This window comes from Ptychodera flava, chromosome 13, assembly GCF_041260155.1.
Source record: "Ptychodera flava strain L36383 chromosome 13, AS_Pfla_20210202, whole genome shotgun sequence".
Classification (NCBI taxonomy): Eukaryota; Metazoa; Hemichordata; class Enteropneusta; family Ptychoderidae; genus Ptychodera; species Ptychodera flava.
Genome location: NC_091940.1, coordinates 9,910,925 through 10,044,965, shown reverse-complemented (window position 1 = coordinate 10,044,965; position 134,041 = coordinate 9,910,925). Strand labels below are relative to the sequence as shown.

General features: G+C 36.8%; 4 protein-coding genes across 7 annotated transcripts; 2 read left to right on the top strand and 2 right to left on the bottom strand.

Moving 5' to 3' along the window:
- Nucleotides 1-19,738: 19,738 nt before the first annotated feature.
- On the bottom strand, nt 19,739-23,941 carry LOC139148663 (uncharacterized). The gene is made up of 3 exons (XM_070720157.1): nt 23,608-23,941; nt 22,209-22,307; nt 19,739-20,098 (listed from the first exon to the last, which is right to left on the bottom strand). The coding sequence occupies exons 1-3, from the start codon at nt 23,917-23,919 to the stop codon at nt 19,937-19,939; spliced, it is 573 nt and encodes a 190-aa protein (XP_070576258.1). The 5' UTR covers nt 23,920-23,941; the 3' UTR covers nt 19,739-19,936.
- A 31,508-nt stretch (nt 23,942-55,449) lies between these two features.
- On the top strand, nt 55,450-58,263 carry LOC139148662 (uncharacterized). The gene is made up of 3 exons (XM_070720156.1): nt 55,450-55,615; nt 56,032-56,130; nt 58,100-58,263. Exons 1-3 carry the CDS (start codon nt 55,475-55,477, stop codon nt 58,259-58,261), a joined length of 402 nt encoding a protein of 133 aa, XP_070576257.1. The 5' UTR covers nt 55,450-55,474; the 3' UTR covers nt 58,262-58,263.
- A 5,245-nt stretch (nt 58,264-63,508) lies between these two features.
- LOC139147363 (protein virilizer homolog) lies at nt 63,509-102,787 on the top strand. Its single transcript, XM_070718427.1, has 35 exons — nt 63,509-63,616; nt 66,511-66,623; nt 67,212-67,347; nt 67,765-67,927; nt 69,167-69,601; nt 70,226-70,317; nt 70,927-71,007; nt 72,101-72,240; nt 72,508-72,730; nt 73,064-73,145; nt 73,626-73,836; nt 74,432-74,729; nt 75,250-75,350; nt 75,925-76,037; nt 76,835-77,173; nt 78,366-78,515; nt 78,984-79,178; nt 79,540-79,625; nt 81,051-81,197; nt 81,749-81,911; nt 82,381-82,517; nt 83,237-83,345; nt 83,897-83,987; nt 85,175-85,363; nt 85,832-85,937; nt 86,337-86,572; nt 87,075-87,351; nt 87,924-88,181; nt 88,651-88,763; nt 89,148-89,227; nt 89,920-90,098; nt 93,577-93,739; nt 97,185-97,302; nt 98,705-98,944; nt 99,288-102,787. The coding sequence occupies exons 1-35, from the start codon at nt 63,539-63,541 to the stop codon at nt 99,373-99,375; spliced, it is 5,730 nt and encodes a 1,909-aa protein (XP_070574528.1). The 5' UTR covers nt 63,509-63,538; the 3' UTR covers nt 99,376-102,787.
- Nucleotides 102,788-108,078: 5,291 nt separating this feature from the next.
- LOC139147364 (RING finger protein 151-like) lies at nt 108,079-129,662 on the bottom strand. Of its 4 annotated transcripts, XM_070718430.1 has the most exons (5): nt 129,491-129,662; nt 122,973-123,079; nt 121,784-122,426; nt 120,388-120,595; nt 109,227-109,407 (listed from the first exon to the last, which is right to left on the bottom strand). In XM_070718430.1, the coding sequence occupies exons 1-4, from the start codon at nt 129,645-129,647 to the stop codon at nt 120,393-120,395; spliced, it is 1,110 nt and encodes a 369-aa protein (XP_070574531.1). In that variant the 5' UTR covers nt 129,648-129,662; the 3' UTR covers nt 109,227-109,407; nt 120,388-120,392. The 4 variants fall into 4 exon arrangements, with proteins under 4 accessions (XP_070574533.1, XP_070574531.1, XP_070574529.1 ...); XM_070718432.1 differs by lacking the exon at nt 120,388-120,595 and having other exon boundaries at nt 108,079-109,407; XM_070718428.1 differs by lacking the exon at nt 109,227-109,407 and having other exon boundaries at nt 119,275-120,595.
- Between the last annotated feature and the right edge of the window lie 4,379 nt (nt 129,663-134,041).

Here is a 134,041-nt window from a genome sequence, read left to right as displayed (position 1 = left end):
ACCAAACAGATACAAACTTTTCTTCTTTTTATTCATCAACGTATTCTTCGTCGGATTAATGTTTGTGTTTTAAATTGTTTTGTTTATGTGTTTGTTTGTTTTTTCTCAGTTTTACGAGTGAACACTTCTTTTTTCATTAAATTATTATTCAAGTCGCCTAGCATGCCACGTGTTTTGCATAAATTACAATAATAAATTCAAGTGTCTAAATGACATCGTTGACATGCAAATATCCAACACACATGCAGACCTGTTGCGGCTATCAGTAAAGCTCTGCCCAAGACAGCTGTTGTGCACCAAACGTAGCTGGGATATATTTGTATTGTTAAACATTAAAGGCAACGTGCAAACGAACGCAGATGTATCTGATCCCGTTTTTAAACCCCGATTGCGTTTGAAGTAAATTGAAGGAAATAAAAACAAGAAAATATATCCAGTCGTAAAATTTACTTTTCAATTAGGTATATGATTACATCATTATATAGCCATTTGTTAATTTGTGTTTCTATCAATATGAAGCCATTTGAATGAGACATCATTCAGCTGAATTAGCAATTACAGACGAAGCAATCAGAATTCTCAGATGGCAGGAGTGATGTTTGTGTTTGAAATTGTTTTGTTTATGTGTTTGTTGCATGTGTGTTGGATATTTGCATGTCAACGACGTCAATTTACTTCATATCTTTGTCAATACGAAGGAAGTCAATACGATTGTAGCACAGCTGTGAAGATAGCTGATTGTAGATTGACATTAAACTTCTAAGGTGTGTTCGTGATTAATCGCAGGCCAGCTCTAACCGAGGATCTAATGGTGCGATCGGTCGAATTTAACCTTGGACGTTACGAACAAAATAGACATGACTTTAAGAAGCATGGAGATAATCCTGAGAAAGCAAGTGTATAAAGTCAATAAATTGGCATAGTTTTAAGTCATGCATACCTTTGTTCCATTCTTTTGATTGAGAGGTTTTCAGCACCGACGCTTCCGAAAACGGAACCTTTCAACTCTAAGACTCGAACATTTTGAGAATAATAAACGCAATATCGGCGCATTTAGCTACTCTTGATCTGTGACAGCTTGCTCAGAACTGATGATGAATTGTTCTTAGATTGGTACCTTCTAGTTGCAGCCTTACTTCTCTGCGGCCAGGAGAATCATAAGCGACGCAGACTTCCTCTTGTTTAAAATTGGGCTTTGAAATGAAGCATACGCTAGGGATTCATATCTTTTTATGTAGGATTGAACTCGTAAACCTCGACTCTTCACATCGCTTGGTTATTCTGAACGCCTTGTTTGTGGACATATCATTGTGTGCCTGACGATGTAGCCTACGGGGTTCTGGTGTTCAATAACTTTCTGTATTTGTAAAGTAGTACAACGAGTTCCAATACAGGCAACGGGCAACATTTATTCGACCTCTTATGTTCCGATTTGTCCCATGTACATAAAAGAAATTTAATAGTTAATTGTAAAAGTTGCAGTGATTTTTCTAAAGAGTTATTTGTCCCATATGTTAAATACATACAATCAACGGCAAATTGTGTGGAAATAAATTTAATTCAGAACCACTGCAAGGAAAAGACAAGTTGCAGATTTGGCGAGATCCGTGTATACTTCCAACTACGTCAATTACTGAGCCCTTGTACATACAGGGTCCATATTTTGTCAACAACTTTAGAAATATTCAATGGACACGAATGGAAATTCAGTACAATTGACCATGTTAAAACCTCCGGTACACCTGCTACAGTCATTTGACAAAGCTTTCACAAATACAGCTGTTTCCACGCGTCACACTAAACTTTACGGGGGCTTATCTTAATTAATAGTTACAAACACAGTTTTTTTACGGAGACTTATCTTTATTAATAGTTAAAAACACAGTTTTTTTGCCAAATAGGGCAGGTTCACTAACCTGCTGCGCATGTACAACCTTAAGGCAAGCTTTATCGAGAGGTATACTGTACAATAATATGCTTTCAGTGAGATCTAGAATATTTTAATCGTATTCGATTAGCTAGGTATTCAATAAAAAATGTTTTAAAAAATGACGATTCATTTCGCTATTTCTTGTTTTCTTCCACTGGTTAGGTATTCACTAAAACGCTTCTTCACCATGAATCAATATAACCTAAACATAATTCCTTTCATTTATTTACGTTTCAAGCAAGAGGTTTCTCGGCGCGAAAGATTTTTCTCACAACAACAATGTGGAACTATAGTTGTATCTGAGGAGGCACCACATGAGCACCAATTATTTCAAGTGTGCCTAAATTTGTGATGATGTCATTGTATAACACAGCCCTTCCCATCAAGGGTTTGCAATCATTAGTAACTTCCTGACGTAAAAATGCTAAACAACTTTCATCAATATTTATGTACATTTCTTCAATGTACAGAGTAGGTTTCATCGACTTTGATGAAGTCAATCAAGATAATTAAAAAGTTTTTTTAAATATGAAAAGATGATAATGATAAGATGTTTTAGAAAATCCAAATTTACTTTTGATAGTATTTTATAATGATTGTATCTACAATATCCATAGCAAATTTCGTCAACTTTTGTCAAGTCAATCCAGATATACATCTCTAATTGGGAAAGTTCGTTAGGCCTAAATACGAAAATTAATTATTAGCTAAAAATATTGTCGAAATGACATGAATATTGTTATATCGTAGTATCTTCAATGTACCTAGCACGTTTTGTCAACTTTGATGAAAGGGACAAAGTCTGCCATTTTACATGAATTTTGTTTAATGCGAGATACTACGTATTTTGTTTGACATGTCGAAAGATAATGAATGAATGGGTGACCATGAATATATTCGACCCCGGTTTAAGACACAATAAATGAAACCATCGCGAAAATGAATTAACTCTCCAAGTCCGAGGGCACATAAATATCAAAACAGAACTGTAGACTGTCACGTTAGAAGTAGGCTGTCGCATAAATTGTAGGTGAACGCGGTGACCAACACCAGCCAGTTATTGCTGCCGAAAAAAGCCATGCGACTTGGGTCAATCCAAACAAATAGTTAATTTATTACACTCTGTCAACCAAACGGAGCAAAGAAGACAAAATCAAAGCAGTTACCTGTGATATACCCAGGCGAGAACAGAATAACATGTAAACTAAGAGAAAGATCATAAATTGTTTGGTAACTGTTCAAAATACAGATAGTGACAGTGACATATCAGACTCAGAGCTTTTTGCGGACGAAGAGGGTGAAAGACTTGCCCCAGTATCACAAAAAAATTATGCAATCACCTAAAGGTGCTACACAATAAAACTCTAAAACTAGCTCTCCATGCATATCTATTGCTACACCTTACGTCCCAGTAATAGATGCGCAAATAAGAAAGATCCGACTCGCAAGGCTAGAGTCCAATTGCCACATGTGCAGAAAGCTGCAAATACACTTTGTCCTAGTTTCTTACTCTTTTGTTGATGCGGCTGATGGTGTTATCTGTGCCCTTAACGAAAAGATACAACCCACTGTAAGGGATCATAATGCCTTGCCAATATAAAGCAAAAGGTATCGCCAAATCGTCAGTACATCTCAGTGATACAAATGTATGCCAAAGCAATAGAAATACGATGGTTTCAACCGGGACTCGAACCCACAACGCACGGCACCCAATCACCTAGCGCAGAGGACAACAGACGAACCGCTCGACTAAATCCCCAATCTTAAAAAGATTGGTTCAATAATCGAGCTAAGGATGTTACAATTCTGACTGCGCCCTCTCCACTCGCCGTAGAGTTCGTGAAGCACTCACGCTAGCACACACGCTATCATACATCTCAAACGAACTATATCGAAGCGAAGCAATGAATACAACGCTTTACACCGGGCGGAAAGCAATAGAAATGTAGGACTGAAGTCTAAACACTGAAAGATCCTTAGTCGAACTTTTTATAGACTCCCTTCATATTTTGCTTTATTTTGACAATACATCAAAGAAACTGAATGTACTAATTTTACAGAGTGATCTGTTCAACAAAAACGAATACTTCTTACACATATAAGTTTTCAGTCGAAGTTTTTATTAATCTGCTCTACACTTTGCTACACTTGTTCTCATTTTCTCATCATACAACTTTGCTCCTCGCATCCTGAATTTTATATATATATATATATATATATATATATATATATATATATATATATATATATATATATATATATATATATAATAACACAATTAAAGTGAGTTATAGCTGCATGAAGAATATGGAAAGTATAATCAAATCGCACAATAAGAGGGTAATCTCCTGAGAACAACGTAAGGACCAACCAGCTGATTGCAATTGCAAGGTTAAGTCGGCATGCCCCATGATGGGTAACTGTCAAGTCAAAGGCGTGGTGTACAAGGCCAAAGTATCAACCGAGGACAACGGAGAGAGGGTTTATATCGGCCTCACTGATAACACCTTCAAGACGCGCTACACTAATCACATGAAATCGTTCCGTAACGAGAGATACAAAAACGACACCGAGTTGTCAAAATTTGTATGGAACTTAAGAAATAAGGGACAAGACTTTGACATTTCATGGTCAATCATTGATAAAGCATTGAGCTACTCTAACATGAACAAGTGATGTAATCTTTGTATATCAGAAAAGCTGCACATTATCAATGCTGACAAATCTACACTGTAAACAAACGCTCTGAGTTGGTTTCAAAATGTCGCCACCAAAACAAATATTATTTATCGAATTTTAACACTACCTACAAATAGAATGGTTCGACCCAATCATATATGTAAGAGTGTCGAGCTAGTAATCCTTTCACTCTATCTGAGGATTGCAAGATGCATGAAACTTAAGTAATAGATTTCATTACTTTGTACTTGAAGTAATCTGTTTATATATATATATATATATATATATATATATATATATATATATATATATATATATATATATATATATATATATATATATATTATATCGGCACTTATCAGTTTTCACCATCAGGGGGCTGAGAAAAGTTAACACAAGAACCCTTTTGTAAGTAATAATATCAGCTTATCTAGACGTTTGCTGTTTTGCTGTCAAAACAATCAACACGAAACAAATTAGTTTACGCCAAAGGCAAATCTGTTTTTTATTTTTCGGTTTCATTATTTCTTCTTCGTATCTTCATTTCCCTATTTCGTCATTTCGCTGTTTCGCAATTTCACCAAATGGCATGAGCCCTTGCAGAATCTCATTTTAAAGTTTGTGGAATGAATACATTACTGGGATTACTAAGATGGCGGCAATTTCAATTTCAAGTGTTTGTAAATATTGGGTAATTTTTTTCTCTTGTGCCAAATGTTGCATGTTAAACCTTCAATTCTTGCCCGATTTGTTTTTATCTGACAGTGTGTAATGACAATTGCCATTGGGTAAATTTTCACATTTAATCAACGCCCATCTCATATTTTGTTTTAAAGTCTCTCGGGAGTCAGCCATCTGCGAAAAGTGATCAGTAATAATATTTCTCTTAACATATAACGTTATTGTTAGGATGTCTCTTCCTAAAGGAAATTCCCGTCATCCGAATGAAGATTTGACAATACAATCGCCAAAATGTTCGTAAAATAGATTCTTATTTTATTGTCTATAGGTAGACGTCAAATAAAATGAAAATTTGAAAACAAGCAATTACTGTGGACTGCAAAATGTGATTTGATGTCAGACCATCGTATCGTGTACCTTGGTTACATTTAAAAGTCTAGATTTTGTCTTCGTTCTGTCACCGGAAAGTGTTACAACAACATAAACAGCTGAGTAGCTATGTTGTTTATTCTACCATATGGTTGTCAGGGTGATAGTCTTTACAGTAGTAATAGTCGGTAACTCCACGTTGCTGATAGGAGCAGTACACGACGGGACTTGAGAACGTAATTCTCGAGCCTTCCGGTTGACCCCAATACAGCCCCTCGGTTAGACGGTCAGGACAGACCTGCATCCAAAAAGCAGAGAGTACAACACATTTGTAAAGACTTTCAAACAAAGTGACTGACGATCATGAAACCATTTTTTCTTTAATCACTGAGTACTGTAAAAGACAAAACAATTTAACGTTTGAGTTCTTCAAGTAGGCGGCAGAAATCAGAACATTTTTAAACCGGCACAATTGTATTACTATTACATTTTTTTCTCCAATGGTCTTGTACTGAACCACAATATTCTCATCAGAGTGTTACGTTGCACAGGTTTCACTTGATACTGGGTATCATGGCATGTCAGGGCTCCATCACAGTACTTGTATAAAATATTTATAACATTTACGTCCTTTAACTTTGAGTCAAGAAAAACAAAGAAGTACCTGTGATATATCATATATATATATATATATATATATATATATATATATATATATATATATATATATATATATATATATATATATATATATATATATATATAACAAGCAGGTCAAGACGCACCAACTCAGGACACCAAGCTCTTCATTTATAAAATTTATTACACCGACGTTTCGTGGGAGTAATCCCATTTATCAAGGTTAAAACAATAAAAAGGCGAGCAGGAAACTGCCCCGCTTTCCTTCGAACCCAGAAGTCGAATGGTCAAAGTGTGGGTATATATATATATATATATATATATATATATATATATATATATATATATATATATATATATATATATATATATATATATATATATATATATATATATATATATATATATATATATATATATATATATATATATATATATAAGTGAACTTACATCAACCGGATTGCATATCGATTCCAACAGGTCACCTTTGTAGTAGTTCAAGGTGCATTTTATACACTCATCATTTCCTTCGTCAGGCAAAATTTCACCCTGCAATTGAGTGGGAAATAATGCTAATGAATTCCGCTATGTGATATAGTATTGTTCTGCTTGTAGGAGACTTGTCTTAGCTCTACCCTTCTCTACTTTCAAGTAAATGCTTTCAGCTGCACATCAAGACTTTCACAGGGACAAAAAATGTATATAGAAGAACAAGGGAGTTAGAAAAACAGGCCAAAAAGACTTGCATTACTATGCACATAGAAAGAAATATCATAATAGATAAACATAAAAACCCGTTCCAAGATATTGTCGACTTAGAAGCATATGTATCGAGATATTGACTCTGCCATAATTCCCAGGCATCGAAAAAACAAGTAGTGGAAACAGTTACAAATAGACACAGACGTAAACGATTTCATAAAGATTCGGCAAAACATACATAAAGATGTAAAAAATAGCAAAGAAATGGCAGGTTTTGTAAGTCAAGTATCTGTATTGATATTTTGTGAAAAGTGGGGTTACCAAATCGATAGTGTCTACTTGATCCACTACCACTGCCATCACACGGAAAGTACGAGTGTTTTCTACGAAAGGACCAATGTCTTCATATACATTGAATATCTTCGCCGGTGTTTCATTTTCAACAAGTTTAGGTATCTCTACTAAGTCTTCGAGACAGTCGACACCCTGTGTAACATACACGTTCCATATAGAGTCGTTGTACGCCCTTACGCTTGCAAATGTACAAATCCACGGAAAAGAATGAAACGCACCATCCTTGGCGCCAATCTCAGTCGCAAGGAATGCCCAAAATATGACGGTTATGGATTTCATCGTTGTGCCTTGAAATTAAAAGTGCTGTACAAATTATAAGTTTGCTTAGGCATTTCTTGAATGGACATACACGCAGGAGTTTATTCATGGTCATCCAAGGAACATTAAGAAATAACGATATATATTACGTGAAATGTGTATAATCCGCAAAAACATCGATATTTTCATGTTCATTGGCTGTAGGCGATCGCTCAATGGAAAAATCTAAGGACTAGAGATGCTTGCTAAATAACCATATAAAGTATTGAATGATTAATACACCAGACTTCAATAACGTTTTTCTAATATTAAGTAGCTTCGTGATATTTACAAAGTGGTACATTTTGGTTGATCTGTGAAACAATAGCTACTAATTCATCAAATATGGCACACAAGATAATTGCAACGTATTGATGGGTGACTGTATGATATTGAGACACCATCACCAATTTTGTTACTCGCGAATTCCTTTATGTTCATGTCTTGTTCATTTCAATAGAACATAGTCACACATTGTTGTAAGAAACATCTTTCACGGCGAGAAACCTCTTACCTCGAACGTAAAAGAAAGGAACTTTGTTAAGGTAAGGACAGACCATTTATGCAATATCGATTCACTGTTAAGGAGCATTTTATTGAATACCTTATATAGCATATCGAAAATGGTTGACATATCTTACATCTCGCTCAAAGAGTATATTTGAACAGTACATCTCCCTCTGAACCTTTATAGAGTGCTTGCATCGAGTTTGTTCACACGTAGCAAATTAGTGAAACTGTCATACTTGGAAAACAATCCCTTGATTTGATCAACATATGAATTGTAAGCGTGCGGATGTGCTGTCAGGTCGTGCCGTCTCTAAATTGCACCGTTTTAAGCATTTCCGTAGTTAATTTCTACAGAAAGAAGATATGCCAGTTTATAAACTTGTAAAGAACAAGCCTACTGACTCTGTAGTTAATACTCATTATGGAATGAGTTCTGTAAGTAACCCTACTTCTGACGATATTGACAATTATTATATCATAGCTGTCATTGGCAAGCTCAGTGGCAGCCTTGACCGTATTGACAGTAGTCAAAGAAAACTTCGTGCAGAGGTAAAGAGATCTGCCCGGGCTATTCATGAGGTATTCAATTCAATTCTATTTTATTAAATAATATATATAATTTTTATTCATCCAAAATATAGGCAATTACAAAGTGTGGCTCGAATACAATACATCAAAATATTAAATATCAAAAAGTTCATAGACACAGAACGATACCAGAAACAATCTCATAAAGCAGTTAACGGACCATTTACAATCCGCACAGCGGTGGGAATTCATGAAAACGTTCGCTGGTTGTATTTGATAACCTTTTGATGTTGATGTGACTGCCGAAACTCCCTCAAATACTGCGCCAGTGGGAGGGGGGCTCTCGCTGTTGTAATTTCTAAAATACATTGGTTTAAAGATTCCCAGCACAATACTGCTAGAATTCTTTTTCAGTTGAATATTGCTCCAATGTTGGATTATTGCTCTACCATTTTGGGCTTTAGATCAAAGTCGAAACGTGAGGCAATTCTAAGTTTGGCTATTAGATATATTTTGTTGTCAGCAATGCTTTTTGTATGAGAAAGGAATTTATGTACAACGATTTATGTATACGCTTATTTACTCATACCTTAAAGTTCTGTAAAACTTCTGTTTCTTGTAAGCCCTAGGGCCTCGGTGCTTTGCATGTGTTAATAAAGATCAACCCATGTAAAGTTATGTGTACATCAGCTGTATTTGTGAAAGCTTTGTCAGATGACCGTGGCGGATGTGCTAGAGGTTTGCATGTGGTCAGTTTTACTGAATTTCCATTCGTGTCTATTTAATATTTATAAAGTTATTCACAAAATACTGACCCATGTATGGACAATAGAGGGCTCAGTGAGTGACGTAGTTGGAACGGTACACGATTCTCGCCAAATCTGCAACTTGTTTATTCCTTTCAGTAGTTCTGAAATAGCAAATTTATTTCTAATAGATACAATTTGCTGTTGATTATATTTATTTAACATATGGCACGAATAAATCTTAGACAAATAATTGCAACTTTTAAATTCACCATAAAATTTCTTCCGTGTACATGGGACAAATCGGAACATAGGAGATCGAATATATCTTGCCCGTCACCTGTATTGGAACTCGTTGTACTACCTAGCAATTAGGGAGAGTTACGAACACCAGAACCTCGTAGGTTACCCTGGTATAGCAGTACACATAAATAATACACCGGTCATACGTTAACCTATCCGTAGCCAGTAATGTTTTGTAAAAAAGGACTTACCTGTCAATATATGTCAGTATATGTTGAGGATCCTGAATGACCAATGTATACGTTACTGTTGCTTATATGGTTCTGTCAGTACATGTCATATGTACATTATTCATATGCAGATTTACCCAATCGTGTTACTGACTGGCTAACCATTCTTTATTTATTCGAGTCCCCCAGGGGAAGGAGCATGCAAAGACATTTAAAGGTAAACTTTGTACCGCGTCATTATAATGTGTACGAAAACTATGAGACCCGTTTTTGGCGATCCTGCAGAAAGCCGGTCTTTTATTTGCCATTTTTCGTCCTACTGAAATTTGCATCATATAAATGAAAATTTATACATTCAAGCACAAAGTGGTGAAATTATAGTATAAACTTGTGTCATCGCCATGATCATCGTCATCGTGGTCACCTTCATCATTGAACACGATTGGAACTAATTTGGGATAATTTGATCTTGATATTTTTCAAATTTCTCAAAAATGTTAGGTTCCCTGTTGCTGAATGTCGCAATATTACACATTACTCATAAAAACAAGTGCATAACTGAAAACGAAAAGCAGATAAGCTTACATTTGCAGATTAAACAGACATTACCTCACCAGCCAATTATCCCAAATTAGTTCAAATTGTTATTGTTACAAGGATAAATTGGCTCAGACGACACAGTTCTTCAGATTACCTATATTCAGTTTTATTCATCGACATGGTTAACGAAAAAACTGTAGGACAACATTAACATAATCTATGTAAGAAACTGTCTACAACTATTAATTGAAAGAAAACTCAGAAAGTTCTAAAACTACAAACTCAACTATAAATCAACCAATGCTAAATCAATGACTGTTTCAATACACATCTCTATTTCATGTGATGAAATGTTGATTCACTATACATAGTAGTCTATGAGGAAACTATGAATAATTTTTCCACTACAAAACTAGCTAAATCTGTGTATTTATAGACATGTAATAATTCATTTTAAAGTACTTAGACTAGGGTGGTTAAAAGTTTATATGTGTGCAAGAAATTTGATTTTGGAATTTCACTGAAATGCTGATTCACTATACATGGTCGTCTATGAGTAAACTATAAATTTTTTTTCCAATACAAAGCTCGCTAAATCTGTGTATTTATAGACATTTGATAATTCATTTTAAAGTACTTAGTTAGACAAGGATGGTTAAAAGTTGGTATGCGTGCAAGAAATTGGATTTTGGAATTTCACCGACATGTTGATTCACTATGCATTGGAGTCTATGAGAAAAGTATGAATAATTTTTTTTCACAATGCTAGCCTAACTTAACCTGTGCTTTTATAGGTGTTTGACGGTTGATATAAATGTACTTGATTCAATTAGGGCATTTGAAAGTTTGGATGTGGACAACAATTATGATATTGTAATTTCACCTAAAAGTATAGTTTCATTTTCACGGTAATAGTAGTCTACAGGTAACTGTTAAATATTTGTCCTAACAAAACTTGCTATATCTCTAACATGTTAATCATAGGAATTGTTCATTGGCCTCAGTGAGCTCTATTTACAATAAGACAAGCCTCAGCGCGCCAAATGTTTCAAAAATATTTATCGGCATAGAGTAAAAATAAACTGTCAAATTTTCTTTCTAAAAAAAAGTCTTAAACGTGTATGAATAATATAGAAAAAAGTTCTTTCGTCCATATCATTGCATTTTATTAATGTACCTTTTCATAAAAATAGCATTCATTTGAAATACGTGTCATTAAATATTTGAATGTGTCTGTACAGATAAAGATGACGTGCAACCGTCTTTCTTGATTGAAATAAAAATTCGATGGAATAACGGAAGAAAATAAACGAGAAAAGTATTATTGCAAAAAAGGGCAGAATGTTATGTAATGCTTAATTATAAAATATTCTTTAAACCGTAATGAGAAGATAAACTTTTCAAAAGTTTTGGAAATACCACACTCCCATACTTATTGACGTACACATACACGTGTATTTGATATAAAGGTGCAATGAATGCTGATTATAAGGGAAAAAGAAAAAAAAATCAAGCACACACACAAAAAATATTGAAATGATTAAAAACAAAACCACAAATAGTACTTGCACTACGCCCAAAACAAAAACGAACCACCATCAGGTCTGACTAAAAAGAAAGAGAATCACAATTGAAAGTCGACCGAGATCGCGCCGGCCGCGTTGAGGCTGTAAAGAAACCAAAACGAGGTCAGCTTGGGCAAAAAACCAAAGCGAGGTTACAAAAAAAAAAAAAAAAGAGGTATACCAAAAAAAAAAAAAAAAAACCTCAGTAGAAAAAAATGAGGCCCGTTCGAGAAAAGAAAACAGAGTGGGATACCCGCAGAAAAAGCCCAACATGAAAATTGAATAAAGTCAACGTCATGATTGTTACAGTTTACACACTCGGATGTTGGACAAGATATTTGGAGTATTTCAGCGATAACTCTCAGCTTCTAGTCTTCAATATCATCTCATGGACGTCCAAGTTACCGACACGTCCCATTCTATATTAAACAGTAACCAGTTTTGGTTAAAAGTGGACAAAACACTCGTGATGGTTCGCCAGCGGTCCCCTGGCTCCAATGTACACTCGAGGTGGTAAGCCAGCGGCCGGCGGTCCGTCGCTAGTACAGTAGGCCTACACGCCGGCAACCAGCGATCCCCTCGCTGTAAAGTGTAGGGCCGCCTCTCCCAAACCATAGACAGTCTGTGCCCAAACCCCAACAAAACGATGGCTTGCCGCTAGCCCACGGTTACGTGTGGTTCGATACACAGCGGCCGCCGTGTGGGTATGCATAGTAAAATTGCATACCACTGCCCCAATGGATGTTTACATCCATGATACCACGCAGCGCCCTACATGTAGTTCTGCATGGCAGGGCTGTGTGTTACCGGCGTTACACGGCCTCCCGTATAACGCCGGTAACACACAGCCCTGCCATGCAGAGCTACCAGCGGCCGCTATGTATCGAACCACACGTATCCCGTGGGTTTAGCCTCTGAACGGAGTGCGGCAAAGGCAAAAATACTCGGGCTGAAACACTCCGTTTAAATTCGAGGCAACGTTTTCATTAGTACATGTAGAACGCGAACTCGCCCGACTTGACAAACACTGATCAAGCAGCCGCTATGTCTCTGTATACTGTAGCTCTGGGTGGCAGGGCCGGGCTTAGCTGCAGTACAGTAGCTCGAGGCTTTGCCTGGGTATTTGGGTCGGACGACCCAAATACCCAGGCAAAACCTCGAGCTACTGTACTGCAGCTAGGCCGGGCTGTGAGTTACCGGATACGGCCAGGCCACCCAGAGCTATGTAAAGGCTACTGTAGCCCTGCGTACCGGTGCTGTGTGTTTCGGGCGTTACGTGTAACGCCCGAAACACATAGCACCGTACGCAGGGATAAGGCTACTGCACAAATATCGTAGCTCCATATATTGGACTGTGTGGATATAAAGATTTCTGCAATGGGGATCGACATGTCGTGTATGTGCCGGTCTAGCCCTGCAAGTATAGTGAGAGTGTCTGGCATTGCGAAGGCCGGACACTCTCTCGCCATACTCGTAGTCGTAAGGCTTGTACAGTTGCGTCGGTCGTCTTGTCGAACACGGAAAATGATGGACGTTCTCTCAACACGCGCTAGATTTCTTCAAAACTATTCATCATGATTTGGGTGATCTTTGAGGATAGACGAGGAATTAGCAAACAACGAGGTGGTTTATTATCATGGTATTTGAACCCGATGTACCGGACCACACGTATAAAACTGTGTAGAAATCATGTAGGGCACAAGGCGATGACAGTGCGGCTCGGTGGAAGGCCTGCAGTGAGCTCCCTGCCATACCGCGCCTAAGGCATCGATATGTTCTCAGTGTTGCTATGAAGGGTCATGGGTTGTACGTCTCGCTGGTGATCTGACCTGTGGACAGCCTGAAATTGGCTCAGTTAACTTGACTCTCTGGAACTATTCACTGTTAACTTCGACGTTCTTTAGGTGATATTGCCCACTTCATTTCATCAAGTATGGTTTCAAGTAGAGCAGGGCCCAGCCAAACAGAGCTAGGTTTCAAGATGTCACGTTATCACTGAAATGCTCAATTAATATTTCGTCAAACATTGGAGTATGTGGTGATCGGATTCCCCGCTGTTGGGGATTCATTGATCGAAGGAAACGTGAACCATGAGTTTTTTGAATAAAATAATTGTAATTTCGGGCTTGTTGTTTTTTTTTCTGTGGCGAGTGCTCGTTTTTTTCTTTTTTTTTTTCTTTTTTTCTTTTTATTTTTTTTTGCTGTGGCGAGTCCTCATTTGTTTTTTCTTTCCACAGGCCCACGCGTTTTTTTGTATTTCTGTTCATGGCATTTTTTATTTTTTTCGTTTTTATTTTATTTTATTTTATTTTTTTGTAGATCCACTTTTGTTTAGAGCCATCACTGCCGAATTTTTTCACCGATTTTCTCTCTTTACTGTCAAAGCGGCCGGTGATTCATATTTTATTTTTGATTATCTATAATACGTTTATTATGAGACGTAGCGCTTTTTAATTTTCTTAAGTACATAAATAATTTTATGTACGCATGGCTTTTTGTCTGATTCTTTTATAATTATTTTCTGTATGTGGTTCACGTTTTTATTTTTTGTACTATTTTTTCCGAGTGGTAGTAGTGATTTTTAGTGATTTTCTTGAGAATTTTTTGGACGTACCTCAGTATAACATATTTTTCTTTTTTTTGTGTAAAATCAGCACTAATTGCACCTTTTACACGAACTATTATACGTGTATGTATGTCGATAAGTATGGATGTATGACTTTTTCAAATCGTTGAAAATTGTTTATTTCCTAATTACGCTTAAAAGATTTTTTCTAAAGTTAAAATGAAGTATTAAATGACATTTCTGTCTTTTGGTTTTTAATTATACTTTTCTTACTTATTTCCTTCCTAATGAGACCGAATTTTTATTTCAATTGAGAAAGACAGTTTATTTTTGCACTGAATCGATAAATATTTTTGAAACATTTGGCGCGCCGTAGACAAGCCTCAGAGTTGCCAAGGCAAGATGTTCATATGACAGATAATTATACTTTTGTTCGGATGTACAGTTCAATGACTTTAGAGAATGAAATCATGCAGCGAATCATATTTATCTGCCAGAATATTTCTTAACAGTGCAACTGCTTTTTGACGGGACGCGTACTTATGAAAATTAAGTGACCCCCCCCCCCCCCTCTGAGCTGTTGGAAAAATATATGACCCCCACCTTTGCAGTTTTCAAAGTTAAGGTGAACCCCCGAACTTTTGCCGGCCCACCCCGGCGGTAATAACTGAATGCTCCCTGACTCGCAAAGCTTAGACAGGCATTGTGGTGTGGAAACCTACAATAGTAGTTCTGAACACATTCAGGCATTACTGGGATTTTAAGAGGTGCAAACAGTTGCGCTCTCTCCAGGACAAGAATGTTGTTACGCTGAAATCCCATTGAAATGAAATTTCGAGGTAGTCACTCCTTTCCTTGTGCCTATTTTGTCTATTCTTGTTTATTTATTTATTTATTTCGAACTCCAACACAGATATGATGCAGTTAAAAACCATATACATCCGCACTTACAGGAGGATTTTAGTAAAAAATACAAATAACATGATGTTACAGGACAAGAAAGCAAGTTAAAACAAATGACATGCACAACAAGGAAAAAGTAAAAATTCAAAAACAAACGCTTTTAGCTTTTCTTTTAAAACTCGAAACAGAAATGTTAAAAATTGGTAGACATTGATAAAAAAAATTGTAAATTGCTGGTACCTCAGATGACGAATTCAAAAGGAAAACAGCATGTATTGCACATTAATTCTGATGGACATGAATAAGTGCGAACATAACCAGTAAAAGTTTAATTGCTGTCTGTGTAAATATAATCGTAGGATAAATAGTAAAAAAAGCATTGAAAACCGTCGTGACTTTTTCTGCGCCTCCAACGATTGTAAATCTGTTACTACCATTGAAATTTTTGCAAGTTAGTGTATCGAAATTGATATAGTTTCACTGTTTCGCTATTTTGCATGGACACCTAGATCTATGATATAATTAAACATTCACGCAAAACTAGGGCACACATATAGTTGTTGCCTTACTTTTCTCCACGAATGACTCTTTTATGGTGTCACATTTTAATGAGTTGTAGCAATCTTTATGATTTAATGTCTTTCACCAATACTGGCAATATTTAGGGTCTGCATTCTGGTTTCTTTTATCCTCGTAAAAATGCTAAAAAGACAACAAAAGGGGCAACAAAAGTACTTATTTATTACCATAGGCATACTGAAAGCAAATCCTCCTAGGTTTCCTTTTTTGCGCATAATTTTGTACATTCCGATAAATTTACATTGTTGCTGCCAGATATAGAATTCCCCAAAAAATCCATAAGCGTTTTGCACTGTTAAATTAAGAAAATACAAAAAGAAAAAGAAAGCAGCAGAAGAGAGCCTAGGTGACGTTTTAACATAATCCCAGTTTATATCCATTTGATATCACCTCACTGTAAATATAGTTCAAAACTTCTGCATGACAATGTATATTTCTGACAAATGAAAACTTCAGCACACCAGTTATTCATTCAATGTTTTCTTATTTATTAAATATTCCATCTAATTGTCCACCATATAGCACGAAACTGAATTGAGCAGTCATGGTAAATGTGATAACCCAAAAACAATGGCAATCATGGTAGTCTTAGGCTGTCGTAAATTATTTTCATAACGTTCATGCTGCAATTCTTTCATAATTATCATTTGACTTTATATTGAGAACAGCTTCTCTACTCTTTTGTGTTTTGCATCAATCGATTACCATACGGCTTTAATAAACAAGGGTACAGATATTGTTCAAAATTATTAAGGTATCATGTTCGATTTCAACCTAATTATTTTAGCTTACTTCAGCTCCGGCTCCATTATTATAGAATACATTGTATATTTAGCCATCAATTGCAGCCTAATAAAGTTAATAAAATCTAAACAATCCATTTTGATGATTGTATATCCCTTCGGTAGACTTACATTATTGGAGGTCTTCTACCGAACCTCTTTTCTACTAGCTATTTCTGTTTGCTTCTTTGGGAATGTGAAGATTCGACAGCGAAAAGACACATGCCAAAAAGCCAGTAAGAAACCCACGAACTATCCCTGAAACATATCAGTCAGAATTTAGACATCTCCATTGAAAGGGAGTCAAGCGGATGCACCATCTGAGAAATAGAGTGTGACTCAGTTCGGACTGATTCAAATAAGATGTGTACGAAATATAGATATGCATTTTGTCATATCAAAACAAATAGTATGTACACCTCAGAGGAGCATAGATCTCATTGAGATGTCAACTGTTTTGCTTGTTTTAACATCTGTTTCTAATAATGAAAATCTTAAAATATATGTGTAAAGTACCCACCCTTTGTCTTATTTTGTCACTATTGAGTTGCCGGACTCGAAATAATGCTGGTCTGCCTGTCCCGGGCAGATATTTTGAGGCCTTAGATAGGTAGTTTTGAAAATCACTTTTGCATTTGGACAGGTGGAATTTTCAGCCCTCAATCAAAATTGCAATCTTTTTCCTCTACCGTATATGTGAAATTTAAATCCATGTAAAGTTAGAAATGTTTGAAACCAAGAACTTGACATTCAAAGATTGAAAAAATAAATAAGATCAACGATCATTTCAACACTCTTGATAGGAGGCAGCCATATTGAAATACTCAAAATTACACTGTTGACGACGCGTTTTACTTATTAACAATTAACCATAATTAACAACAATGAACGTTGTCAATCAACATAATTAGCATTTTCCCAGTAATATCAGCTATCATAGAACACCGAGACTGAGTATGTTCAATATGGTTGCCAACCTATCAAAAGAGGTGTTACAGTGGTTTGCGTTGACCCATTGGTAAAAGACAAACTAAATATATTGTCTAAATTGAGGTGTTATCAACACTGTCCGGCATAACTATCAGCTAGGTGGTAAAATGAGTCGATCATTAAAGGAATCGACTCTGCAAAAGTCGAAACATTGTCTAGCAGGAGGTCAGACGTAGTCAAAACAACACCACCATATATGTCCAAGCACTGTCCAAGTCATATCACTTGCTTTCAGGTGTATTTGCTTTGACTACGTCTAACTTCCTATAAGACAATGTTTAAAGTTTGGCAGAGTTGATTTCACTGTAAGTGCCATTCCACAGGGGTTTTTACATGGTTTTTGTCAGGGGTTTTTACATGGTTATTACCGATCTCTTATGTTTGAAAGTGGTAAAAAATGTATTCCTTTCTAAAGGGACAAAACGGCGGTTCGTCAACACAGCAACAACGTTCAATAAGTGATTATTACCCTTATTTCTATATTCTATTCTGTTTTCTATTTTCTAAATCGGAATATTGTCGCAATGTACCATGAATTGTGATCACACCCATTGAAATGAAGACAGAGTATCCGCTAGGCGACTGATGCCGTATGTTGTGGGTTCGAACCCGATTGAAAACTAGCCGTATGAAACACTCCTCAATACTAATCCAGATTCCTGGAAACAATTCATCACTTCAAACATCCGAAATGAAGAAAACTATGATATTTTAGACTTTGAGAATTATTGTTTGACAAAAGGCGATGTCAAAACGAAGTCACTTTATCGGAAATTAGTTGATAAGAAATGGCATGCAGTCAAGAGTCAAATTGGTCAAAAATGGGCTGAGAATCTAACTCTCACTGACACTTACAAAGCTACTTTACCCAGTCGTCTTAATTCAACAGAAATTGTTAGAAATTCAGTTAATGATTTAAATTGGAAGATTTTCAATAGAGGCCTAGTCACAGGAAGCTTGACCAAACTTTCAATTTAAGTGATGGGAAAGGCCGTATTTGTGGCCAAGAAAATACACTGCAACACATCTTATTTGAGTGTAAGTGTGTAAAAGAAATCCGGCAGAAATGTATAAATTTTCTTTCTTTGTCAGAAAACGCAACTTTGATATCACTTGTAAGATGATGAACAAAGCTGAGGATTTTATCACAAGTTTCCAAGTCTAATAAGACATGAAGGAGAAGAATGCATCCTGAATACATTTATATGATGATCTTTTTAGTTCAATGGCTGATTTTTGGGGGTTTTGTCAGACAAGTTGCATTGTAACTTTAGCACATTCACAGTTATGTAAATGTGTTTGGTTTGCGACTTTCTTGAAATAAATTTATTTTTTAAAAAAATGGGTGAGCGTTTATCAAAATAATAGGGAGAGAGAATGGCATGATAAATTTACATCGAATCGACCGTTTGCTAATAGTTGGATAGTTGGATACAATTTGCTGTTTGTTGGATGTATTTCTCTGTTTTATTTTTTGGTTTGTTTACTTCTTCATATCTTCATTTCACTATTTTGTCACTTCGCTGTTTCACCATTTCGCATAATTTATTAGCCCTTGCATGCAGGAGTTCATTTTAAAGTTTGTGGAATAAATACATTACTGAGATCACTAGGATGGCGGCCATTTTCATTTTCAAGTGCTGGTAAATATTGAGTAATTTGTTTCATGTTTAACCCTCAATTTTGTTCTTGATTTGATTTTGTCCGTGTAATGACAATTGTCATTGGGTAAACTTCAACATCTAATCAACACCCATCTTATATTTTACTTTAAAGTCTCTTGGGAGTCATCGATCTGCAGAGAGTGATATCTACAATAAAATGCTCTTAACGTTTTCATCAGTAAAGAAAATGCCCGTAATTAGAATGAAAATATGACAATACAATCACCAATATGCTCGCAAATAGATTGATAATGTTTTATTGTCTATAGCAAGACGTGGTACAATGCAAGTTTCAAAATAAGCAATAGTGTAGGCTGAAAAATGTGATTTGATGTCAGACCATCGGATACCTTGGTCACATTCAAATGACTGGAGCTCTGTCTTCGTTATCTCACTGGAGAGCGATGCAACAACACAAACAGTAGAGAAGTTATGTTGCTTATTCTACCATAGGAATTTCAGGGTGATAGTCTTTACAATAGTAATAGTCGGTAACTCCACGTCGCTCGTAGGAGCAGTACACGACGGGACTTGAATACGTCACGTTCGCGCCTTCCGGTTGTCCGAAGTAAAGCCCCTTGGTTAGACGGTCAGGACAGTCCTGGATCCAAAAAGACAGAGAGTATAACATATTTGTAAAAGACTTTCAAACAGAGTGACTGACGATCATGAAACCAAATTTTCATTTAGTCGCTGGGTACTGTTCAGACAAAATCATGTGACATTTGAACTCTTAAAGAAGGCGGCAGAGAGCAGAAACTTTTGAAACCGTTACAATCGTATTACTGTTATCTTCTTCCTCCAATGATATCGTATGATACCGCAATATTCTCATTAGTGTGGCATTTTGGTATTTTGCACAAGTTTTACTTGATAATGGTATAATGGCATGTTAGGACTTCATCATAGTGCCCGTATCAAATATTTACAACACACACTTCATTTAACTTTCAGTAACACAAAGCAAAAAAGTACCTAAAGTTGTTATACCATCGACAATTTGACTAAATATTTTACTTTAAGCGAAAAACGCACAGTCCCGTGTAACAACTTTGATTGTCATATCATTTTCCATATAAAAAAAATCTTAGACCGTATCTTGCAGCTTTTTGTTGTTTGAGTAAGAAGTTGTTTGCAAATTACATCACAAGATCCTTGTTTAAACTTTGAAAGCAGCAATACATGACTCATTTCTGTTTAAATGGTTTTATATCAATATTTACGGTATTTATAATATGTTAGGGCCACATTTCTTTTAAAGTGGAACGCGCCTTTAAACTGAAAGATTTAGCTTTCCGGTCAAATATTCTCCCACGGAAACTCTAAACAATCTGTTTCTAAATAAGGAATAGAAAATGGGTCAGTGTGTAAATGTTCCTATTTATTTACAGAAACAAATAATCTAAATTTACCAATATTCAAAATACAGTTAACCACTGTCCTGATATTATCTCTATTTTGAGTTAAAATGTATTTTCGATTCTCGCTAAAACTAACCGATGAAAATTTCATATCCGACGTGATTCAAAATGGTTTCGTATTCAACAAGCTTCAAAACGGGTCCACACAAGCAGCGCAGCAACCGATTATCGTAAAACAACGGGATTCCGATGGCACACTGTGCCTAAAAGAGTTCTTGTCATATACCTACACAAGTACACCGGTGATCATCAACGTCCCATCAGAGCGCAGCGTTCTAAATTGAAGTATTCGTAATTACGCATGAATTGACAAAGCATTTTACAACTGTTTTTGTTTGTGGTAATCTTTGTCCGGAAATTTACATTGTTGGTACGAGAAATAATACAACTTTCGAGTAATTAATAATAAGCTATAGCAATGACGAAACCTGTCATGCCGGATTTGCATTAACACCAATGAATATGATATATGTCACACACTAAACGCTGTTAGAAATTTCACTACTTGTCCGCAGTACAGATACTCGACTAGTTTTCTAAATTGAAGTACTCAAAATTACGCATGTATGGAAAAGTGATTTACCAACTGTATTTGTTTATACAAATCACTGTCTGAAAATATAAGATTGGCGAGAGAATGTTACAACTTTCGACTTAATATTAAGCTATTGATACGACTAAACCTTTCGTTCCGGATCTGCATTAAAATCAACGAATATAATACACCCGTGGCAGTTTAGTGTTGATCAAGGCTACTTGACACAGACAGAAATTCTGCTTGTACAAAGGCAAAGCTAGTTCTGTCTGGGGTTGTAAATGAGAGTTTACGATTGGCACCCTGTGTTCAAGATTGAGATACAATGTAACATTACCATGCACTGGTCCATGTACAAGTCTTGTTTATTTCAATTTCCCCGGACACACTGTCTACATGGAATACACAATTTTACTTGATGCTATAGCAGTGAGCTCATAAAAGTGTGTTGCCTCAATAAACCAATTATCAAGTAGTTTCTTTCATGAATGGAAGTGGTATCCTATGTCTCAATTTTTTAACACCGGGTGCCAATCGTTAGCTCTCATTTACAACCCTTGGCAGGGTCTGTTTTGTCTTTATACAAGCAGAATTTCTGTCTGTATGAAATAGGCTTGATCAACACTAAACTGGCCACGGGTGAACACTGTTAGAAATTTTACTACTGTCCAAATTACAATTACTGGAAGAGTTTTAGTATCACGCACATATACTGATGAAAATTTATAAATAAAATGTTATAGGGGTGAACTTACATCAACCGGATTGCATATCGCTTCAAGCATGTCACCCTTGTAGTAGTTCAGGATGCATATTACGCAATCATCATTTCCTTCGTCAGGCAAAAGTTCACCCTGCAATTGAGCAGGAAATAACACCAATGAATTTATCTATGTGATATGGAATTGTTCTGGTTATACGAAACTATTTCCTTTACTCTACTCGTCTATGCTATCAAGTAAATATATTCAGCCACATACTAAGATTTTCACAGGGACTTTCACAGAAAATGTACACAGACAAACAAAAGAGTTAGAAAAAAAAACCAAAAAGACAAAAAGACTGCGCACATATACAAAGAAACACCATAATATATAAAATACAAAAACCCGTTCTGCGATATTGTCGAGTAAGAAGCACATGTATAGAGGGCTGGATATTGACTCTGCCATACATTCCCAGGCATCGAAAAAACAAGCAGTGGGAAAACAAGGTGCAATTAGATACACACGGAAACGATGGTAGAGTTGACTTTTCAGCTCCTCAGATTCAGATCCTCAGCTCCTCAGATCCCTTCAGATTCAGATCTCAGATCTCAGATCCTATAACTTCAGACGCAGATTCGAATTTACAAGCCTTTTACAATACCCGTATTAAAAGTATGATTACAATATTTAAAATAATAATTTGAATATGTGTACAAGGCAGGTATGAAAACCAAAAAAATGTCTACATAAACGTTTTCGCTCAGCAAGTTTCAACGAGCACGGGTTTACAATTACAGATTACCTAACTTGCTTCTTCCGACCCCTGAATTCCTGATCTAGCCTGGGGTCACTGGCCTCCAACATTGATTAGTTATATTCCCTCGCCATCAACATTAAGAACGATGCTAAAATATGGATAGTCGATAGCCGGCATTTACATGATCGTCGTAGTCTTGATCGTTCGATCGCTGGTGTGTTTATCTCTATGTATTGACTACAGAGGGCGTATGTCGGCACTGACCCCTGGCATTTGAACGTTGACTGATTGCCTACACACTAGATCACATAACAAGTGGAATCATTGCGCACCCTGTCTTCGACTGATGACGTTCCGATTCTGAGATCGAAGTTTTTAAGTTCAAGATTCAAGATAGAAATACAATAATTTCTAAAGCCTTTTAAAATCTAAATTATATTTTATCTATCAGTATATTACATCAAACTTTGAAAGTTGTGAAATTTTAATTCCGAATTTGCGTCTGAAGTTATAGGATCTGAGATCTGAATCTGAAGGGATCTGAGGATCTGAGGATCTGAAAAGTCAACTCTACACGAAAACGATTTCATAACGGTTCGGCAAAACATGCATAAAGATGTAAAATAGGAAACATATGGCAGGTCAATTATAACATTGTATCTCTATTGATATTTTGAATAGCGTGTTTACCAAATCGATCGTGTCTACTTGATCCACTAGCACTCCAATCAGACGGAAAGTATGAGTGTTTTCTATGAAAGGACCAATGTCATCGTATACATAGAATATCTTCACCGGTGTTTCATTTTCAATAAGTTTAGGTATCTCCATTACTTCTTCGAGACAGTCAACACCCTGTGTAATAAACACGTTCCATATGGCGTTGTCGTACGACCTTATGTTTGCAAAGGTGCACACCCATGGGGAAGAGTGAAACGCTCCATCCTTGGCGCCAATCTCGGCCGCAAGAAATGCGCAAAGTATGACGATGATGGATTTCATTGTTGTTCTTTGAAATTAAAAGTGCTGTACAAATATAAGAAAATGAATGCATATATTTGCTTAATATGTATTTCTTGAATGGACTTGCATGCATGAGTTTATTCGTGATTATCCAAGGAACATAAAGGAATAATGATTATATATTAGGTGAAATGTGTATGGTCCGGAAAAACATTCATTTTTTCCATGCTTTTTGGCAGTAGGCGATCGCTCAATGGAAAAATCCAAGGACTACAGATGCTTGCTTAATAACCATATAAAGGGTTCAAATGAATAATATACCAGACTTCAATAACGTTTTCCTATTTTAAGTAGATTTGTGATATTTACAAAGTGGTATATTTTAAATGATCAGTGAAACAACTATAAGTAATTCATCAAATAGGGCACACACGATGATAGCAGCCTATTAATAGGGAGGGCTATGTTATATTATGACATCATCACAAATTTAGGGACACTCGAATTTCTTGGTGCTCATCTTATGTTCCTTCCAATAGAACAATAGTTACACATTGTTATAAGAAACATCATTTACGGCGAGAAACCTCTTAACTGAAACGTAAATGAAATGAATTATATATATGTTCAAGTAAGGAAGGACGATTTATACAATATTGATTCATCGTTAAAGAGCGTTTTAATGACTACCTTACCAGTGAAAGAACATAAGATATAGCGAAATAAATTAAATATCATGCTTGAACATTGTCTTAATACATAGCTAATAGAATATGGATAATATATCTTACATCTCGCTGAAAGCATATATTGGAACGGTAAACCTCCCTATCTGCCGAGTGCTTGCTTCACGCTTGTACACGCGTAGCAGGTTAGTGAACCTGCCGTATTTGGCTAACACATCTGTGATTTGCTCATTAAGCGTGTTGATGTGCTGTCGGGGTCGTGTAGTTTCTAAATTGTACATTATGAGTGTTTCCGTAGTTAATTTCTACAGAAAGAAGATATGACTGGCGGTAAACCTCTAAAGAACAAACCTGCTGACTCTGTAGTCCGGAATGAGCTCTTTAAGTAACCTGACTCCTGACGATGTTGGCAATCATTATACCATGGATGTCACTGGCAAGCTCAGTGGCAGACTTGACCGTATTGACAATTGTCAAAGAAAATTTTTTGCAGAGATAAAGAATTGATGTTTGAAATTTTTGGTGTGTATGCTCGGATAGACCAGGTAGAACTAAGGCGTGCACGACAGGTAAACGATGTGGTGACATGCGATCCTGAGAGTTCAATAATTATAAGTTATATTGATGTAGTTGATCATGTTTTGTCGATGGTAGTCTATGATTTAATTGAATCTGGTCTTGGTGTTGAGGATGTAAAGACAGTTAACTGTGCTTAATCCGAATCGAGATGATCGCAAGGGTATCATTAACGTTCAACTTGTCAGCGTGAATACAAAGGTTAAAGTCTTATGGGCGATAACTGCACAGAGAACAAGGAAAGATATTCATCGGATAATGCAAATCGCACGCTAAGCGACTCATCATGATGAACTTCAAAACTATTTTGAAGGACATGCCAGGTGTTTCTGAGAGCACATTTACCAACAGTGGCAGTAGATGGCTGTAAAAGAGAACAGAAGGAGAGGATCTTCGCATCACTTATGACAAAACAAATGGATGAGCTCTCAACCAGCATCCGGGGTCAACTGTTTCGGTATCGCTGTGGAATATCAACGTTGACTGCAGACAATAGTGACTTGATTAAGCAAATAGTTTACCGTCAAAATTCCGATATTTCTGTTTGAATGAGACTAATTTGAGACCAAATGAGTCCATTCAAATCAGTGTTTACACCTGGTTTGGTTTTAATGGAGTTGAAGTTCATAAAAATATCATTTGTGCATCGGGTGGAGTTGGCATTCTTGTCAAGAATAATTAATTTACTTCAAAATTCACTTTAAAGCAGTGACAAATCTCATGACAGTATACTTGGTTAAAACTTCTTTAAAAGGGAAAGCTGTCAGTGATTATTTTATCATATCGATGAGAATATTAAATATTGTATGGAGTTTTGTGTACTACTACTTACTCATTTAAGTGAAACCTTGGCCATAGAGATGTACCTGTATCTACTAAGAGGCTGAACATTTCTAAGCCGTTTTTGAGAGAAGAGAACGTATCTCTGGAAAGATATGTAGGTCAATTCATATTTAGGAGCTCATCGAAATTTAGATAAAACAACTACAAAAAAAGAATGGGCATATTACAGGCGAATTATGACAAATATTGAAAGTCTGAATAATCCCACTGAATTTTGTGTCATATTAATCACCTGGGCCCCAAGTTAAATAAAGACATCATCGATTAAGGGTGGTTGGCCAACTCAAAGTCTTCATCTTCATCGCCTGTGGTCTGTGTTCTTAAAAAAGATGGAAGTCTTCAACTGTGCATAGACTTCGCGAACTGAACAACAAGACACATCCGGACCGACAACCAATTCCACGCATTCTGGATATCTTGGAGGGAATTCTTGGTTTTCTGTCCTTGAGGAAGGGAAAGAATACTACCAGGGCTTCATTGACGATGAAAGTCGACCACACAGCATTTGTGACACCTTTGGGACTCTATTCCCTTCGGTCTAACAAATGCACCAGCAGCTTTTCAAAGACATGCGGAAGAATGTTTGGTTGACTACGTTATGTCATCTATCATCGGCCACATTAAGCTAATTTCAAAAATTCCTCATCAGACCCTCGAGTACCATTGAATTATAGAGGAGTCAGTCTGTTGTCCAGTGTCAGTAAGTAATAAGTTATATTTAGGCATTTTAAACAACAGATTGACCTATCATCTTGAGTCGGAAAACATTATGAATCAATCAGAAGTATGTATAGCAGACCACTTTCTTATATTAATCTAATGGGAATTTTCAATATCTCATGGTGTTAGACGAGATAATGTGTTATCTACTACTTTTTTTGCAATCTTCGTTAATGGTTGGGCTACTGCGATAAACGATTTAGGCCTGAGCATCCCGGAAGGGGAGTCACTGGTTAATATTTGTTAAATGTTGATGATATTGTCGTTTTACTCAAAATGTTCTTTATCGTTTGCAAAATTACTGTAGGAGAGGGCGAATGATGGTAAATGAATCAAAAACGCAAATTGTTCATTTCAGAAAACATGGGAGAACTTTCACCAACTTTCCTTCAGAAGTTGGTAATGTAGACCTAAATGCTGTATCTAAGTATAGAAACTGCTGAGGTGACTGCCGAAACTGCTGTAATTTCTAAAATACATGGGCTTAAAGATTTCCAGTACAATACTGTTAATACTCTTTTTCATTCAATTTTTTTATCAGCAAACAGTTTATTTTTGGTCGAGGAGAAACTACACATTGGTGGGAAACAATGTGTGCTCATGTCTTTGTCAGGGAGACTGCGGGGTATTTTTCAATGCGTATCGGATTACGCACACGTCACTTTACTTCGCTCTCTGCAGAGTAATTATGCGTGAAATACGCAGAATTTTGCATTAACGGAAGCTCTGGCAATATAATAACAATCAAGTACAGAGAAAAAAAGTGACGTCATACACTAACACCAGAATCTTCTTCAAAGGTGGCAGTTTCCTGAGAATATGCTACAAAACGCCTATGCCATTTTCAAGTTTCTTATGCAACTTAAACTTCCGATACACTGCAGACGGTACATAGTAATTAACACTTGGAATTGAATGCTGAATTCAATTTGCTGAGTCCCGAGTAGATTTATAAATAATAAACGGGCATTTTTCGCATCCTCCTTGAATTTCTCAAACTGTGATCAGTAAAGGGGAAATATCTAATAGACATCGTGAATGTTCGTCTACGCAAATATGCAGGTATATTTTCACGTTCACCTAGGTATATATTGAGCAAGTATTCTGAAAATTGTGACTTTTATGAGCCATACGTAGCAAAGGACTTACCTGTCAATATCAGTATATGCAGAGGATGCTAAATGACCAATGTGTACGTAGCTGTCGCTTATATATGGGTTCTGCTAATAGATTACATATGTACATAATTCACATGCAGATTTATCCAATCCTGCCACTGGCAGTCGAACTATTCTTCATTCATTTGAAGTACCTGATGGGGAGGAGCATGCATATTAAAGTAAAGGGTAGACTTTGTACCGCGTTATCATATTGTGTAAGGAAACTCTCAAACCTGGTATAGATGATCCTGCAGAATGCTAATGTCTCCTTGTTTTCATTTTTCGAGCTAATAAATTTGTGTCAGGAGAAGCACAATGGGGGTTCCGGAATTAGCAACACTGGACCCAACTTTTGAATATTTTTTATACCGAGAAAGACATTATCAGTATGCTTGATTTCCTCATCGACAACATATTTGTAGAATTTGGAGGGCACATTTTCCAACAGTGTATAGGAATTCCTATGGGCACTAACTGTGCTCCCTTGCTTGCAGACTTATTTCTGTTCTCATATGAGGCAGAATTTATCCAGAACTTAATTAAACAGAAAAAGGTCTCTGTAGCTCGAACTTTCAATCTAACATATAGATACATAGACGATGTTATTTCTATGAATAACTCTGAATTCAGTAGATATCTCGCTATGATTTATCCTCCAGAATTGGAGATTAAAGAAACTACAGAAACGGCCTTTTCTGCTTCATATCTGGACATTTTACTTGAATTTGCCTCTAATGGTCAACTTTCTACTAGGCTATATGACAAGAGAGATGATTTTAACTTTAGTATCATCATTTTCCACACCTCATAAGTAATATTCCACTCTCACCAGCTTATGGGGTATACATTTCCCAGCTTATTCGATATGCTAGAGCATGCGGTTCATATGGTGATTTTGTAGAGAGACATGGCCATCTCTCTTACAAACTATTAAATCAAGGTTACACCAGAGCAAGACTTGTCTCTACATTCAAACGCTTTTTTGGCAGGTATCGCAAGCTGGTAGATAAATACAATATCTCTCTTCGACAATTGATCACTGATGGCATCGGTGACATTGGGCCTTAGTTAGTGACCACTACCTATCTGACTCTTAGATTGATATATGGCGGGTGCCACATGTGGGGCAGGATGCGCTTACTATTTTCGAAACACCTGACATCACTTCTTGGTCTTCTGGCCAGAGGTCCATATATCTTTCTTTCATTAATATGACTTTGTTTGTGTACCGTCTATTTACTGTCTGTTCTGTGCTGTTTTGTGTCTATGTTTACAACTATTGTCTTGCGAATTCCGACCTACTGTCATTGGATTATGGATTGGTATGATTGCGATTATTTTAAGGAGTGTTAAAAAGACGGAGTTTATTGTAGGATATACATGGACGGCGTAGGAGCCACCACCTTAAGTTTCGGAACGTTGCAAACAATATAAATCCTCTATTCTATCAATACATACCGGTGCACAAAGTCAAAAGGAAACCTTGGTGATTCAAGTCTGTGTTTATGTCGTCGTAAAATGGTACATGACAGTAAACTGAATCAAAAATTATGGTACGTCTGCAATTATATCGGTATCACCAACCTATTCCTTAGATGTACCTTTTGTATGGGTTTTTTCTGCTTTTTAGGGCTCTGAACCACCTCTGTACCTGAATAGTACTAATGCTATTGTTCAATGATGGCCTTTAGAACAGGAACCAGAAATGCAGCATGAAATAGGATATTCACATTTTGACACAGTTTTCAGCGAGCCGTAAAATCTCAAACCAGCCAAGCATATTCTACCGGGGCATTGTTCATTTTTCATTGGCACAAAGCAGTAAGACATTGTATTAGCCAGCTTATTTGGAAAATGATGCATTAACTCGCAAAGCGGAGACCGTAATTGTGATGTTGAAACCTACAATACCAGTTCTGAACAAAGTCAGGCATTACTGGGATGTAAAAATGGTGCAAACAGTTGCGCTCTCTCCAAGACAAGAATGGCAACAATACTTGGAAGGCCAAAATCATATTAAAATGAATTTCGAGGAAGTCAATCTCTTTCTTGTGCCTATTCCGTCTATTCTCTTTAGCTGTTTGCAGCTCAGGTGACGAATGACGAATGAAAACAGCAAGTGCTGCACATTAGCTAATTCTGATGGACAAGAATACCTGCGAATATTAGTTGTAAAAGTTTACTTGATGATTGTGTAAGGTTAACTGTATGATAAATAGTAAACAAGAATTGTAAAACTGTGACTTTTTTCTGCTCCTCTAACGATTGTAAATTTGTGACTACTAATTGGCTAAAATTGTTGATAGAGTTGAAACAAAAAATGTATACTTTTGTCAAACGTCATCATATACGTCTCATGTACCTATTAAAGGCCCGATGCAACACTGCAAGTTTGTGTATCGAAATGAATGAAGTTTCAGCTTTTGGCTATTTTGCATGGTCACCTAGATCTATGATATAATTAAACATTCGTGTAAAACTAGGATCAAATGTCGTCGTTGCTTTACTTTTGTCCGCGAATGACTCTTTTATGATGTCACATTTTCAGGAGTTGTAGCAACCTTCATGATTTAATGTCTGGCACCCATACTGGTAACATTTATGGTCTGCATTCGTGTTTCTGTTATCTTCGTAAAAATGCTAAAAAAACAACAAAATGGGGCAACAAAAGAATTATTTATTACGATAGGCACTCTAAAACAAATCCTCTTTTGTATCCTCTTTTTGAGCATAATTTTGTACAATTCCGATAAATTTCCATTGTTGCTGCAAGATATAGAATTCCCCAAAGCGTTTTGCGCTGTTAAATTAAGAAAAAACAAATAGAAAGCAGGAGAAGAGATACTTGGTGACGTTTCAACATTATCACAGTTGATATCCATTTCTTATCACCTCATCGTAAAAATAGTTTATATATATTTCTGACAAATACTCACTTCAGCACACCAGTTACTCATTGAATGTGTTTGTTTTTATTAAATAGTCCATCACATTGTCCACGATATTGCATACATCAGTTGCCTTTAACAACAGAGCAGTCGGGTAAATGTGATAACCCCAAAACACTTGTAATCATGGTTGTGATTATTGTAATTTGGGGGAAGACGCATTACTTACTAATCTTCTCTTTCTAAAAACTGTATATGCCGACTAAAAAAGCAACTTTTCAGTTCAGTCATCTAACCGCATTGTGCAGTCATATTTCGTTATCTCCGATAGCTTTCCATGAACTTATATGAAGAGGCATATTGTCCATCAGTAGGTGAATAGTTGAAATGTAATGCAATCTTGAATGAGGAATTACTTTGAAATAAAATCAAGATGAAAAATATAACAAGGGAGGATAAAGAACTCATTAATTGTCATCTCAGCGTTACCTTGTGTTCACTTTTATTTGGTGTGAGTTACGAAACAACCATTAGATATTCGATTATATTTAGGTTGCGTGGAAAACAAGATTTACGATTATTATATTGTCACAATGAAAGCATCGTTTTATGGTTACGATCATGCGAAAAAGACATTTTGAAATCAAGTTCTGTTACACAATGATTATGATGCCGAAGTTCTCGACAGTTGGTTACTTTAAATAGTCTTTGCTCGTTTGACAGGTGTTCAGCGAGCTCCTCCATGTCACCACCAGCCAAAGATAGTCTACCACTTCGCCGTTAACTGGAACTATGAAGTAAGACGTTGTCGCGTTTAGCGTTAAATCTATTGCTCTACGCCTCATGTACCTATTTAAGACCAAACGCAGTACTGAAAGGTTATTCATAGAAATTAATTCAATTAAGATGTTAAGCTGTTTTGCATGGTCACCTAGATCTATGATATAATTATACATTTACACGAAACTAGGGCACAGATATCGTCATTACCTTATTTTTCTCCACGAGCGGCTCTTTTATGATGTCACGTTATCACGACATGTAGCAATTCTTAGTGATTCATTTTCTGGTATCCAAACTAAAAACATTTGAGGTCCGCTTTCAGGTTTCTTTTACCTTAGTCAATAATGCCAAAACAAGCAACAAACAGAGCAAAAGGCATTCGGCCCAGAAAAAAATTGTGCTGTTCCGATGACCAACCTACCTTATTTTTTGCCCACCGAACCTAAACTTGTTAAAGCTACATAAACACAGAAGTAAAAAAAAGAAAGAAAAATCACGCATTCATACTTTACATTTGATTTTTTGTTTGAATGAAGATGTCTGTTATGTGCTTATTCCTTTTATAGGTATGATAGGTTTTCTGGACATGTTGTGGCCGGTGTTTGATCGCCCTGAACCCCTGAAAACTGCATACTTAAAAATAAAAATATTTTGGAAAAAAAATCCCTGTCGACCTACCTACCCTATTTTTGAAAACCATGTTATCGGAACAGCACAATTTATTATTGGGGGCCTTATTTAGCGAGCATATTAATTGTACACAATTTCACCATTTGTTTTCTCTTTTCCCGTATATTTTCGTACAAATTCGGTTCGGTGAATTGCCATTGTTTCTGCCAGATATAGAATTTCACAAAGAATCCAAAAGCGTTTCACAGAGTAAAATTAAAGTGTGGTATTACAACTGTTTGGGCCCTTTCAAATATTATGTTTCTCCTATAATGACTTAGTGGTTGATTATTTCTGGAATTCTAGAATGAAACATGTGTTCAATTAGATGTAACATTGCATCTTACACAGCCAAAGAAAGCAAAAGAAGAAAGATTAGGTAAAGGTCAAACACAATCCGAGTCGATGGCCATTCCATTTCATCGTAAAACTCGTTTCAAGACTTCTGTGTGATGATGTGCATTCCTTACAAACTATAACTTGGGTGCAATGTTATTCATACAGATGTTCGTATATATTAAACTTTCCATCTGATTTCGTCTACGTTGGTCTGTTGGTTCTAACATTTGAGACAAAGTTGTATCAATAAAATACATTATACCGAAAGTGGTGAGGTGTATTTTCATCATGGAAATGAAACAGGTCATGATATGGCTATATTCGACCTGATATCGAACAAAGAGGGAAGGATGAGAATAAAATCATTTTGCAACCATCGCTGAAATCAAGCGGTATGCGTTCCCAATACCATACATTAAAAGTACTGCTGTATTACATTGACCATGGAACATCAGCGTGGTCGGAATGTACAGTTTTACAAAAATGAAGATTACGCGATATCAGACCTGGCATCCCACACAAATATCATAACCGTGTTATAAAAATTTCTGTCATGCAAAACTAATTAGACGATATTAACATAAAAAACCAACACGACAAAATATGTTGAAATATTTTACACAAAGCTGATAGCTCTGCAGCACGACTAATAATGTAATGACAGCCCCATTCACAAGATACATTTTTTTCGTTAAGAGGATATCGGCTAAATGGAAAGTCTGGATATGCATAAAATAAATCGAAATGTACTAGCAAGAAAGGACGTCAAATTGGCAAATTTATTCCGGCATCGTACATTTACGCAAACATGATGATTGTGTCAACAATGTCGGAACTGAATTTTGCAATGAATAATTCGATTTGATGAAGCAATACAAATCTAAATTTTAACCATAAATTGATTACACATTTTCAAGGCGTATTGCGCAACAAGTCAGCCAAATGATAAACGAGAGGTAGAATTAAGTTCAATATTTGCTTCATAATTTATTTTCAAATGCACAACAAACATAAAAGAAAATCGATATGGCCAATGAATGACTAATTAGAAATGTGGGCACCTTAGCAAGGCAATAAAAGACTCGATAACTATCTAGATAGTATCAGGTGCGCACCAGATACGTTCTCGTGGCCACCAGATACTATCAGGTGCGCACCAGATACTATCTCGTGGCCACGAGAAAGTATCTGGTGCGCACGAGATACTATCTGGTGCGCACCTGATACTTTCACGTGCGCACAAGATATTTTTTTTCCTCACAAAAAATGTCCCTTTCATTTCATAAATAAGAAATGAACATAGGTTAAATATAATCCGGAAGTGAAAGGTCTATCCAAATTGTATCTTATTTTTCGCAAGAAAATTGTACATAATCAAGAATTTATAAATGCTGCCTTTTTCAAATTTATGCGAAGGACAATGACAAGAATGAATGAATGAATGAAATCCAAATTTAATCCTCCTGAAGAGATCTTTGGATTGTGTTTTTCCATTCAAAGGGGATGAAAACAACAAAGGTTCTGACCCTATTCGATAAAATTCTCTCCGAATGGATAGAAACTTTGCTTTTAATTGGCTGAGGGAGAGACTGTTTATGCACAGGGTTAACAAGGTCGCCTATTTCAGTAATGCCAGCACTGACAAACTGATTATCAAGAGAGCTATTAATAGAATTTAAAAAATCAACGCAGTCGTTGGAGAAAGGAGTTTTATGGAGAGTGTCTTTGATTGAAGTGGTCTACCTTTTCAAGTGGTCTACCTTTTCTTGGAAAAATGCATGACTTCCAGACTCTAAAAAGCTAAAGATAAAATGAAGGCAGAATTTCTAGAACAGATTGAAAATCAATTGCAAAACGATGAAAGTGTTATCGAGATTATCAACACTTATGAAATGAAACTCAGGGAACAAAACGAAGGATGATCAGACCTAAATACAAATATCTTCGGAGATACCTTACCCTGAAACCTTTCAAACGAGAAAAGAAATCGATAAGATCTTGCCCTTTTGACTTCAATGCAGCAAAAGCCAATTAACTTGGCAACAAATGTTTTTCTTTTCAGAAGAAATCGATAAATGTATGCTGAATTTCATCAAAAATAAAAGGGGGACATTGCAAATTAAACAGTAAAAGAGTTTATAATAACACGGCTTTGGAATGTTAATCTTATTAATACATAATCTTCAGTTTTTTTGAAAAATGCTTATTACTGATGATGATAATGATGATGATGATGATACAAGTTTATGCTATAAATACAACACACTGTACTTGAATGTGTAAATTTAATGTTATATGATGCAAACTTTATAAGGTCGAAAAATGGCAACTAAGAGACATTAACATTCTATACCAGGTTTGACTTTCCTTACACATTAAAGGTATAATGTCACCTGTTCCAATTTTGCCACTGTTAACATGGAAAGAGAAAATCTAACCAATCAGATTTTAAGCGGGTGTCTGCTTTTTAAAAACAGCGCCCTCACATGGGCATTTCGAATACCAAGGAACGCCCCTTTGGCCATATATGGGCATATTTAGATTACAGGTAACTTTATACCTTTAAGATAGCGCGGTACAAATTCTTCTCTTTAATTTCATGTGCATGCTCCTCCCCGTCAGGAACTTCAAGTGAATGAAAGAAGATTGGTTCGGCGGTCAGTAACAGTATCGGGTAAATCTGCATATGAATAATGTACATTCTGTAATCTATAAACAGAACCCATATAAGCGACAGTCAAGTGTACATTGGTCATGTAGCATCCTCTGCATATACTGATATTGACAGGTAAGCCCTTGTTACAAACTATTACTTGCTGCGAGTAGGTTTACATTTTTGCTCATAAAAGTCAGATATCAAAATACTTGTTCAATATATACCGTGGTGAATGTTAAAATATACCTATATATTTGCACAGAGGTGCGCTGCATGCCGTATGTTGTGAGTTAGGACCCGATTGAAAACACCGTATTTGCTACCCTGGATTCATAGCTCTGCTGGTGAACAGAATTGTACCCGAGGTTCTCTTTCGCCCAGTTTAAGCGATGTATTAATTTCTTCGATAAAGTTTGATGTGTGATGGTGAGTGTATGAGCGTGAGTGCGTACGATGCTGTGTGTTTCGTATAGGATAAAGCCCAAGTACGAGGGCTCTTCTGGTATATAAAGTCCAACCCAACGATAAAATGTCGAGGCCGCAGGCCGAGACATTTTATCTTAGGGTTGGACTTTATATACCAGAAGAGCCCGAGTACGAGGGTTTTATCCGACTTAAAAACTATCGCCCCTAACTGGTATATTTTCATTTTCAATGTGTTTACGTCAACCGTCCCCTTTGTCAATGTAACATGTTTAGGATATGAATTAAAACTTTTATTTGTGAAATAGCCTCCCAATGTAATGGAACATCCTATAAATGCCCTAGGGCACATTATATAAATGCCCTAGGGCACAGCAGAGTTTGTGTTGCAGCTGGTTTCCGCTGTGTTTCCAAATTTTAATATTAAAACGTACCAGATGTCTACAAATTATGACATGTTCATTTTTGATTGGACAGTACTTTACTACGGCGCTGTCATTCGTTTCTGGAATTTGGTGACCAAGGCTTTATGAGTAAATAAAACACCCTGAATTGAGCACTCTGATTGATCAATCAACAGTAGATAGTTTTTAACGTGTGGTGGGAGACCATATAACGCTGGAAACACACAGCATTGTACGCAGGACTAGAGTGCTTCATGAGCTTCTTCAACGTGTGAAGGGGTCACAGTCAGAAAAATGTAACACCTTAGCTCGGTTATTGAACCACTCTTTTTTGAGAGTGGGGATTTGGCTGAGCGTTTCTGTCTGTTTCTTCTCCGTTAGGTAACTGGGTGCCGTATGTTGTGAAGTCGAACCCGATTGAAAACACCGTATTTACTACGTGTATGAGGTATTTCCCCGTTACTGGTTACAATGCACGTATTTAATTTTGAGAAATTTCAAGGAGAATATGAAATGTGACCATACATTATTTTGTGTGCTACTCTACTGGGGTCTCTGCAAATTGTATGTGGCATTCAAAATTTAAAGTTAATTACTTTGTACCGTGCACAGTGTATCGGAGGTTCAAGCTGCATAAGAACCTTAGAAAAACTTCATAGGCGCTTTATAGCATATTCTCAGGAAACTGCGGCCCTTGATCCCATAGAAGAGTATTTTGTACAAAGCAACTTTTCTTTCTGTGCTTCTTTGTTGTTATAAGATGCTTCCTCTTTTCTCTAAGATGCTATTTCAGTCGCCTGGCATGCCACGTATTTGGATATATTATTTTGATATATAATACAATATTAAATTGAATTGCGTCGAATTGACGTCGTTTACATGCAAGTATCTATCACATGCGCAGACCTATTTCGGCCATCAATAAAGCTCTAACAAGTTCAGCTGTCGTGCACTAAACATAGCAGGGATACATTTGTATTAATAAATGTGAAATGCGACGTACAAGCGAACGAAGATGTGACTGATCCCGTTGTCCGTTGGCGTTTGAAGTAAATTGAAGGGGAATAAAAACGATAGGTTAAATTCAATATTTAATCAAGAAAATATGTCTAATCGTAAAATTTATTTTTTAATTTAATTTGATTTATGATTCATCATTATACAGCCATTTCTGAATTTGTATTTTGTAACATTATTCATCCATTTGAATTGAGACATTATACAGTTGAATTAGCAATTAAAGAAGAAACCATCAGAATTCTCAGATGACAGGAGTGATAAAGGAAGTCAACACGATTTTAATACCACGGGGGAAAGAAATCAGTCCCCTGGGGCGGGAAGGGAGGGTTTTTTGTGCAACGGTTTACCTTATTTGATTTTATTAATTTTGACTGTGATATTTCAAATAAAGACTTCAACTCCACACCGTCTGACTGCTTTATATATTACCGACAAGTCCTTGTCTCCTCTCCAACTTGTGTATACACCACTGTAATTGCCAACTTACTAATCCGTTGTCCGTATCAGCGGATTAATTGTTTTCGGAGCAATTATAGTGGTGTATACACAAGTTGGAGAGGAGATAAGGACTTGTCGGTAATATATAAAGCAGTCAAACGGTGTGGAGTCGAAATCTTTATTTGAAATATCACAGTCAAAACTAATAAAATTACTTGTAGTAATAAAGAAAGCAGTCAGACGGTTTGGAGTTGAACTCTTTATTTGAAATATCACAGTCAAAATTAATAAAATCAAATAAGGTAAACCGTTGCACGAAAAACTCCTCCGTCCCCACCCCAGGGGACTGATTTCTTTTCTCTGTGGTAATACAGCTGTGAAGTTGGCTGATTATAGGTTAACAATAAACTTCTGATGCCGGTAGGTGTGCTCGAGTACAATAGCGGGCGAGCTCTAATCGAGTTTTTTAATGGTGTGATTGGTCGAATTCAACCTTGTACATCACGAAGACAAGAGTTATAATCGCAGGCTTACAGAAGCATGGCCTCAATTCTGGGAAACAAGTGCATAACTTCAAGAACTAGTTGGCATTGTTTTAACTCATGAATACCTTTGTACCGGTCTCATGATAAATTTCAAAGATGTTTCAAGCGTCGACGCTTTGGAGAACAGAACCACTTACTCTGAAACTTGAACTTTTTTAAGAACATTAAACTTAATGTCGTTGCATTGTGATACTCTTGATCAGCGGAGGCTTGCTCACTTTTGTCCCATATTGATGTTTTGTTCTCAGATTTGGACTTGGTACATTCCAGTTGCTGTCTTAATTCTCTGCGGCTAGGAAAATCTTAAGCGACGCAGATTTCCTTTTATGTCCTCACATCGCTTAGTTATTCTGATCGCCCTGTTTTTGAACACATTATTGTGCACCTCTCGATGTAACCTACGAGGTTCTAGCGTCAAATAACTTTACGTATTTGCAAGGTAGAACAAGGAGTTCCAGGCGACGAGCAAAATATGTTTCACCTTTCATATGGCGATTTGTCCTATCTACACAAAGAAATTTTATGGTGAATTATAAAGGTTATAGAGACCCCTCTAAAGAGTTATTCGTGCAATATGCTAAATGAATACAATCTACGGCCAATTGTGTTGAAAAAAGTTGGTAATTACGGGAAGGTAAGAGAATCGTGTACAAAAGTTAGCACAGATCCAACTACGTCACTCGCTGAGTCCTCGATCTCCATACAGGGTTCGTATTTTGTGAATAACTTTTGATATTTATAAATATGTCTGTCGGTATATAAATATCAAAACAGAATAGTAGGCTGTCGCGCTAGAATTAGGCTGGCGCATGGATTGTGGGTGAACTCGATGGCCCACACCAGCCACTAATTGCTGTCGAGAAAAGCCAAGCGACTTGTGGCCGGTCTAAACAAATACCTAATTCATCACAATCGGTCAACCAAAGGGGTCAAAGGAGACAAAATAAAAAACAGTTACCTGTGATGTACTCAGGACTGAACAGAAACACATGGAAACTCAAAGAAAGATCACAAATTATTAGGAAAGTGTTCAAAATACAGATAGTGTCACTGCGAGTGACAGATCAGACTCTGAGCTTTTTGCCGAGAAGATGGGTGATGATGTTGTAATCCAGTATACAGTATGTACAAGTTCTGAAGGAAAAGCGGAATTTTGGGAAAAAAATCTTTTCCACTGATGTTGCATGGTATCTATCCACCGGCAATGGTCCCAGTGTTACATTCAAAATCGGATCAATTCTTACTCACACAATAGGGAGGTCATGAATTTTTTGTCATCTTAAAAGGGGTCATTAATTGGGAGCAAGGGGTAGGGGTTCACTTATTTTGATTGATGCACAGGAAGAATTTGCCGGCCCAGCACCCCGTCATAATAACTGAACGCTCCCTAATCACACAGCCCTCCATACCTATAAGGTACTATCTCTTTTGTGTCCAATTTTAATACTTCATTTGTAATTACTGTTTCACTGATCACTCTAAATTTACCGCTTTGTAAATATCACGAACCTATTTTAAACTAGGAATATGAAAGTTTTGGGAATCACATACATTCCATATATATATAATATATATATATATATATATATATATATATATATATATATATATATATATATATATATATAATATATATATATATATATATATATATATATATATATATATATATATCGTTATTTCTTTATGTTTCTTGGATGACCGTGAAAAAACTCCCATATGTAAGTCCATTCAAGAAATACCTAAACAAATATCTGTATTCCTTTCTCTACATTTGTACAGCATTTTTAATTTCAAAGCACAACAATGAAATTCATCATCGTCATACTTTGCACATTTCTTGCGGCCGAGATTGGTGCCAAGGATGGAGCGTTTCACTCTTACCCGTGGGTGTGTAGCTTTGTAAGCGGAAAGGGGTACGACGACGCTATATGGAATGCGTATGTTACACACGGTGTTGACTGTCTCGATGACGTAATGGAGATACCTAAACGTGTTGAAAACGAAACACCGGCGAAGACATTCAATGTATATCACGACATTGGTCCATTCATAGAAAACACACGTACTTTCCGTCTGATGTGTGTGGTAGCAGATCAAGTAGACAAGATGGATTTGGTAAACCCGCTATTCAAAATATTAATAGAGATACATGTAACACTAAATCTGCTATTTGTTTCCTTTTACTACATCTTTATACATGTTTTGCCAAACCCTTAATGAAATCGTTTCCGTCTGTGTCTGTTTTCCCACTCGACTTTTATATTCCACGCCTAGGAATGTATGGCAGTGTCTTTATCTGGCCCTCCATACATATAGAGTAATATGCATCTTTTTCGACAATATATTAGAAGAGAGTTTTATGTCTATACCGGAAATCTCTTTGTACATTCTTTGTCCGCGTGGAAGTCTCAGAATGAGGCTGAAATATTTTTAGCGACGAAGTTTCGTAACTGACCAAGCTAATAGAGTGGAGGAGGCAAAAGTGACGTCACTTCCGTCAACAGCTTCCGTAAAACTATTTTGTCACACCACGTGATCACACTGTGCTGCGTATATTTACTACAACCACGAAATTACTTCGAGAAAGAAACGCGAGATTGTTGTGTACATGAAATAATAATAAAAATGAAAGTTAGAGCGTACGTGTGTGTGTGTGTATTGGCCTACATGGAAATGCGAAAGACAATAATGCATGTACGTTAGAACGTCTATGCTCGATCAATTTTGAAGTTTTTTGTCGTCAGTGTAGTGGACCTGTGAAAACTATCGATCTTGCGTTTGTAGTGAGGAAGTCCTCTCGGGGATACAAATACCCTGCACCGTGCAGGTCGAACCCGGAGGTCGAAGCAAATGCGAAAGACAATGCTCGATCAATTGTGAAGCTTTTGTCCCGTCAGTGTAAATTACGAGATTGCTGGACATGTGAAAACTATTGATCTTGCGTTTTAAGGACCATGGTTTGTGGTTTAGAATACCGTCTCGGGGATATAGATACCGTGCACCGTGCAGGTCGAAGCCCAACCGGCCGGCCGACTGCTGCGTAGGTTTACGCTGCTACAATCGTAACCTCAAAAAGGCTGTTTATTTTGATCCATTTGTCATGAAAATTCATACAGAGATCATACAGTGTGTCACACCCAGACAGGAGTATTCATGTTGTTTGAGAAAAATTGTCCAACAAAGGCAAACAGATTTTGTGTTTGCAACATTATAGTCAATACGACGTATTAATCACAATATTTTAATTTTGTATCGGGATATCACAAAACAACGTTGTGATCATCGCGGTCCAGCTGTTATGAGTAAGCATGTGTACTTGGCTGGGCCGATCGAGTTCCGCATAAAAATCAATTCACTGTCATGGACAAGCTAAAGTGACGTCTTTCATCAATATATCCATTCAATATCCAAAGAAAATCAAGGCTATCAATGACAGGAAGAAAGTTTGTATCCCTGCCGCTAAATGCACTGAGGAACAACAGTGTCATCATTGACGTTATTTTTCTTGATAGCATAGCAGTGTATAATAACTGAAGTAGTTTTCTATAACCGGAACAATTTTATATCATACTGGTGAATTCATTGGCATTCTTTCCCACTCAAATGTAGGGTGAACTCTTGTCTGAAGAAGGAAGTGATGAGTGTTTGAACTGCACCTTGAACTTCTACAAAGGTGATATGTTGGAAGTGATATGCAATCCGGTTGATGTAAGTTCACACATATATCATTTTATTTATAAATCTTCATCAGTTTATATTGAGGTGACAAAAACACTCTTTCATTATCTTTGCTGCGGACAAGTAGACAGTAATTTGTAAGTTTTCAGTGTGTGATATATATTATATTCGTTGGTTTGAATGCAGATCTGTAACGACCGGTTAACATTTCTCTCTCCAAAACCTTATATTTGCAGACAAAGATTCCTATCTAAAAACAAAAAAATGCTAAATTGCTTTGTCAATTCATGCGTTATTTCAAGTACTTCAATTGTCATCACCGCGCTTTTGATGGTACGTTCATGATCACCGCTATATTTCTGGGACGTAGGAACTCTTATAGAACTCTTATACGAAATCATTTTGAAGCTTTTCGACTATAAAATTTTCACCATCTAGTTTAACGAGAATCAAAAATATAATATTAACTGAAAGCATATAATATAGGAACAGCGGTAATTTCGTATATCAGATATCGGTATGTTTTAGATAATTTGTTTCTGTAGATAAATAAGAACATTACACAATTACCCATTTTCATTTATTCCTCATTTAGAAACAGAATTGTTAAAAGTTTTCATGAGGCACATTTGAAAGGAAAGTTAAATTTTTCAGTTTAGAGGAGTGTACCATCTTAAAAGACATGTGTCCCTTAAGGATCCTAACAAATTATGAATACCGTAAATATTTGTATGAAACATTTAAATCGAAATGAGTCAGATATTGCTTGTTTTGAAGTCTCTACAAGGATCCTGTGACATAATTTGCAAACAACTCCTAACGACAAACTTTAACAAGCTGCAAGATACGCGTATGTAAGATTTGCTTTATCGAAGATGGTATTAAGCTTGAAGTTGTTAGATGGAGCCTTTTTCGCTCAAAGTAAATGACGTCAATTTCTTGTTATGGTATATCAAATGATTTTTTTGGGGGGTGCGTGACTCAAAGTTAAAGGAAGTATGTGTTGTAAATATTGCACACAAGTACTGTGGTGAAGTCCTAACATGTCATGATACCCACCGTAAAGTGTTACCTGTGCAAAATACCACAGTGATAAGAATAGCGTGGTAACCTACAATATCATTGAAGGAAGAATATAACAGTAATACGATTGTACCGGTTTCAAAATGTTCTGATTTCTGCCGCCTTCTTTAAGATCTTAAATGTTACATGGTTTTGTCTTTTACCGTACTCAGCGACTAGTGAAAAATGGTTTAATTATCGTCAGTCACTCTGTTTGAAAGTATTTTACAAATGTGTTATACTCTCTGCTTTTTTGGATTCAGGACTGTCCTGACCGCCTAACCAAGGGTCTTTATTGGGGTCAACCGGAAGGCACGAACATTACGTTCTCAAGTCGCGTCGAGTACTGCTCCTACCAGCGACGTGGAGTTACCGACTATTACTATTGTAAAAGCTATCACCCTGAAATCCATACGGTAGAATAAGCAATAAAGCTACTCAACTATTTACGTTGTTGCATCGTTGTTGAACTTAGACAAACTCTAGACAATCAAATATGACCCATGTGTACGATGGTCTGACATCAAATTGAATTTTTTTCAGTTCACATTAATTGCTTTTTTGAAATTTTCATTCTATTTGGCGTCTAGCTATAGACAATAAAATAGTGTTACTCTATTAGGCTAATATATTGGTGATTGCTTTGTCAAATCTCCATTCCGTGTGAAGGGGTCACAGTCAGAAAAATGTAACACCTTAGCTCGGTTATTGAACCACTCTTTTTTGAGAGTGGGGATTTGGCTGAGCGTTTCTGTCTGTTTCTTCTCCGTTTGTGACTGGATGCCGTATGTTGTGAGTTCGAACCCGATTGAAAACACCGTATTTACTACGTGTATGAGGCATTTTCTCATTACTGGTTACAATGCACGTATTCAATTTTGAGAAATATCAAGGAGAATATGAAATGTGTCAATACATTATTTTGTGTGCTACTCTACTGGGGTCTCTGCAAATTGTATGTGGCATTCAAAATTAATTACTTTGTACCGTGCACAGTGTATCGGAGGTTCAAGCTGCATAAGAACCTTGGAAACTTCATAGGCGCTTTATAGCATAATTATTCTCAAGTGTAATAAAATCAAATAAGGTAAACCATTGCACTAAAAACCCTTCCCTCCCCACCCCAGGAGACTGATTTCTTTCCCCTGTGGTAATACAGCTGTGAAATTGGCTGAATATAGGTTAACAATAAACTTCTGATGCCGGTAGGTGTGCTCGAGATCAATAACGGCCGAGCTATAATCAGGTTTTTTAATGGTGTGATTGGTCGAATTGAACCTTGTACATCACGAAGACAAGAGTTATAATCGCAGGCTTACAGAAGTATGACTCAATTCTGGGGAAACAAGTGCATAACTTCAAGAAGTTGGCATTGTTTTAACTCATGAATACCTTTGTTCCGGTCTCATGATAAATTTCAAAGATGTTTTAAGCGTCGACGCTTTGGAGAACAAAACCACTTACTCTGAAACTTGAACTTTTTTAAGAACATTAAACTTAATGTCGTCGCATTGTGATACTCTTGATCAGCTGAGGCTTGCTCACTTTTGTCCTATATTGATGTTTTGTTCTCAGATTTGGACTTGGTACATTCCAGTTGCTGTCTTACAGCTAGGAGAATCTTAAGCGACGCACATTTCCTTTTATTTCCTCACATAGCTTAGTTATTCTGATCGCCCTGTTTTTGAACAAAAGAAAACAAGAAATTTTATGGTGGATTTTAAAAGTGACAATCGGCGATTTGTGTTGAAAAAAAGTTGGCAATTACAGGAAGGTAAGAGAATCGTGTACGAAAGATAGCACAGATCCAACTACGTCACTCGCTGAGCTCTCGATCTCTATACAGGGCTCGTATTTTGTGAATAACTTTTGATACTTATAAATATGTCTGTTGCCATATAAATATCAAAACAGAATAGTAGACTGTCATGTTAGAATTAGGCTGTCGCATAGATTGTGGTTGAAATCGATGGCCCACACCAGCCAGTCTAAACAAATATCTAATTCATCACAATCGGTCAACCAAAGGGGTCAAAGGAGACAAAATAAAAACAGTTACCTGTGATGTACTCAAGACTGAACAGAAACACATGGAAACTCAAAGAAAGCTCATAAATTTTTTGGGAAATGTTCAAAATACAGATTGTGTCACTGAGAGTGAAAGATCAGACTCTGAGCTTTTAGCCGAGGAGAGGGGTGATGATGTTTTATCCAGTATACAGTATGTACAAGTTCTGAAGGAAAAGCGGAATTTTGGGAAAAAAATATTTTCCATTAATGTTGCATGGTATCTATCCACCGGCAATGGTCCCAGTGTTACATTCAAAATCGGATGAATTCTTACTCAAACAATAGGGAGGTCATGAATTTTTTGTCATCTTGAACGGGGTCATTAATTGGGAGCAAGGGGTAGGGGGTTCACTTATTTTGATTGATGCACAGGAAGAATTTGCCGGCCCAGCACCCCGTCATAATAACTGAACGCTCCCTAATCACACAGCCCTCCATACCTATAAGCTACTATCATCTTTTGTGTCCAATTTTAATACTTCATTTGTAATTACTGTTTCACTGATCACTCAACATTTACCGCTTTGTAAATATCACAAAGCTATTTTACACTAGGAATATGAAAATTTCGGGGAATCATACACATACCTAATACACACACACACACATACACCTCTACACACACACGACAAACTCTCTTAAAATCGGGAGGGGATTTCCAAAAATCTACATTTCGGTCAAATGCTAGCGTCAAACTGTACATTTTCTACAGACTGGTGGGCAAAACCGTGCTTGAGACAAAATCAGTGCTTAAAAGTCTACCCTTCATCAAACTTTCCCTTTACAAAAATCTACAGGAGTAGAAAAAGGAGAGGGATAAAAACCGCGATTATTAATCTTCGCTCAGACTTCCATTTTATTACCGATTTTATAATATTTCGGATGTTTGAAGACCAGTAATGTCATTAAATTTCCAAGAATGCTCGTTTGACTCTGCAGTCTCAAGATAGCCCCCCCCCCTCTCCCGCTGGTTGTTGTCCTTTTCACGTTGTATTTTGGAGAGAACAATTCAAATAATTATCATAGCTTCGCAGTTGATAAAAATGTGACCCTTCTCGAGTCATTAAATTGTGATTGCTGCTAGACATCGTGAACAAATTACTCATACAGCTTATAGTGGTTGGTCCGTGGGAAAATTTGCGTGAAGTAAGACGAGAACGTTCAACGGCTATTGTTCAGAGTAAAGATAAATTTCGAGTTGGGCTACTGCATTTTGGAATGCGTATTTCCTACATATGTTGTATGCAATGATACAGGAATTAGCGAAGTAGTCAGATTTTTGTTCAGATTCAGTTTTTCGTACCACTTCATTTTTCCTATCAGTGACACTTGGGCTTCCTTGATGTTGCCATTTTTGTAGCACAATTTGATTACGGTATCTGGTATTAAAAATATTTTAGGATTGCGTTCCCCAGACAGTGAGGAAGATGTGAAGAACGCAGCGAAAATGAAAACAATACTGCAATACTTTGCATTGTTTGTCGATTTGCTTTGTTTGATATCATGTTACACTTTATTAATCTGATGCGATATTATTCCTTTATCAATCAAACATTGCAGATTTTAATCATACCTTCCAGTTTTTGTCGACAGCGAGAAAGCATTTCACAAAAGTAGTAAAACACTTTAATTCGTATTAATGTAATTTGCACTTCGTAAGTGAAAGACTTTTGTTCAAACTTTCCTTAAAGAAACTTTCAACCACCCTCTTACCAAACCAAGAACAAAAATCAGGGGTCATCGTACAAAGTTTGGATTTTGAGAAACAAATCACCCAATATTTACCAATATTTGGGTTCAACATGGCTGGCAGCGACAGTGGTCTACAAACAGACACCTGCACCTGGGCATGAGTCTGCCACAGACAAAGCAGCAACTTCTCCAAAATGGTGTTCTATTTTGTCTGCTCTTGATATTGATTATGGCGGGTGATATTGAACAAAATCCTGGACCGCAGAAAAAAGCCAAAGAATCAAAAGATGGCCAAACAAGAAAAATAACCGATATGGATCTTAGAAGTGCTCCAACCACACCTGTTGTATTGACCAATCCTGGAGCTCAGAGAAAGGATAGCAGCCATATTGCTTCAGACATATCTGATGAAGACACAGTGTTCACCTTGAACGATGTCATGTCTGAGATACGCGGTTTACGTAAAGATATAACTGGCCAAATAAAAGCTGTCGAAAATTGAGTGCAGATATTAACCGACAAGGTTGAAGAGTTACAGAATAAAACCAGCGAAAACGGGGAAGCAACGGCCAATCTTGCAGAGGAGAATTAACAGCTGCGTATCCGAGCTGAAAAACTTGAGTTGGAACTAGATAAAACACAAGCGCAATCAAAACGAAATAATCTGATTTTCTATGGATTAGAACAAAATGGAGAAGAAACCTGGTCTGAAACAGAGGAACTGATAAAGGAATTCATCCATGATAAACTACAAATTGACGACCAATTAGAATTTGAGTGGGCTCATCGCCTCAAATACGCACGAAACCATCCTCAGCCTATTATAGTGAGATTTGTGCGAGTTAAACAACAAGAAAAGGTCATCAGAGCTGCAGGTAAATTGAAAGGCACGCAGTATCGCATTGGAGAAGATTACACTCCAAGAATACGAGAAATCCGTAGGAAGCTCGGTACATATGCAGATGAAGCCAGAGCATCAGGAAAGGCGGTGAAATTCATATACGATAAACTAAAAATCGATGGCATTGTATATGTCTACGATAACTTTGCGGACAACCTGCGTCCAGTGCATACGCGCCACACGGAACAAACGGCTAGATTTGACTAGGGTTGTGGCCAAAGCCTGAACACATGCGAAAGTACAGACCACAGAAATGCAACTCATCAACTTGAAGGACATGTGAACGCTGAAAGTGCGCGCCTAAAATTTCTGGTATGGAACATACACGGACTGTTGGACAAACTTGGTAATATCGACTTTCTTGATTATTTAAAGCGCTTTGATTTTGTTTGCCTTTCTGAAACCTGGCTTGTTTCACATGATAATATAATTCTTGATGGTTATAAAAGTGTACATGTTCCAGGGGTGCGACAAAAGAATTACGGGAGAGCTTCAGGAGGAATTATTGTGTTTTTAAGGAAAATTGTGGTTTTGAATTGAAACAACTTCCTTGTCAGTCGAATAACATGTTATGGCTCTTACTCTTGAAAAATGATCAACCTGTTCTACTCATAGCTGGTATATATAGACCCCCTGAGGGATCAAATTTTGCCGACAAAAGTTTTTTTGACACCCTTGAATGTTCTCTGATAAAATACACATGTCAATATGATTGTAAGGTAATCCTGACAGGGGATTTTAATGGAAGAACAGGTACTGTAAATGACTTTGTTGATTTGAATACCATTTATCTTCCGATTGATGATTCTATGAATAATGTTCAAGAAATATCACAAAGAGTTTCACAGGATACAGTAGTAAATAGTTATGGTTTACAATTGTTAGAATTTTGCTCAAGGGTAAACTTCAGGATTGTAAATGGAAGATTACACCAAGACAAGGATATTGGTAATTTTACTTACATTGCTAAAACTGGTACTTGTGTAAATGATTACGTTTTGACTACAGAAGATGTATTGCCTTGTTTTACAGATTTCAATATAGGAAGTCGTATTGAATCAGATCACATGCCTCTTAATTTTACGTTATTACTTCAAGGTCATGTGGCTGATAATTATTGTGATACACAATCTCAAATCTCTGATCCATTACCAAGCTTGAAATGGAACTCCGAGAAAAAAGATCAATATCACCAGAATTTAAATGCCGACTCTGTTAGACAATTGTGCCGTACATTTTATGAAAATATTGCAAATAATAACTTAGAGGAGGCAACAGATGGAATTATCAATATTGTATATGAATGTTGTAGTAGCATGAGAGTAAAGACAAAGCAGAATAAGGTACGCAAATCTAACTCCTGGTTTGATCAGGAATGCTCAAGAACTACGAAAGAAGTTTATAGATTGTTAAATTATTTCAGATACTCTAGAACTCAAAAACGTTTGGACAACTACACGGCAGTTAAGAAAGATTACCAAAAACTTCTAAGGAGTAAGAAACTACAGTATCAAAAACAGAAACCTGAAGAGCTCGAAGAGCTTGCTAGAGAACCAAATTCCAAATTGTTTTGGCAAAGATTGAAAGTTGGTTTTTCAGGTATATCTGGTAAAATAAATAGAGATGACTGGTTTACGTATTTCAGTACACTGTTCAATCCAGAAGCTTTAAACGGGGAGGATAGAGAAAATATTTATTCATCTATTCGGGATTTGTTACGTAATTTGGAGCTTGATGACGATGAAAATATAGACGTTGACTGTACAGAATTAAACTGTGCTATTTTCATGCTTGATATAAAAAAACAGTATTGCTAAATTAAAAAATAATAAAGCACCCGGATTGGATGGTATTGCATCAGAATTTTGGAAATGTGCTCCCCAGGAGATATTGGATATGTTACATATACTGTACAATGAAATTTTGTCTCGTGGTATCTTCCCCAAACAATGGGCAGTGGGACTAATTAGCCCTGTATACAAAAAGGAAAGGAAGGATTCACCGGAAAATTATTGCAGTATTATGCTTTTAAATGTTATTGGCAAAATTTACACAAATATCCTGACCGATAGACTATCTGGTTGGTTCAGCACTTATAGTGAAATGGTTGAACCTCAAAGTGGTTTTAGAAAAAACAGAAGCGCTTTAGATAATGTTTTCATATTACGCACGCTTATAGAAAAATATGTATTTCATCTAAAAAGTCGTTTATATTGCGCTTTCATAGATTTTGAGAAAGCGTTTGACAGAATACACCATTACTCGTTATTTTATAAATTGATTAAGACGGGTATGAGAGGCAATTTTCTGTCTTCACTGTATTCTATGTATTCCCATGTTAAAGCAGCTGTTAAAACACCACATGGTATAACAGACTTTTTTCATACTAATGTTGGTGTACAGCAGGGTTCAGTTATTTCACCTATACTATTTTGTTTCTACATAAATGATCTTGGGGAAGCACTTGCGCAGGGTACTGAAACTGTGGTATATTGTAATTTGTTAAAACTGTTTTATTTATTATACGCCGATGATCTCCTGTTATTCAGTTCTACTCGAATTGGTTTACAACGTTTGCTTAACCGACTTGCTGATTATTGTAAAATATGGAGACTTACAGTTAAATTAAAAATTTGCTATGTTGAAATGGTTTTGCAGAAGTTTGGTTAAGTCCTCATAGTGTTAACTGCAATATTTTTCTTCACCAATTTAAACAGAGATGTTATGACATTTCCATACAAGAATGGTGTTCAGATATGAGTAATAGCTCGAAATTAATGACATACAGTAAGTTCAAAAATAACTTTACCAGTGAATTGTATCTTTCTTGTATTTCAAATAGAATATATAGAAATGCCCTTTCTCGTTTAAGAGTATCATCACACTGTCTTCTTATTGAAAAGGGTAGAGAGAGTATAATCCCTCGAGAAAAAAGATTATGTCCTTTTGGTTGTAATTTCATAGAGGACGAATATCATTTTGCAATGGTATGTCCAAAATATGAAGCTATTAGGAGAAGATTTATTAATAGATTTTATTATACACCTGTAAGTGAATGGAAATTTTTGCTACTTATGCAATCAAAAAATCAAAGTGTACTGGAGAATCTTGGAAAATATCTCTTTTACTCATTTCAAAAACGTGAAAGTCTTGTAACAAATTAGAATGTTGACAGAGAACAAAATGTGCTTTTATTGTCAAATAAGGCGACTGATACTGTTTCTTTCTGTTAAAATTTTGTTGTACATAAAGGCTGGTGGCCTAAAGTACTGAATAAAGTATACATCCTACCAATATTTGATGTCAAAATGTCCGCCATCTCTATATTAACTCTTCAAGTAAAAAAAAACGTTCGATTTTCAAAACACCGTGACTGCGACGATGATTTTTTTCTTACTCAAAGATTTCTCAAATGAACTGCCATAAGCGTTAGAAAAGTACTGGAAAAATTTGTAAGTCTTTTCCTTTTGTTCAAGTTTAATTACTCGACCGCCATAATGATAAAATTATCGAAGACTGGTGGAAGACTTCGAGAGAATGTAGGCGAAAAAAGTACATGTATTTAAATTACAAAAAAATACAAAAAGAAAATTAATTTTGAAGACAGCCACTTGGTTAAATATTTTTAAGGCAGAATACGCCTTGAAAACACCACCTTAGTATTTTCACTTTGGGAAACTTATATTTATTGCGTTTTTATACTATTTATGTTGTAATGAATGATACTGTTCAAGGATGTGGAACGTCAGATAGCCCCCCCCCCCTATGGTGGCGCCCTTTTCGAATGCCAACTTAGCGAAATAAGGAAATGATTGGCTTTTATTTGATACACGTGACCAACATCTTCCTGTACGTGACCACTGAACTTTGTGCTGTTACCGTTCATTTACTGATAAGTATGCGCATGCACTTGCTCATGACTGCATACAAAAAAACAAAAAACGTGCATTCTTTCACACTTGTCGACACTCCCAGATCCTGTGAGGAAATACAGAACGCAACAGAGAGCAGAACTGCCAATAGAACTGCCGTAGATGTCGCTCTACCCACCCAGGTACCGGAATCTGGTGGAAGACAACAACAAACAGCGTTCATTCAGACGACTCATAATGGAGTGCCGTTGACATTGATTATATTAAATTAGTCTTTATAGCATCACTATCATAAACTAAGGGTAATTTATTTGACAAATTAACATCTAAACACCAATGAACAAAGTAAACGACGTTTTGAGGTACTTCAAAATCGTGAAAAAATGAGAAATCTACGAGCGAATTATCACGGAAAATATCTCCATCATTTTCCCCATTTTTATATGCCTTTTTCCTCCACTGAAACGAAAAGGTTATCACAGGAATCAACATAGTGACAATTAGGAAGTACCTTTACTGCGGAAAGGTTTATAGTTATGTTGTACTCACAGCACTGGTTTTCCAGGCAACTGTCGAATTCATCATCGCACAGCGAGCATAGAGTTCCGCTTGTGTAAGGCTGCCTGTTATAATTGCCTCTGAGAAATGTCAAAAGCACGTGCGTATTAAAATTGCGGCACTCATCCCGATTTGATATTTTTTGCATAAATTGTATTTATCTCTATTGATGACCATATGTTTGCCAAGAAACTATTTTAAGAGTACTAGTTTACATCATTTGATCAATGTTAGCTACTCCAGCACACCATTATATGCAACGTCAGTGTTTTATAAATGAAATCTCGAGTCCGGACTGAAAGCTAGGCGTCAACAATAATGTTTGCGCATAGCAAGATTTAGTCAAACATGGGAGATCGAAAGTTGAAAATCACACTGCCAAGTCCAAAGTGAGAGTTAGTCCACAGAGAAGCCAGGAAAAATAAACAAACAAACAAACAAATAAAAAAACATACAAACAAGCATACAAATACATAATAAACAATAAACAAAAATACAGACAAACATAAACAAATAGACAAACAAACAAACAAACATTACAAACATCGTCTATTTGTTTATGTTTGTCTTTACTTTATTTATTTATGTATTTGTATGCTTGCTTGTATGTTTGTATATTTTTGTTTATTTGTTTGTTTGTTTGTTTGTTTTTCCTGGTTCCCTGTGCTACGAGATCAAAATGGGAGTTAGTCAAAAATGAGAGTTCGAATGTTGAAAATGCCACTACGAGTCGAAAATGGGAGTTCGTATTTCAGTCTTCATTACGCGCCACAGACAAGTATATCGAGCTGTAAAGAAAGTAAAGTGAGCACCGGTACCCTTTCGAGATGATTATTGAATAAGTCACAAACAACTCCTCAAATTTCTCTACCGTACACTTACGCGGGTCCGTAATTGCACGTGACCAGAAAGGCGTCCACGATGTTCGATAACGTCACCGTCGGGCAGTGAGCGATGCCACAACCAACAGCATACGACGAAGCCCACGCCAGCTGTGAGGGAAAAGTGCAATCAACGAAACGCCCTACGTGAATACTTAACATAACAAATATGATTACGGGTGATTACATAGTACATCTATTTACTCTTGACTCAGCTCTCTTCTATCTACCAAACCCAAAGTTTGGCAAAATTATAATACACAGCAGTTTTAACACGTTTTCGTGTCGTAATCGTAATAAATCACTTCGCTATGCCAAATATTCACCACGCCCACAACGTCGATCGAGTCCGAAGGGGAGTACGGCCCGCCGAGCCAAAGATTCTGACCAACGCTGGGAAATGGGGAGATGTTTGGCGGGTTACCATGTTCCCACGTACACTCTTCGGACTTCCTGAGCCATAGCTGCCAGGTCATCGTCCCATGACTGAAAAAGTAACTTTCATTAGTATTTCAGAAGCGTTTCAAGTTTCATCTGATTTATTTGATTTTTCTGTCAAGTAAATCACCTTTATATCTCTGCAAAGGTTGTGTCATTTCTTGCAAGTGAAAGACACAAAAACAAACAAAATAAACGATTCATTCTCCCATACAACTTTCAGAGATCACTCATATATATATATATATATATATATATATATATATTATATATATATATATATATATATATATATATATATATATATATATATTAGGAATGTATATGATTCCTTTTATATATATATATATATATATATATATATATATATATATATATATATAATATATATGTATATATATAAGGAATGTATATGATTCCCGAATACCGTGATGTTCATATGACATATTCCCTGCTTTGTAATGTTAACTCTGAGACCATAAAGATCGAACCGAGGACGCTATAAGCACATTGCTTTGTTTGCACGTCGCCCTTATCTTCGTTATTGTTCGTGCAAGAACAGTTCCATGTCAACGTTGTGGTCGAGTTCTTTTGTCATTAGGTAGACTAGCCAACTTCACGGAAATTACAAATATTCTTTCAAGGAAAACCGTATGAAAGAAGATGGCGATACATAATTATTGCATTGACGCGAGAAATTGACTTGACTTGATAATTCCACACATTAATTTGGTTATTTTGCTCTGATTTAGGAATTTCTCTTCCTGAAATTCGTAAGTTTTATAAAATAGGGTGAGGCCAGGAAGAAAAAATAAATTGTTCATCGGAATCGCCGCTTCTACTTTGGCATATTTGGAATTTTTTTTTTTTTTTTTTTTTTTTTTTTTTTTTTTTGGATCGCGGCAAATTCTTACTTCCGCGTTACAAATATTTTTAGTACTGCCGCTGGTGGCGCCCTACACTGTGTCGGGTTTTCGCGGGCACGGGATTCTGAATGAGACTTAATTCGTGTTCGGACTTAGTTGACCGCCAACACGTTGTTGTTACGTCTGAATTTGGCGAATCACGACGCAAAGTGGGTCGATTTGGCCAGAAATTTGCTCGTTTTGTAAAGGTTAGTACATGTCACATGAGTATTAATTTGATCGCCAACATTCGACGTGATGGCCAACAGTTAGTTCCCGAGACGCTATTCAGTGCAGTGTTTGTCCTGATATTACGTTCGGCGATTTGTTCAACAAGATCGTGACAGCAGATGGACGGTGCACCCGATTGAATGAAAATTGCATCGAAAGTATAAAAAATTACGGCAATGACAAAACACATGGTTGCGTCGATGTTAAAATACGATCTGAATGATGACTATATAACTTCACTCCGATCACAGTACAGTGTTGTTAGACCATTATGTAAAATGTGTATATATAGACATTGGTAAAGAGGCCAAAACATGGGGCCAAAGTAAAATGAAAAAACTCAGATGCTAGGTCCCACCAGGACAATATTAAAGGACAATACTGAATTGTTGAATTTCAGTGATTTGCTGTACATTTCAGTTTTATTCTGAGAGAATGTTGAAATGCTCAGAATATGTTGTGCAAACACTAACTGTGAATGTAATGGCCTATGTTATTGTTGGGAAATACAGTATTGAATTCAGTTACCATTATCAGTGTTTCTTATCTGAGATATTTCAGGTAAAAAGGGAAACAATTATCTTGCCTTGTCTGCATCTGTGCAAAAATGCCACCGCGTTTACCTTCGGCCTAAAAAAAAATAAAAAAAAATTTCGCTCGCCGCTCCTGGGACTTGGTCCAAAAAATCCGATGAACAAGATTTTTTTTTCTCTGGCCTTAGTGATTATTTTTTCCCTGATCACTCAAAATGTACCGCTTTGTAAATATCACGAAGCTATTTGACACTAGGAAAATGAAAGTTTCGGGGAATCATACACATTTCACTTAATATAAGCTTATATATCGTTATTTCTTAATGTTTCTTGAATGACCGCGAAAAACACTCCAACATGTAATTCCATTCAAGAAATACCTAAGCAAACATATGCATTCCTTTCTTTATATTTGTACAGCACTTCTAATTTCAAAGCACAAGAATGAAATCCATCGTCGTCATACTTTGCGCATTTCTTGCGGCCGAGATTGGTGCCAAGGATGGAGCGTATCACTCTTCCCCTTGGATGTGTAGCTTTGTAAGCGTGAAAGGGTACGACGACGCCATATGGAACGTGTATGTTACGCACGGTGTTGACTGTCTCGACTCGATGACGTAATGGACATACCAAAACGTGTTGAAAATGAAACACCGGCGAAGACGTTAAATGTCTATTACGACATTGGTCCATTCATAGCAAATACACGTACTTTCCGTCTGACGTGTGTGGTAGCGGATCAAGTAGACACGATCGATTTGGTAAACCCGCTATTCAAAATATAATAAGAGCTACATGTAACACTAAACCTGCCATTTGTTTCCTTTTTTAACATTTTGCACATGTTTTGCCAAACGCTTATGAAATCTTTTCCGTCTGTGTCTGTTTTCCCACTGACTTGTATATTCCACGCCTAGGAATGTATGGCAGTGTCTATATCTGGCCCTCCAGACATAGAGACTATAGTATGCGTCTTTCTCGACAATATATTAGAAGGGGGTTTTATGTCTATACAGGAAATCTCTTTGTACATTATTTGTCTCAGTAGGCCTATGAGGCTGAAATTTTTTACTTGAGAGCATAGCAGTGTAGAATAACTGAAGTAGTTTTCTATAACCAGAACAATTTTATATCATATTGGTGAATTCATTGGCATTCTTTACCCCTTCAACTGTAGGGTGAACTCTTGTCTGAAGAAGGAATTGATGAGTGTTTGAAGTGCACCCTGAACTTCTACAAAGGTGACATGTTGGAAGTGATGTGCGATCCGGTTGATGTAAGTTCACACATATATAATTTTATTATAAATCAGTTTAAACGGAAATGACAAAAACACTCTTCCATTATTTGTACTGAGGACAAGTAGATAGTAATTTGTAACAGTTTTCAGTGTGTGATATATATTATATTCGATGGTTTGAATGCAGATCTTTAACGACCGGTTTCATTAGTTTCGAAAGTTGTAACATATCTCTCGCCAAAACCTAATATTTGCAGACAAAGATTCCTTAAAACAAAAACAGTTGCTGAATCATTTTGTTAATTCATGCGTAATTACAATTACTTCAATTATCATTACCGCACTTTTGATGGTACGTTGATGATCACAGCTATACTTCTGGGATGTAGGAACTCTTATAAGCATAGTGTGCCATCGGAATCCCATTGTTTCGCATTATATTACCATGCCCTGTCCGTCGCATTTTGATTGGTCGAGCTGAACCACGTGACTAACCCGTTAATTTTTGGCTTTCCTCTCACCCTTGCCCACAAATAAACGTTAATGGTCAGCGCGTCGCCCGTTATTTCTATAATAATTCGTTGCTGCGTTGCTTATCGGCTATAAAATTTTCACCGTCTAGTTTAACGAGAATCGAAAATATAATTTTAACTAAAAGCATATAATATAGGAACAGCGGTAATTTTTTATATCATATATTGGTAAATTTTAGATAATTTGTTTCTTTAGGCTAGATAAATAAGAACATGACACAATATAGAAATAACGGGCGACGCGCTGACCATTAACGTTTATTTGTGGGCAAGGGCGAGAGGAAAGCCAAAAATTAACGGGCGAGGCTTGCCGAGCCCGTTAATTTGGCTTTCATAGAGCCCGCTCCCACAAATAAACGTTAATAGTCAGAGCGGAGTCTGTTATTTCCATTATATTATCAACAAACCCAAGAAAACGGTCAAATTTCCGAAAATTTCAGGAGCAAACGGCAACTGGGCCCCAGAAACTGAGCAATACACGACGCACTGTCACGTGCGCTGTAAAAAATTGGCAAATCCGGAGATGTTTTCAGAAAAAAGTATCTCAACTTGACCTACAAGTGCCCATTTTATTTTGTGATTGATTATGATTACGTTTGAGCTGTAAAGTTGCGATACTTTGAGTTGTTAATCTTATTATTCATATTCACGGGCATGTAAACAAACCATTACTGTGTATTTGTGGTCAGTCACGTGGTTCAGCTCGCCCAATCAAAATGCGACGGGCAGGGCATGGTAATATAATGACACAGAATTGTTAAAAAATTTCATGAGGCACATTTGAACGGAAAGTTTAGAGGAGTGTACCACCTTAAAAGACATATGTCCCTTAAGGATCCTAACACATGATGAATACCGTAAATATTTGTATGAAACATTTAAATAAATCAGATATTGCTTGTTTTGAACTCTCTACAAGGATCCTGTGACATAATTTGCAAACAACTCTTAACAACAAAGTCCAACAAGCTGAAAGATATGCGTAAAAAAATATAAGCTTTGTTTTATCGAAAATGGTAGTAGGTTTGAAGTTGTTAGATGGTGCCTTTTTCGCTCAAAGTAAATCAATTACGTCAGTTTCTTTTTATGGTATATCAAAGGATTTTTTGGTGGTGGTGTGGGGGAGGGGGTTGCGTGACTCAAAGTTAAAGGAAGTATGTGTTGTAAATATTGTAACCAAGTAATGTGATGAAGTCCTAACATGTCATGATACCCGTTGTAAAGTGTTACCTGTGCAAAATACCACAGTGATAAGAATAGCGTGGTATCCTACAATATCATTGAAGGAAGAATATAACAGTAATACGATTGTACCGGTTTCAAAATGTTCTGATTTCCGCCGCCTTCTTTATGATCGTATATGTTACATGGTTTTGTCTTTTACCGTACTCAGCGACTATTGAAAATGGTTTCATGATCGTCAGTCACTCTGTTTACAAATGTGTTGTACTCTCTGCTTTTTTTGGATCCAGGAGTGTCCTGACCGCCTAACCAAGGGTCTTTATTGGGGTCAACCGGAAGGCACGAACATTACGTTGTCAAGTCCTGTCGAGTATTGCTCCTACCAGCGACGTGGAGTTACAGACCATTACTATTGTAAAGACTATCACCCTGAAATCCCTATGGTAGAATAAGCAACGTACAGAACTTCCAAGCTGTTTGTATTGTTGCATCGCTCTCCGGTGAGAGAACGAAGACAAACTCTAGACAATCAAATATGACCCGGGTATACGATGGTCTGACATCAAATTGTATTTTTCAGTTCAAACTAATTTTTTTTTTTTTTTTGAAATTTGCATTCTATTTGGCATCTAGCTACAGACAATAAAATAGTATTACTCCATTAGGCTAATATATTGGTGATTGTTTTGTCAAATCTCCATTCGGATTAAGGGCATTTTCTTTGGAAAGACATCCTAACATTAACGTTACATGTTAAAAGCAATATTATTGCAGATCACTCTTCGCAGATAGCTGCCCGAGAGACTTTAAAGCAAAATACAAGATGGGCGTTGATTAAATGTTAAAGTTTACCTCAAGGCAATTGCCATTACACTGACAAATTGATCATACTAATCAAGATTTTTTGCAGAAGAGATAAACTATATCATATAGAGAGGCACAAGCAAACAATATGTGAAAAGCGTCGATCGATGATTTCAAGACACGCCTGTTGCGGGGAAAGCATTCTTTTCCTTAAAAGTATCAGTACATAAAATCGAGAAAAATTTAAGAATAGTATAATGCTTTCAGATTTCAACGCCGACAAAACAAATATTGTTCACATTCTATAAGAGGTTTGGGCACAGACATTTCTAAAAGACATTTTTAAATAATTTCATTTCGAAAGCAAGAACAAAATGAGGGTTGAACATGCAAAATTTGGCCGCAAGAGAAACAAATTACCCTCTTGCGACACTTGAAATTCAAAATGGCCGCCATCCCAGAAATGATGAAATAGCGAAATATAGATATAATGAAATAGATAAGTTGAAAAGTAGAAAGAGAAATAAATCCAACAAAAAGCAATTGTATTGCCGGTATGAAGAGACGATCGATCATATGTAAATTACTCACCGTATCACCCAACTCGCCGTCCAGATTTTTGCAGCGCCCTATATAGCTTATTATCTCCCACGTGGTTTTACTCCGGGGGTACTCTTGATATTTTCATAAGGGGTGTGCAGGTGTGCCGACTGAGTTGAAAACATCTACCCATATATGGCTGCGTTCACAAAAAACGGTTAGGAGGGGCTGGAGGAATTCAGGGGGGATTCGAAAATTTTGGGGGTAAGAGAGGGGGACTTGAAAATTTTGCTCTACCTGTATGGGGGCTTGAAAATTTTTTGGTTCTCTTTTATGTTTTACAGTTTCCAATTCAAAGTTTTTGTAGGTAATTCAATAAAAATGAATACCATTTTATGTTATCCAATTGTTGTAATGTTAAGTAATCATTTAACAAAATCTACAACCGTTTTTGTTGCATTCCATGACTTTTATCTCGAAAAAATCTAAACATGTGTGATTTGTCGTAAAAACCAAACGAGCCTAGTATAAGGGCAGAAGCTGCAAATGTTGATGATTTTAGCAATATTCCTATGCAATATATCAACTACAGTTTTTTGCTGTCTCCCTACAGCATGCTCAAACGCACAATATTCAGTATGTCGACAAAGCCTGTATATATAAATATGTATTAGGTGACAATTTAATTAGAGTCCAGACTGACAGTCAGTTGTCAGTGATACAAATGCATGGTACACGTACACAGGCTGTGATAGCAAGCTGAATACTGGACAGTTCAACATGCTGTAGGAAGTAGAACAAGAACTCAGTATATAAACTGAACAAAAATATTGTCAAAATTCTCAAAGTTAATACAGCTACTGCCTACGGGCAGTGTCACTATCAGATACTGCCCTGCTACTGTAGTGTCACTGTTACTGCATACCTGAGCAGTGACAGAGATAGCTCTGACTCTGATGTACACGGTAGTTGAAGAAGAGTTTGAGTCAAATGACTATCATGACAGTGAAACATACAGGCCAGAGAGCAACATATGGAAGACCAGGAAACTTTAAAGCTTATCGCGAATTTTTGAATTCTGGCATATGAGAATAATCAAATATTAAAGAAAAAAGATGGGGTCAGCATGGTTGATTTTCTATATTTTCACATTCTTGTCTTAAAATAATTCAAAAGTAAAACTTTGAACAGTAAAGACTAAATGAAAAATTATGTGACTAAATGGAATTATTTATTCTTTAACCAAATTTGCCATCATTACACCCAAAATTTCAGAGATTAAGACATTTATTTGATGGAATATTTTAGCCTTCCAGTATTGTCAATTTTGAGTAGCATCTAATTCATATATCTTGTACTTTTGAAACAAATTGTTGGTAGGTCACTGTGCTCAGTTTTTTACAATATGGCAATTACCCAGAATTCACAATTTGCCTACTCTCTCATGATCGTCATTTTGTGTACTCTTCGGCAGCAACAATTGACCTGGCCAGAGTTGGATTAACTCAAGTTGGCGTGGACTGATAAATCCAAAAAGTTCACTGATGCCTTCAAGATGAATCAATTTAAGAACTTGTCTTAGGAATATGACTTTATAAAGTGCTAATAGCAGGCAGTGTTGAACACCTGTGAGCTGAACGCCGCAATACGTGATTTTTTTCTGCATACACATCCTTTACAAATATGTGGGCTTGTGATAGTTGGGGGGACTTGAAAAATTTTGATCATATAGAGGGGGGCATTTTAATTTTTTTAGGGTATTGAGGGGGGGAACCTTAAAAAAATAAGATTTTAATTGCGATTCCTCCAGCCCCCCCCCCCCCTCAATCGTTATTTGTGAACGCAGCCTATATTCCAAAAATATGACCCATCGTAAGGGATTTCTTTAAGTTGACAAATTTTGGGAATTTTCACCTTTATTCTGTTAGATGTGAAGGTTTTCTTAAAAGCATGGGACATTTGCTTTGTTTTCGATCAATGTTTAGAGGTTTTTCAGATGAAAAATCGACCCATGTTTAGGGATTTTTTGGTGAAAAAGTTACCCATTTGAGCGGCACATACCCGTATACCTTTTCTACGGAAGTAAACGTCCCCCGGGGGGTTTACTCTTTGTCCTAGGGTCTGACACAGGCACCCGTGGGCTGGGTAGTATGCTTGATCGATCGATTTTCTACGCGTTCTATCGATCCCGTACTCGAGCTCGATCTGCCCGCCACTGCAACCTAATCAGGTTTTCGAGCAGAAACTCCATCGATCAAGCAGACTTCCTAGCCCACCGGTGCCTGTGGGGTCTGACGGTACCTCCACCGTCCGAAGATTGGGCCGTAACCGTAAGTATTACATGTAAATATGCCCAGATACGACAACACATTGCGCCGTCCAGAACTCTGGTCGATAGTTCTTCAATTATTACACCATACGCCGGGTCGCGCACAGTCAACAATGGTTGAAACGAATCTGGCTTATCTTGGAGTGAAGATGACTATCATTAAAATAAATTTTGATCGACACCCCCTCCCCTACTTGGAAACGTTAAATATCAATACACATATTTGTATAATTTACGAATACAGCAATAGTAAAGACTTTCAAATTCTGGTTTACCCTGCTAGATCAAAAGTCACATCAAAGTACATATATGAAAGTTCATCCGATAACCAATATTCAAACATTAAAATATATATTTCTGTGGTAATAAAGGGTGAACTCACAAAAGTTCAGATTTGTCCTAGATCCTGTACACCAATAATGGTATCTTTTGAGAGCATTCCTCCATGACCCAGTTCTCCCTCTACCTGAGGTTACAAGACTTGTTGTACACATATATCATATCGAACCATCTTTTCATAAATTTGCACCATTTTTAATTGTTAGTGTTTACTTTCTACTATATCATGCACTAAATGCTTTAGTACATTTCCCAAAATATTGAGTGGCCCTACCCCTTCTTGCTCTCTATATTTTGAGCAACCCCCTTGTAGCTTTCAATTTTTTGAGTGACCCCCCCCCCCGATTCCTCTGACTCCAAGGTCGTAAATAATGACTGCCCCTTTCAATAATAATCCACTCATTCACTATATCGTAGCACAAATAACAATAGATCCGATGTGAGAATTAAATTACCTTCATGTCCTTATTTTATTATATTTTTATGCGTGTATCCTGTTTGTTTGTTTTTTTTGTGGGGGGGGGATATTGTTCATGTCAGCCGCGATGAGCGCTAAAGAATACGCTGACATGTTGCAACGGTGTATCAGCGAATACGCCTCCAACGACGAAACAACTATCTTGAGATAATGGATAGCATATCCATGGTTTAGCGGAAGGTCACGGGTGTCAAGGTGCTCTATACTCAAGATGACGTTCAAATCAACGGAATCAGTCTACTAATATTGTAAGTGGCGACGTTGGTTATTGACAACGTATCAAGCACATTTTAGGTGGCAATTAATTTCTCTCTCCGGGGTCGGAAAAACAGTGTCACGTGAAAAATAATGAACAAGAAGAGGGATAAATGAAAATAAGGATGATGCAAAAATATTCACGTATGGCAATTATTCAAAGTATTACCAAATCGCACTACTTTAAAATCATATTTTCAAAAGATTCTGTGTCAGGAGGGCAGCTGTCTGGTCATCAAACAAGCATGCGCATGCTAGTGTATATAATGATGTAGTTACTAGACACACTTCATCTGGCTCCAATTTGTCCTGTATTTTCTTGCAATAATTATGACAGCTGGAGGATACGGGGCGATTGAAATTGATATAGAGTACACATTTATAAAAATAAGAACAACACAATTGCAACATAAACAACAATAAAAACAACAACATTAAACACCCTAGACCACTCTGTTTCTTGTTGGGCTACTAGCAGAATGTAAAATCCAGGTATAAGAAATAAACGGTGTTGTTTGAACCATTACTCTGTTTCTGTATCCCGGTGACCTCTCACTGGCTATTATCCAATGGGAGACAGTGAACTTTATTTACATCCAGTATGCCGACAGTGATTATTTAACTGTTCATAACTTTTTGTACACTTTATTCTACGAGTAAAGAGTGTTACAGTGCGTAACAGTCTGTCATTTTTTACGATACGTTTTTCAAGTGAACACCAGAAAAAGAGGCATACCTACGAGGCTACTCTAGATCGACGCTAACGACGTTGGGAAACGAAACCTTGTTTATTTCGTTGTTTTTGGTTTTGGGGGTTTTTTTGGTTCCCCCCCCCCCCCCCCCCCAAAGAATTGATGACTCATTCCAATCGAGGGTTCATTTCAGGCCACTGACTAGCTAATTGATACTCACTTGACGAGTCCAACTACATTCTTATTAACCAACCTAGGGCGCCTCTTTATTGCATCATGGGTAAAAACAAAGATGGCGGAGCACGGCGATCTGGACGTGGGTGAAATTAATTTGTTATTTTGCGAGACGTTTAGCCACGACACGGGGGAGGTAAGTTACAATGTGGTTGATGCAAGATATAATCACCAAGTTAAATAACTGTTGGTGGACAGTTGGACTGCGTGTTAGTTAAGTCTCGTAGTCGCAACCATCTTCATTCAGTTACCACACTGCTCGTGCTCTAACCCGGGCGGGCAGCTTCATCATGCAAATAGTGTCAAGGGTAATACTGTGAGTGCCACAGACATCAGTACTTGATCAGCCTTTCTTAATCGCTTGCTGTTACGCCTTCCAAAATTTAACGCGCACATACATACCCTGCAATGTGCTAGTTGTCAAGCAAGTCATGGGAACGTTCGTTACTATGGTTGGCCTTCACGGTGCAGTGTCGTTTTTATCCCCAGCCGATCGTTTCCCAGCACATGCTTCGCCGTAGCCCTGCGTACGATGCTGTGTGTTCCGCTACAGCTAATAGCCCCGCTCACCACAGCCCTGCAAAGACCCGTACGTAGGGTCGGTGACTTCAAATCCATTTTGGGACTTGACGTAAAAAGCCAAATTACTGCCGAAATTCAGCGTTCTTGGGCCCAAGTCGTATCCCTGCCTACCTCAGCTACTCGATCGCTTCCAAAAATGCCAGTCTTGTATTCTTTTTTCGTAAATAACCGTCGATGTCGGCAACTCTCTCGCTAGCCCTGCGTACGTACGCAGTGACAGCGTAAACTGCGTACGTACGCAGGGCTAGCGAGAGAGTTGCCGACATCGACGGTTATTTACGAAAAAAGAATAAAAGACTGGCATTTTTGGAAGCGATCGAGTAGCTGAGGTAGGCAGGGATACGACTTGGGCCCAAGAACGCTGAATTTCGGCAGTAATTTGGCTTTTTACGTCAAGTCCAAAAATGGATTTGAAGTCACCAACTCTACGTACGGGTCTTTGCAGGGCTGTGGTGAGCGGGGCTATTAGCTGTAGCGGAACACACAGCATCGTACGCAGGGCTAGCTTCGCCGCAGCTGCAAACTTGTAAGTTGTAGCTCTACGGTGAGGCGGCAGGTGATTTTTGGATTTTGCGACCTCGCTCACCATTAGCGCTACAATGCCGAAGGCCCTATAGACTGGAAAATAAGTGCGATATGATTGTAAAATATGCAAAGACCGGATTAACTTGTTCAACGCAAAGCGGACAAACGCGTAATGTTTCGTTTTGTTGATTATCTTTGTCGAGTGCGATCGCTGTGTCCCAGGTAGCTGCAAAATTGTAGCGCTACGGTGAGGCGGTCGGTGATTTTTGGTGTTTACGTCGACTTCGCTCACCAGTAGCGCTACAATGCCGATGGCCCTGTAGAGGTTAAAATAAGCGCATCCCACAGGATGAGGCGTGTTGATGTGAAAAAGAGCTTATATGGTAGGTCGGCGGCATCTGTATGTCTGTATTATTATTATTAGCTTTATTTCAGGATAAAAAACATCATCCCATATCAGTTAAAACAAGAAAAAAAACACGGACAAAAAAGATTATAAAAGACCGGACAGAGAATATACACATCACAAAAAAAAGATAGTGCTCAATGGAAAAAAGACTATAAAATATAAAGTAGATGTCTGTACAGTTTAAAAGCAGGCGAGTAAAAATACGCATCTGAGTTAAGTACCGCTAAAATAAGACCATTGCAACTTGTTTTCAAGCGCTCAAAAAAGTTATACATGAACTTTCGCCTGAGCTCCCAAAAGGATGGAATACTGTGAACATGTGACTTGCAATCTCGTGAGTAACCCATAAGAATACAGAAGGAGTTTTTGTACACAACTCTAAGATTGTGAAACAACTCCATAACTGGGAACAGTACATATTCACACAGTAAGTTCTGAACAAAGTTGCTTTGACATCAATAGAGCACTGTGAAAATTTCCGCAGTAGAGTGTTTGCTTGACCATAAAAACTCTTTGTCTGACATCTGATAGCACTATCGTCACATAAAGAATCAGAGAAAATGTAGCCCAAATATAAATGTTCGTGAACAATACTTAGAGATCTCTCACCCAAACGAACAGGGGGTAGAAGATCGACTCTAATTGAACACTTACGCGGCATAAAATAAATACATTTCGATTTTTTAGGATGGTACACAATGTCATGGTCAACACCATAACTCTTGCAAATTGACACGAGTGAACGCAGACCTGCAATGATTGTATGATTGTTAGTATTTACTGATGTATGTCCGTCCACATCAAAACTCCTAAACTGCAGCACTTGCCATCTTAGTATTTGGTGTACAGGTGCATTCAGGAGTGTAGATGTGAATTTGTTCAAATGAACATGTCAGTGCCAAAAATATACAAATGAGGTAAAAAAGGGAAAATCCAAAAATTGCTAAAACTCTGGGTTTTTTGTTCAAATTGTGGTGAAATTTTCATATTTGTATTTTGAGTCAATTTTTCTCATTTTCAGTCAAAAAATCATTTTTTCCCAAAGTATTTGTTAGTTTGCTTTGAAACTTGATACTCTTGATCCTAAGGTTGTCTTCTGTTAGATGTGTAAACATATGCACATGCATGCTCACAGGGGTAAACTTAGTTAACTATACTCATTCTGGCCAGCCACATCAAAACAAATGTGAGCCCGGTGTCGTCGATGGTATTTTTGATAGATAAGTGCAATGGTATGCAGTAGAACGAATATATTTGGTACCTTTTGTGTGCTGATGACACTGATGTCACACTTATTTCCAGTCTATAGCCTTACTGTAAGCCTCAGTGACTAGGGATGGCCACCAAACAGTGTCTACATCCTGAGCTTGAAGATCTGGTTTGTTACTGGTACATGTAATTTAAAAGTGAAAGTTTATTTCACCCCATGTTTGGATCGAACGATATCCCCTGCTGCGGTCACTGTGTCTTCAACATTGCTGATACCAAGTTACTTCTTTCTTTCCTTCTTTAAGGATTTGAATCTAGACCTTGTACAGTTTCCAAGACCAGTTTGTATTCATGAAGTTCGAGTAATTCCTCCTGGTAAAAAAGCACACACTGAGTTTCATGAGGAGTCAAAGCTTGGGTGAGTAACTTGATTCTCAATGTTTTGCTAAAACACCAAAGTGCTCTTTGTAAAGGAACTATATTGTGTAAGATGACCATTTGTTTGACCGAACAATTGGCTGCTATAATGAGTAGAATTCTGCATCCGAATATTACATTTTGTAACTAAATTTCAATGTACACATACATGTACATGTACATCTCATTTTTGCATATGTATCCATATGTCCATAGATTATATCCTTGGTATGAAATATTGGTCTTTAAGCACCATGAGAAAGTAAATAACACCTACCAGCTTAACAGTGTGCCCTTCAACAAATGTTTATTTATAGAAACTTTGTGTCAGGTTAAGGAATTATGAAAATTTTTTTGCATCAGGCGTAAATTTATATCTTTACATATTAACAAAAAAATTGCTTTCATCACAGGCAGTTTGAGTCGTGGTATGGCTTAGAGGGCTCACTGCAGCTTACTGATGATGAAAGTCACCATTTTTTGTCAACTTTTATTTATAATTTTCTCACATGCATTGTTGTGATCTTATACTTTTCCTGTCATAATCTGCAGGGATTTGCATCATTTTTCTGAATTATTTATTTTTCAGGAGAACTGCTCCCGGTAACTTCAGACTGGAATTGTTTATCAATAACTTAAGCAAACCAGGCTCAGCCATCTTTGAACGTCTAGGGACATTGGATTATGAGGAGAAAAATGTCATCCAGTTGATCACAAATTCCATGGTAAGCTTAAAGGGACATAAGTAGAATCTGCTCATCACAGCCATCCTAATTTAATGGCCGCACTTTTATACATTTGCATGATCTCTGTAGGCTTTTTACCAGCTGTGAAGCTGTTTGCCTGTGTGGCAACAACAGTGTCTTTAAGTAAATACAGGACTTGATAGAGTTTTGTAACATTAAACAATTGTATTGATGATATTTTTACTTCTCTTAAATCGTGTATTAAGATTGTCAAGACCAGTGCATATTGCAAAGAATTTGTGAGATACATGTGAAGTCATTAATGAAAAGTTTATGTAAATCAAGAGATATTTACCAGATTTGCAGTATACACATAAACTGATACTACTGCAAAGCATTATTAGGTGTTGAGATAGATGAAATTATGTATAAAGTTGTAGTTTACTTGCTTTTCAGATCCCAACAGATGGTGTCATACTGCGTGGACTCTACTCTTCCATAACAATAGCAATATACGGTGTTCTCACCCAAGTAGCCAAGGCTGTCGATGAAACGCCACCCTCACCTCCACCACCCCCACCACCTCCCCAGCCTGTTACAAAGAGCACCAGGAAAGCAGGTGAGAAGTCTTCCTGACAATGTGTCAGACTTGAAGGTTTTGGCTGTTTTAGAAAATCAATAATAATAATGATAGCCAGAGCTGACCAGTTTGCCCTTACATACATGTATATTACAGCAGTGTTCCCGTAAGTTTTGAGTTTATGTACAACTTAGGCCTTGGTGCCCGAAGGGTATGGTGACCACAGAGGCAGCCATGTTGCATCTTCTGTATATATGCAAATTTATCGAGCTATGTAAATCAGGTCATGTAGTCACACCGTTCCCTGAAAGCGTACATGTACCCTGTGTTGGAAACAACTGCACTGCCAATGAGGGCAATAACACAAAACACAAAAGTAAACTCATACTGAGATTGCATATTTAGCACTGAGTTTTGATGTTTAATGACTGAAACTAAATTTGTGCAAAACCTGAAATTCCACTTTGAGGGCAGTCTGAGACACTGCACAAATGGCGCACAGGTAAGCCTCAGCGGAATCACTGTATTGCAGCAGTGAAAGTGAAACTTGTCTTGAAGGTTTAAAATTTGAAATGTGAGAATGATATTAGACATGGTATTTCAAACCAGGGCACAACAAAAACATGACTGTTTATGTACATGTAGGTGTATTGAATAAATTATAAAAAACGCAGGACACCCCTGCTTTGAATTACATTTATTGAAGTGCCTTTTAATCACCAAATTTCAACGGTCCTATGACGATGCTATTGATGTCAAAAGCATCGTCAAATGAATATTGAAATTAGCTGATTAAAAGGCACTGCCCCCTCAAAATTCTAATTTCTGGCACGGAGAGTATATGCATCCATTGCCTTGTGATCAAGATTCTCTCAAAGAATTTGACAGTTTGAATAACAGTGGATGCATTTACCATATAAATAATTTTCAGTTCCACTCATGAAATACAAAACTCAGGCAGTACATCGTGGTGCCAATATGCAGCGTGTTTGAAGAATGTAGCTGTTTTGCTCTCAGTGATGTTCAGCCAACTTTGAGTATAAGCTACAACCTTCCAAGATGCTGCAAACATGCCAGTTGATGGTGTTGGGAGAATGCCAGTCACTGTCACAAAAGTCTAGGCAATAATACAGTAAATCACAATCCTTTGTAGTTTGGCTGTCCCATCTGTTGGCTCAGTGTTTTAAATAGGGCAGGACTACATGCATGTGTGGAGAATAGTAAGTTTCATCTACCATATGTCTCTATTATTGATTACTTATTAACTATGTATTTCAGTGGTGGAAGTAAAACCAATAGAGAAAGAGTACACTTCTGAGAGACAGAGAGAGAGAAGAGAGTACGAAAGCGAAAGAGCTCGACGTCAAAAGTACAAGGAGCGATCTGCAGCAGAACAGAGACAAGATGAACTAGAAAGGACTAGAGGAACAATACGTCAGAGACCACCCTCACCCCCAGGTCCACCTCCAGATGACATACAGGAACCACGGACACCCCCACGTGAGAAAAGGGGGCCTAGGACTCCACCGGGGGCTCCAAAAACTGACAGTTCCCCGGAATCTCTGAATCTGCCATTAGATGATGACATTCATGAACCAGGAGAAATCCCTGATGACAGGGAGAGCTCAGACAGACAAGATGAGCTATTTGAACCACTTACGCCGGAACACTCACCGGGACCTGGTGGTATATCAGACGGTGAAATCAATGAAGGTAGATGGAATGTTTCTAAGTTGAACTCTGCAAAGCTGGTTGATTTCTGGTATTCTTTTGAAGCATTCCTTACCAAACCTTCAATATAACAAAGTGGAAATGTTTCATTGATACATTGATACCATGTGTGGTCTTTCTTTTTTATGCATTCTACCCAATAATTTGAACGGATGGTGTATGTATACACATAAGTCGGGGTGGGGGCTGGGGAAGGAGAAAGAGATCTCAAATGCCTTCTTTGTTAGAGTCTATTTGAACCTAACATTACATTTTATGCAATCAATAAAAAATCATGTGAGAATTTCTCAGGCGGGCAAACACTAATTTAGCCTTAAAAGTCTCTTTGGCATTTACAATTTGTCAACCCTCTTCACTCTTGTGTGCATGTGTAGGGTTAACTTTGCCACGGGAAGTTGTATGGTTTTACTCAAATTTTTCATCAAACTAAAAAGATGATGAGAACATTTTGGCCTAAAACCTGATATACATCATACGTCTACCTTATGCTTTGGACTTAATGACATTTTGATATCTTCTGAGCAAAATCTTCAAAAATCTGTGATGGAAAAGTGCTACAGAGTTCTGTTGAGAAAATCAAACTTTTTGCCAACAATATTTCCTCAGAAGGAGCAAGCTCTTTGATTGGTGAAGAGGAAGATGATGCAATGAACTATGAGCAAATCAGTGATGATGGTGATGAAGTCAGCAGTCTGCCAGTAAGCATATCACATTTTTATGCTATCCGTGCTTAATCTTCCAATTTTAACAACACTAAGTCATTCATGTCAGTCACTGGAACTCAGACCTCAGACCCCTGTTCTGCCGGTGACTTGGAAGTTTAAACCTTCTCCTTACTGTCTTATTTCAGTTTATATTCTTATTCTTTCGATGCAAGTAATAGTTTGACATTGTGAGTATTGCAGAAATTGGTTTATCTTGCATGGTGTTATGATGTACTGTACGTTGGTACATCAAGTACACCTTGTGAGACTTACATGTCATCATACACTGTGCATGTACATGCAGAACAGTGAAACACTACACACATACATGTACATACATGTACATACTTGAATATTCAACTTGAATCAAGGTTTTACAAACTTGCCTTGGGAAGTGAGATTTGCAACACCTACATGTAGTCTCCTTGATCACTGACAGTTGTTTATGATCACTAGTTATATGACAGTGTAAGGCAGTGCTGACACACCATAAAGTTACTGTATTATTCACATGTAAATTGAGTTTGAACCTTGATTTATTAGTTACTGGAAGTTAGATAAGTATGTATGTATTTATAATTTTGACAATTTACTCTGTTACAGGGGACTGATTTTGAAGTAGATGATTCATGGATGTACGTGTCCAGTTTTAATCCATTCCAGTGTGAATTTTCAACTCCAGTGGTAAGACATTTTTGTCCCATTGTTTTGTTGACATTTTAATTCTTTGCTTTCCATCTTTAAGACATTGAGACCACCATTACCATGCTTCATTATCCCAGTTTTGTTATTCAGACAAGAGGGAATGAATGGCAAGCATTGTAAGTTTGTTTTCTCCATAATTATTCAGAAAAGATACACTGAAAAACCGTCAAGAACAATACAATAACATTGCATGCTTTGAAAAGCCATTTGGAACACACATTCCAAAACACAGACTGCTTCCATTGAATGGTTTCATGGAACCCATAGACCTTTGGCAAGAATACATGTATGTCTTATGCTGTATCTGCTATCACATAATGTTCTGTACTCACACTATGAATTGAAAGAGAAATTGTTGACATTGCACAAAACAGTCACTACTCAGCCAATTTGATGCCATAGACACAAATGTAAGATGTTCAACAATGACAGAACTTCACTCGCCAAGGATGTTTCCATGGGCAGGGACCCTCCCTCAAAACAACGCCAATCTAGCCAAACCAGATGATGATAAGAAGGTTATTAAGAAAAGATGCACCCTGATATTTGCATTGCCCTGTGCTTCACCTTTTGCATCCTTGTACATCTATGTAGTATTATAATAATTATAATCAATATCATAATATCACAATCTATTGATGTAGAAATCCTTTTATCTCATACATGTACAATGTTAGCATTTATTATTATGTTTGATTTGATGTATTACCAGAATATTTTCCCACAAAAACAAGTTTAGATGTCATTGTTACACTCTCACATTCTCTAAATCAAGGTTGGATATCTCTGCAGAGTATGTACCTTGAACATTCATGCACATTATTCCCACTGGTAACTTCTACACACAGCAATACTGGGGAAGAAATCGCAGAAGGGGAACTTTGTCTGTTAAAAAGGTCAGACAGTGCGTTTTGATGAACAAGTTGATCCATAGGCTATGGAATAAAATCAACAAAGATGACATAGCAAAGTAACAAAGTTTGTCATAGAATTTATCCCATTAGCAAATAACAAGCCTTGCCGAACAAAGCAAATTTAATCACTGATATTAACATTTTTTGTGTCTTTTCAGTGTTTTACTCCTCCAGATCAAAGTAATTATGAAACAGAAAAGTTGGACATTGCTAAAGAAAGCAAGTCCACAATTCCAGAATCTGCGACTAAGATACAAGATTTCATCAACACTTACAGAGAGGAAGAGCATGGCCCAAAGTAAGTTGGCAGACAGTCTTGTTCTGTTCTTATTTTAATGCATAAACGGCTGAAATTATATTTTGAAAACATCTTCCTAGTTAACCTAGTACATTTGCACTTTGTTTTCACACAGTAGATTGAAAGGCCTTTTTACACATAATGTGCTTTATAGGAGAAGACAAAGTGAAATATAATGTAAAATAATAAATGCTTACATTAAACAAAAGGAATGGGATATGAGATCATCTTTTAAGAAGTTCTGTCGTATTTTTTTTCTCCACAAAGGTGGGTTTCAGCACTTGAAGAGATTTCCAGTCTTATAGAACCAGGACTAGCCTACCTTGATGAGGACAAGATCAATGTCATTGTCAACTGGGTGCGTGAAGCATTGGATCTGGACACTGCCATTGCACAACCTATAGCTGTCAACATACGACAGTTGAAAGCTGGCATGAAACTAACATCAGCTCTCTGTGCTTGTGGACCAAGTGTTGCATCAGTACTTATAGTAAGGGAATTTGATATCTCAGTACCATGTAATCTTTAGATAGAAGACTATTAAGATAAGTTAGATAGAATCTATTTTTGCATGTACCATACAGACTGATAATGTTAGAACTGAGATATGCTAACATCAGATCCGTTTGCCAAATAAACAATTCTCTTTTTCCCAGTAATATGCTTCTCGAAATTAGGATACATGTAGATGAGAGGAATTTTTGATGTTGTTATTGTTGGCTGAGACACATAAATAGGATAAAATTTAGAGAACTTAGTTGAATTTTTTCATGCATAACTGAAGCAAATCTGTGTAATCAGTGTGTGTTTTTGTTTTCAACAGAAAGCCAAAATTCAAGAGAAGCTGTGTACATTGCTATTTGCAGAACACATGGCATCATCACTGAAACTAGTGACATTACAAGGTAACTAGACATACCACTTCACCATTAATGTTTTCTTATGATAAATGGAGTGGTACCTGTTCTGTGAAAGCACAACATACAGTCACACCTTAGGAATAGATTTTTTAGACTCTTGCAATCTTTAATTCTTCGCTAGATCGTGGCTGGTATAGGCTTATTTTAAAGCCTGTGGAGGGAATTAAGTTTTTAAAAACTGGGGTTTTTTGGTTCAAATGGAATATTTGATTTTTATCCATAACAGGAAAAATGGTGATAATCTTTAATCTCAAATATTGGTAAATTTGAAGGAATTTCCTTGTAATTTTTGAAATGAGGAAGACATTCTGTAAATAGGGAATGGTGATAACGCTAGCAGAGAAAACTATCGTTCAGACTAAATCTGTAAAGTAGGAATACACTCCTGAGGAAAGTACAGACACTTAGTTGTTTTTGTTTTCCCATTGAAAAAGCTCATCAGATAAACGATACCTCTATCCACAGCTCTAGACAGTTGTACCAACAGCTCAGAAGGGATGGAGGAATTTCTTGGCAATCAAGACAAAGAGAACCATCAAGCCAGCAGTGGTTATCAGAAAGCTTTGAAACTGATGTTGTCAGATCAGACAGTCAGAGTTCTGACCGCTCTGACTGCGTTGCTTAGAAAAGCTCACATCTATGAAGCACTCAAGAGGTTACAGCAGACAGTAGATAGGTACGATGTATGTTTGTTTGTCCCTCATATAGTTGTAGACCTGCTTGGATGCACAATACCTTCATGAAATTATATGCAATGTGCTATTTACACAAGGAATAGATTCATAGAAAGAAATTGAAGATCTCAAAGTCCATGAATATATGACTGTATTAAAACATGGTTGCTTTCATTGTAAAAACCAAATAGAGAATAACGATGGTCATCATCTTGTAGTAATGAAATCAGCTTGGGTGTATTTACAATAGAGTCACATCTGTTTTAATTTTCCTACACTTGTAACACGGATAATTAGGATTTGAACTGTACCAGATGGAACTGTTAAAGAAACTATTTGCCACTCAATTTGGGCATGCCCAAAGTTTTGTAGCAAAGCATGCATATGAGCTTAGTATTCAGAATTCAATGTTAATGTCTTGTACAAGTTGTACAGCCTGACTGATTGGAGCGGTGCAAAATTACCTCTTGATTAATATACACTGCATAGTGTCAATGCAGAAAGGAGCTGAATGTAGTATTGGTAAGTTAGTAGTACGGTACGTAGTGCTTGGCTGGTTGTACCAATTACCACAATTCGATTTTGTCATCTCAACAGTATCATGGAAAATGCCCCGCCTCCACCGGAGAGTGCCAAGGAAATAGAAGCCAAAGACACTGAAGCCATGGAGCTACCTTCTACAGGGGATCAGAGCCCTGAGAAGATGATCTTCCTGGATGCCTCGGAAAAGCAATCGAGGGGAAACACCCCTGATCGGTCGGAGCACGGTCTGTCCATTGAGTCAGACTTGGCATCTCCAACTGCTGTATGTACTGCCAGTGTTCAAGATGTGGAGACTATCTTGGAATGTCTTGGAGAGCTGTACTTTGTCATGAAAAATGCCTCACACACCATTGTAAGTTGCAACATGTTTATTCAATAGTGAGTGTCTATGCCCATCAAAATAAAATGAAATACTCCTTGAAACTTGGGAAAACAACACAGTATTGTGACTTTATATGCATAGTAAAATTGTTATTTATCAATGGATTCAAAGTGAAAATATTGTACACAATAGGCAAAAATTACTGATGTTTTGTGCTTACATGTACAAACAAGGTATCATTTGGAAAACAAAGGAGACAAGATACGTCCATGCCATCCTTTCTTATTCATCCTGAACTTGTAATCACATATTTTTCAAACAACAGAGACGTTATCGTTTAATATGAATCGGAGCACTTGATTGAATCAATGCCAACAACAGAGACGTTATTGTTTCATATAAGTTTGAGCACTTGATTGAATCAATGCTAGAGGTTCATTTATTTGTCATACATATTTTAGAAGTATGGTAAAATATGTCAGCTGTCATCAAGAAATCACTGCAAAGAAAGAAAGGACTGACCTTGACTTTTGTTGTTTGTCAATGACAGGTACAACCTCCAATCAAAGCTTTTCCAACCACTGCAAAGATAACAGGACCTCCTTCAACAACCGATCCTTACCCAGTATTGTTCCACTTCTTCAATTCCAGGTTTGTAACTTTACTTGTGATTCAAGGAGAGACTTCATGTGGAATTACTGCAGGGCTGTAGTACAACACATGGTTCATTCTGTGTGGCCTTCTACTCTATTATTATGTTGTGTTTGTGCATCAGTGTGGAAGGGTATCAAAACTGTGTCAATGCAGAGATGATTCTAATGTACACGTAGTCTGGAAAGTGTGAATGTAGTGACATTTTATTATAAAGACAGCATTCCATATACTTGAAACTAGACGACAGACTGTCATGTGACGGTTTATCACTGACTTTTTGCTTAGTCAGCCTATAGGGTCATCAAATATCTCATTGCAAATGTCAGCATAATTACCAAAAACGATGTGAAAACATATAAATCTATGCATTTTTCTCTATTCAATCACATTAAGTGACTGAATAAAAGTCTAGAGAAGCTACAAAATAGATAGACAATGTATTATATCTGCTGTGCAGTTTAATATGACATGTTAGATATTTCACTCAAATACTATTCACAAGTTACCGTCTAGGGTTCCATGTTTTTGTATCTGTATGATAGGCAAGACATTATTTTATGTTTACACCCAGGAAACTTCTGGAAAGCCTAGTGGTGCTAGTTTCCTGTCCTACAACCTCAGGGAATCTGGAGATTTTTGATGCTGTGCGAGATGTGATGGTACTTTTCCTCAAAACACAGAAAGGTGAGAAACTTGTACAAAGGAATGTCTGCATCATTCTCTCTATGAAATAGATCACATATTTTGAAACAAAATACTGGCATGTACATTTTGTGTAATGTCAGCAGTCTCAAACAACCCCAATATCACAATACATTGTTTTTAGATTTCAAATATTTGAATGATATCACCATTTAATGAAATATGTGATATTAAATATCTGCAAAATGAATTTCAAAATTCTTCTTCGTCACCAAGACATCAGTGAAGACAACCTGTTCTCTTAGATTCCAGTTTTTTGGCCCCACACACACACCATAGTGAACAATTGAGTTCATGGAAAACCGTTAAAGTGAAAGCCCACATTGACCATAGTCAGATAGTAAACAGTTAAGTTTGGGGCAAGCCATCATAGTGAGAGACCACCCTCACCACAGTAAACAATTGAGTGTGGGGGACAAATCAATGTAGTGAAAGGGTGTTTACCACTTTTGTTGCCTAATACTTACTGAAAGATCCGTCACTCAAGGGTGCTTTCTACACTAAGAACGGGAACGCATAGAGAGCGCCCTCAAACAACAGATCTTTCAGTCTACTGAATTCTTAGTTAATTATGAAACGAAGATTGCCAGGAGTTCCATTTGACTTTCACGTTTACTGCAATGATGACTGGGAATGGGATACCTAACCAGCAAATTACCCAGCTGTATTGCCAGCCATATAGTGGATTCACTTGGTAATTAGTGAGTGACTTTGTTACTGTAAGAAATAGTGTATCCATCAGTACCAACACTCATTTTCATCTTTCTTTACTCATCAAGGCCTTTTATACCTGGCACACAACCATGAAACACTGAAAATACTCATGCAGATGCTGACCAACAACTATGAAGAGGACAACTTGGAAGACAGCAGTGTACAGCAGCTAGGCCTACAACTTATCTACCATTTACAGGCACTTCAGAACATTGACCAACTTAAGAATCTTTTGAATTCCAAGAAAAACCTTCTGCAAACTGACAGAGACAATGCAGAGGTCATAAACACTTTGCACACCACATACTGTATGACTTTCACCATGGTTGGCAAAGTCTCTGTGGCACATGTTTTCAATTTGGACAGTAACCTGGACAGTCTGCTGCCATTCTTAGAACTGACTGGTAAGTGTGCATCCAGTATTTAAATTAACCATATTCAGGTCAAATTAATCAAGATCTGAACTCTAGGAATACAGATGATCATTTGTTATACACGCTATCAAGTCAAGTCATTAATGTCACCATGTTTACGTGTGAGTAGTCTAGTCCATTTAAGCCATGTTTATTTATGCATTTAGACTTCTGTAAAAGGTAAAATCTATTAAAATTCATCACATAGACGTGCCAAGTCAAGCATAATAGTTTTCTGGTTTACATGTATGTGATGATTTGCTGGTAATAATCAATCGTCCTTAGAACAGTGAGTGATCTCAGCAGGCATACATGTAGTTCCACACCTTCCCTTCTCTCCAGCTTGAAAGCTTTTGGCCCAAGTAGACCTCCATAAACAGTGTAGCAAAGGCACAATTTTGTTGTGAAAGGCTGAGAAAATATTGAGTTGATATTGCAGCGGATGTGTAATTATGCATTTGTGTAACTCACCATCAACAATTAATAATTACATAGTTCTCATAAGACAGTGCATTTGTACTTGAAATAGTCTCTATATAATCAAAACAAATTTCATATCCCTATAGATCAGATGTTCATTTAGGGAATGCAATTAAACATGATTAAATGGCTGAAAAAATTACTGTTCAGAAGGGTTCATTTCATTGCATGTATCTGTGTTATCTATCGCAGAGCATAAGTGAAAATTCACTATGCCCCACGACTCACTTTACATGTAGAATCTTACATAAACTTTTCTTTGTTTTTCCAGAATCACAATCAAATTTGTATATTTGTAATTTACCATTGAGAAAAAATGTTGAAATTAATAGTTAGGCCATTTAAAGAAAATTCTTTGTTTGTCGTCCTTGAATTTTTGAGAAACCTACCAGCCAGTCAGGAAAAAAAAAAAATATTTATTTGTAATAGCGTTAACATTGTGTTTGTTTTCTTAATCTCTCCAAAAACCTAGCATGTGGACAGCAAACAAAGAATTTTATCTAAAGTGAGTTAGCAACTTACGGAGATGGGAACATTTACTTCAGTGATACAATCGTTCAGCATTGGAATTTGATGTCTACATTGTTTTTAATAAGGTGTTTGGACCTTTTCATTGAGAAATGGGTGCAAGGGTGAAAAAAGTTGATGTGCAGTGTACAATTTCTACAAATTCATGCTGTGCTTTTTTCATCCGTTTTAACAGGTGATGAAGATGCTGACCATAAAATCAAAAAGTCTGCATCGTACGGCTATGCCACAGGATTGCTGACACTAGCCATGCAGTACTGTGATAACATCACAACCTTTAAAAGCTATGCATCCAAGTTACTTCCATTGTGTCCTGAACAATCAGGTAAGACTGTCAACACAAGAACTGTCCCATCTTGAAGGGTTGGTGTCGCTCAATGAACCATCGGTACTGCAAATATTCAAAAGTGTTTTACAAGTATTTCATTCCATGAAACAGCTATTAATAACAAGACAGTGGTTGTTTTATGAATGACTCACACCTGTGCATTTTTACCCCATCTTCAAAGGGCATCTTTATTTTTTTCATTAATATTTTGATCGGATTTTTGCCAGGGATACAGAAGATGAAGACACTCCATTCACTTTGAATACACTGTATGTACATGTATGGTAGATCACTTCCATTCTACAGAGTCTGAGAGAACAGGCATAGTCAAACAATAATACCTGTTACAGCAATGTGTATATGCAAATGTTTTTAACTGTCTGGAGTCTGAGGACTGTGCTCTAGACCTATTGATCTATGACGTGGCTATCAATGTATGACATAGCTATTTCTGATGTTTGACAGAATTGGCCAGGTGGTTATCACCCAGCCAAGGGTTGAAGTACGACATCAGTTGTATTACATCGTTGGTGGAAGTCATCAAGAACCACACCAGTGACATATCAACCAACATGTCCACTGTAGGACCTCCCATGGTGACGGCGCTCAGAATACTCAGGCACTTGGTGTGTCCAGATTATGAGAACGATGGATCTGAAGGTAAACAAACTTATGTATAATCCCTTGGAATTTTTCTGTTTGATGTAATCGTATACGAGTGTTTTTGTGGAGCCATATAACTTCAAGCCAAAAGCAAGAAGTTGTGCGGCTAGCGGCTCCGTGAAGTACACAAGTAATTTTATCCATCCTGTTCTACGTCATACAGGAGGCGATTCTGGACAGTTCATGTGATAAAATTGTATAATATGTGACTGACTTGACCTTATCAACGTATCTATGAGCCTTTCAGTTACCATCAATAGATCTTGCGTGTATGCCTGTAAGTTTGTAATTGTTCACTTTTTTCAACATAGAAATACTTGGTGCACTATTAACAATACTTTGCATATGTTACTTTCAGAGCATCAGAAGAGCCTGCAGTACAATCTTGCTGTCATCCAGCTGTTCTCAGCAGATGCAATGGATACATTTATTGCTGTTCTAAAGGTAAATGTAGTGATTACAGTGACCTCTGTGTTTGACTTCATCAGTCGTGACATAGTCTTGTCAATCTACAAGCATAAATGTGAATATCTTATCTGCATGTTACCATCTCACATATTACTTCTTCATTCCATTGACCTGATGATCAATTTGATATTGTACCATTGCAAGTGTAGCAAAAGCTTATTTTCACATACAGTTATAAAACACATAGACTGTGTATCCCTGATGTTGCTTTAGTGCCTCTAAGTACAAGTATTTGTCAATTTTTTGTCAAACATTAACTCCAAGCAATGTGATGTCATTGAAATTTAGATTTTTAAAGCCTCCTAAGCTGTACTTTTTTGCATTTTACTCACCACAAATTCCATGATCCAATCTTCAGAGAGATCTTTTGGAATCCTATTATTGAAAATGTCACTATTTCAATCTCTTGTGGTGGCTTTGGTTGATTAACCCTCTTTCTCCCAGCTGGGAATTAGTTGTAAGCTACCATGAACTTACCAAGCAGTATCTGCATCTAGTTAAAACTGAACATTAATGGTTCTACTCCGGAATAAAAAGGACGCAATGTGTTCTACAGACTCAGCACGCCCAAGAGATCACGTGATGCCGGTACAAACAAATCCACATGTGCACTAACGCGTGTGGAAATACACATTTGTCTATGCACGTTTACACATGTGGGTGGGTTTTTACCATGGTCCATTCGAATTCTGGATTTGACCTATTGCCCAAGCACCAAGTACTCTTATATCACTGTCTTCTCACTGACTCCCGCGAGAGTATCAGGAATCGAGGAAGACATACGACCATAGAGGGTGCTATACTTCTAACTGCTGACTTTTTAGTTGTAACCTGTTCATGCATGCACAGCATGTCAACTTTTCTTCAATTGACTCGAAAAATTTTTTTTTTCACCTGCCCTTAGAGGGCACACTGATTCCAAGTCCTTTTTAGTAGTAACTCAATGCTATAAAATGCTATCGAACACAGTAAACTGTGTAGGAGGCAACTACTTTCCTTTACTATGTCAAGCATACCAACTGGGCAACCCATGACATGTTGCAACCAAGTCAGACTTGGTAACTTATGGTAGACTGTCATCGGGAGAAAGATTAAATTATTTAGGTACTTACGCATGTATTTGTGGTTGCCATACTTGAGTTGCAGCTGGAAAATTTTATAGTTGTTAAACTCCAATTTGTGTGTTCATCACCGATGTTTGAGTAATGTTCCGTGGTCACATTTCAGTAAGCATTTTTCCATAACTTACATTAATTTTGATTTCAAACCATCTCATCAGGAAAAAATGCAGAAAGATACAGATATAGTAAGTCATCTTACAAAGTGAATAGATAGACTCCAAGATGTTGCATAAAATCTTTTCAGAAATGATTTCTTTAACACTATGTTTCTGTTTTCTAGAAACTTGGAGATTTCCTCTTACGCCCATGGCAGCAAGGTTTTCCACATCCTAGCAGTGTCAATCACATCATAGACTGTATGGTATCACCATTGCTGATGCTGGTCAGGAAAATGCTGAGAGAGTTACTCAGTGGTAGCTCAGCTGAGGTAAGATACTCCATGTTCAAGTACAGCGTTCAACATGCAGCCAGTTTATCTCTACAGAGATAATGACGTGTCTGAAGACCTATCACCTTTCCATGATTGCTGTTTATATGCTTGCATGTAGTTGAATAGTTTTATGCATGAACGTATACCATAAATATAACTCTATGGTTTCTGAACTGTAAATAGGTCCTCCAACGTTTTGGAACTCTAAACCTATTTCATTTCCATGCTGGCAACAGTTGGAATCCTTATTAAATTCAAATGCAGTTTCATTGCCACTCAAATGATAACTTCAAGCATGAAGCAGAGATATAAACTTACAAACACATAGGCCCAAGTGTATGTGTGTGTACAGCACATTGGCATACTAAGTTTTATTTTGGTCAGTCGTTTATTGTGTACCTGCATGCAGGAAATCTATGGCGAAATATGTTATTACTAAGATTTGTTTCAGTGTGTCATATATTGGTACCATGAGTACATGTATGTATAATTTGTGACTGTTTTAAAGTTTTGACTCTATGGTTTTGTATCTCTGTGTTACATTACAGTTCAGAGACACAAGACTTGTGACAGCACTGTTGACCCTACACACTGTGCTGTGTTCACCAACCAGTAACATACTGAGTGCAGACACTGCTAGGGTCCAGTCACTCATGGTGGATATTCTGCTGACATTCACCAAACCAGCACTGAAAGCTGAAACAGAGGAAGGTAAGCCAAGCATCACACTTTAATATCTCTATGATATCTAGCAGGCACATGATGTTTTCACACTCTCATGTCCACACAGTGTAGACATATTACTGTGGTACTGTATTTACCACTGTATTACGGTGTAAGGATATCTGCAATCAATATCACTGAAACATTGACAGGACACAACTGGCATACCATAGCATCATTTTTCATCATTTGTTAAAGCTGGTGATATTGTATTGTTGCTACGTCTTGAAAGTTTTGATTCTTTGTCATCAGAGTACTGCTGTAAACTTTGAACTTTTCAGAAGACCAAAATTTCCAATATCTGGTATTTTGTTTCAAATTCTAATTGCAATAGCACTCATTATTTGTCAACATTGCAAAACACACATTACATTTTACATACATTAATATAAGTTCAAGTATTTCACACATATATTGTCATCAAAGTTACAGAAAAGATGAACAATTATCATTACAGCTGTGGCCAATAGTACATGGACTATGATGTTGAAGGAGGTGCTGGAATATATCCCATCAGCCCCGTACACGTTTATGAGTGGGCTGTTCCTTCTGCTTGAGTTACTCCCACTGCCATTACCAATGCAAGTTCAAGAGGTGAGTTCATAATCTACATCACTACAATGTGTCATCAAATTACATCATCACATGTGCCAAAGATCTATGTCCTTTGTCACATGACTCATGTACATACGCATACACACAAACACGCACAACCTTAATTTCAGCGCATCCATCTTGTTTACTGATATTTGCTGTGTGTTTATTGCGAAAACTAACTTTTTCTGCATCTCTGAACACCTGTGTCACTGAACTGAATCACAAATTTATGTTAATTAATCAGGGATTCAGGCTTGCACCACAGTTTATTTCCCAGACTCGAGGATCCTTACCTTTTTGCAATGAGTGTCACAGCACTCATAAATACAAAGGTTGGAATTTTCTTACTGCAATATCTCATGGAAAACTGGCCTATATCCATCACCAGCACAACTGGTGATTAAACTATGGATCGGCAATGTAGTGTTTGAAATGACATGCCCAGTCTTGTCACTAGGATACATGTACATACATTTAGTTATCTCTCACAAGTCACATCTTTTCACGTGGAATTCTCTCAAGTAAATCAACTATGTGTGCAGGTTTTTTGCTGTATTACAGAACAATAATACAAAGAGCCCTATCCACAGACCTACACAGGTAACGAATGGGTGGTTTGACAATCTGTGAAAGAAATTTAAAGCATTCATTGTGTGCTGATGGCCACTGTCTATCACTTAATAAACTTTGAAAATATGTTTTTCTTTTTATTACAGGCATTATCAAATGATGAAATCCAGCAGGCTTTGACTACACGCAAGCTGTGGAGTATACATTTACACAGTCTTGCTCCACAGATACAAACAATCATTCGAAATTTAGCAGGTATGATGATTATATCTGTGAAGTGGGACAATACCCAAATATTTGTATTGGAAGGGTTAAAGCAATGCTGTTTTGGCCCATACATGTATATACATCAAATGAACAAACTATCTGGATGTTTATCAAGGTTATTATCACAAATCCATAGTTACAAATGCAATAATACCATGACTTGAGACAATATCACTGAAGAAACAAACGTAAGCGAATCAATGAGAGACTATGACATTCTTTCTTCACATAATACTTTATCCCACTGGGAGAATGAGATTATAGATCTATGGAATATCCGAACCATAGGTGTGGCACTTCAACCAAACAATCAAAACCACCTTTTGAAAGGATTTTAAACACTGCACTAGTGCAGGTTAAAAAAGGAAAGAAGCTATACATTTTACGAAATACATACTGTATATTGGTAAACTATAAACAATATACAGAATCAAGGTTTTCTTTGATGAGACTGTACCATGTTGGTTTGAATCTTCTAGTAGGGGCGTCACGGTACGCACATTTCATGACCACCGTGTATTTGTCTGTGTGTGTTTCAGGCACTGGTTACCATCCTTTACAACATATTCTGAGACGAGTGTGTTGGCAGCTGGCTGATTTAGCCACCCCCACTGCATTACTGGTTGTCAGGTACACATTTGACATCAATCTTAAGTTATTCTATATAAAAGTAATTCGTATGTACTATGGCTGTGACTCACAAATGTTTGTTGTTGATGTCAGGTTTTGAGTGGTCAAATCGACTCTACGTATGTATGTATGTATGTATATACCGTACTCGTCCGAGTATAAGCCCCCAGTTCGGCAACACTAAACAGCGGTAAAACTAGGGGAGGGGCTTATACTCGAGCAACCCCATGTTATCTGGCATGGACGCTTAATTTATGCTAATTTTATGCACGATTTTTTTCAACACCACTCGATCTTTCTATCGCTTTCAAAATCGACTTACACATCCAAAGAAATTGATTGTACAATCTCTGAATACAGAAGTGACATTTTGGTGAAATTTCAGCGTCGAAAAAAACCCCAAACTTGAAACAAAGACGTCATGTATGCTGCTGATCAACAGTACCGTGAACAGGCATGCATTGCCCACATCGAAAGGCAACTCAATATTCCAATATCAAACTGTCTACATCTTGTGAAAACAACAACATAGCAGTGAATATTGTAATAGTCACCAGGAAAAGTCTTCACAAATGAAAGGATAATTGCTTCAAACAAAAGAAACTGCATGTTTCAAGCTTGAAAACATCGTGGCCGGCCGTGAATGAAAATAAACAATGGCGGACGTGAGTGAGACTATTCTATTTAGGCGACGGGGGTGAGTAGGGTCAAAGAATCAAGATAGTACTGGAAAAACGTGTCATTTTCCTTACGATATTGTCAAGGGAACTCCAGTTTCCCATTGTTTTAACATCTTTTAATAGTTTCTTTATTATCTAAAATTAATTTTACCACGTTAAATGATCAAATATACTCTCCTAACCTTTCTGTATTTGAGTTACACTAGGGTAGGGGCTTATACACGGATGTAATGCATTTTCTAAAATCCTCTAAAATCAGTAGGGGGGCTTATACACGAGCAGGGGCTTATACTCGGACGAGTACGGTATGTATGTATGCATGTATTTATGTAAGTATGCGTGTACATGTATGTATGTATGTCTGCCCTTTTTTGTTGTTTACTGATGTTGTTGTTGTTGTTGTGCTGCTGCTGATGGTGATATTTTATGTGTCAACTTGTGCCCAGTGGATGCCACCTCCAGGGCTGCCAGTTAAGTTTCTGTTTTTGGCTTCTTAATTCTGACAAGGTTCATCTTTGAAATGCTTCAAGAAGAACTCAACAAAACAGGAAACAAAGAAGAAAACAAAGAGAGCAGGGATGACAACAAATCATTGGATCCATGTACTGGCCAAGCCAATCGTATCTTAACTCTTCTTATGTACTTAGTATCACAGCCACCGGTCAAGGCTCCATTGCTTCACTTCCTCAGATCCAAGTAAGAATATTTCAAATGTTCATTTTCAGCAGAATTCAGTGGATCTCACAAGTCATGGTCAGAATAATTAAACTAAATGAGAAAACTGATGACCTGAGATGTATTGTGTCACAAATACATATGCATAACCATCAACAATGATGTGGCAATTGCCATTTTCTTGAAACTTTCAAGTAATTCAAGATTTATGCAGCACGTTACCATCATAGCAAACTGTTCCCCCAAGAAGACAAAGTGAGTTTACGCTTCATTGAAATGAGATTGTTACCAAATACAACACTGAATACTCCTATTGTAGAACTGAGCAACTTGCCGTGTTCAACTAATAGTCTGTGCACTAGTTTGCTAGACTAATTTCTATGAGAGAGCAGTGAAACAAACTGATTATTACTGAATGAATGTAAATAAGGCAAAAGTGTCGACAAAATTTCATTCAGACCCCTGATGTTTGTTTGATATTTCTTTCAGTGTCAAAGCAGATGAGAAGTTTGCTGAAGTTCTAACAAGACTACTGATAATATTGAATTCTGTATCTGAACTGCCGTCCCATCTCCAGTCACAAGAATGCATTGTTGTGAGTATGCTAGTCGTTTTGACAACAAATTTGCAGTAGTGAGGCATGATGCCAAGCGCTGCCTGTGACCACTGTGGTCCAAGAATTATAAAAGAATAGATAGAGACTGCAATGTGAATGTTCTGTAAAAAATATTCTGCTGTAAATACAAAATGGTAAACACTTTGGAGGATTTACAGTACACTGTACAAGTAAGCTTTTTTAACCAAGTTTAATGTGTGAAATGTCTCAGTTGTGCTCATGACATCTCCACAACCATGAGAAATTCAAGTTCAAACCACAAGTTATCTGTGTGTTAGAACTGAAGGTAGTCTAGCTTGATCTCTGTAGAGGAAACTGTCAGTAAAAGAATCAGTGAAAGACCACAACCACATGACATTTCTGTCCCTCTTTCTTCAGGCCATTATTCAGTCGACATGTGATCCAGAAATTACTCTGATGTCAGTGGACCAATCAACAGCTCTTCAAGATCAGCTAGCAAATAGCTTACCAATCAAAGAACATTTAGAACTGATTCTCAATGCCATACTGGAACATGTTGGTAATACGGATCAAACTTATGCAACGATACTTCTGTGTCTAAGAACTTTGATTATGTTGACAGAGCATGATTATGGATTTTACCATTTGAAGTGGTAAGTTGATGCATTTTCAATTTTTTGCTCCATGACTTGAGTTTTGACCAACTTGGCGAACACACAGCGACAATGTCTATATGAAAGAAATTAGTGCTCACCTACTATAACACAATATGTTATATGCAGTGGTATATACATATACATATTTAACCCTTTACCTGCCAGATAATATCACTTCCCCATCTGCCAAGTCAGTAAAAAGCAGTATTGTGCCAAAACCATAATTCACCCTGGGGCTCTTGGCTGGGTATGTTAGAGCACCTTTAGTCTGTAAAACTCATGTTTACAGTATCTCTGTCTTCAGGGACCTTCAAGTTTTCAAACACTTATAAAAATGCACTACATGGGACATGTTTTGCTTTAGTAATTTTAACCAACTTGACCTGATGGTGAAATAGGAACTTGGCAGGTTGAGGATATACCAAGAAAAAAGATTCCTTTGTTGATGTGCAAAGAAGACTTAACATTGATTGCCATATATTATCATTTTGATTTACAGTGCTCTGGAAAGGAACAACAGTGCATTCTATAACCTTTTCAAAAAGCTGGCATCATCATTCAACAAGGACAGTGCCGACTGCCTGTCCACCTTGTCTACTTTCTTGGAACTTTTGCAATTATTGATAAGTCCAGAGAACCTTGACGAGGACCAGCAGACAGAGAGTGCCAATGTGAGGACTTACACAATAAGTGAGGCCCAGCTGATTGCTTTACTGCGTTGGAATAGCAGTCAGGCTGATGAACATCCAGTCAAAGTACTTGAAAAACTACTTATGGTAGGTTGTTTACTTGGTGAATTGATATCACTTTTGTTGAACTGTTTTAGGATGGGTATTTTTTTATTTACTCATGCTACACAATGCATGATATTAGGCCAATGAATGTTGTCTGTAAGTAATAATGACTCATCATCTGATTTGCATACTCAATGCTACTATGCATAAATGAATAAATTAATTTAGGAAATTGAGCATTAGATGTCTCATTCAACTCCAAAGACGTATGTTTGCCAAAATTATACCTTTCTGCTCTTATTTCATCTCTTTTACTATTTACCAGTATTTATCATTATCACAGCAGATTTCCATGTTTGAAAAAAAAGAGGAAAAAAGTAACTTTGTTGTCATGTTGCATATCTTGTTTATTTGTATTCAGTCAAAAGAAAACAGAATTTGGACTAATAGTGCTGTATTCTTAGTGACAGGAATATAATGAGAATGGCATGACAAATGATGTGTTCATAAATAAGTGAAAATAAGATTTATGGAAAATGGAGGATTCTTTCTTGTCACTAATCATGGAAGATATATGTAATGCATTTCAATGATTTGTGGTCTGTGTGTGACAGGAGAGTTGTAAAGATGACGATGCGATGGGCACACTGTTGGTAGAAGTGACCAACCTAGCCCAGGAACTCAACTCGGCACAGGATGAAGGCAGCTCTAAATCAGAAGACCTGACAGAACCCACACTGCCAGCACCAGAGAGTCTGACAACACAGTTCAACACCAGGGCGTTGTATCTGGTTGGAGAGATAGAAGATGAAAGAATTAATTATTGGTTGACTATTCCACCTCTAGATGACCCTGACATTGATATGGACATGGTAAGGGTTGTCTTACAGCTTTAAAGGCATGGTTCAGTCATCAGATTGTCTTGTCAGGAAATTTACTGACTAGATTACAATTTCAATGGAAAACAAAAGGCTATGACACCTTCATAATCCTCTTACAGGCTAGAACAAACTCGATCCCTGGGATCAAGTCCCCTACCTTAAGTGTGGATCTTGTGTATTTGCCCATTCAATGAAACGTGATGAGTTGGTTTCTCAATTTGATTTTAACTCTAGGATCTGTGTCTTGAGTACACTTTCCAATTGTATGGTTTAGGTTACATTTCTGGTAACACTTACAAGGGGTGTCATAGAAAGTAGAAGTTTTGGCATGTGTACATTCTATAATTTATAGATTGGGAAACTGGTATCAAACTGACATCAATTTGATTTTATGATCTTTTAAAAACTATTTTTCTCAGTTTGTTCTTATTCAAATTATCCTAAATCTTGACTTTGCCAGGTGAAATGTGATTTTGAAGAGCTGAGTGAGTTATGTGGACCTGACTTTGATCTGAAAGATGAACTTGCCAAGGGTTTTGCTGAAGACGAGGGTTCACCCAGAAAGAAAATCAGGTACAGTGAAATCAGCATTTCTGTTGTTAGTCTAAAGTCAATTGTAAATTTGTCATTGTTGGGGAAGTTAAATTTGATGTTAAAGTAGAATTCTGAAAGATGGAAAGTAAATAAATAAATAAATAAGTAAATAAATGTACATCAGAAATTAATTTGAATATTAAGGGAAAGATTTTAAATTTATTTTCAAAGTGAGGGTAATTTAGTGGGATGTATAACTACATGTACCTCACAGATATCTTTTGAATGGTTGCTTTTGAGATGCAATTATTAGTGAAAGAACTTTTAACTTCTTGTGGTATTGAAAAAATGAAAGTTCATTTGATATTCTTATCGTTTAATATCTCCACTAACTGAAATCACTTTGCTGTCTTTTTCTGCCAGGCTTGGTGTACGGAAATATGACCCTCTGATTGCAAGAAGTGAAAAGAGAGGGTTTGGTCAGATGAGAAGAGGTCATAAACGTAAGATTTAAACATATCCTATTCAATGATGATTTACTTACCTGATTTATCAACATCAGACAAGATAAAGCTCCTTCTGGCCTAACTCTTTTGACATCCGGGGGTGTTAAAAGTGTACACATTACACTGACTCATTAAGGCAATATACTTAGAAATTTATTGACTTTGTCAGAGGAGACTTGTCAAGTAGTGTGTCACAGTAATTTAATCCTATTTCCTCCGAAAACAGAAAAATAAAAGTACATGTACTCTGTAAGAGGCCAAATTCAGATAATTTCATTTTATACTTCAAGCCCATTGCAGACAATATCTACAGGCCATTTAAACCTATGAGCACCAACGTCAATTTTTCCTCCTTTACAAAATATTCCCTCGTTAATTTTTCTCAGATTTTTGGCAAAGTTTTGATAAAATACTGCAGCTAATGAAATATGATGTCCATTTGGTCTAAAATTATCAAAAAATTTCAGAAAAATTCATAAAAAATTGGCAAAATGTGGCTGTAAAATTTTGGTGGGAAAAATTACAGCACCTAAAGGGTAAAAGGAACTGTACAAAAATTTTGCATATTCTGAGTTTTTACCAAGTGTCAAATATTCCTGAAATATGCAGCTATCTGCTTTGTAGTTTACACACACGAAATGCATCTCAGAGGAACATATGACTAATTAATGTATCTTTGTTTATTTCAGCAATGCCTGGTAGGGGTGGTAGACCTAACTTCTACCAGGGTAACAGACCCCATGACATATTCCGTCAGAGAGCACAGAACACAAGTAGACCTCCATCGATGCATGTTGATGATTTTGAGGCCATGAAGGACCACCCACCACAACATCATCACGTACCGCCAATGAAAAAAATGAATAAGGTAATCTATGTATTCCTGTTGAAAAATTACTCCAGCTGTGATTTTAATTTGTCTTTTTTTTCCACATTATTCACTAAAACTGCAATAACATGGAGTGGAGCAGGATTGATCTTTATCAATAGGACCATCTGTGGCTCACAAGCTCTCCCAAAATGGGGAGAAAAAAGTATCAACAACTTAGAGCCTCCTGGTACAAATCCTTCAAGGCAAAATAAGTTTTTCCTTTTTCATGGTAATATTTGGATCACTCAGTCTCTTTTCATATGATGTAGTGATTTATGCAATGTTGCTGCTTAAAATGTCCTGATGCACATAAATAATTAATGGATAATTGCATGTTTCCCTGACGTGAACATTAATTGTTGATTCAGTTGTCAAAAAAAATTGGAAAAGTGTTTGGACTTTGGATGTCTTTCCATGGACTTTTGGGTCCTTTATGAATGGATTAAGATCTTTTCGTCATTCATCCATCTGACATTACTCGGCTGCAACATCTCAGGTTGTAGCTGATTGGTTAGCGTAAGATCATCAACATAAGTGAGTCATATCAAAATGGCCAATCAGCTGCATCAGTCCAAGCCATTACACATTCTACTTTATTTCAAAATGGCAATCAGCTGCAACTTCACTGACAGATGATGGCAAACAAACTCACTTTAGTTTCCTAATTATGAACAGTCATAAATAATTTTGATGGGGGGTGTAGTGTATATGGTTGGAGGAGGAAAAGACACATTCACACCATGTGTCATACCTGGAGTTACCACAAGATGTTTTATATATACATGTATGTGGAGATGGAAAAGGACCATGTTGATTTTCAATGAAGATTGTTCAAAATCCTCTTGCAAAATACACTAATTTTGGGAAAAACTCATAATACATACCCAACATTATCAATCATAAGAAGGTTACCTGAAGAATCTCTGTCAACAGATAATATCCAAGTGATAGTTCTTTGATAAGCTGTTATCTGAAATACCTTATGGTCATATCATTTATAGTGTGTGCTTCTTAATGAGCAATATCTGTGTTATTTTGTTTCTCAACAGTAACAATACTATTTAACCCTTTGAGTGCTGTATTTTTTCCCACCAAAATTTTAGTGCAACATGTTACCAATTTTTATGAACTTTTCTGTAATTTTTCTGATAATTTTGGACCAAATGAACACAATATTTCATCAGTCACAGTTTTTTATCAAAAGTTTGGCAAACATCTTACAAAAATTGACCTAGGTATATTTTACAAGGGCGACAAAAATTGAAGGGTTAAATCACAAAAAAATGATTTCATTGAAGTGAGGCATACAGTCTAACCTGGCACATGACGAGCCACTTTGAAAGTTTATCATGTGTATGTTGCTATTCACCTACAGTCGTTGGAATTGCAAACAAATATTTCTGAAAATCTCAAAACGTCATTTTTAGAGGAATCTGTTATTTAAATGTCAGTGACCAAGGGTGTTTAACCAGTTTGCCAAGAACCTCGTCCATAGACCAGAACAAGAGAGGGGAGGAGAGAGTGATAGAGAGAGACGAACACAGAGAAATGGACAAACAGACAGATGGAGAGAGACATACAGACAGAGAGGGGAGAGGGAAAACGAGTGTGAAAGAGAGACACAGAGGCACACAGAGGGGAGAGAGAGTTAGAGAAGCATGAATGCTGTACACGTGTGCAAGAGACCTTATCCAAATATTGTAACTTTACCATACACAAGTGTTTTCATTCTAAAAATCTAAATGTTGTCATAAAATTTGTATTCAAGTGCCATTTTCACAGTTAATTGTATCCCTGACGATGATGATAGCTGTAAATGTTCTTTTACGACATTCAGATAAATCACAGCCCACTTCTGCCGGGAACAGCTTTGCCTACTTCAACTGCTGTACAGTTTGCTGGCTTTGATTTTGTATGCATGAGATGCTGTGCAAGTCTCCAGGGTGTAGATACACGGCTGAGATAAAAGCAATGGGAATTAGCTGTTAGGAATTCTAAAGTAATTGAATCCGGGAGTAATTCATCAAATTGCCTGGACAATCTTTCTCAATCTCACATGTACCTGTGTTGATGTGTACTGTGATATGTACAGATCACATGAAAAATGTAAAAGTATTCTGAAATTAATGAAATATCTGCACTAGGGATTTTCCTGCTGTAATGTTGAAAAGTGACGTGCCTGGAAGACTTTGAAGTAAAACAAACTTTCAGTTGTCTTCAATTAAATGATTAGATTTAAGTCCCTACCAATGAATGGTGGATCTTCATTTGCATTGCATAAGTTGAATGCTTGTTTTGGTGAACTCATCACGAAAATGCCAATGGCTTCAAAGTTGGAAAAATGCCAAGGAAATTGTAACCTATAGAAGTGTACAGAGAAACTATTTTTTAAGTTTGCGGTTTGTAAATACAGTGAAATCCACAGATTATTATCAATCTGAAGTTGCGTTGATGAATTCAATGAGAAATTAGCTTGAGATTTATCTTTTTCTATTCCCAGAGTGAAACTCTTCTGACAGCCAGATAACATACCAAATTTCACTGTGATGTCCAGGCCAAATTTTCACGTCACTGACTCAAAAAAGTTCCCTCTGATACAGAGAAATTAAGATGTTATATGTATTGGTTCAGGACAGACTCACACAAAAATTTCTGACATTCTAAAATTGAAATGCAGAGAGTTCATAAGTTCATGCTTTGTAAAGGGACTAGGATGAGTTAGAGAGTAGATTAATCTTTTTTTTTTCGTATTAACGATTACACAGACTAGTACATGCTCTAATCTTACACGTTTACTCAGAGCAAATACTTCAAAATAGAAAATTTTATTTTTTTCAATATTTCTCCTTCTTCTCTGAAGATCTAAGGCTAAAAGCTGATACATTGCTTCATGGCTGTGATGGACATACAGTACCAGCTTTGCTTTCTCATGTTGCTGATGTGATTAGCACACAGATGTTGAAAACCTGTGCATGGTTTAGGTTTACTTAACTGAACGACATGTTCATGTATGTGTGGGCTGTGATCAATTACTAGATACAAGAGAGATAGTGTTTGCTGGCAAATGAGAGTGACAGTGATTTACGATTCAAATCTTTGACTGTGTAATTACTAATGATAGTTTTCAATATTCATTAGAGTAGTTGGACGTGACAGGAATTTACAATTTTATGACATTTACCATAAACTGACAGTCATGGTCATCAAAAGGTACATCGCTGTGTGACTTACTGACTGTGTAGCAAGTGCATTTACATCATCATGTAATGACATTTGCATACTGTTTTGTTACAAGTGGTGACCAATGACATGAGCCCCATGATACATCTACTTTGCATATGCATGACTTATGCAGATCTCAAGACGAGATAGTTTGGTGGAAACAGGTATCAAAATCACGATAAATTTCAAGATAAAAGTGTCTCATTCCTTGCCCAGTGTTTTGATCGTTAGCTGCTTCTCTGTTTCTATCAAGGGATTGCCACCAGGACGACCAAATCGCGGTGGATTCTTCGGGGGACCAGGTGGTGGCTACCAACGAGGCGGTTTTGTTGGAGGACCTGGGGCTCGTTGGGGAGGACCTTCTGGAGGAGGTGGCGGAGGTGGTGGTGGAGGCGGATATAACAGAAGAGACTTAGGTAAGATTTGTGTTTTTCAACTTTGAAAATCAAATTTTTTATTGAACTTTTTTTTCGCTATTACAATTATTTATTCAGTACACTTGTAATCAGTCTGACGTATAACATGTGGCTAATGAACCATGACATATGAAAAGATTTCACACATTTTTGAATATCATTATCAGCTGCACAACGTCAGTGTATTAATAAATTTATCTAGTATTTATACCATTAGTTAGTAAAGATGAATGTTTCTGCAGTTTGTCCTTCAAACCAGCATAGTCCCCAAGGTGTTAAATTTTACAAGTATAATATCATTAAGAAATATACTGTTCTGTTTTGTGCAAAATTTCTGATAGTTTGATTGATCATCTGTCTACTGGAAATGGTAAAAGTTTCAAACACATCCTGTGGCTATATTTTGTAATCATATTTAGACAAGTCATAGACTCAGAGGAATATATGTAATCAAAAATGGAAAACCCTCGTCATGAATTTTTTGTTCATTTTTGTGTGCAAGCTTTGTTCATGTTTTTTTCAGATTTCCTGCATCGTCCCACTCTGCATGTCTTAGTATGATATGTCAGACATTTGAAAACCCAATAGGTCCTCAATTGAATCCGGAACAAAACATTTCAGTTAAAAGTACTTTACGGGGTCGTCATCACTAAAACACCCCTGCTTGATGACTTCAAATTTTAATCAGTGTGTATCTGTTCTGTGGATAGTTAAACTTTGGCAGTTATCACCAATCTCGATAATTTTCAATATGATCCATAAGGTTCCGTGAATTGTGCAATATTTCACTTGTTCTGTTACATGTTTCAAATGTAATTATGCTCATTGATTCTGTTGCCTTGACAACCAAGCCTGCATATAAATGTTCTACCTGTGACATGGGTTATATATAATACATTTATCATTGATGTAGATTTTGCCTGAAACTGGTTGATTTTGATATCCTCTGATAAGCACAACAAATACATATATAGCTCACAAAATGTCACAGAAATCATTGTCGATAGTGCAGCTTTGAGACCCTTTTGAGTTCCACTCACCTTTATTGCAATTTATTGTACAGGTAAAAACAGTCTAAAAGAGTCTCAAAATGGAATCTTTTTAACTTGTACACATGCATGCAGAGACACCCTCATTCTCTTTATTATGATGGTAGATGAACCTTGCAAAATTGTACACTTGCAATTGTTACTGATCACAATCTGAAGATCTAAAACAATCATTGTATATTTTAAATTTAATTAGTTATATTAGTACAAACAGATAAAATATGTGGGAATACTTCTCAGACATTAATCCTCATTCTCCGTAGGGATTACAGTTCACAGTGGCCTGTTTTAAAATCAGTTGAAAGGAAGCTTGATACTTTATGAACTTGCTCTTCAAACTGCCAAGGCTGTTGCTTTCAATGACCTTCAACAGTAACAGTATTGTGAAGTATCAATATTTCACTAAAATGATTCAGGTGTTTTTGCATTGAATAAATACTGGTAATACTCTAGGAAGTGTTTTAGATGGATGTTCAAAAAGAGAGAGAGAAAACTTATACAAAGTGTTGCGGTAGAATTCAGTGTAACACTGCTGATGTAAAAGTCACTGTCAAAAATATCCCTGATCTTTTGCGTTAGACTTTGTACAGACAGGTTCATCAGATTCAAATCAATAGCTTTTTACAATTGGTATCCATATTTGGATATCATCAGTAATATCTGTGATTTTCAATTTAATCATTAAATTGAGTTTGTGATATAGCTGGTGATATCTCATGATTGGATGTTGAACCACTTCACCACATGTTCCAAACAATTAATCTTTATTCTCCCAATTTAGGCAAGTAGCATTGCATTAGTGACAAATACATATACATCAATTACAAAAATGACAATTTAAAATACATGTATTAAAATCCGGACAGTACACTGTAAAACTTAACAAATAGCACACAAGGTTTAAATGACGAAAAAATAACATTTTAAAATCTAATTGAGTCTGTTCAATTGTCTGACAGCCCTGTTGATAGAAAAGCATTTAGTTCTGTTGGTTTTATAAATTGATATTCAGGAACAATGACCAGATGGGGACAAGTCAAATTCAGGATAAAATGGATTCTGAAGCTTGGAACATAAGTGGAATTTCCTTTGCATGAACTGATTGTACAAGTTACAGAGACCTATTTGTTGTTCTCTGATAATTTGCTGCATATATTTACTATCTTACCAATTCTGTTCCAGCAGACAATAAAATATGTGAAAAAACTCAATGAACAATTTATAAAATAGAGTCAAATTGATTTAATTTCCTAAGGAAAAACAAATGTTTCTGGTATTATAGGTCCAAGTAAAAAAGGGTATCTTCCACTTTGCCAAAAGAGATTCAACCCTTTCTCCACCATGGTTTGACCCAAACCCTTTGTTATCGGTGGTAATTTTAGACCGTTTCACAAGGAATAAGGGGTTAACAATAAAACACACATAGAGAGGGTAAGACAGTGTCTTGCAAATGCTGACAAGTCCAGTGTATGTGCCATTTTTAGTGACTCACTAAAGTATCTTGTATAAGATATCAACTGTCTACACTCTGCCATTTGAAGTGAAAGGGGAAGTCCAAATCAAATTGCTAAAAGCATTTTATTTCTGGTCTGAACGGACAATGTAAAACATCAATGGCTTTCCAGGTATACCCCAGTGTACACAGAGAGATGTAACAATCTCCCTCAGCATGGATAAATATTTAACAGAATGTATTTGATCGATGAATTATTTATACAGTGTAAGCACTGAGCAATTACAAGTAATGGATGATACCGTCGTATTGTTCGAAGAGATCAATAGATAATATCTGTTTTCTAATGTGCTGTGGTAATAATTGTAAGACAAACACAACATGTATCATCAAATGGTTCTTGCAAGGTACCCACTTTACTGTATTTGTTTTGCTTGATTTAACCTGTTCACCCCCAGTTCTCTGAAAACAAGTCTACAACCACCATTTATATAAATAGTTTGGGGCCAAACCATGGTGGTGAAAGGGTTAAGGTAGCTGGTGAGGGGACTTCTATTTCTTTGATATGCCACTGTTGTACATTGTACACAGTGTATTCCCATGATTAGTGACATCATTTGTAGGGTCTAGGTGCTCTAGCTCTGAGGTTTTTGTATGTCTGTCTGTGTTTGTATGTCTGTCTGTGTTTGTGTATGTCTGTATGTGTGAGTTAGTGTGTGGCAAATGTGTGACATGATTCATGAAACAGTGCTTGGGTTTTTATCACAGATCAAATAAACTGATTACTTCACTTAATTGACACCTGCTTTCACAGATGTCATTTCTGTGAATATGAATCTCTGTAATACATGTTGCATCAACATACTTATTATACCTATATAAAAAAAATGTGATCGCTTTGCCATAACTTTTTGTCCTCTCTGTCTTGCATTGGTCACCACAGGACCAGGAATGGGTAACTTACAAGGCAGAGCACCTGGTATGTGGGGCGGTAACAACAGACAACAACCATCGCCAGGCGGTTATCAAGGAAGAACATCAAGAGGATTTCTATCAAGAAGGTACCAATCAAATTTAACACAAATATTCTGACGTCACAGTATGACATGTCAGGTTAACTCCTGTACCATCAATCCTTACTATCTATTCGAGCTTCATCACTTGGCCATTGAAATTTTATACAATGCAGTTTTTTTTTTCCTCTCCAATGATATAAGAATTTTTCTCTTGATACAGTGCATTTTGTGGTGTTATGATTTCACCACTGTATCAGAACAACACACTTATTTTGTTTCACTGATAGGAAATAGCAACCTGATATTGTTCTCAACTGAAGGTGGATCAATCTTTACCATTAGGAATTGAGTATTGACAATAAGACATAAAAGTGAAAATTGATAGTTTTCATGGCCTGATATCATGATCATCTTTCAAGATCAATAATATCTTAATGTGTGACAATTGTCATTTTCTGCAGTGGTGTCATAATACAATCACAGTCCCTCCACCCACTAGTGGAGGCTGACTGTGTTTCAGTGTATGGTGTAAGTCTTCAAGAATATTGATTACCCGTTTAAACGTTTGATTCTGATTCTACCTTCTGCACTTAGTTTAGCTGTATTGAGATGTGAACTTGTATCATTATGCAAACTATTTTATTTGCTTAGGGATTTAGCTATTACTGTATATCTTATTGAACATTCTGTTTCCATCTCTGCCCCCTGAAGGCCAACAGTTAAGAAAAATGTATAGTGCAATTCATGTGAGAATTGTATCACAAATATTTGTTTAATAAGATTGAAAATCTATCATGAATTCAACCCATGATTAGTTTTAACAGGCTGTATCAATGAATACTTTTAGGACCAACTTTCTGTAGTGCTGTTTTGTACTTAGTCAATTATATTACTGCATCAGGGAATGTGATTAAAGCATAAAGGCCCTCTCAATCACCAGGTTTCCATGAACAAGATACCCATCAAGAATGGACAATCACATGATTACTTTAACCCTTTCAGTGCTCTAATTTTCCTATGAAAATTCTAGTGCATTATTTTACCTATTTTTATGAATTTTTCTGTACTATTTTCAATAATTTTGGACCTGATTGACAGTACTATTCATTGACTGCAACTTTTGAACAAAATTTGGAAAAGATGGAAAAATTGTCTTGTTCTTTAAAAAAATTGTGTGGGTTATAATTTTGTACAGTCGACAAAAATTGACCTCGGGACTCAAAGGATTAAGCAGTGTACACAGCCATTCCTGCAAAACAAGGACTTACATGTTTAAAGTATCCCCTTGGCTCTGTCATTCTATAGATGCACTTTTGTACATCCATGGTCATTCAACTGGGTGTCCAAACAACAAAAACACATAATCAGGTCATTCTGAAGATCAGCAACAAAACATCTAGGAATTGATCATTATCATTTTACTTTATTTATTTATATCTGTTCATAGACCAGACAACAGACCCTCCCCAGGCCCTGCATACGGCAGACCTCCCCCACTGCCACCAACCAGAGGGGATGGTCTGTATGGCTCGCCAGCCAGAGGTGGTCCCCGTGGTGGGATGAGGGGCAGTCCAAGCTCAGGCCGAGGTGGTCCAAGTCCAACCAGGAAAACATTCAGAGGTTTCAGAGGAATGCCGAGTGGTGGACGCTGGGTTGGCCCAGGTGGTAAGACAGACCCACATACAAGGTAAACCAGTGTTGTGTTCTTTCATCTGTCTATAGAGTCATTGCATAAAATGAGAGGCAGTTAGCACTAGAAGCTAAGAGAGAAAGAGAGTGAGTGAGTGAGCTTTGAACACAAAATTAGCTATAGCTTATCATTTTTATGCACATAGAAATACACACCCTCTTACCACTCACATGCCTGTATGCTCAAACATGTGCACTCATAAAAAATACTGAAATATGTTTCCCAATGCTGACCCTTTACTTGTAAGTTATCAGCATCAGTCAAAATTGACAACTTTTAAATGAAGCAAATGTCTAGTGAACCATTGAATTCATTTCATGATGTAATCATCGTTATGCAGGTTCATGCCACCAAAGCCGAGTCGAGGAGGTTATGGACGCCATGAGAGCAGTAGCAGGCATGGTGGTGGACGACCATTCAACAGATAAACACAGGACACGGACCTTTTATATCAATGCCACGCACATTTTAATATGGAAAGCTATGTATATAGAAGATTTCTACTCGAAAATCAGAGTCAGTATGGTGTCGTCCCTCATTGATGAAAAAGAGTTTAAAAACTTAACAATACACTGCCTGCAGATGTTTAATCTGCCATATCATATGACTAGACGGATGGGTCAAAGGTCAAAGTTTAAATTTATTTGTTGTGCCGTAGTGATAGTCTCAGCTAAAATGCAAAATGTACCATTCCTCTTTAAAAGTCAACAGTTTTTCTGCCGAAGTAATGTTTTAAAACCATTAAATAAACCTGTGGGGCCGATGCACCTATGTGTATCATTTGTACTGGAAAGATATTTGTGAAAGTATACAATTTGAAAACAATTAAACTGCGCCTTTAAATGCCACTTTCACAAGAAAGCAGAAGGCAAGTTTGAAGATTTGTTGATACATGCAGTGTTCTTTATCAAGGTACAATTTGCCGCTGGGACAGACATCTGGACTCTTGAAACTTTTACAATACTTTTTTGGTCTACCTCTTGTGAGGCTCATTTTGAAGCTCATGGAATAAATTTTTCGCTTAGTTTTGTGAAAATAAAGGTTTTATTTTTTTCCATCGAGTTATTAAACACAGGGATGGTGTCGATTTTGAATTTTAAAGGTTGATCAATGTTAGCTTATTTGTTTTCATATCACCAAAATTTGCACAACGAACCCTGATTTTATTTTTGATTCACATGACGAGAAAATGGTGGAAATTTTCCTTGAAGAAAGTTTAAACAAAAGTTGAAGCATTTAAGTCTCGAGGCGCATATCACCTCAAGGCAGCTTAAATCTTGAAACTCACAGATAAAAACTTTGCTCAAACTTTCCTGAAGAGAAATTTAAATTGCTTTCTTTCATAATCAATAATATAAATCAGGGTCACCATGTAGATTTTGTATCAAGGAGTCAAATTACCTCAAATTTACCAATGTGTGAAATTCAAAATGGCCGCTATACCTGTGTCAGCTCTATTGGGAAAAATGTTTGTTTGATATTCACTAAAACAAGACATTGTGTAATTCATTTTATACTCCACAAATTTCAGAATGAGTCTATACAAGACAGTGTACCAGCAAAGCATTGAAAAAGTCAGAGTCTGAATATCGTACCTTGAAGTGCATTCTAATGTATCGATGCATGTACTGTATAACCTAGCTACAATCTAGTGATGGAGTGCATAGCTAGAGGCCCTCCATAAAAATCCTGAAAGTTTTGTGACAGTGTTAGACATTCGTTATGCATAGTTAAGAGCCCCATAGTAGATCTCTAGTGACTCTTGGCTCCCTCAACACTTGATGCCCACTACAAAATTTTGCTTTACGTGGTATCGATAGGTGTTTTGCATTGGATCTCTGGTGGTTTAGTGACTGTCATACAGTTGATGTAACATGTTCTTGAATTGATGCAAAAAGCAGCAGACAGCCGTATAACTGTACTGTCAGGAGTGTAACATTTCTCAGTCCATGACTAGCGATGCTTGTGTCAAAAGCAAGCCAAAAACTTGTAAGATGCAGGTTTTTTGAGTCGTGGTCTTCCTAAAAATGGATCAACAATGCATTTTCAAGCTTTCCTGGTGTTTTCCATTTTTTCCCTGGCAGTTTCTGTATTGTCCATTACAGACGTTTTATAAAGTCTGATCATCTTTGTCATTGTAGAGAGTTTTGAAAGTGTTGCCACATTTAGAAATGTTTATGTGTTCACTGATTTTATTTCCTTGTCTCTATATCTTGGCTACAGTCTAATGGGGAAAAAAATAAACTTGTTGGTTCTCAGGTGATGCAGACACTAACTGTCCATGAACAACTTCCTTTCTCTCTATTTTTGAATCAAGTTTAGCTTGAAGGGGCAAAGTTGCTCTTTTCTGACCTGTTTGTGATATCAAGAAAGCATGGAATACTAGCATAAAGCCACTGAGCATACAAAGTGGGGACGGTACACGACTGCAAAAGTGTCAAAAATTATCCCTTTGCTGAGTGCAAACAGGTGGTTTTATTTGTGATTTCCAGATAAAATGGATTTTTCCTTTTCCAGCCTGCTTTCCTATGACAAATACATTGCAACAATCTAGAGAAAACCTTTTATCCTCATCTATATAAAAGGCACCGCCAATACAAATTTCATTACACAAAGCTTGCACGAGGTCCAAACTTTTGTAACAGTGTATGTTCAGCCATGCATGGTGACAGTTGTGCACTGAACTTGACTTTTTAGTACAGACCATAAAATGTTTCACCAAATGATTAATCTTGTCTTGCTGCAAGCCGAGTTGAGATTGTGCACAGTTGACCAGCATTTCAGCAAATTTCAAGAAGTCTAACATGACAAACTACTTTTCACATCAAACAAAATTCACGAAAAAGGGTAAAAAAGAGCAACTTTGCCCCTTTGATACTCGCAAACTATGAAGTATTTTTATGTAATTCTAATAATTTCAGTGAACAGACACTTCGTCACAGATGTAAAATTAATTTGCTGTTTTTATATGAAGATGTTGCCAAGATAACAGCTGAAACTGTACTGCACAAGAATATTGACTCATGTTTAACGTTTGTAAAATTCCAATTGATATTGCTAACAGGCTATTTATTTTGGACGATTTGTCTTTATGTGAATGCCCATATTCTGTTGTTTTCTTGCAATAAAATATTATCATTACATGCAGAGAAGATTCATACAACAAAACAATTCCTCAAAATGTTCCCATTTTATATGGTGGTTTTTCAAAACATACCAAGGATGATATTAAAAAATCGAATGAAATAGTGCAAGATTAAAATTTCAAGTTAAGTAGGTGTTTGTTGTTCTGTTATAGTGTCCGACTTCAGTGTTGAACGTTCAGTGTGAACCCTATTGGTTCATAAAAAAAGGAAGTTTTGGGAAAAATACGCTCTTGTGTAAATATTTCAACAATTGTCACTCTGCTGCCATTATAGTTTTCAGTTATATATTAAAATTTAGGCCGCTCGTTTAAACGAAAGAATACACATTAATGGTGCTAGAGGGCGCTGTAAATAAACATCTCTATCAGCTACTATTGCCTGTTGTGTATGTATATATAGTAGTATTTGTAGGAAACTACATATCTATGCATTTTGATGAGTATGTCATGTTCAAAGGTTGTAACATCGTACTTCATGATGTGCAAATTCATTATTTTAGCCAGTCTTTAGCAGTAATTATTGGATAAGGCCAGTGTTCAGGCAACAGTATAGCATGTCAGCATGAACAATAGCCAGGACTGGACACACGCATTTCACTGTGAATTACTGCAACTTTATGTCACTATTCAATATGTTACCAAGTCATCCTGAATTACCATTTCCTACATGAAAAAATAAAAATTTTACTTGTCTGTATCTGTGTCTATGTGTGTGTATATATATATATATGTATATATAGATAGATAGATAGATAGATGGATATAGATACACACACACACAGAGTACGTCTGATCTCTGTTCTTACACATGCACAGTAATGTCATGTGAAAAGTCACCCACTACTTTGTAAGCAATTTTGTCTTCCTGAAACCTTCCTCTATCATATTATACTTTCTGATAACATGAATATATAGATAAAACCAACCAAATAAGGATGCATTGTGACGGATTTGATTCTACTAAACTATTCATAGCATACAGATATATCTGCGGGTAATCACTTCTAATGAAATATAGTTGAGCAACATCTACACCATCTTAGTCATTTGGTGGTGGTGTTTAGGGGAGGGGATTTTACTTGTCAAACACCTTTCCAATTAATGAGATATCTCAAATATAATAGTGCAAAGGGAACCAAATTCTTATGATATGTGATGTCAAAACAAAACATCAAACCAAGGCACATGGCAGTCTAGTCAATCATCTTTATTTCAGATTTTAAAAAAGTACCATCATAAATAAAAGTTGTTTGAGAAGAAATGCCACCAACTTACCATAAACCTACAGTATATGAACATATACAGTGATAAATATACTTAACTTCCCATAGTCATCAATTAATCAATTTGTGTGAATACTTGATTCAACTTTCTTCCAAAATTTACCAATATACAGTAATAGTAAAGTATACAATGTCTACAAATGGTCAAAGCCGACTTGCTGGCTGTTTTGTACAGAAACTGCAGAATATAAATTCTGTGCAGTACTATGGAAGATATAATTTGGTTTACATGACTTTGGTATGAAAATTTCAGTCAATCTAAGATTGTCTTTCTCCATGAAGATGTCTTTCCTCAAGTCCCAGGCATATACCACTCACCCAGGTGTTTTTGGTTTTGGTTTTGGTTTTTTTGACAATGTAAATTTTTTGTAAGTTCTTGTAGATTTTATTCAACATGCCTCCTTGATAAAAACATGCAAATCAAAAAATTCCAAAAAACCTGGCCTTCTAAAATATTTTTTTAACCCATTACCACCATAGTTTGTCCCAAACCTATTGTTATCAATGGTGAGTGTGGACCTGTTTACAGGGAAATAGGGGTCAACAAGTTAAAATTTATGGCAAGACTGAAGGATACTGGGCCCATGTTAAGCCGCAGTAAAATTCAACACTATCCTAGGGGGTATGTATGTATCACTATTGAAATTGAGGCATCCCTAACAAGCACTGGTTTCTGCCATAAGGAGGATATAGCCCATTGTTCTTCAAGTTTATCACATTTAATGTTGATAAATATTACCATACACCAAAAGAATTGTAAATGATGTTGTTTTCCATCATGTCAGTTTCTGTCTTTCTTATTTTCTCCTTTTTTACATCAGAGCAAATTTAAAGTAATTTTTACACTTAAGAGTAAATTTATCTCTTAGATTTTACAAACAGCTATTCTGTCAAAGGAATTACAAACTAAACTCTCCTGATTAAACAGAAGCAGAATCCCTTTCTCAATTAAAGTGAATGTAAAGCATCTATTCATTGAACTGGTATTAAAGTTCAGAATTCTTTTTAAATCTATATAATTCTGCCGGTGTCAACACTTAAGCCACAACTACATACCAAAAGTTGTCATGTTTTCACAAAAGTTTCACACCGTAATCTCAACAAAAATGTTATTCTACAATCGAATTAAAAAGCCGTCTCGGTCACAGCACATCTATGCTCTTGTACACTCTATTTTGACCTCCAGACTTGATAGCAAATGAAAAGATCTCTAAAAATCAATACTTTTTGTGTTGTGTCCTCAAGCCAATGCCATTTCACACCAGTGTAAAAAGTCAGACGGCTGCAACGTCAGATGTAACAATGATAATTGCCTGGTCCATCTGTTTTATAATTAAATTACAGATCACGTATTTTTTACTTGTATTCACATTGTTTTGCTTTTATTACAATTTCTTACTCTGAATTTTAAGTCCCACTATATTTGACCCATAATTTAATAATCTGTAACAGCAACCCTCTTCCCTGATCAAAGATATATTTGTCACACATTGTAACTCGAGCTATCCTGTTTTCATTTCAGGTTTGTTTAAGCTTAAAGCTGTTCATATTAGACAACAAATTTAGTGACATTGTTGCAGGATAAAGAGCGTCAAAGACAATCTGTCATGGCAATAAATGGATAGGCTTTTCAAATAGACAGTGTAACATCTATATCAGTGTTATGACATGTCACAGGAAGTTAACACAGTGTTGAAAAATCAGTTAGTTTCATATCACTTAAAATATATTATTAGTAACAATTTCAGAATGTTTTCAAGTTTACAACATCTGGTATTAAAAAGTATAAATTTAATACAAAACTGACACGGCCTTTAACACCATTATTTTCTTTTACAAAACACCCAGGATAGAAGGTTCATGTATTCTTTAAACAAGAACTTTGTTCTATTGGAATTCATCGTGCGTTGATTGTCGACCACCGCAATCTTTTGAAATTAAGTTTGTGTGAGATGAAGGTCAATTCTGATTACACAGATCATCAAGTCAATGTCAACAATGATACGATAGTGGAGAGGTTTTGTACACATTATTTACAAACACATAAAATTTTACATCCGAGCGAATAAAGCAAATGAATCACTACTAACTCTGACCCAGATGACCTTTGACATTATCTAGAAATTTATCCACAACAAAGTTCAAATCGTAATACAATCATGATCTTCACGTGAATTGAGTATATACCACAGGGGACCAAGAGATCTGGCTGCTGTTGTTGTTCTTGTTTGTATCGTTGTTTATGTTTATTAATCATCTTGTTGTTGTTGTTGACCAATAAAATTCAATGACCATAACTGTTGTGTTGTTGTTGTTTCAAACGTAATGTAACTCATAGGAAATGTTACAAGGACACTATCATTATTTGAACCGATGTAACTCGCTATGCCAACGTACACCCTCTTCATATACTTATGTTGGCAGAGAGTTGCATCGGGTAAGATAATGATGGTGTCCTTGTAGTGTTTCTTATGGTATCTACATTAAGTTTGAAACAACAACAAACAACAACAACAAAACACTTATGTTCATTGAATTTTATTGGTCAACAACAACAATACGTCTAATAAACATAAGCAACACTACAAACAACAACAGCAACCAGATCTCTGGGTCCCCTGTGTATATGCCAAATGTATGAAGCATTTAATTTAATCCACGATTCTTCTCAGGTCAGCCAGTAATTTATATGGAAATCACATCATGCCTGTATTTCTACTTGGCATTTCCTATATTAAAAGTTCATTTTGAGCATTTCTCATAAACACACATACCATGTGAACTCATCAAGAAGAAGAATTTTTTTTGCATATGCTCTTGCAATTAGTAGCAGTATCGTCAACAACTCTGTGAAAAATTCATTTCTTGAATCAGAAACTTACTTTATATAACATGTTCTTGGATACTTTAATATGTGTAATTTAAATGATGAAGAGAACACAAAACAGCACTATGGTATGAAACAGCCTGTGAGAAAGCCTTTGCTCTTTACAGTACATGTATTGTGTGATTAGTATTTTCTATGATATAACAGAGAAATCCAGTCAGGTATTCATAAAACTGACAAGTATCTTGTGGTGGTCTAATGTAAAATTTATGAATTATTAAATATCAAATCATCAAATTTATAATCATCAAATACATAAAATCATTTGAGTTTCTTCAGTGAACTACTAAGTAGCTTTTCAAAAAACTCTACTTTTCTGTATATGGTGTTTTTTAACAACATTGACAATTGATGTTCAAAAATTACTGATATCCTTTGCAAAAAGCTGCCTCACTTTCATCCAGATGTTAGAAAACTTCCCAAAGTGCCTTTTTTAACTCAATTCTTCAAATGATTGACTGAAGGTTCTGTCTTTGCGTGATAAATACTCATAAATTTATTTCACAAATTCACCATCTTTCACAAACACTGTAGAAGCAATAATTGAAATTCTAGAACTTTGATAAGGTAATACTGATCCAAATCTATGACATGAAAAATTACAGTTCATTAAAATATTGGAAATGTGTTGATTCTTTGATTACAAGAACTTCAAATTTATTCAGGTACAGAGACAAATTATTCATCACACATCACCTTTGAATTGATTTGGATTTTTGAATTCTGTCATTGAAACATGTTCTTATAAAATTAAAAAAATGTTTCATTTGTATAAAAATTTTGGACTATCATGGCAGGAAAAACCTTCAAAAATTGATTCTTCACCACATTATTGTCAGATTTCATATTAAAAAAATTAATTCATTTTAAATTTTGCCTCCGAAGAATTTTATAGCCAGGATTAGCTCTCAGGTCTTTGAGAAACAATACTATCAATGCTAGAAAGATGCTAAACATGACTTATTCTAAGGAATAATTGTAGATTTGGAAATACAGATTTATTTTTATGCCAGGATCAATTTATTCACACATTGTGTAATTTGATAATATCTTTTAATTATTTCAGTAAATTCCTTCAAACTTTGTCATTATGATAGTTAACTGCTTAGTTTTGGATGCAAATGATAATATTGCTTAAATACCTACCATTACCTGTTGTTCTATAGGTTAATACTTTCATCAGTTTCTTTATCATGGTAAACTGTTGTTGAAAATACTTGATATTGCTTAAAATTGGCCTGCATTGTTAATACATTTACATATGCATTAATTTGGACAATACCTGCATGTGCCCCTTGCAAACTCCTTACAGCCATTTCATGTCCATTATCAGGTTTCTAGAATAATTGGCGGTTTGTTATATAGTACCAGAAAATTGAAGACATGTACCTCTTCAAGAAAGGAATAAATCTAATAAATTTTAGATTAATTCCTCCACAATAGAAGCATTTACTTTTGTGAAGTTCACTGTAGTTTTGATATTTCAGGTAATCTTAAACTTGATTTTGATTCACTGATATGCTCTGACAACAACTGAATCTGTTGTACATTATTTACCGTTTTCACTGAGATTTAATTAAGTGGATGCATATGTCAGCAAAATGTAGTGAAATTAAATGCCAGTGAATAATTTATGGTTTTTGCAATTTCACGGTTTATGGTTTTACGAAGACTGCGAAAGTAATTTGACAAATTATTCATCATTATAATGAATAAGAGCATCCCAGCAATAAACGATTTTTACTTCGTTTGTGTGTTTGTTTTTTGTTATTTGGTTCCTCAAATGACTGTAAAGGTAGGTTTAAGACTAGAGGCATAATTATATACTTCATTTAATAATTTGTGTCCCGAAAATTTGGACATGGGTAGACATTTCACAAAGACATGAATCTGATAATGCATAAAATATTAATGCCACCTGTTTGACATTTACTAAATAAATAAATGTAGTGTGCAAAATTTCATGTTCATACTCATGTTAGTTATAGCACCAAAATTACAGAGGTACATAGCGGTTTAATCATTAGCACAGTATCAAAATTCTGCTTCTTGTTTTATGCAATTGCCTTGCAACCTTTGACCCCACTTTTCTGTGAATGCAGGGTCGTGATAAAATTGAAAGGAACGTTGTTTTACGATCCACAGTGTATTGAATTGGTCGAAGGGAATTGCTCCTGAATTCATCAATAATTTACGTTATCTCCAGGAAGTTACTTCTCTCACATAGTTTGATAAATAGTGGTTTTTTGACAGCTGCACATTGCCAACAATAGTATATTTAAGTTCCATATAGTCATTCAGTTTCAATATCAAGTCGGCTGCAATGCCAGCATAATACAAAAAGCAGTTTTTCCACATAATATTTGTATTGTTAATTCAATTAATTGAAAATACTACAAAAAATAATGAATAAATACGTAACACTTGACGGGAATGCAAAATAGTAAAATTGAATTTCTTCTCAGATTGGATGATTTACAGTCAATTAAATTATTAAACATCTGCATAATATAAAATGTATTTCAGGTAAAAACATCTCTACATAAACATCTTCAACATCCTTAATTTCAGTTCACAACATGATGAATTCGTGTCCTTGAAATTTGAACTGCAGAATTGAATACTAAAAATACTTGTGATTTTTTAATAAGCACGCATGCATGCAATAGTATTTTGGAGATAATTACTACATAGCAAGCTAATTGCCAAGTTCAAAGACGTGTGACAAAAAATCAGACCAATGATTGGATTGTGTAATTTCAAAACATTGTAGTATATTGATATTTTCATCAGCTGTAAATGGAAAGTAATGATTGTGGAAAATTTGTACATGTTCATATGTTTTTAAAAAGCAAAAGAACAAAGGGCTTTGCCAGGAGAATTAAACAATAGTCATAATGTAACCAAAGAGCCTTAAATATGTACACATTGAGACTGAAAAAAGATAAGATCTTAATATATGGTGATATCACAGTGCTACATATTACCATTATCAGTTTGTGCGCCTCACGACATATCTTTTGTTGCACCAATCAGTCGTATGGGGCCCTTCTGACTGTGTTGTCTCAATGGTGATGAGTTACAATTCTGTAGAAACTGTTGATTCTTCACAATCTTGAGATGTCTGTTATGATTTCTAGTCCCTCTGCAATAAATTAAAAAGAAAATATTTTAATGTACATAATGAAGGCCTACAGGCTGAGGCAATAAAAGAGAGCAATGGTTTTATGGAACTGTGTTTAATTAGTAATAATTGTTCTTTTTCAGCCAGTTTTAATAACTAACAGTATTTACTCAGTTTGAACCAGGTTTAATACATGGAAAGCAGTACGTGTATTCAATGAATAAAACTGTAATTGTACTTCAATTAACATAAAATTTGAATTTTATAGTCTTACATCTTGCATGATCACTGATCTTACTGATCATTTCCAATCATTTAGATTTAATATCATCAATGTCGGCATCTTTGGAGCATCTCTTTACAACTTGTATCATAATAGTAAAATAATGGCCAAATTTTTACCACCAGAGACTAGATTGCCTGATTGCACAATAACATTTACAATGATTTCATAATTCATATGGAAAGTCTCACAATTTTCGATATTTTGTTGCAGAAAACAAACATTTCAATATTTTAAATGTTAGACAAAAAACTGAGTATCATCGTACAATGGTTATAAATTACCAGAAATTTATCACTAATAGAATTCAATTTAAATGGCCAATGTATGTCATTAGGAAAAAACAAATACGATTTTATTGAAATTAAGGTACAAAAATCCACTTTTCCACTTATTCTGAAAGTAGAAATGAATGAACTTCGGGAGAAAGTCTACGGTTTTTTAAGATTTATCAAAATTACTATCAAATTGACAGCAAAACGCTCATGACATCAAAGTAAACACAAAGTTTGTTGACCGTGGCAACACTGGCATTTGAAAGAATGGATGGGCCACGTTGGGTTAGAGTTTAAATATTGATTATATGGGTAATAATTTTCCATTAATGAAATGATTAATTGACACTCCTAGTTGGCAAACTTTGACATTTATGTCATCTTCAAAGATTGCTTATTCACTTCAAAGGAAATGTGTCTTCCTGTTTCAAAATAAACATGAAAACAGAAAATCTTACAAGTGGTTAACTAGTTTGAATAATATTTAAATCTCAGTAGCAGACTATAGACTGTGTGTGTACCATGGATTTGTATCAATGTACAAGATGCAAAGTTTAAAAGTATAATTGTAATAGTAATCAGAAAGACCTTACAGGTTTTTCTGTCCTCCTTGGTATCTGGCCTTTGCAAGCAGGTGTCATTGTTGTCTCTTGCAAAGGATCATGGTCCTTTGCAATGAAATCTCTGCATGTGTACAAACACTGTTATGACCCTGGATTAGTCATTGATTGACCTCAATTGTTTGATAAAGGTCAGCCTTGATGAGTAGAGTGCTGGCCAAGTTTCCTGCCATTGTGGATTTCAAAACAAGCTTTCAAAAGTGTGTACGCTTCACAAATTAACATCATAACAATGGTACTAAGTAGTACCGTTCAGTTTTTACGGCCGGGGGGGGGCCGGCAAAATCCAGGGGGGGTCATCGTAATTTTGGAATCCGCAAAGGGGGGGTCATTGCTTTTTCACTGGTAGGAAAGGGGGGGTCACCACATTTTCAAAAACATAATACCAACAATAAAGTTCACTTTATGCCATGGCCATAATCAACCCTCTTTACCGCGGGCCGCCTTCGGCGGCCCACTACAATTAATATACATTATATATTACCCATGACCCTCTTAACGGGCAGACGCCTTTGGCGGCCCACTCCAATTAGGTTTACTTCATGCAATGGCCATGATCGACCCTCTTTACCAGCGGGCCGCCTGCGGCGGCCCACTACAATAAATTGACTTTATGTAATACCCCACAGCAATCTTACCGTAAAATTCCCAATTGAAGCCGCGGCTTGTATTAGAAACATTTTTGAGGGACCCCTGGGATCACGCACTGAATAATGGTAATGGCCGCGCGCCTTCAGCGGCCCTGTTCAGTAAAGTCTACTTTATGCAATAGCCATGATCGACCCTCTTTACCGGTGTGCCACCTTTGGTGGCCCACTAGAATAAGTTGACTTTACGTAATGGTCCATGACCCTCTTAACCGGAGGGCTGCCTTTGGCGAACCACTCCAATAAAGTTTACTTTATACAATGTCCATGGACATGAGTTGTCTATGGAAATGAAGTTAAAAATTGCCTGCTGTCGTCCAATTAACAGACGTTTCAATGGATGTGGCTGAGAAGTTTGTGCACTGGCATCTCTGTTACACGAATAAAGTGCGCCGCGTACCGGAGTTCAAATCCAAACCATGCGGGTAAATTTGACATATGGGTTTTGGTTATTTTTCGGGGGGGGGGGGTCATCAATTTTTTTCGTCTGACAAAGGGGGGGTCATCATTTTTTCACAAAAAATGCAGGGGGGTCTATATTTTTTTGAACACCGGCGACAAGATTTTGCCGGCCCCCCCCCCCCCCCAGGCCGTAAAAACTGAACGCTCCCTAACTAGCCCCTTATAAGCAATCAAACATCATAGCTAGTACATTAGTGCCATAAAATTTGGAAAAAATTTGCTACTTATAAGTATAGCTAGAAGGCAATAAAAAAGAGCTTAAAATAGTTCAGAAAATCTTGTTGGAAATATTTTCAACCCTTTTTATGTTGTAAAACATGATCTCAGGGACTTATCTCCTTCAGTTGTACTTTGCATTGTACTATTCTATCACATGCATGTTTTTATCTGCTTGTGTACAATGTTTGCATGTCTGTACATGCAAAGAGGGGGCACCAATAGACGGAGGAACAATGGGTTGAAAGACAATGGTATTGTTCAGACTGGCTTATTACTTGTTGGTATTTTATCTCTCACATCAATCTACTTGTATCTGATTTACATCAGTCTGGGGAAATACCATCGCAGTAATTGATCCATTCTACAAATTTGTGTACAGGTATTCTGTACGTTGCTGTAAATAATGCTTTTTAAAAACAATATCAGCCATCATTTTCATAGGAAGGTAAAATATTTTTTTTCTTTGAAGAATGCTGAACAAGCTAGCAGTAAATTGTTATTTGATTAGTGTTTACCTCTTTCATCACTAATTGGTCACATGATCTACATTGTTCCACCAATTAAAATAAATCACCAATCAAGGGCTATTTGGTCCATTGTCATATCTGCAAGGATGTTTTGTTTACCAGTGTGATAATCAAATGGTTAAGTTTCCAATTATAATAATCTCAACTATACACCAATAAAAACATATGATTTATCAAAATATTCAAGGTGCTGCATGAACAAAAGGTATGATCAGAAATCAGTTGGATGTACCCTAATTAATTAATCTCGGCCTGCTCTCAAAGCAATGACCATTTATAAAAGGTTAACTACTGTCAGGATTTAACTACTTTAGTTCCTTCAAAGCAAAAAATATTCCATTGTTTTAACAGCATCTATTATTCCCTTCATCACCATTAACCCTTTGAACCGTGTACTTTGGTTTGGCCCTGTTGTTTTCAGTTGTCCAGTCTGGCACAATGTGGGGGTTGCGGAGGTGGAACAGGTTAAAGGTCATTCATTTTCAATTACTTGATGATATGTATCATAGTGGAAGCACTGACCTGGTAATCTATTTTGAAAACAATGCACAATAAATTATAATTTGGACATCCGTGATCTTGTCATAAATGGCTAAAATTATAAAATTTTACAGCTTAATATTTTTGCATCGTCATAATTTTAATGGCATTGAAATTATAACGATAACTTGCAGTAAAGTCTATTTACCGCAAGTTATTGCAAAATGCATGTAAGATACATCATCAAATTCCTGGCATACTGCGCAAAGTGTTCTTTCATATTTGAGGTTAAATTGTTAATGAAGAGTGTTATTAGAAACACACATATTTCACCATGAATGTTTGATTTGATTGCATGATTGTCACATTAAAGCTAACAATGTCTGAATGCCATTCCATCACGCTGGTTGCCCTGAGTAACTAGAGATAATTAAACAATAAATTATCATTGCCTTCAATCAATAAATGAGATTGCCTACATTTCAACATCATGGATTTCATTAGAATGTATTCACATTTGATAATGGAATCATTTTCAGTATCGTCATAATCATCAAAATAATTGTGTCATATTACTTTTTTCAAGAACAAATCTATTGTCAATTCCCCGCAGAAATCGAACAATTAAATTGTCTTTGTTAAACTTGACCCTGCAGTTAAGCGACAAAAGTCAGGTTATGTTTTTTTTTTCAATATGTCATTTGAAGAGACTTGTCATTACGACTAAATCAGTAATCTGCTCCATTATTCTGTTGTGTGTTAATTATTTTTTTTCGAATTGCAATCTGTACTGCACAATACATATTAATTGAAAACTTTCAGAGTTTATCATTAATGACAACGCAGGACAGAATTTACTAACATTGGTCCTTCATGACTGACATATATACCAAAAATGTGTATAATAATGTTGAGAAATATATCTTATTTTCAACATGGCATGAAATAAATTGACAAGACGACATATCTTAAGGAACATCATTCTGGTACAACAATATGAACACATCTATGGACTAGACAACAATGGGTGGTATTTAACCTTTGACACTGTTGTCAGTCAACAGCTATAACTTTGGGAGGGAAAACAATAGAGCTGTGAGTAAATTTACCATTAAATGGTTTAAGTCCTCTGTATATGTGGGTGGAGGGACGGTGTTTAAACTATTAACATTCATAATGAAGTTTTTTACGTGATTATACACACACTATCTTGAAAGAGGTTGAACTTGACAATGAAGTTGATGACTCCTTTTAATTTATCCTTGGGTTGGGTTGGAAATTCTTTTCCAAGGCTATTTGTGGCACTTATAAATCTCCAGATAAACAGTAATGTTATCACTTCCACAATTGCATTGCTTTGTCTTTGAGGTATTGTACTGCCTATTTCACTTTAATTGTCTCCTTGAAGACAAGTGTAATTGCTTTTGTTTTAAGTCCTTGAATTCTACCAATTGGTATTCAGAGTATTAAATGAGAAAAAACACCAAAAGAGAAATTCCTTCAAAGTAGAGCATGTTCTGTTTTTATTTGGGATGTACATTTGTCCAGATATTCATGAAATAAACTGCATGACTATTAATAAATTCAGGGGATAATGTTGTTGAATTTGAATGCCATAGTATTTACATAGCAGGACATGTGCTTTGTTGTCATTCGCGATGCAGGAATTGTGTCCTTTAAAGCTCCCCTGACAGGCTATTGAGTGCTGAAGGGATCTACACAGACATTACGTCCATTCTTAAAAGAATATTCCACAGTCTGGCCACCTGTACTTTCCTTTTTCCTGAGCTATTTGCAAATAACCTAATACTAAAATATATATGGCATTAAAAATGTATATTCTTTTCATATTATGACCTATTCATTCATTTTCCCAATGTTGATTGAGTTATTTAAAATCATTTATGGCTTCATCTGTTTAAACCACCCTGCATTATTTACTTCTTTTAACTTTTTTCTAAAACACTAACAATATCTGTTTGGTTTTTTACTTGCCTTCTAAATTGATGGTATATGAATTTCATGAAATTCCACAGTGATGATAGCTAGTGGTTACCATTATCTGACTGTGATTAGAGTATTTCATTAACATATCTTAAGAATGAATAATGAAATGATAATATATTCTTTCAACTGTTCGACAGTTATTTTTGAGGTTGCAGTAAATAACAAAGAGAGACATTTTATTGGTATATCAATGACTGAGTAACCTCTTCAAGTATAATTTTTGTCGTGTACAAGTAGCTTCTTCTTATAAATGCCAGAGATTTGAAGAAGTAAAAATTTAAACGTTTAAGAAGATATGAAGAAATGCTTTGTTTGTGTACTAATTTGTAAACTACATACAAACCTTGAAGCAACCATAATCTGAAGTATAAGTCTTTCTGGAATTACAGCTTTCAACCTTCATTCATCATATTCATGTGTATTTAATTAATTATGGTTTCAGTTGATGGAGTTTAAGTGGCCAGACTATGACGATAGAGATTATAAGGTCATGTATGGTGTCATCCACCTATTTTGTGTTAATTTGCTTCAAAGGACAGATTCCTCATCAAGTTTATTATAAACACCATTTTTCCTTGGTTGTATTGTCTACTGGTAGACATAAAGTGAAAGGTAACAAAAATGAACCAAAATATGAACTAATAAGGATGTTTATACACATAGAATGAAAAAGTGCTCTTTCAGAGGTTACAATTTATAAGCTGATATGTGAAAACACAATTATTTTGGGATTCAATCTAAATTCCTCTTTTTTCTGAAATGTAAGAATTTGGTTCAATATGCTAGGCCCTGGTTCATTACCTATTGTATACCTGTAGGTTCAGAATATAGATCTACAATGTCTTGTTTTGTGTTTTGTAACCTTGACCTTGGCCAAAAATAGAGTAGGCATAATGTCTAGGGGACTTCAATCAGTGACTTAAAATTTCCCTGAGCTTGGTCTGTCTGAACTCAACAACAAAACAGTGGCAATACTGTGTGGTAGGGGAATTATTTGCATTCGAATTCAAAGCCAGTCTACTAGACACCATACAACAAAAGCAATACTGCACATATTCTATTCAAAAAATTTAGGTTACATGCCAGGTCCCATTAGGCAGTGGTCTCTATCAGAACCCCCAAAAATGTAAACATTGTTTTCACAATACAATACCTGGGAAAATGCCTACAGACGCCACCAAAGTGGATGACAATGGAACAACTATCACTGATGACAGTACAGATGTTATCAATTTGATGCTTTTAACTTTTTGAAAACAAAAAATGTTCAAAAGTATGTGCATGACAACTTTACAGTCTTGACTTTACTTCTAATTTAGAACTCTCTGACCTACATTAAGTATAATAACAGCTTCAGGATCAGTGCATTAAATAGCTGAATGGACAATTATCAAGCATGCGTCCATAACCTGGTTGCTGAGAAGCTTTAGGACTGTAAAATCATTATGGTTGCAGCATTGTCATCAGCCACAGAGTAATGCAATTCATTCTAAGCTGGGAAATGAAGTGACTAATGCTGTGTATGGATGAAGGCCCTAAGGCGCTGGTCTACATTAAGTTACACATGGTTGACCACTTAAGATGTGGAGAGGTGAGATCCCACCCTCTGATAATGCACACAATTGCCGAACAATCAAATCCATGCAAACAATGGTATTAAGCAAGACAGGAAATCAATGGCACTCAGAAATTGCAATGAAATATTGGAAGAATGACTGGTACCATCTGAATCAATGGAATAAACAGCAGGAATTTCAACTTACATGAATGCTTGAAATTGAACAGGATTAAACAGTCAATCAGTGATTGTTCTCCTGAGTCTTTCACCAAGTCAAAATAATGCTTGTGGATATTTTACCATTCAACTCATGAAATTTCTCAAGTTAAACCACAATTCTATATCAGTTGAAGCCCCAGGGTTTGTCTCCTAGCCAAATTGCTTAAAAATATATTCCATTGAACTGCATGACTTAAGGTTGAGTTTAAACTGCCAGTGCTAAGGTGATGAGTGTAGCTGTCAAGAATGTAGGTTTTATAATACACAAAGAATGCGCAACCTGTTAAGGATGGGACTTCAATAGAGATTTAAGTCTTGCAGTATTTCCCCTAAATCTGGGTGTGTATACTTAATCCCATGATAAAGACTGTGAACTTTCAGATGGCCATTTAGTGACCACACCTTTCATACAAGTCAGTTTATGTGCCTTTGTACAGGTGATATTTTTAGAAGTATCCCCAAAGTTTAGAGACTCTTTGTGATTCACCCTTGACATTCTCAATTGTTAAGTGATACAATATTTGACCTCAAAAATATGATTTGAACTATATTAGCATAACCTCATAAAGGTGAAAACATTCTTTTAGTTCATTTGAATACTTGCAATAGATTAAAATATACAAGTAGCATCTTATTGTCACTTCTATGCAAATTGAATTCATATAACAAAATTGATATAATGAAAACAACATAAAAGAGCATAAATAGATTTTCTTGCCTGTTTGTCACTATGCAATTTATACCAAAATTAATCAAATCATGTTAAAACTTTAGGAACAAACAGTTTATTGGTAATTCTAATACTTATGAATATATTTATGACATTTTTATATAATTCAAATCAAGATATTTGAAGGGAACAAATAGATCTGAGAGGAATTACTCAATTGCTTTTTAATTTAAAAACCTATTGACAACATTTTTCCCTGACATTATGGACTTTAAATGTTGATTCACTATTACACAGTTGAAGAAGACTCATAGATGACATTGTAAATATCTGACCTTGTTACATGTTTTCCCTGTCAATCATTTTTGTTACCTCTTTTATCAAAAAAATGTTAAGACCACACAAACTGAGGCCATTTGAACAAACTTTCCGAGACCAGCAAATTAATTTATAAGAGAGCAAGAAAACATGCAAAGTTGTAATCACTGAAATGTGATAAGTTTGTCGTCACTTTTTACTAGGTATGAAGTGACAATTTATCTCTCTCTCTCTCTCTCTCTCTCTCTCTCTCTCTCTCTATATATATATATATATATATATATATATATACATACATACATACATACATACATACATACATACATACATACATACATACATGCACACTGCTTCAGAGTACCATTACAACGTGCTGGTATTATTTTCTTTCCTAGTGGCAAGGAAGCTGTGGAACAAAGTTTAATCTGACATTTTACGTGCTTCCACATGTAAAATATTCCAGCTGACACTTTTGCTTGGAAATATTGTGTGCAAAGTTTTGAAAATTATGACTTTTCTTTGGTATAATATGGTATAATTGCATTCTTTATGATGGATCAATTCAATAATCTATGGGGTGAAAATTTTTTAAACAGGAAAGTACAAAGAAGGAAAGTCAAAAAGTGAAATTCAACTGAACTTTTCAATGCGTACTTGCAGGCATCATCAGTGAATCGTTCACTAACTTTGTATTCAACCTCCACATAGACAAACAAAAAACTTGAGTCAATAATGATATGACGATTTCAAATTTGATTGCCAAGTTTTCAATGCTGTACAAAACTGATAAGCATGCAATGGCCTCTGTGTGTGGGAAGGTGACCATGATTGCACTAACTTGTAAATTTAGAAAAATACAAATGTAATTTGGTGTCAAGGTGTTTCTGCACACATGCAAAATACAGACCAGCTCACTGAAGTGACTGAAAAAATGCCTGGGTTTCTCTTTTGATATCGCAAACAATGAAGGGACAATGCACAATGTTTGAGCCATTCACACAGTATGACCAGGTTTGACCCCTGTCTTTGTGCCCCCTGAAAACACCATAAAACAATTACAATGAGTAGAAGCCTGTGGTTGGAGGATTGAACTCTCTACAATATTTGTTACTAAGTGTTATGGTGACTGCAAAAGACACACAGCCCAAGCTACACCTAACACCACTACTCAGTCATCAGTTCCATACGACTCAAAACTTAACACCTTCTTTTAATGGCTTACTTGAATGGACTTCATTCAGTCATGCTTTTTTGTAGTGACACTGGAGTAGGTACTAGACTTTTGAACTTTGTGTCAGTGTCTTGGCTTGAAGGGGGTATATGCCAGAGTGGCATTTAATATCCAGCCCTGAGGCATGCATGCATGTTACAGAGTAGCACAGTGGGTGAAACATTTACAAAGAGCATCTATAGAGAATGTGAGGTAGAGGATACAAAGCTGGAAGATTGTTTTGCAGTGAGTAACGCAGAGAATACGGTAGTTTTTATTCCTCCCCACACCTTAACATGAACTCATATGATAATCACATTTACAGGTGACCTTATCTCCATACACCTTAGAGAGAAAGACTTAAAATGTAAAATGAAATTATCCAATCAAAAATAATTCATAAATTATATTTTATTAGCAACAAAAAACTTTATCAGTCAAAGATAAGAAGATTCTTTAAGGTCTAGAAAGAAAGGTTACAGAGGCATGTAATGTTGGTATACAATTAACAATAGCGTGGTCCCATGTCAAACAGTCACTTTGAAGTTTAATATCTTAACTGGTTTTTTGAAATACTGACTTTGAAAGCTGGTCCTTGGCTATACAAAGGTCAAGATGTGAGTTGCCAACAACAAAAGACAGCTTCAAGCATCAACAGGTGGGCGACACTCAAAGCTGGTATTTTGGGAAGAAAGATTTTCAAGCATCTTGAGATAGAGAGGCAATGGATCAGCTTGACACGTAGTCAACCTTTGTGAAACTTTTTTGTTGATCAACACTCACTTGCCATGACTGGGCACTGTTACCAAAATTGGTGGACATCACTTTTCACAAATGTAAATATAAACCTACTACTGATTGGCTAATGACCATTGCAAGTACGTACGACAAGCCAATAGGAATCTTCTATCTGTAATGTTGATAAAGTCATTTCTCAGCTTTGCATATTGAATTTATTGAATTATTCATCCAATGACAGCAAACAAATCTAGAATTTCACTTTTTCTTATCTAACCCATGAAAACTTTTGATATCATCATCTTTCAAAATAATTTCAAAAATAAAAATGAGAAAAAAGATTCATGTTCAAGATAAATAATGTCATGAGAAAGCCATCTAAGTTTATCAAAATCAAAAATGCAAGAAATGCTTTGTGAAGTCAAATGCTGCTTGCTGACTTCTATTTCCTTGAAAACGAATATTATGATCTCTTCTCATTTGTTCTAACTATAGAGAAGTTTTAATGCAACTTTTGTAAGGTTGACAAAATATTCAACAGATTCATTTTGAATGAAAAACTGTCACCAAGGTTTAATAAGAACAACAGAACACAGTCCGTTGTCAGGATAACCAATAAATTAGTGATTAGTTGAATGTAAATAACAATTATTAGGTTTTACTGAAAAATATGGCAAGAAATTAAACCATTACAATTTCATTGAGCCCTCTCTCCCTCCATGGATGGATCTATAATTGTTTGATCTTCTTTATGCTGAGTAAACGCACCTGGTCTAGATCGCCGTTATCTTTTCACCACGTTTGCAATTTCTGCAGGAGCTGCCGGATTTCTTGTTATCGTCGGCTTCACGTTGGAGGCTTCTCAAGATGTCCAACAGTTCTTGTTTTTCTAGTTCCATCCTCTCCATCTCCTGCCGTCTCTTCCTCTCAGCCGCCAGGAGTGTGCGGACGTCTTGTTGCAAACGAGACAGCTGCCCTGCAAAAAGTTGACCCAACTACTTGAAAGCTCTGTTTTGGGAAGGTTTTTTTTTGCTTGGGAGAGAAACTCTGAGGGAGGTCTCAAATTATTGCACTTCTTGCAAAAGTTGCTCTTAAAATGCAACTTTTGGCGATCGTTCGCCAACGCTGCATTTTGGGAACCAGGTGCATTCAATGTGAACAAAAATCCTAGCTTCCCTGTAAATGTGATATTTATTTCTTTTTTTATTGTAAAAACACGTGTGAGGTTTAGTTGGGTGTCTGTCCGCTGAGTCGTTGACCTTTGACTTCTTTCAGCTCATAGTATCGTGCAAACATGGGACGGTCGAGGGTCGCATTCCCTGCTGGGTTCACAATCATAGTCATATCCTGTTTTCAAAGCGATAAAAAATTAGTCGGAGTTCATGTTTGTGAGGTTGGTGGAGAAATTAAGAGCGGCCTGACGAGGCTTTTTTGTGAGTGCTTTTTGTAGAATATTTGCGAATTAAAATTCGGAAGAGCTGAAGAAAAGTTACTCACTGAATTGCGCAGTAAATTGCCAAACGAGTTCTTCTGTGCGCATGCAGAAGACAAGTTTTGAAGTTTTGCTGTGTGCGACACCTGCGTGCACGTGCTTGCTGAAGCAACTACGATTATGCTGAAGAACGGGTACAAACGTGCAGTAAGGCAGATATGTGCGAAATATCTAGTAAGTTTATTTAGCTACTTTACCTGGCTTGCTTCGAACTACGTGAAAATGCGTTTTACTACCAAGACGATGATTTATGCACAGAGCTACGCGTTGTCGGTGGAAAAACCTTTCTTTTTCGAAATCTACAAAGCTCTGTCAGCTTTGGCTTCAATCCGCTGTTCCGAGTCCAATCGAAAGGATGGGCGAATCTCAATACATTGCATAATCCCCATTTTGACAGAATATCAAATGGAACACTTTTATATAGAAAATAAGATATTCCGCTGGCTGGAGACCATACGAGTATACTCAATTTCACCCGTGTTGGACTCTGCCAAAAGTTTATTGAGTAGAGCGTTCGCTTGACAGTTTCTGATTGGTTGCTGCATTTCGGCGCAAAAAATTGATGCGTGTGATGCGTGTGAAGAAACGGACGGCGTTGAACAAGATAAAGGTAAGTAAAAGAGTTACAAAAAATATTAGAAATCGTTGGTAGAGTTGAAATTTCCAACTTACCTCTTAGTTCGTCTATTTGCTGTTGCATTTGACTTGTTTTCTGCACCATGTGAGAACGTTGAGAGTCCAGCCGGAGCTGCATTTCTTTTCTCTGGTCTTCGAGTTTGCATATCATTTCGGAACGGAGAAGTTCAAGTTCGGTTCTGAGTTCACCTATACAATTGTGATCTTCGTCTTCTTTGCTGAGAATGGTGAGTCCGCAACCCTTTGGACAGACTTTGGTTCGAAATTCGCACGTTGCTAGATGTGAGTTGAGATTCCTTCTCTCCATCACAGCGCCGCAGCCGTTGCTAGGACACGACACGCGTCCGAAGTCGCATTCATTTTCATGCCTATCAATGTTCTCCAGGGTCGTTATGAATGTGCAGCCATTGTCCGCATTGCTACAGCAAACCTCCAGTTTGTTGAGGTCATTTTTCATGTAACGGAAGAGGGGTCTGAGTTGGGTAATAAGTAGTGTTCGCCGATCCTCGGGACAGATATTTTCGTGCACCAGCCAACCTTGAATGCAGGACGAACAGAAGGCGTGTTCACACGGTGCCTGCAGCGGATCCTCAAGTACATCTCGGCAGATGCAGCATAGCAGACCTTCGTTGACTTGGCCAACAAAACGTTCGATGTCGTAGCCCATGGCTTTTAAAAATTTACCGGTTCACCTGCAGCGACACAAATAGACACGATGATAAATCAACACGGTCTACGAAGCTATCATAAACATGTCAGCTCTGCATGGCAGGGCTAGCGCTGTATATTACCGGGAGGCGTAGCCGGTATAAACATCATCCCTACCATGCATACAGAGCTAGTCTTCAGAATGACCCAGCTGCAGTTTCTATTTACATGTAATTCATGCAGAGTCAAAGATGTAAAGGCTAGACAGCAATGGAAAAGCTTGTAAGAGATGTAAAATTGTAAGTGATTACCGTCGCATTTCATGATGGAGCTAGTCTTGTTTCGATCTATTACAATGTAATGACTGACATGGCGTGTTTGGTACTACTGCAACGACGGGGACATGCATAAACAGTATAATAACATACCCTCCTCAACGTGTTTTGGCCTTTCAATCGTTGATGTAGAAATCACAAGCATTGTCGGATGAGTTATAGAGTAGAGGCAATTTCCACAAAAGTTAGGGCAGCGCATTAAAATGTAATATAAACAACAAATGAAAGGTAATCGAGTACCTACCCTTATGATTAACAGGACCTGGGGACAGGACAACGTGACTTGTGAAGATCAAAGCGCTCTCTAGATAATTGTGAGGTCTCAGCTGTTTTCGTTCGCTTTGTAAACCTGCAGCGCAAATAAAGTAATGTGTGTTAATGATGCATAAACTGTACGGGTCAATTGATAATTAATTGTTTGCTTTAAAATTCAAATCCTCTTATAACTGTGAAAATGTACACGTTTTGCATCTGGTGATAATTATATGTGTATTTATTGATGGCATGTCATACTGTGAGTCAACTTGATAAAGTGGAAGATGACCCAGCAGCTGTCGCTGCCGTTGAATCGCTAGCCGGGTGTTGCTATGGTGATGGGCGGCTTGGGGGTCGGAATTCGCTCCCTCTCTCTCTTTGTCCGATACTTGCAGCAATTGGCGACAGGGAAGTTCAAAATTGCAGACAACCAACACTCGCTCATATATCAATCAAGGAAAGTCAATTGCCAGAGACTTCGATGAGATTACTCCCTAGCTGCGGATTTGGTTTAAATGATCTTGGTCACCAGAGTCTAGTTTCTGTTTCATTGTGTTTAAAAAGGAAGAAACCAAATATCGGACATTTTCTTTAATCAAGAACATACTAAATAACTGACTCTATATACTGGCATTTTATTCCTTGCTTTAAATACTCATAATATTTCATTTCCTTTTATTTTTCTGGTAACCACGTGAACGTGAGGATGCACACAAATAATTCATAAACAGCGGCATTTTCCTCCTCAATAAAATTAAACATCTGCCTCGGATAGTCGTACAACTCATTGCTGACATTTCCTGCATAAGGCTCAGCTCCAGTAGCAGTAACTTTGATGCATTTCCCATATTTTTTGTTTGTTAGTAAAAGGTCTCTTGTTCTACTCCAGTAATCATGTCAAATACCCAGTGATCTATTCGTCAACACGGCCAGCATGTGTGTAACATCCAACATATTGTTGACAACTCAATTGTTGTCATGACTGCAATTTATTTAGCAATGATAAAATAACATCGACAGTGCACTGGTAAGGCCGATACTTAACATTTCAGTCTTCTTCAGGAAGAAATATAGGAAAATGTATTTGTCTTAATACAAGAAAAACTGAAAATACTATCAAAAGATACAGCTGTTGTCCCTAGTAAATACAGTAGTACTTGGTTGATATGAAAGGTTAAAAAGTGTCAGGCCGATTGGCTATACATTAGTCTATTGTTGCGGCTCATGTTTTTGTTAGGTCTCCGTGGTGTACCAGTCGTTTATCACTTATTTGAACTCCCAAACTCTCCCTAGAGATCCTTGCTCACCACGAGCATAACAATTTAAACCTTTAATCGGTCACCGCTGTTTTAGATCTCGAACAAGAAGTTCAAAGGTCTTCAATATTGTGAGACCTATGAATCGATTACACTTGTCTACATGCATGCCACGACTTATTAGCGTACCACATAAGCCATGTATCATTGTCCGCATTATAAATTTACACGCATGTGTCGCAAGGTGCTATGAGCATGCCAATGTTCACCAAGAACATAATATAATCATTGCGCTGTTCAGCTCAGCCTTTCATTAGTAATTCTTTTCCTTACGATTCTTTGCCATGTTTGAAATGTAATTCAAAGGTCTTTACGCAGACCGTGACATTTAAATTCGATTAATGAGATAAACGTAAATGTGAGACAAGTTTCTCTACAACATGCCTGAAAACTCTGGCATTTTCTTCTTAATATATCTACTGTGTTACAAAACGTCAATGGAAATTAGTACGAGCTTACATAAAGCAAATGCTGAGATTTGCCCGTTGACATATGATAAACGATATTTGACTAACAAACATGTGCAATATCAACATCACCTGCTCTCAGATGAAGTTCGTGGGAACACCTTCACAGTTCCATTGACCCAGGTGACTCAGTGGCACTATCTTGCCTCTGAATATCCAACTTTTCAAACAGCCCGTTAGCGCCGCTCGCATTATCGGCAAATTGGACTTTGAGTCTGTCATATCATTTATTGTCGTCCCTTTGTCTTAATTTAATGTCGCATACATGTATTTGCCTAAATCTCGAGTCTGCAGTTCATCCTAGTTAAACTACTTAATAGCTTTTGTTTCGATACAGGGTCATTTCTTCGAATTCGAGACATACAGCTATTTTGTTGACAATTGGATTTTTCCATAACTCTGCATTTTTTCGTATCCTTGTCCTTTGTAGTAAAACAGATTGTACCGAAACAAGGACTTTGTTTTCGGTAGAATTTGGCGGTGATTTAATAAAATCTCCTCTCGAACCTTATCAAACCGTGAGCGCGTATTTCTTTGTTTAGTTCTCGTCGGTGTTTTGAACACATGAAAGTTGGATCCTTTCTATTGTTATGTACGTAGAATTATGTGACCCTTACAAAGATCTCCTTACTCGCCGACAAATCCCTGGGACAATCTACAAAGACATATGGGAACTAAAAGAAACCCGTTCTTTCAATACGATCTGACCTCCCTTTTTATTCACCTGTAATTTTACGATATACTCGAAATCGTGGCATTGAGAATGTACTTGAAACGCTCTCAATAACGTATAGGAGCTCCTTGTGTTCGATTAACTCCCTTCACAACAAACTTGGTCTTCTCTCAACAATGCAATTATTTTGCTTGGATATTTGGGCATAGTTACATCTACTTGTCGGAATTGTGTCATGGTGGCCTTGTTACAGCGACTGATTGAGAGATTGTAAACTATATGATATTCGACAAGTTGAACTTATGTTGTCACCCACGCAAAGAATTCTATCAGCAGTGGCAAGTGTGTACACAATAGAGAAGAACATTTCGAAGCTACAACTCTGGTTGACTACAAATTGTATATTTGCTCCAAACCCCCATATTATGTTTGTACCAGTAATCGCCTGTTAGCAATGTCATCACTTGTCGTGTATTGTTTTCCCGGACTATTGTATTCGATGGCTGAGGTGTTGCAAGTGGCTGAAGGCTAAAATGACGCCTTCCGCACGTCTTTTTAGAAATTACTCCTACTACTGTGATGGGTTGGTTTGTTCAACAGACAAAGAGAAAAAATGTCTGTGTTTGTTCCTTGACTTACATTTGACGTGTTCTGTTTGTTTCTATCTAGTCCTCTGTGCAATACTATGATGTTTCGATTTATTATTTTAAAACAACGTGGATGGAATGTAATTTATATAAAAGGCCACCTTCAAGAATAATGACACAATGTGTTCATCACTTCAAAGTGTTCGTAACTGCTTAATATTAAAGCATAAAACTATATTTACGCGCCCTAGGCTGTTTCTATGAGTCATTGTGGTTACAAACAGTTTGGCTGGACTTAATAAACGTCTTAGAAGCTTGTGTTTCTTGGCTCTAACCCCGAATATTTTGGATTCCTACAACGTTGCCACACTTCCCCTGTTGATTTCGTAGGTAGGCATTCGTAATACCACGTAACAAAGACATTTGTGTGTTTTCGGTCGTCCTTTGTTTGTGTAGAGTCTTGTAAGATTGATTCGTATAAAGAGTAAACACATCAAAAGAGCTGTTGAGGAAATCTGAGACGGTATGTGGTATCTTTTGGCAAAGAGGAGGTTTCTCCTCACAGGTATGATACACGAACAGGTGACTTCCACACACATGTAGCATCACTTATCGGTGGGAACGCATGTGGCGAATTTACTGAAGCTAAAATGTAACACATTTTGAGCAGCTGGTGCGTGAACAGGTTGTCAAGTCGCTGAACGTGAGAAATGGTTTTCATTGAAGCAAATATAATTCGTATGATATGTGTTACTGCAGTTGAACGGGAGACAGTGATGTTATATGGCCTTGTTTTGGCTTGACGCAAACAAACACATTTGAACAAAGGAAGTGAATGAGAAGGGTAAACTATCCTGCACACAATAAGACACAGGATGGATGTCCATTCAAGGAAGTTCCGTACTTTCACTGTTTACTACAATGAATTTTAATATAATGCTACTGTGCAAGACGATATTGGAAGTCGTCGGCCGAACGGTCGAGGATCGGCTTGTCACTCTAAAAGAAGCGTGCTGAAAAGTGTGAATGGGATACTTAAACAATGATGGCGTGCGATAAACTTTTTATCGGGTAATTAAGCAAAAAGCCGTTGAGATGTTTTGGTACAGTTAGTGTAAACAACAATCTCCGCCGAAAGAATTGTTGCCGCTTTGACTTTCGGGGGTTTTTTTGATTGACCGAGACTAGATTAATTTTCTGAAAGCTCAATTTTATGACTTGCGGGGCTATCGGCGCTATTCAAACCGACGCGTTAATCAACGAAGGCGTTCTATATCAAGGAAAAAAAAAACTTGTGTTAAAGATCACCCTATCTCATAACTCTTTCGATATAACTTAAGTACACTGTTATTAAATACACTGTTGTTATCTTGTATTGATAAGAAATGACCTAACGCTAATCTGGGATTCCTTTATTATCGACCTTTCACTTTCTATTGTTTCACGATGGCGGCGCCCTGCAGGCATCTCGCAGTGTGCCCAAACGGCAACCCTAGCACCAGGCCCCCATCAGTCGACGGTCCAGACGATCGATCGGAAGCTCATCGTATATATTAGTAAAGAGATGCCCATTCTAAAGAATTCAAGACTTGCAGCTTACTCTACATTACAAGAAACGATTACATAAAGTTACGCCACCCAGTGTAATCCGAGTGAATCTGATTGGAACGCTGCACATTCACAGTATCACAATAGTGTCCGCCCGGGAGTGTCCGCCTCCCCTCACTGGGTGCATGACGTCATCTCGCAGGCCACCAGTGTTCATGGTGACGTTGAAAAATTTCGCGGTCCTTACTATTCTTAACATCAAATACACTCTACCTACAGCGACGTATCGAATGACGCCGATCTTAGCACGGTCGATATGTGCCTCCACACAGCTGCGTTTTGTTTTGGTACATGCGTGAAGCTCTCAACATACCACCCGGGGAAATTTGAATACAATCTAAACGACTGCAAACAACAATATCTAGGCTATCACCACTTAGCGGTGTTGAAAGCAATGGCGAAATTCAAAATCCGCAAGCGCGTCAGCTTGTTTTTCCCCCATGGTTTGCAGCAGCAATGCGAGTGGCCTGATCAAATGTTACAGCGCTTCGAAGCGGTGCGATAAGCAAAAAAAAAACAAACCATGTACCAGCGTATTGAATTGTGAATAGACACCGGTCTTGCATTAATTTTTACAAGCTAATGTCGGGACAAACATGACACGAAAGGCACTCCCACTTAGCAGTCGCACAATGTACACTTATTTACTCCGCTCGCTTTAACAGTTGACCTACAGTCGAGCCCACTTCACACTTCCAGTTAGGATCGCCTCTGTCGCGCCCCCTGCCAACAAAACTTATTCTACAGGTGGTTGCGTACCCACTGGCTACCGGAAAACCGTTGCGCGGGCAGAGAGTTCAAAGAACTAGCGATGTGCTCTTGAAGGCAACGTGGTAACATTTCGGAGGTTGTCTCAAGGCAGGCATATTGATTATATAATGTCAACTACACAGTCCTGGTGAAAGGCTGAATTCAGGAGCTGACTTGCGGCCAACTCATTTCATAGTTTTATTCTATTACATGAAACCATATACCGGGTACACTGTTTTTCCGATTGTCTCTGATTCACGCTATTTATTGTTACTATTAATCAAATGTTATTTCTATAGACAAAAGGGTTAAATCCAATTTTGTTGATGTTGATAACATGGATGAATTAATCTGGGCGATAAATTAACGCCCAATCGCGAAACTAATACGATCTGGGCTAAAACGCCTGCAATCATGCCGTCCTGAAAATAGATTTATAGCGGTGTTCCAAACTTGACAACAATGTAAATCACTGACGCGCGAACAACGACCCTACCACGGCAGGACACGGCACACTCTTCGGGTATGAGAGATTAATCAAATTAATTATATTGGATTATCAAGTATCAAAAGGTTACCCTGAAAAAGACGTGTGGGTCTCTCACCTTGGATACCAACTTAATTGTTTGAAATACCTAGGCCGATTCGTTTTTTACCTCCACTTATATCAGCAGCTGGATAGAAGTCATTCATACAACTTGCCGATGTATCCCGAAATTTGCGGGTACTTAATACACTCAATTCACACAACTGTCCCGCCTGACTTTGTTTGCATATATCGCATAACAGCCCTGCACGAATATGGCTTTTGTAAATATTCTAGTTTCCCAATTAACATCGAAGGTTATGTTATCTTCATTTCATGAGGGCCTTGCTTGCCTCGAGACCCATATTCCCAGACTCTACAACAAAGATTGACGTGTCCAAACAGCAAGCCTTGCCCTTTTAATGTTCAAGTTGTTACACTGAGGGTATCGATTAGTCTGTCTTTAGTGTAAAAGGAATTCTAGACTCCCATGCAGGCTTAAGCACTTGGTCCGCTCGCCAACCCCACAGCTTAAACACAATAGTTTGAAGCTTAACATGGATGAATTTCTAGCTTACCTGAAGGCGATCTCTTCAACCAGGGCTTCTCTATAATCTGATCGCGTTCTCTATTCGGCACTGTATGTGTTTCAAGCGGTCGGTAGTTCTCGTGCTGTGGAGACTCGTTCTTCGACTGTTCTGACCCACCTTTGTTTTGGTCGCTATTTAAAGACATGGTAATAGCCAACTCAGTGCCCCTTAACTTGGTCCGAAAAATACAACCACTCACTGTCGTGATTACAATAACTGGTGGGACGGACAATGAGTACTGTTATTACCGACAATCGACAATAAAATTTATGTTTCAGATCAAGGATAGTGTAAAAGTAGTTAATTTTGAACTCTTTGAAGGCCATTTTCATCGTCAAACTATCGAACAAACGTTAAAAACGAGCTGTAATGTTGCCTTCGAAGTTCAAGTTTAACCATTAACGAGGGCGTACGGCCGCGACATCGACAGAAATAGTAATCACATCTTAATACACTACTCGGAAAAAAACACCGATTTTGATTGATGTTAGGGAGTCTCTCTGGGTCCTTCCCTCCTAACAATACTCGAGGGGAGTGTGCTGTCCAAAAATGGCAGACAATTTTTGAATGGCGGACGTAAAATACAAGGAATTCAGCTATAACAGTAGTGAAATGTTCGATTCTATTCCAGTGTGTATTGTCCATTCTTCAAATAACAACACAGACGATGTCAAAAGGTCACGCTGTTGACCTGTCACAATAATACCACTAGGTGACTCCTACCGCGGTCTGACGTTACTAGTTTGTGATTCTGTGAAGTTCCGTCGGAGTACGAGTGAGTAACACGTGGAATTCAATAGAAAGCGATGAGACATCACACTCGGGGGTCGTTCACAAAAATGAGCATAGATTGATTGAGAAAGTGATTTGTTTTTTAAAACACCTATCCCGTATTTTTCTTTCTTTGCTCCTTTGTTCTTTTCTTTTACATTTTCGAACCAGTTATCATGTATTTACTGATGTCAATTGATGTACTTAGGCAGTCTGTTTGTCATTTGTCATTAAAGGGGTTTCTTGTAGAATAACAAAAAATGTGTGTGGAAAAATCGCTCTATCTACTGTGCACCATTGCAGGAACGGTATGTACCTCGGTCATTGAAGAGAATACGGATATACTTTCATCAAAAGGGAGCTATAGTAATAAGCGAACCAAATTAACGGAAACTTGGAAAATGTCAAAGAGGAAAGAATACTCTTTCCAGGTTCGTTTAGGAAGTTTGAATTTCAACCATCGAGTCACAGTGTCTAGACATCATGGTATATTTGAATGGTTGTTGTAATTTTAGGTTAATTATTTCATCCTTTGAACATTGTGTTCAATATTGCATTGGTTGTGATGGGCTCCTACGGTCTTGGCTTAGTTCCTTTCTCCTGTACGTTATTTTAAGGAAAAGACAAACAAGAAAAAATTGTACTCAGAGTAATCACATTCGTTCACATTAATGATGAACTGGTTTTAATGGTTCGCGCTGTGAGTGTTGTACAAATGTTGTTCAATTTGTGTACTGCAAGTTTTATTCTTATCCCGTAATACAATGTCATCACGATTTACGCAGTTGTCAAAACGCCGAACATCAGTGAAGATGTATTCACGACATTCTGGACATACTGAGAAATGTTTTGAATCAATTGAGCCATTCTTGTATGTTCTCATAAGTGATATATATCATGGCTCTACTTCAAGTTGGGATGGTTAAACTTCAAAATGCTCGCAGACATGACCGAAAACGTATCGTCCAATCATTAAAAAAATTGTAACGTAAACCCCGTTATGCTAAGCTCCATATATAAACTGAACATTGTTACTGCATTAAGTTTATATTTGAAGTACTTTCCATAGTTCCAATTCTTTAACTATATATTGGCCAGTAAGGACTAAGTAGCGGACATATTGTGTGGATCAGTAAAAAGCGCTGTAAAATCTTCTGCACTTATGGATCAGTCAATGTGATGAAGACGAAGAAAATGTGGTACAGCACTTACAGTTGTTATTAAACGTATTTAAAAGGTTGGCCAGCCCATAGTATTGTATAGTAGCAGCTGGACAGACACTAGAATAAAGCAAAATTAAATTATTCAATATCAGTGAATATCGGAGTCAGCTGTGGGTGGCATCAGCCTCAAACCTGAACCTAATAACAACGGTTTTACAGAGCCTTGTGGGGCAATATAGCCAGACAGGCTGGTTGTACAATTAAGTATTAATTGCTTTATGGCAAATTTGATTAAACAAAGACCGCAAAGTATCTAATATCGTAAATTGCTTTTCCGAGATGTAGCAGTTAAAGCCATATGCGAGTATTGAATCAAAATGCTCGTTCAAATTGATAACAAAGGAGAGTTACATAACGTGTAGATTTATGTTAGGGACAGAATAATGGCCATGCTTTAAATACATTTATTATGTTTGTTTCTGACAACTGTTATATGAAAAGAAAGATACAATAATATTGAAACAGACATTAAGTAAACCCAAGCCAGCCGAAAAGGTAACATTTACTGTACATCAGTTTCTTTCTATCTTTTAACCATAAGACGTTTCGTAGGTATCTTATTAATTTTAGACATAAAATAGAAGCGTAATTTGGGAAAATATGTATAGGACCATTCGTATGAATTTAACAAGTGTTTCACACATGCGATAGTTTATTGAACACGTGAATATAGGCAGTGGTGTTATCTCGTTCAAGTGGAGTCGGTTGAGTTGGTTGTAGAAGTTGTATTGACAAACTTTCAAAAATTTTAAAATGAGATAATCATACCCAAAACATTTTAAGAACATCGGCATACAAATTTCATTTTATATGTGATAATCCCATACTCGAAGTGTTGACTGTTTAAACGGTATGCCTTCGCGATGTTCTTATTGTTCTTTCGATTTCTTCCTCTCGTACATCTATATTTGTCCACGCAGGTCGATATTCTCACAAGTTTATAACCTTCCTTGACCTACCCGGTAGGTCAGCGGCACACTAGTCATCGGCCAGAAACTCGACCCCCACACACGTAGTAAAACGTTATGCGCTGTATTGTGCACAGTATGTATTGTCATTCAACACGTCTTTTTACTTCTGCGCCTCCAAGACGGCATTTGTCACCGTACGGTGCGCCGCGCCGTGCTGGCTTTGGCGGAAGTTTTCAATGCGTCCGTCCGTTGTTTACCAGGGATGCGTAATACGGTAGCTTCCGTCGACGAATCAGTGAACCCGTTGCTTGGCGAGAACTATGTGAAGTAGGCTCAAATGTTGAGAGTGCTAAGGGAAACTGCGGTCAGAGAAATAACAACAGTTGGAAATACACAAATGGATATAATGTTATTGTTTAGGTCATCCTGGACAAACATTTTGCTCTGAACTTGGATCGTTGCTAGTTATCATAGACAGAGAGCTCTAAATATGTGTTTATCGAATTAAGTGTGGATTTCACCCGATTTTTTCTTGCAAAATTCGCCCGCATTTACGTAAAGATAAGGCAGTATTAAAGGTGCTGTTCTCGTTCGTTCGTTCGTTTGTCCATTTGTTTGTTTGTTTGTTTGTTTGTTTGTTTGTTTGTAACACGATTGGAACTAATTTGGGATAATTGGATGGTGAAGTAACGTCGATATAATCTGCAAATGTAAACTCATATGCTTTTCTTTTTAAGTTACACACTTGTTTCTATGAGTAATTTGTAATATCGCAACATTCAGCTATAGGACACCTAAAACTTTGTAGAAATTTGAAGAACATAAAGATCAAATTATCCCAAATTAGTTCCAATCGTGTTTTGTTTGTTTTGGATTTACTGTTTAGTATTTCTTGTCTTTTCAAGTGGTCAAATCGCGTGTCAGTCTTTTTACGATACAGGGGTAAATGGGTCAATTTTGATATTATTTCATGCACAACCTGATCTTCTCTGCGCAATGAGAATGTCATTCATGGGAATGAGTGACATTAAAGTACAACTGCATGTAACAGTCCTTTGGCCTGACGATTTCAGATGTACTTCAATGGGATTGTCAGTTTAACTTGAAACTCTCTCTCTCTCTCTCTCTCTCTCTCTCTCTCTCTCTCTCTCTCTCTCTCTCTCTCTCTCTCTCTCTCTCTCTCTCTCTCTCTCTCTAACAAATACAAATTTAAATATTCAACATGTCACAAACAGAATAGTAACAGACAGAGACGATATATGGGACTGTGCACGTGCGTCGACCAGTAAATAATAACTATTGTTTGGACGACGCTACTGTGGCAACCATCCAATAATTTCTTGATGCTCCATTTGAAGCACAATTGCATCAAAACTAGAATGTAGAGTGTTAAACGACTCGCAATGGGGATGCTGGACCCAAATATCCAGGTTCTTTTCTATCTTCGAGGACACCATAGAATATTACGGAAATCACAACAAAACATAGGCACGCGATGTGAAATACTTTCGCGAACACAAGTCACGTACGCACAGATTGAAGTGATGTGATCTATACCTAGCGATGTTCTGATTACCTTCTGTAACGAGCCTTGATGGACAGAATATATTAATTATTGTGTGTTTTCATTGCCT

Bases quoted from the DNA above. Each gene is read 5' to 3' on its own strand.
- LOC139147363 (XM_070718427.1), top strand. From the start codon at position 63,539: ATGGCGGAGCACGGCGATCTGGACGTGGGTGAAATTAATTTGTTATTT. The intron at 72,241-72,507 runs GTAAGTTGGCAG...TTCTCCACAAAG, and splicing joins GAGGAAGAGCATGGCCCAAA to GTGGGTTTCAGCACTTGAAG. The intron at 93,740-97,184 runs GTAAGATTTGTG...TGGTCACCACAG, and splicing joins ATATAACAGAAGAGACTTAG to GACCAGGAATGGGTAACTTA.
- LOC139148663 (XM_070720157.1), bottom strand. From the start codon at position 23,919: ATGAAATCCATCATCGTCATACTTTGCGCATTTCTTGCGGCCGAGATT. The intron at 22,308-23,607 runs GTAAACACGCTA...GCTCAATTGCAG, and splicing joins AAGTAGACACGATCGATTTG to GGTGAACTTTTGCCTGACGA. The intron at 20,099-22,208 runs GTAAGTTCACCC...TTTTGGATCCAG, and splicing joins CGATATGCAATCCGGTTGAT to GACTGTCCTGACCGTCTAAC.
- LOC139148662 (XM_070720156.1), top strand. From the start codon at position 55,475: ATGGACATACCAAAACGTGTTGAAAATGAAACACCGGCGAAGACGTTA. The intron at 55,616-56,031 runs GTAAACCCGCTA...CTTCAACTGTAG, and splicing joins AAGTAGACACGATCGATTTG to GGTGAACTCTTGTCTGAAGA. The intron at 56,131-58,099 runs GTAAGTTCACAC...TTTTGGATCCAG, and splicing joins TGATGTGCGATCCGGTTGAT to GAGTGTCCTGACCGCCTAAC.
- LOC139147364 (XM_070718430.1), bottom strand. From the start codon at position 129,647: ATGTCTTTAAATAGCGACCAAAACAAAGGTGGGTCAGAACAGTCGAAG. The intron at 123,080-129,490 runs GTAAGCTAGAAA...TTTGCGCTGCAG, and splicing joins GTTGAAGAGATCGCCTTCAG to GTTTACAAAGCGAACGAAAA. The intron at 120,596-121,783 runs GTAAGTTGGAAA...AACTTTTTGCAG, and splicing joins GCAAATAGACGAACTAAGAG to GGCAGCTGTCTCGTTTGCAA.